Genomic DNA, 116,029 nt, shown 5'->3' with positions numbered 1-116,029 from the left:
ATGCATCACAAATGGCCTGCATGTTTATAGAGAAAAACCCCTTGTAGCTGAGATAGTCCAACCAGTGTAGTGATGGGGGCTTGACTCTAATGTGACAGCCATCAATGGCACCCACAGCTTTATTGAACACTGGATTTCTAGATAGCTGGCCAAATCCAAGTCCAATATTGTCCAGATCTGCAGGCGTTGGGAAAGAAATGGCTCGATGTAGGTTGTTCCAAATGTGTTGAGCAGTTTTGTGAATGAATGGGTGGACTGTTGATCGGGGTACGTGGAATACCCGTGACACTACACGATACGAGAGTCCATGAGCAAGCCAGTAAAGATATATGAGGACCTCCCGTTCATGGCCCCAGCCATGATCCTGCTCGCTTTTCAGCAGTCTCTGCAGGGCATGTATGGCACGTCTACATAGTCTAAAGTCCTCCATGAGCTCCAGCTCTACATTGAACCATAACTGCAGGATGGGCACATTGACATTGAGATGACAGTAGGTCATCATACGGCCACTCTGAAAACAAACAAAAATCAACATTATTGGACAAAAGTCACCAGTTTCAATATGCACAAACGCCTAGGCTAAACTTCACTATTTTGACCAATTAATTTCAGTCAGTGTGCATTGTGATGTCTCTAAAATACAAATGAAAAAGAAAGAAAGAAAAGCAAACACTCAACTACAGAGCCTGAGTAATGAGGTATCCTACGAAGCTTGATTAGTGGGTTAGCGAGGTATATTGCGCACAAAGCCAGGGTATGCTGTCATACGGAAGTATCACTTAACTTAATACAATGAGTTAAGCCTCAATATTAGATCGCCTAGATGTCTAACTTGCCTCGTAGGATACCCCACTGGCTAACGTTACTACTAAACAACAACAACACTTACTAGGCTAACTGTTTACACAAAAGTCATTCAAATTTAACTGTAACTGTTTCAACAGAAACGTTCGCAAAATTTGAATACACTGTAACGTTAGACTAACGTTACCGTCAACAAATCGCCATCATACCAGTTACATTCAAGGACAACATTACAGTTTTTAAATAAAATCTACATACCTGAAAGACATCCTCCATCGCTAGTAGGCGTCGAAGACGTCTTCTGTTCGTCACATTTCTTCTCTGTTGGTTGGTTAAACGGAGAAGGATTAGTAAAGCTAACATAACACCTGGAGCGGGCATTTTTCATGAATGAAATTTACTACCACTACTTTCGTTTGATGCGTGTGACATAGGTGAGCTCATTGGCTAATAATGACGCAATGACGCATCGAGTGCTGTCCCATTTCACAGGTAAAGATTTCAATCCCTTAACACTTCTCACTCCGTTGTGAAGTGGCACTCCCCAGTAAAGGGCACTTCAATGAAGTTGAAGGGTGAAGGGAAGACTATTGGGACAGGGCCTAAAAGATCCCGAAATGCACTCTGGATGATCAGGTGCCGTATGCACCAAGTTGCACGACTAAAGTCTCCACGTACCTGTACCTGAAGAAAGACAAAACATATACACAGCAGCCCAGGGCAAGACACAAATGTAAGTGCCATGGCAAAACCAAAAGCCAAAGCCAGTCACACTGCATACTAGGGCTGTGTGATGCAGCTTGAATCAACATTGCAGTTCTTGATACAAATATTATTTCTGATACTAATATAAACAATTCTATGCAATTCTATGTAACACACAAAATAATTAACTTAATGTTGATCTAATGCAATAAACTGATATTAGCAGTGCATTTTTCCATGCTGAATGTTTGACTGGTGACTTGTTCAACAAGGTACAAAACAAGATTTGTGTTGATGTTTGTAAATTAAGAAGACATTGGTAGGAATTTAGATTATGTGGCTCTCATGTTGTGTAGCAGGCAGACCATAGATTAGCAACCATAGATTCTGGTTTTGTGAGTGTAAAATAGCGCTTTCTGGGGTTTTTGCCATCCCATATACACTTTACTCTATTATTTCTTTAAATGACCACAAATAACCAGGCAACATTTATTTTTTTTCTTCTCTGTGTTAATTTGTCCATCCAGAACTTATTCAATACTGTTAAAAAACTCAGCATTTGTGTTTCATATTTTTCTGGTTCAATAAGGAACATGATTAAGTCATAGGCACATAATGATATTTTGCCTTAAGCGTTACTGACATTGACACTTCTTTTTGTCATTTCAAATATAAGAAGCCAATATTCCTTTGCTAATGTAGACAATAAAGGGGAGAGAAGGGCTGAAATATGGGCAGTCCTCTTTGATATAGTGCCTAACTTGGAGGTAGCAAAAAAATTAGGAAAAAAAGTGAATTTGGGAGACTGTCCATTAGGTAGGAGCCCTGGAGTTAGGTGTTTAAAAATTGGTAGAGAGATAGATCATTTTATTATCATTGTCACAAGTATAACTAAATTTAAAGTTCTCACCAGTCAGTGCATCATTCATAAAAAAGATAAAACTGAAATTTACTAAAAATATATAAAGTTACTAAAAGAAAAGATAATCAATAAATACTATACATAAAAACAGCCCAAGTATACCTACATAAACACACCTGTCCATAAAAATTATGAACAGGATCAGTGACAAAGGGCAGCCCTGGCGAAGTCCAACCATCACTGGAAACAAGTCCGACTTATTGCCGGCAATGCAGAACAAGCTCTGGCACTGGTCATACAGGGAACGGACGGCCCGTATCAGCGGGTGCGATACCCCATACTCCCGGAGAACCACCCACAGGACTCCTCGAGGGACACGGTCGAATGCCTTCTCCAAGTCCACAAAACACATGTGGACTGGTTGGGCAAACTCCCACCCACCCTCAAGGATCCTGTAGAGGATGTAGAGCTGGTCCACAGTTCCACAACCTGGACGAAAACCACACTGCTCCTCCTGAATCCGAGGTTCGACTATCTGACGGACCCTCCTCTCCAGCACCCCTGAATAGACCTTACCAGGGAGGCTGAGAAGTGTGATCCCCCTATAGTTGGAACACACCCTCCGGTCCCCCTTCTTAAAAAGAGGGACCACCACCCCAGTCTGCCAATCCAGAGGTACTGCCCCCGATGTCCACCCAATGCTGCAGAGTCGTGTCAACCATGACAGCCCCACAACATCCAGGGTCTTGAGGAACTCGGGGCGGATCTCATCCACCCCCGGGGCCCTGCCACCGAGGAACTTTTTGACCACCTTGGCGACCTCCGCCCCAGAGATAGGGGAGCCCACACCCGAGTCCCCAGGCCCTGCTTCCTTACCGGAAGGCGTGTCGGTGGGATTGAGGAGGTCTTCGAAGTATTCCTTCCACCGATCCACAACGTCCTGAGTTGAGGTCAGCAAGTCCGATGACACAACTACAAAATCAATCATCGAACTGCGGCCTAGGGTGTCCTGGTGCCAAGTGCACATATGGACACCCTTATGCTTGAACATGGTGTTCGTTATGGACAATCTGTGACAAGCACAGAAGTCCAATAACTGAACACCACTCGGGTTCAGATCGTGGGGGGGCCGTTCCCCCCAATCACAAACCTCCAGGTCTCACTGTCGCTGCCAACATGGGCGTTGAAGTCCCCCAGCAGAACGAGGGAATCCCCAGAGGGAGCACTTCCAGCACCCCCTCCAAGGAGTCCAAGAAGGGTGGATACTCTGAACTGCTGTTTCGACCATAGTATTGCCACCCCTGCCCGGCGCCTCTCACCAGTGGCAACTCCAGAGTGGAAGAGAGTCCAACCCCTCTCGAGAAAACTGGTTCCAGAGCCCTTGCTGTGCGTCGAGGTGAGGCCGACTATACCTCGCACTTCTCCACCTCGCGCACCAGCTCAGGCTCCTTTCCCACCAGAGAGGTGACGTTTTCTGTACCATTTTGCAATGTAAATCTCCTCTCTGCTCGGACTGCAACTGGGACTGCTGTACGAGGCTGCTGTGAACCTGACTTTCTGTGAGTGCTTTGGGACGGGGGCAGAGCTCACAGCAGCACCCGCTGCTTGTTGAGGACAGAGTGACACATGCTTTCATGTCAGAGTCTCCAAAACATCAGAAAACTCTCTAATAACACCAGAAAAACTCGCTAGATATGTCGATAGTCGCCTTTGAGAAAAAAAGTCGCTAAGAAGAGTTGGGGTAGAGCAGGGGGCTCAGTACACAGCCCTGGGGAGAGCCAGTACTGAGGCTCAGGGCTGTGGATGTATGATGGCCCACTCTGACCCTCTGTCTACGGCCTGAGAGGAAGCAATATATTCCTAAATGCAATGTGGAAGCCCCAGGTCCCCCAGTTTTACCACCAGCTTGTGTGGGAGAATGGTGTTGAACGCAGAATTGTAATCCACGAAGAGCATCCGCACATAGCTCCCCTGCTGCTCCAGATGTGACAGTGCAGCATGGAGTGCTGTGGCCACGGCATCCTCCGTGGATCGGTTCACTCTGTAGGCAAACTGGTGGGGTTGCTGTGATGGGACTCCAGACAAGTTTTTCAAAGCACTTCATCACTGGTGTGAGTGCTACTGGCCGATAGTCGTTGAGGCTGGAAATGTGGGTTTTTTTGGGCAGGGGAACTATGGTGGAGGACTTTAGGCAGGGTGGGGCAGTGGACTGTTCCAGAGACAGGTTGATCCTTGTGAAGACTCCACCCAGTTTGTCTGCACAGTCCTCAGCACATGTGAGACGCCATCAGGTCCTTCAGCCTTCCTCAGGTTGACGTGGGATGTGGTGATGCTGTCCCTGGTGGTGTCACCTCAAAGCAGGCAAAGAAGTCCAACTCCTCTGCCAAAGTGATGTCACCATAAGCAGCTCAAAGGTTGGCCCTGTAGTTGGTGAGGTGCTGGACTCCATGCCACAACTGCCTGCTGTCGTTACTGTCCAGGTGGTCCTCAATCCTCCTCCTGTAGTCTGCTTTGGCCTCATGGATGCCTCTCTTCAGGTTAGCTAGGGCTTTGTCTCCGGACTTGAAGGTGTTCCTCTCCTTCAACAGCTGCTGGACCTCCCGGGTCATCCAGGGCTTCTGGTAGGGGTAGTCGGTTATATCAAAGCAGTCCTGCCGCTGCTGGGTGGCACCCTCAGGCCAGGTGGCGGCAGTTTTTGTGAAGGTAGGAGACGTTTTCTTGAGACCGAAACCACTCTTTTTTCCTTGGTGAGCTTTAGATATCCTATGTGATTTGTAGTCCCATACAAAAAGGTAATACAATTGAATCAAGCTTCTTAAAAAAAAGATGTGTTTAAATATATGGGCAGTTTTGAAAAAGGTATATAAACTTGGGTAGGCTCACAATTTTAATTGCATTTAGCCATCTAATCACCTAATAAGACTCAATGTTTGTTTTGAATTTTTCTAATAATTCCATCAAACTAGATCTAAAGAGAAGGCAGTTTTTTCAAGACGTCTTCAGTAAGTTGATCCACTAAAGGTATAAATTAATATGTATTCTAATAGGATGGGAATAGAGACCACTGGGTCAGCTAGACAGAGGAGGAGTTTGTCATCAAACAAGGTAACACAGGTCTCAATATTACCCAACTTAATACCTTTAATGTGTGGATGCCTCCTAATGCTGATTGCCAGGGGTTCTAGCAGTATGTTGAACAGCATGGGGGACAATGATCCCCCTAGTGGACGCCACATTGCAGGGAGAATGGGCTGGATCTTTCCCTATTTTGAGAATGAAGGATTTGGATTAGAATATAGTATTTTGGCCCATTTTATGAAAGTGTCACCAAATCCAAATGTCCTAAGTGTCGCAATTAAATAGAATGCCTTGGTGGTGTCTGAAGGCAGTATGGCAGCCCTGTCCTCCTTGCGATAATCAGCATACATAATATCAAGGATTTTGTGAACATTACAGAAGGAGTGTAATTCTGGGATAAATCCGGTTTAGTTTCTATACTTCTTACTGCTGGGTCTATGAAACTCAACTCCCCACAATCCTTGGTTTTTCACACTCAGGTGTGAATTCCACCCTTAAACCCGCCCCCCAAACACATACACTATAGTCTACTCGTATGTTTTTTTTATTGAGGTTTGTGAATTGTGTTGTTTTAAGTTTGAGCTCACATTATTGGAGATCGCATGGCAGGCCTATTAATTACCCCCAAAGTAGACTATAACACAACTGTCATAATTTACTTCCAATAGGTAACTTCAAAAAATTGCTAAGGCTACTGTACAATAATATACAACCACACAAGACTCAGCAGTCAGTCAGATTTTACTTTCAAAAGAAATGTAAACAGGTTTCCATAATGCCACACATGGCTTAACATTGCGGTGATGTGATAATGTTACAACTCTGCATCCATAATAAACAATAAACAGCAACGAAATTACATCCAAAAACAAAACATGACTCAATAGTCATTATGACCTCCATTCAAGTCTGCAGTAGAGGATAATGAAGTAGCTGATCCACTTTCTGCCACTGTTTCTGAAAGGGACATTTGATTGAAAAGGTAAGATTTAGACTTAATGGACATTTGCTGTATTATGCACTGTATCATGCCCACCCACTCCCCCCCTCCCCCCCGGACCGCACCTCCTCCAGATTGGGATGCAAGCTCGCGCCAAACTTTTCATGAAACTTGGAAGGTTTAATTAAAACCATGGTATTTCATCATAATGTGCTTTAGCATTTGGGCTAAACTAACCTTTCCTTGAAAAAAAACTTTGTAAGCGTCTTGTTCCCTACTCTTTGCCTTCTGTCCCTCTCCCTTCTCTCCTTTATCTTCTGGCAACCAGATTTACTCTTTGCGAGAGACATGTTGCTGCGTAGCTCAGAGCCTAGAGTGCTGTGTAGGAATGTGTCGCTTAGCAACCCTTACCGTCTTACCTGGCGGAATGAACCATTTTGCATTTTTGCAAGGGAGGTGCAGATAGTCTCAGACAGTCTTAATTTGATTAAAGCAACCTTTTCAAAATAATTTTGTGACAAATCATGTAAAATTTGTTAAAAACCATCTTGTGTTGCAAAAGTGGATTACATTTATTCCACTTTTTAGTTCACATTTATTTACCTGTATGTAATCAGATTTTTATGGAAAAACACTGCTTACACCTGTTGGACACTGGGTTGTATCAATGGATGTAACCAGTATTTTTCATAAAAAATTTGGCACAATGTCTGACCATGTTCCTTCGACAGTCAAACAACATTGTTTGGGTTCTGTGAACTTAGTTTTTTCATTTTATTTCAGTTTAGAAAAATGAATATCTGACAACAACAAATTATTAGGATATTATATATTACATTCAGTCAACAAACTGAAATCAATGTTACAACTTAATATTCTGTGCTGCAAAAAACAATCATGGTAATTTCATTTTAAAATTTAACTTGTGTTGTATCATAGAGAATTTTGGATAACGTATCTTTAAAAGATGTGTGTGGGCAGAGAGAGAGAAAGAGGAACTGGTTCCAGTCCTTCATCATGAGTTCAGAGGTTCTGGTTCAGAGATGATGTCATCACATTATAAAGAGGTCCGGAGGTTGAGTAAACCTCTAATGAGTAGATCAAATCCACCTGAGTGTCATCTGAAAGCTTCAATGGAAGTGATACAACCACAAGCTTTATAAAAGGAGAACATTTGACTAAACCACATGGACACAAAAAAGCTGTGACATGTCATTGACTCATTTATTCTCACAATTTCATCCTTGTTATTAGCCACTGTGTCTTCAACATTTTGTTTTTATTTTATTTTCTTATTACATTATTAGGGTCATTTTAAATGAAAATTCTCTTTGCTGGTCACATCATACATACATTTCCATTCACCTCTATTGTACTGAGGTGGCAGCAAAAATATATAATATATTAAGGCTAACTAGGATAAATGATTGTTGATGATGAATGTTTATGACCTCATCATGGTCAGTTGAGACATTCCTCTCAGTGAACAACAGAAGAACTGAGCCTTCCTTCTCCACATCTGTTTCTAAACTGGATCTTGATCACCTTCAGAGTTGAGAATGATCAGATGACTGATGCAGTTGTCAGGTGACCAAAAGACAAAAGAGGAATCAGAGGGGGGTTAGGGTTGAGTAAACTAGCAAGTAGTACTGTACCAAAATCAATGGAATGGGATAATGTCAGCTCACTCAGGGTGCTTTATCTTCCTAATCATCAGCCGGCATATAGCATATATAAATTTCCACCATATTGGCCAGTTTACTCCATCATAACAGCATCTTATAAGGCACAATATCTCACATTCTTCACTGAAACATTCTTCACTGAAAGGGCACGTCACAGTGTTTCTTTCTCTTATATAGTGCAACCTATAGGACACCATTACAGGGACAAACGGTCCAAAAATAACTATGAATATAGTGAGTGGAGTTTGTGCTAGGATTTTCTGGTTTTGATCCTTAGCCAAGCAGGCTACATGGTATTTTAATCGTTGTGGGTTATTTATAGTACTTTGGCAATAAGGCCTTACAGACTTGTCTATTACTACTTTCAGTGAGAAGCAGCTTGTATAATCCAGACCAAGCGTGGGATGACTGAGTGTTCTCACAATGGAGGTAAATTGCTTTTACATTTTCACAAGATATAACAAAATAGAATTGTCCTTTCAGCTAACAAGTGGATGATTTGATTTAACACACACCTGAACATGCATATTATTATTCTTATTTGTCAAGGATGTCAGTGAGGAAGATACATTTTTTGAGTGCAGTGAAAAAGAAAAGGATACTCAACCAACACCACAGTCTTGTTGCAAAGGTGAGTGTAAGCAGGCTGATGCAAGTGGTAAATGTCAGCAGGCAACATATGCAGTGCAGCCTCAAAGTAATTTTATCATCAACATTATTACAACTGCTATTTACAGAGAGCTGGTACTCTTGCCTTTCATTACAGGTTTGGATGACAGGACAGGTCACAGCAGTTTTTTGAAGAAGTAGAGTTTTAAAGATTAATTAATTAATTAATTTCTGCAATTAGACAAAAAATCTTAGGACTATTATAAAATAACAAAGCAGGCTACCTAAAGCTTTTGAAAGAGTTTATCTCAGACTGACAGAAACTAAAAATATAAATGATACCCCTGGATTAGCTGTTGTAGCTAACATCACATGGATCTACTTCCAATTGGGCAACTAGTCAACACACCAGAATATCTCTTTAAAAAGTAAGATAGAAGACAAATTGGTGTGGATTAATGATCCACACCAATTTGTCGTCTTCATTTATCCACCAAAACATGTAAAAAGAACTGATAGCTGTGTTGACATTAATTAATACATTATAAATAAATTGTTTTAATTATTTCCCAGATTGTTACTGTAAATGATTACTTGGCTGATTAACATTATTTTGCAGTATCTCTTTACTGCACTCCTCCTTAGAGTCCCATAAAAAAGGTTAAAAAAACAACAAAAAACTGTAGTTCAAGTGTATGAAATACTTTCAATTTCTATATCAACTATTAATACAACAGATGCATGAGACTGTTCCAGAGTCTCCTGCAGCCTGATGTCAGGTATGTGTCAGTGGAGCTCAGTATGACAAATTTACCGATTTGTATCGAGCTTGAAAATCTTTTTTCCAATCATTATTTTAAGTTGATCATAACTGTATCCAGTCAGTGATGACTGAATGACCAATGGATTGTTTTGTATATATTTTTAAGATGAAACTAGTTTTATCATATAAAGTCATGATATATAATTGTGGTTTTGAAGAGCAGAGGAATGAAGAGAAAGAACTGACCTTGACAACAATGGACACAGATGGACAGTCTACAGGTACACTCTCACTCACACTACCTGCATTTATGGGTGTAGATTTGAATTTTAATTATTGAGAAGGGTAGTGATTAATCATGGAGGATATGTCCACGGATATTCTGGGGTTAAGGATCCTACAGATTCTCAACATAACTATCAAAAATACAAATAACATTACAATTGTTGTTTTTTTGAAGTATCTCTTCACTGCACTCCTCCTCATAGGTCAGAAAAGGTAAACAGCTGTAGTTCAGGTGGATGAAATGTTTTCCATTTTAATATCAAGTATAAATACAACAGATCCATGAGACTGTTCCAGAGTCTCCTGCAGCCTAATGTGAACATCAGTATAAAGGAACCATGTTTTTTTTTATTGAAGTATGCATTGAAATGTAACAGGAATATTTTTAGAAACTATACTTCGAAGTTGATCATAACTGTATAAAGTTAGTAATGAATTGAAATATATGCAATATTTTCAATTACTATTGGATTGCTTTATATGTATTATTAAGAAGAAACTGGTTTTGTCAGTCAAAAGAGATTATATTTAACACTTGGCAAAATGTGGTGAGACTAAAAGTCAGTGAACATCAGTAGCTATAATGGAACCAATTTATTATTTTCTGTGGCATTTTGTACTAAAATGTAAAAGGAATATTTTCTAAGAAAATGTAATTTTAAGTTCATTATAACTGTATACATTTAGTAACGAAATGAAATATATCCAGTATTGTGACTGATTAATACATTGCTCTGTATGTATTAATAAGATGAAACTGGTTCTGTCTAATAGAAGAGATTATATTTAATTGTGTCTGTAGGATTTGAAGAGCATGGGAATGAACAGAAAGGACTGACCTCGACTACAGTGGACACAGATGGACCAGAGTCTACAGGTACACTCACACTTACACTACCTACATTTATGGATGTAGATGTGGTTCTAACCACAGGTCATTTATGGAAGTTGGAGACAGGAAGGGGAGCTCATAGCCACAGTTCAACAATGAGATTTCTATGAGATCACCAGAAAACAAACTAATATGAACTCTATACCAAAATATTTAGTTTGGCCACAGCTCAAGTCCAACATTAGCTTCAATTTACAGTAGCAGGCTACCTCACTATGCTCGTTTTGTGGTCGGTGCCTTCACATGACTCAGTACACTTGTAGTGAACACAGCATCAGGACGGCTCAGAACATCCTCTGGTCAGAGTCACCTTTGACCCTCACAAGGTCCTTCTCTTGGACAAACAAAGATCCCTTATCATTCCATGGGACAGAATCAGTCCAATGGAATGATTTGATCTAATTGCAAAGAGGCAATTAAATAATAATTTACTTTGTAAGAATGAGCCGGTTTGTCCCCTCTTCCCATTCTTCCGGTCATAAGGTTTAACCCTAGGCATGAAAAATGACCTTTTTACACCCCAAACCCGGAGTGGGGGGGCAAACTCGGGTCTTCTGACTACCCACGTGTAGCCATTCTGTCCTTCTCATCAGATAAGGGTCACACAGACAACGGTCGTAAACGTTTCTACCTCACCTCTAGTGATATCTAAAAAATAAAATATAAAATATAAAAAGTCAAGTAGATAAATAAATCTATCTATGCAAATAGTTCACCTTTATCTTCTAAGGCTTTAAGATTTCCATCTCTGGACCCATTTCTACCTCTGCCTCATTACAATGGAGGTCAAAGGAAATTTCTTTCATGGTGCCAACATCAAAGACAATCATTTAATTTTAAAACTAATACACAGACAAAAGGTAAAAATAAAATGAATAGAAAAAAGACAGTGGCTAATAACAGGGGAGAAATTAGTGCATGGAGTATGCATAACTTTAACTACTTATCAGTGTATCTTATCAATGCAGTTAATATGTGTAACAAGACTGTTATTAATGCCAGCTGTTATGGATACATACAGTTGGGTGTCAAAAGTAATCTAGTAAAGTAAAAAAAAATCTAAGTTCTAAATGATCATTAATTGTTCAGTTAATGTTTACAAGTGATTTTTTTTCTCTTTTTTCCTAGTAATTTTTCACATTATCTCCAAACTTGGACTGGAGAGATTTTATCCCAACAAGCTCACTCTTCGCTCTCTTTTGGAAATCAACAAAAACAATATTTATGATGAAACTGTTGAATCACTGGAGAACATACCATGGTTCTTTCTCAGGAAACTCTTTCAAATCAATGCAGAAAGCAGAAACTTTACACAAGTATCAAACAATGAGGACGATGATGACGGCGATGATGATGATGAAAACAGTGATCAGTTTGACTTTGACCAGCTCACTGCAGGTGACGTTTCAGACAACAAGGTTAATCCTCTCGACCTCATAGTTGCACTCTTTCTTTGTGCTGACAGCTTCTTGCAACAGGAAATGGCCCTCAAGATGTCAATGTGCCAGTTTTCTGTCCCACTGCTGTTGCCTCATGGCAATAACAGTCAGTCTACTCTGATGCTGTGGGCTCTGAGAGACATCGTCAAAGAGTGGTGTCCACAGGATTTGTCTGAATCAAGAGGATTTGTTGAAGATAACATTGTTCAAGCAAATATACCATTCTTTACCTTTGTCAGGCTGAAAAACTGTAGTCTCTCCAAGTCACAGGTTTTAAATCATGTTCTCAGTCGTGGCCAACAGAATCACAACATCTTCATACACAGAGATATGGAAGGAGGAGCAGTCAAAAGAAGAATTGCCAATGGTTTGGTTGAGGTTTGCTGGTTCCTTCCCTGTGGCAGAGAATATCTTGACACATTTCCAGGACCAGTTGCCTTTGCCAATTTGAGAGGAGACATTTGTGAGTCACAGGCACAATTCAATTTCCTTTATCAAGTGTCAACTGCTACCTTTGTGTTTCTGGACAAAGTTGAAGAAAATGAGCACAAGATTCTGACTTCTCTTCAAGATGTGAAATCCAAACTCTTCTTGGTTTTTAATCGCAAGGGCAACTCTAGAGAGGACATGCTGTCTGTTAAGAAAACACTGAAAGAATTGAAGGTGCCAAAAAGCAGAGTGGAAATTAAAGACTCAAATGTAAATATTACAGAATTTTCCCAGAAGCTTTGTGCAGCCATCAAGACCTCACTGCCAGATGTTTTTTACATTTATTTTTTATACTTTTTATACTTATACTTTTTACAGTTTTATTCTTTAACATTTTAACTTTTTTCATGAAAATATTATTGTTTCTTTATATTTTTTCATTTTACTTTTTAATGAGTACAACTATAAACATAATGATGATGATGATGATGAAGTACAAAGACCATATGAAACAGATGTTTTCTAACATGTCATCACTATTCTTTAATATTTTTACAGTTTCATTTCTAATAGGAACATGCTAAACATTTGATCTTTTGATGTGTGTTTCATGAAAGTTAGTGAATAAGAAGTCTTTATGTTGTAACTGATCTTTCAGCTCATGTTTAAATATTGTCTAAACAAGTCAACTGTGGGAATAATGTGGCATCTTCTGGTCTGTTGATCATGTTCAACTTCTGACTTACATGTTTTCACACACAATGAATTAAACAAGATACAAAGAAGTTGAGCTTTGTCAGTGTTTCTTTTTTCTTCTTTTTACATTGACATAAAGTATAGGTATGTGCATAATGATAAGTGATAGTGATAATATACTGTACGTACAAAGATCATGTTGCAAGTATGATTTGTAATAAATAAATAATGCATAAAACCATGTAGAAATATAAAATACACCAAACTGTAACTACTGCCAATTTCTAATTTGACAAGTTCACAAATATTGAGTATAAAGTTTAATTCTACAAATGTATTACTTTAGTTTAGTGTTTTTAAAGCTGTGATCAAAGCCACTGCACTACTGACAACAATGGTGTCAGTCTTTAGCAGCTGTCAGTAGATGCTTTATTTCTATTGTGCATTGCATTATGGGACAACAGTGTCAACACCAGTTATCCATTATTAATCAACACTACAGACTCAGAACATGTTAAGATTTAAATTGTGTAAAATCATTTTAGAAAATATGTTTCACAGAGTGGTATACTGGTATTTGGAAGAATATTTCTCTAGTTTTTGTTTTGTCTCCACAGTTTTTGAGATATCTGAGTTTTCTGCCATCATCCAGATACAATGGAGATGCAATAAAAAGTAATGTTTAAAAGACTTAAACAGTTTCATGTCTTTCTAAAAACGATGTTCCCACTCACTTTGGACACATTCTCAACAATCCTGAGGCTTTCAACTAAACAAATTTGACCTTTTTTCTTTTTTACAATATTTTCACAGATTATTTACAGTATTAGTCAAACTTTCGGGAAAAACACACTTAGTTTATTAATGCTATGACCTCCACAAATTAAATCCCATTAATTTTCATTGAACTGGGCTAGCAGCAGAAATACTACAGAAACAAGTATAATTGAGATTATAAAAGAGGTTTTGGATAAACCAGTCTGTCAACAAACCCAGCCAGTGGACATCAGTAGATTCAATGCTAATTTGGCACTTAAGTATATTATTGAAATATGCAGATAAGATTAAAGGCTAAATCTGTTGTATGAATAAATAGTTCAGCACCACGTCACCATTCGAAGAGCACACAGTGAATGCAACCAAGACATAGTGATACAATGCTGAGCAGTTCAGCTTTCTACCACATGAGGGCACAAGTGTCAAATCTACAGTTCAGCTTTTCAAATGGTAAATTAAGAGGTCATATTCTGTATTTAAAGAGAGCACAGTCTTACATATTTTAATAACTCAGGTCAGATTGAACAAGATGAGAATGTATTTGAAAAATCTGAATGTTAAAGTATAAGTGTTTGTCCTGTGGAGCTGTCAGTCAATATAATAACTAATATTCAACAGTTTAACTGACTCCTGACTCTCTATCACTTATTGATTCATGTGTCAATTTAATTTTGGCACTCCCAGTCTCTCTCATTGTGCTTTTAGATGTAGGAAAATTCCTGTTTTATATTCTAACATGATTAAGACTCTCTCTGTTTGTCCAACATATTCTAACAACACATGTATTAAGACAGGCTAAGTATCCACTAAATAGCTACATAAATATCTCACATATAGGCCCGTTAAGGAGGATGACAAGTAAAACACAAATTCAATTTAGTGAAGATAGAAAGAATACATTTATTAAACACAAAAATAAATAAATAAATCAAGAGTTTTTGTTATCCAGATAGTATCATATTCAGTTTAAAACAATTTTATAGTCTTCCTTTATTTATTCCTCAGTTCCTAATTGGTTTTTTTCTTTGCAAGTATAGTTCAGTTCAGTAAAGTCAATAGCCTAAGTCTCCTTTTTTTTAGTTGACTATGTAGCTTCGGTTCAGTTAGGAGCTTCCTTATTGTCCTTTTATTTTGCTTGAACTTATCTGACATCCAAGTGAAGATCCAGAACATCCAAGTCCAGCAGCGTCCTGGCTCAGACTCTCCCACACGGACAGCAGGGGTCGCCGTTTTACCTCCAGCTCTCTGAAGATCCTCATTGTCCTCTACAAAATAAAACCAATACCTCAGTTAATGTCAAGTTATTTACTTCTATTATCATGCAGATTCATATCAAAATATTGAGGTTATTTCTACCCTTTTCTGAGCTTATGTCAGGTTTAAATGTTAAAAACAGAACATAATATGCCCATAAATAATAAAAAATAAAATAAAATGTATGAGGCAATAATGTCTGCCAGCAATAGTATCTCACATCTCATATTACTCACATCACACACATTTTTACAGTGTCTCTGTTTTAGTCACAAACACGTTTCTCTGATTGTTTTTTTTCCCCATCTACAATCATGAAGTGAGCATTAGCTAACATCAGTTTCTTAATCTATCACTGAAAAGAAAAACACACTCACCAGAGAATTTGTCATCAAAAACACATCTAATAGCGATCCTCCTTCATCCTCTGGCAAACAACAAGATCCTTAAAACAAGGTAGGTCTCTTCTGGACAACTTTAACATCGAAGTTCAACAAATATAACAAGTTTTCCCTTTTTCTCTTGCTCTTTTTATACACACCCACTCCTTCTCTCTCTCTGCTAGTTAATGAGGCTCTTACAGGTGTTTACCGCCACCCGATGGACGTTTAGTGAAACTGCAACAATAGCATTTACACTTAATTGGACTGAATATCTGTTAAATTTAAGTAAATGAGATTTATATATGAATCTGTACATACAAAATAAATGAAGATTTAACTTGAACTGTAAGTTTCATATGTCTAATGTAAACAACTATAAACAAATGGACTTAAACAATAGCTTAGAGTCTGTTAAATATATGGAAGTTACAATTATAACCTTGTATGTACTTTTCAACCCATCAAAACTAATCACACTTGGCTTAATTTAACAGGAAATGTAATTTGAAAAGTTTTCTACACACTGGGAAGAGGTTTACCATCAAACAATTCATAAATAAAATCAGTAATTATATGCTTACATGCCCCTGTGGACAAACAAAGCGACAAACATCAAATCTCAGAACAGTGGCACAGGTAACATAGAATATGTCACAGCCAAACACTATCATGAAGCCTGTCATGGCTCTCCAGACACTCTGCATTGAATTGGACTTGAACATATAACTTCTCCAGCCAGAGGAGGCAATCTACCAAAACTACTCTATCACAGACAGATTTACTGGATTTCTACACTCAACACAGTGACACCTGCTGGACTGTATGATGATTTCAGTTTGAAATGCTTCTTCAGAGCAACTAGAGAACATGTTACTTCAGATAGAACTGTTAAATTGTATGGTGTTTGCCATTTTATCTGTTATTAGTAGGTTATTATAAGCAAGGCAAGACAGCTTTATTTAAATAGCGCATGTCATATCCAAAGGCAAGTTAATGTGCTTTACATAAAACAAACATTTAACAGTAAGAATTGGAAACATAAATAAATAAAACCCAATAAACACATACAATAAAAAACATGGTAACATTAAAAAAATAAAATTAAAAACAAAATTAAAGACAACCATTCATCACATCTGTCAATCTGACTGATATGTTCTGGGTCCAGGCTGCATATCATGTTCTCCCCCAGGAAAAGTCAGGGCCCTATGGAGCTCAGTTAGCCTTCTCAATCCGTGATGACAGGTAACAGAAAAAATGGTTAAACTGGTGAGAAATAAAAAGGGTTCAATTAAATGTGCCAATTTATTGAGTATAGAATGTCAACCTTGAAACATACCAGTGTCTCTGTTATCTCCACAAAGTTAGCTCTACTCAATATTAGATCACAAGTCAACAAATCACTGTTAGTTAATGATGTCATTATGACCTATGATCTAGATATTTTTTATTTCTTAGTGAAACATAGCTGACTGAATGTATCTGTGGTACTATTCTCAATGAGGCAGCATCAACAAATTTCAGTTTTATGAACAAGTGTCGAACTGGTAAGAAAGGCGAGGGAGTTGCAGCCATCTTTAAATCTGTATTTCAGACATTGACATTGACTGTTGATGTTAAGGACTTGGCTCTTTCTGATCATTTCTTTTTCTTTGACTTACAGATCATTCCAAATGTTCAGTCAACCTCTGTGTCTGTTAGGAGAAGGTACATACATGAGAATACCAGTGCTAGGTTTATGGAGGCTATAGCTATGTCACCAACTGTGAGTGCAGAGTCAGCTGATGAACTCCTGGATAACTAACTGGTAAATCTCAAATGTCATGGATGCTGTTGCACCTATTAAAACCAAGAATCAAGAATCAAGAATCAAGAATCAAGAATCAAGAATCAAGAATAATTTACTGTCATTCTGCCCATGAGACATGAAAGGAACGAAATGCGGCACTCAGGTCTCGGTGTAATAATAAATAAGATACAATAAATACTAATTTAAATCACTGTATAAGATGACCTTGAGTAGACAGAAAACACCATGGAGGAACACTATGATGATAAAGGCCTTGAAAACAGAATGTAGGAAAGCAGAGCGTAAGTGGAGAAAAACTAAATTTCAAATTCACCATGACCTCTACAAACAAAGTCTTTGTAATTTTAATTATGAGTAATTCAAGGCTAGCGACACTTTTCTGAAATTATTAATAATAACATCAACAATACTCACATGGCTGATAAGCTTACAAATAGCTCCAGAGCTCCTTTCCAGAGAAAAATGCAATGAATTTGTTTTCTAGTGAAAATACAACCTTATAAAATTTAAATATTAAGATCATATTTGTATTTATCAAGAGTTTCAGAAACCCTTCTTTAAATTGTGCACATTTTAAGCACATGAAAATACTCTCCTTAACAATGATAATTTAGCTTTATTTTAGCTGATTTGTTTTGTCTGTTTATCTTAACTGGGATTGATTTGAACCAGTATCTTGTTGTGATTCCATCAATCTTGAATCCATCTGTCCAAATCTGAAATTCCCAAAGTCCACCTTAATTAATTCTGACGAATGTTCCTCATAACATTTCAGCTGTTTTTTGCAATAACCTAAGCGACCACTGAGTTTTTGCCTCCATCAGGAACACAACAGTACTTACATTGAAACCACGTGCCATTTGTAAGAAGAATCTTGAACATTTTCATGAACAGGTGCAGCTGATTCATGACGTGCAGACAGCCTGAATATTCTGTAATGATGGTTTTATGCCAATAATAAATACACATGCCTCCTGCAACAGAGGATAACTCTGGCAGATACTATTCTTGAGCTTATCTTTGGCTTGGACTAAGACAAAGACAATAGCTTGTACCACTGGCTGGCTTGTTTGTGGTCAACTAAGAAACAATTGTTCCTCTTTTATCAAGAAAGCTGAATCAGAATATTATTTGTATTTATTTCATAACTAAAAATTGAAATGGCCCTTTAAAATCACTTTATGAAGCAGTACCTCATGAAGCATTCTGTTGCTGTTAATGACAAAATGGAAATATTTAATTGTTTTAATGAGCATTTTATATGTCATGTGGTTTTCTGTTGGACTCCTACAGATGTTTCAGTGTTTACTGGACAGTCTTTAAATGTCCGGTTTTTCTCTGTGCAGCAAGTTCATTGAATAAACCCTGAATATACCTGATTATCTTTTCTTATTTTATTGATCTCTACTTTTTTTTAAACTGGCAGCTTTGTAGGAGAGTCTCTCAAATCTTTTTAAACTTAAAGTGGAAAATAAGGAAATTCCAAGAATATGGAAATCTGCCTTTGTTCTCTCTTTATTAAAGGAGGGCTATCCAACTATTTTAGATAATTATAATTATAGGCCAATATCTAATTCACCAGTACTGACTAAAAGTCTTGAAGCTCTTGTAAGTGATCAATTAAAGGAGTTGTATATGCCATTTTATCAATATATTAGTCAGGCTTTAGAAAAATGCCTGTAATTTGAGGCACAGTCATATTTATAACAGGTGAACACAGCTGCAAGTTAAGTTACTTGAGTAAACCTCTGATGAATAGATAAAATTTGTTGTTAGAGACCTAGAAATTGTGCAGAATATTTTAAATAAGCATAATACCACAGTGCTCATATATTTGTATTATATTAAGCAGTAATGTGACCAGTCTAAATGATAATTTATGGATTCTTACAATAGAACAGACAATCATTTAATGTAATAATGTAATTTAACCCCATGCTCTAATTTTGGGGGTTTTCTTTATAAGGTAAACTACATCTCTCTGTATTTAGGGTCCTCTGCTGCCACCGTGTGGAATCTAACAGTAACAGCAGGAAGGCTGATTTATCCCAGTTAATATCTGCTCTTCAAACTGTGATTCATTGTTTCACTTTGTATTCATACAACAGATAGTCTCTAATCCTCTTAAATTAACAGAGTAGTAACTCCATTTGTTAAAGGAACAATTCACCCAAAAACAAAATCATTCTCTGAGTAAACTATTGTGATGTAAAACACTTGCACAATGTTTGAGATGTCTGTCAACTCCCCAGTTTAATGTGATTTTATTTGTGGTTCTTACAACACTGAAAAAATACATTAAATGACATAAAATTAAATTAAACAGCATTGTGTTTTCCATAAAGTGTGACTGTTACTGTGAATAGTCAGTAGTGCAGTGGCTTTGATCACAGCTTTAAAAACATAAAACTAAAGTAATACATTTGTAGAATTAAACTTTATTCTTGTATATTTGTGAACCTATCACATTAGAAATTGGCAGTAGTAACAAATCATACTTAGCCATGTGATCTTTGTACATACATTATATTATCACTATCACTTATCATTCGACTTTGCGGATGACCTAGCCCTTCTATCGCATACGCACACACATCTGCAGGAAAAGACAGACAGATTACAACACTATGGTCAACAAGTTGGACTAACCATAAATATCAATAAAACTAAAATAATGGCTATCAACACCAATACACCAACACATATAAAAATTGAGGATCAGATCCTAGAAAATACTGACAACTTCACTTACCTGGGAAGTATCATCCACCATGATGGAGGAACAAACCAAGACATTAAAAACCGGATCAACAAAGCATGTACAGCCTTCATAAAACTTAAGCAAATATGGAAATCAAGCCAATACAAAACAAAAACAAAACTCAGAATATATCAAAGTTGTGTACTGTCAACGCTACTGTATGGTGCAGAATGCTGGAAGACCACAGAAAGCGACATACGCAAACTATCCACCTTCCACACATCATGCCTGCGAAAAATCCTGCATATATTCTGGCCCAACACCATCTCAAACAATAAACTTCTCAACATTACCAAACAAGACAACATGTACAATAAAATCACAAAGCGAAGATGGTCCTGGATTGGCCATGTCCTCAGGATGGACACCGACGCTATCCCAAGAGTCGCACTCCATTGGACCCCAGAAGGCAAAAGAAAGAAAGGGAGGCCTAAAACGACGTGGCGTAGGACCATAGAGAAGGAACTCCAACAGCACCACCAGAGCTGGGGAACCATTTCAAAGACAGCTAAAGACAGACAGAAGTGGAGGGACTTTGTTGCTGCCCTATGCGCCAACCGGCGCGATGGGGATAAGTAAGTAAGTAAGTAATCACTTATCATTATGCACATAACTATACTGTATGTCAACATGTAAAAAGAAGAAAAAAGAAACACTGACAAAGCTCAACTTCTTTGTATCTTGTTTAATTCATTGTGTCTGAAAACATGTAAGTCAGAAGTTCAACATGATCAACAGACCAGAAGATGCCACATTATTCCCACAGTTGGCTTGTTTAGACAATATTTAAACATGAGCTGAAAGATCAGTTACAACAACATAAAGACTTCTTATTCACTAACTTTCATCAAACACACATCAAAAGATCAAATGTTTAGCATGTTCCTATTAGAAATGAAACTGTAAAAATATTAAAGAATAGTGATGACATATTAGAAAACATCTGTTTCACATGGTCTTTGCACTTCATCATCATTATGTTTATAGTTGTACTCATTAAAACGTAAAATGAAAAAATATAAAGAAATGATAATATTCTGTCAAAAATAATGAAAAAAGTTAAAACATTAAAGAATAAAACTGTAAAAAGTAAAAATAAATGTAAATGTAAAAAATGTTATTACATAGCCTTTAAATTATATACTGTAGGCCTTCATCATCATCATCATCATCATTATCTTTAGATAATATAACAAAATCTTAGTACTAATACAGAATAAAAATGTAAAAAGTCAAAATGTAAATATAAAAATTTACGTCATTACAGAGCCTTTAAACTGTATACTGTAGGCCTTCATCATCTGATTAATAAAAGAAAAACCTTTATACTCATTAAACAATAAAATAAAATAAAACTAATACAGAAAAAAAAGTAAAGTTACAAAACAGCATCATATTATTAAAAAGAGTAAAATAAGTAAAATATGTGTTCTTATTAGAAATTAAACTAAAAATATTAAAGAATAGTGATGACATGTTAGAAAACATCTGTTTCACATGGTCTTTGCACTTCATCATCATCATCATCATGTATATAGTTGTACTCATTAAAAAGTAAAATGAAAAAATATAAAGAAATGATAATATTTTCAAAACACAAAACAGTTTTATCTCAAAAATAATGAAAAAAGTTAAAATGTTAAAGAATAAAACTGTATTCATTAAGAAGTAAAGTAAAATAAAACAGAAATACAGAAAAAATATTTTTTTAAAGTTACAAATCAGCATCACATCTTATTAAAAAGAGTAAAATAGACAAGACATGTTCTTATTAGAAATTAAACAAAAAATATAAAATAATAGACATGTTAGAAAACATCTGTTTCACATGGTCTTTGTACTTCATCATCATCATCATATTTGCCATGTGTCTTTGTGAACATCGTAAAATAAAAAATAAACTGTGAAAAATTTAAAAAACTTAAAATATTAAAGAATTAAACTGTAAAAAGTAAAAATAAATGTAAATATATAATAACAAAACTGTTTTCTGGTGTTTAACTTGACTTGTTCAACACATCATCATCTGTTAAAAATAATGAAAAAAGTTACACATTAAAACATGAAAGGATGTCTCAGTATTTGTTCATGAATCAAAAAGTAATTTATATCAACATGAACACATTTGAACTGATGACAATTAATTTACTCTGCAAGAAAACATGAATAACTTCTTCATTGTAGCATGTTATGATCTGTAAGAAATGTTAAAGAATAAAACTATAATGGAAATAATAATAAATGTAATGTAATAATATAAATGGAAAATGTGTTACAAAGAATCATCTCATTACATGGCCTGTGAACTACATACTGTAGACCTTCATCATCATCATCACATTTTTATTTAAAAGAATAAAATAAACAATTAAAAAATATGTTAAATATTTAAAAGTGTGAGTAATAGTTTCTGTTCTTTCTTCTTTGTTTCATGTTCAACTTCTAAACAGCAGAACCAAAAGTCAGTTGTATCAATATTTGTTATTCATTGACTGATAGTAACCATTAGAAAGTTAACTGTGAACAATGAATGAACCATGCTGACATCTTCATCACCATCATCATCATCATCATCATCATCATCATCTTCATCATCATCATCTTACACACTGGTTACTATTCACATAGCCATATATCAATATGAACAAAGAAAAAACTAAAACATTTGTGATCATAAAAACAAAAAATAATTGTCATCATCAGTATCATAATTGTACATATGAGTCATTATTCACTTGAGAATATATTCAAACTTTAAAAAATGAAACAAAACATGTATGATCACAAACCAAAAAGTAGATCTTGAAAAAAATGTGTAAAATAAATGACAAAATAATAAAAGTAAAAGAAATAGTATCGAAACGGTTTAACTGTCTAACATAACTATTTTTATATTTTCATCTTCTCAACGACTTGAATCCTTTCAAAATCGACCCACGTGGTTCAAAAACATTTGTACGTTTGTATGTGTAGGCATCTTTTAACCCCTTCAGTGCTTGTTGCTTTGTGATTCTCCTCCAGGCCCATGGAACATTAGCTGGTTTGGCCTCATATTCTTGAGCAAATCTGTCATTGTATCGTACCAGTACATACTTCCAGTAGTCAGATGCCTCTATACTGGGATCTGGAGGAATGAGCCAGTCTGGATAGTACGTGTAATACTTTTTGTAAGGATGAGGCTCCCATTTTGTTTCCATGGTTTTAAATTTACGTGTACCATTCACATCAGTTGTACACAGTGTTTCAATCAGCTTCTCAGTCTCTACATTCCTATATCTACCAAGACCTTTTGGTCGATGAACAGCTGCATGATGCTTATCGTGTCCTTTGCCTCCAGCCTCACAGGGAACTTTACAAAATGGACATTGCTTTCCACAACCAAACACTTGCTTGAAAAGCTCATCCTGTGGTTTGATTGGAAGTTTGTTCAGAGTCTCAGTGATGTCTTCAGACTTTGAGAATTCCTCCTGAAGCTGTTCTTTCAAGTCTTCTATTGATATTTTGAGGCTATTGATAAATGGATGACATGTGCTTCTGATTTGAAACAAGGCGGTTTTTTCATCCTCCTCTGAGATTGAGATGTCTTCAATCAAATATTTCCGCATGTTGCTGATGAGCTCTGTGATGCTTTCATTGTTGTCTGGCAGTTGAACACCATCTGGTCTTTTTGTGGCCTGCTCTAATGCTGCTGTGATTTTGTCAAGTATGACTTGAAAGTTATTGTTCTTCAGGTTGCACAAAGTTTTGTCCTTTGACATTTGTTTCTCAATTTGCTGAAGTATCCAATCCTTAACATATATTTCATACTTATTAATGTACTTGACAAAACTCTTGAAGTCATCCTTTTGCAGTAACTCTTCCTGAATGTTGTACTGGAAAGAGGAGCGGGAGCTGTACACTTCTGAATGAGAACCTTTAATTGTATCCACAATGTGTATTCCCAAAGATCTATTGATGAACTCTTCCACAGCAGGTTTGATGCAAGACTGGACAAAAGTATCTGCTTTGCGCTGACAATCATCTTTATCTTTGTACAAGTCAAGAAAATCTATCAGGTATTGAGACTTCTTTTTCTCCAGCTGAGTCCGAGGATCTTTATCTGACAAGAATTTTTGGTGCATTTTGAGGAATTCCCTTGAGGCAATGCCACAAATGTGAAGTTGCAGGTCAAACTCAAACTTTGCATTTGTTTTGTGATTCTTGTAGCTTTGATCGAGTGATTCATTAATTTTTTCAAGAAGATCTCTTGTAAAAGAGTCTTGGTAATCTGTGTTTGACTTTGCTTTATCAAGCACAAACCGTGTGCAAGACTCAATGACACTGTCAGCAAAGGCTTGCAATTCTGCACATATCAAACGTTTTAACTTCTCCACATAGGAGTCTATATGACTATGTTTGGTTTTAAATTTATCCTTCCCAATTTCCTTGAGATCTTTAATCTTTTGGAATTCCTCATTTACAGTCCAGTTTGAGAAATGTTTTCTCAACTGGTTGAGAATGCTTACTGCGATATCTTGTTCTTTCAGGCCAGACACATTTTTAGTTGCTTCAGTCCACATCTTTTCAAACTCGTCTGTCAGCTGTTCATCAGTCAGTGTGGAGCCTTTACAAGCACTCAGGAGCTTCATGACTTCTTCTTCAATCCTGCCTCTGTATTCGCTCTGAATGTCTTGAGCCTTTTTTGAGTTAATTTTTAGCTCAAGAACACAGTCCAATTTACTGTTTGCTGAATATTTGATTTCCTCAGCAAGATGACTGATGTTGTTGAAAAAGTCAGTTTTGTATTTTTCTATCAGATTGATGTGCTGGTCTTTCATCTTGTAGTAGTTTTTAAGTTTCTCTCTCATTTTTTTTTGTTCAGATGCTATTTTTTCAGAGAACTCTAATTTTTTTGAATCAACCAGTGTGCGCCAAGTTTGAAAATGAGATTCATTGTCAGAATTCAAGATTTCCAACTCTGCTTCTTGTTGCCAGGAGAGGATTTCTTTTCTGAGCTGCCATTCCCATTGACTGAACTCTTTACAAAGCTTGTCGTAGGCCTGAGCCACAAGAGTGTTTCTGAAACTAAATATGAAGTTCTCATATTTCACAGCTTTCCAGAGACTTTTCATCCATTCTAGAAACTCTGGGATCTGTGAGACTTCATTGCTTCTGTTTGTTTTCACCAAAAGGTTTCTCTTTAAATCTGCTACAGCTTTACTGTAACCTGTGTTCACTGGTGCCATCGGAGGGGTTCCATGCCAGAGTCCTGGGATGTTCCAGTTGTTTTTGTCCATGTCATAGTCCAGCACATCTGTAAATGCTTTAATGGAAGGCTTCTTTTCCATATCAGCAGCAATTTGTGTCATTTGATTGAGCTGATCCAGAAGATGCTTTCTGTCTGTTATTGTCTTTTCATGAGCTGAAACTCCAGAAACATTTTGATGCACAAAATGACAAATTGGCTTTCTCCCAATTTCCTTCATTCTTAAGAAGGCATGAACTGCAATTTGCAGAACATCTTTCATTTCAGTTGAGTTCTCCATTGCAATGTTAATAATGGTGACATCACTTAAACCAATCACAAAGGTTGCCATCTGGTTGTCATGCTCACAACTGTCTTCAAGTTGGGCCAAATGTGGAGACTTTAGACCCTCTGTGTCGATGAGAACTATAAAATCATAGTTCAACTCATGTTTCATATCTTCTCCAACTTTGAGGAAGAGCATATAAGCTCCTCTTGTGCATCTGCCGCTGCTGACAGGAAACTGCACACCAAACATGGTGTTGAGGAGTGTTGACTTCCCTGTACTTTGAACACCCAGCACAGTCAGTACTAACAGTCTGCTCTGTTCTCCAACCTTCTTGTGAAGCTCCATCAGCACATCTGTCACCCATCTCTCTGGGATATTGGAAGCATCTCCATCCAAGATCTCTAAAGGAAATCCATCCAACAGCATTTCAGCAGCCAAACCAGGGAGACGAGATATTTCATCAGCAGTGTTTCTTGAGCCATTAACTGAGAACTCATAGATGAGTCCCATCTCTCTCATGTAATGCTCTACTCCTAAAGAGCTTTCCATCAAATCTTTATCTAACTTTTCAATGAGTTTGATGTCTTTTTTCTCACACTGCTCTTTGAACTTGTTGCGCAGACCAGTCAGTTTGCTCTGTGAATGTGCATTAAGTTTGAGTTTCATCCACTTAAGAAAAAAATCTCTTTTCTCTTTGTCACTTGTGGATACGGTTTTAATGAAACTCTGCATTCCTTTAGACAGTTTTTGTTTTCGTTGCTCCTCACTCATTTTATTTTTTTCTTCCTGTAGCTGGCATTTATACTCTTCAAGGCCTGAGTCGCCAGTTTTCAATCTACATTCCTCCTTCTCTAACTGTGACAATCTTTTCCAGTTATCTCCCTGCAAAGGAAGATGTCGCTTTTTGTAGTCTGGTATACTCTGCCCCTCAATGTCGACCATGATCTCTTCAACTGTTTTCTTTTGTTCCTCACTTGTGGTTTCATCGACAGATAGACCAAGCTCAACAGCTTTTCCAACCATACTGACAATGTTCAGTGTGTGTGTTACATCTGGCAGTGAAGTCTTGATGGCTACACAAAGTTTCTCTGAAAACTCTGCAACATTTGTGATTGAGTTTTTAATTTCCACACTGCTCTTTGAAAGCTTTAATTCTTTAAGTATTTTCTTGACAGACATCATGTCCTCTGTAGAATTGTCCTTGAAATTAACAACCAAGAAGATTTTGGATTTCACATCTTGAAGAGAAGTCAGAATCTTGAGCTCATTTTCTTCAACTTTGTCCAGAAACACAAAGGTAGCAGTTGACACTTGAAAAAGCAATTTGAATTCTGCCAGTGACTCATAAATGTCTCCTCTCAGATTGGCAAAGGCAACTGGTCCTGGAAATATGTCAAGATTTTCTCTGCCACAGGGAAGGCACCAGCAAACCTCGACCAAACCATTGGCTATTTCTCTTTTAAGTCTTCCTCCTTTCATATCTCTGTGTATGAACATGTTGTGATTCTGTTGGCCACGACTGAGAACATGATTCAACACCTGTGACTTGGAGAGACTACAGTTTTTCAGCCTGACAAAGGTAAAGAATGGTATATTTGCTTGGACAATGCTATCTTCAACAAATCCTCTTGATTCAGACAAATCCTTTGGACGCCACTCTTTGACGATGTCTCTCAGAGCCCACAGCATCAGAGTAGACTGACTGTTATTGCCATGAGGCAACAGCAGTGGGACAGAAAACTGACACATTGACATCTTGAGGGTAATTTCCTGTTGCAAGAAGCTGTCAGCACAAAGAAAGAGTGCAACTATGAGGTCGAGAGGGTTAACCTTGTTGTCATCAGAGTCATCTGCAGTGAGCAGGTCAAAGTCAAACAGATCACTGTTCTCCTCATCATTGTTTGATACTTGTGTAAAGTTTCTGCATTCTGCGCTGATTTGAAAGAGTTTCCTGAGAAAGCACCATGGTATTTTCTCAAGTGATTCAACAGTTTCATCATAAATACTGTTTTTGTTGATTTCCAAAAGAGAGCGAAGAGTGAGCTTGTTGGGATAAAATTTCTCCAGTCCAAGTTTGGAGAGAAAGTTGAAAAGGGCTGGGGAAGAGAAAAAAATCAGTTTAAAAATGAATAACCTTATTTGACTTCATATGTTTGACTCTGTGGGCCTGGGTGTGTGGAAAACATGTGCAAACTTGACATCACTTGCGAAAAATATGCAAGCTGCGTCTTTCAAATGTGTAAGAGCGGTGTCCATTTAGTAGTTTTTCTTAATGAATATGTAATATGGGGCGATTGTTTTTTTTAGCATTATAGATCTTCGAGTATTCTGGTGGTGGTCATACTGTAGCACAATCAGTTCAAACAATTGACAAAGTAGGCTACTCTTTGGTAACCTAAATATTCTGCCTGAGCATTTGTTAATGCACCTTAGCGCAATTGTCTTTCATTGAACAGTGGGCTGTGTGTGTCCTATACAGCAGTAAAATACAGAGAGAGGTTGGATCTGCATATGGTTATAGGTCTGTAAAAGGCTCCACACTAAGAATGATAACTTTAACTATAAAGATAATGATGTGAGCGTCCACACTATAACGTCTTATGAACAGTGGTGTAAAGCATGCACTGCGCTCCAGCTGTGTCTGCAGCTAATGACAATAGACTATTGATGAGCCATTAATGCTGACTAGCTAATTGAGTGTTTTGCTCTCAACTTGCAGGCCTGGCCTGCTCGTGAGCTTAGATATAGAAATGTATTTATTCTTTTAATATTTAGTTTCTACAAATATTTTTTTTTAAATATTTGTTTTCGTGAAGAAAAAAACCCATGTCAAACGGGTGTCTGTCTCCCAGTCATGATTTTATAAATAGATACAGGTCTCAGTGTCCAACAGAGCAGAATTTTGGCTGATAAAATGGGAAAGAGAAATGATTTGATACGTAGAAACACAGAATAGTTACACCAGAAAGTACTGATATACTGTATATATATTACATGTTATATATTATATGTGTGTATATATATATACACACATATACACATATACACACACACACACACTGTATATATAAATATGTATATACACACACAAGTATATACAGTCAAGCCCGAAATTAATAATAATTTATAGATAATTTTGGACATGCCACTTTTTGTTCAAATGCAAATAAAAGCTGAGAAATATTTTTTCCCACAATGATGCCTCTTGTCTCTTGTCTTATCTTCTGGGAGATGTCTGTGTCATTTCCAGTCAAGAAAAAACTTGCTGGTTGAATAAATATACATGTATGTATATACATATACACAAAAGTGTTAGGCCACCACCATCAAACAAACATAAGTACAGGAACTATGTACACAAAATTTAACATTAATTATTAAATATTATTATTAATTAAGGCTCCATTCATGTGTAAGGGGAGGTCACACTAAATATCTCCACTTTAACCTATAGAAGCTGTTTTCTTTTCTGTTTTTTCCCTTCTGTGTTTTCAATACTGAATACACATTTCCTGTATTTTCTGGATGTATTCTAATTAAGAGACTGAGAAATAATTATATATGATCATTATAGCCTTGCTAAAACAACATATCTAATGGTGGCCATTTGAAACCCTCTCAACACACCCATTATACTTTATAACAGATTTCTAACACTTTTGGGCAAAACATCCTTCTAGTAGCCTCCTAGCCTCTCCTCCCATTGGCATACTTATTTAAGCTGTGTTAGTGATACAAGACATTGCTATATGCAAAAGTCTTAGGCCACCACCATCAAACAGCTATTGCTCAAGTGTAAGGGGAGGTCACACTAAATATTTGCTACTTTAGCCAACAGAAGCTGTTTTCTTTTCTATTTTTTCTGTGTTTTTAATGCTGCACACACATTTCCTGTATTTTCTGGTTGTATTCTAATTAAGAGACTGAGAATTAATTATATATGATCATTATAGCCTTGCTAAAACAACAAATCTAATGGCGGCCAAAGACTTTTGCACAGTACTGTATATATAAAAGCACCAATCTTGGGACCCATCAGCTACAGGTCAATGTTTCTGGACAGAAGACACTTGGACCAATGAGTTCTGCTCCTTTAACTCTCTACTAGGGCTGGGCGATATGGCTGAAATCTCTATCACGATATAAGTGTTTCATATTGGTCGATATCGATAATTATTGAAATATTGTATGACCTATTTAATCCTTACTCTAATTGTAGGCAATAAGCATTTAGGAAAAATGCATGTCAACACATATGTTCAATGTTAAAATCACAGTTGAAAACTGAACAATTATCAATAATAAAGTGGTTTTTATTAAGTGTTATAAAAACATGTGCATAGCAAACCTGTGCAAATGTAGCAAACATGTGTAAACATAGCAAAACCTGATATGAGAAGAACAATGATATTTTCTACTGCAAGTTTAGTGCAAAAATGTTAATAACAATAACATTTAAAAAAATATATGCAGTATTTTATAAACAAAATAAATTAAAGTAAAACTGAGGTAGACTTATACATCTGTAACATCTGAACTATTTATTTTAGCTCAAGGTTTTGTGCTAAGAACACCAGCTGGTTGACCTTCTCTGGTTTTAAAGCTGCCCTGGTGCATGTAACAATATTACCCCCAGCAAGTGAACCCTGCTTGAGGGAGGCAGTTTTCCAGGGAATCCCGGGAAATCGACGATTTTTTAAAAGGCAACACTAGCTGAGCCCTGGTCATTTCAAGCAACACTAAATGCAACATGGAGACATTATGCATATGGGTTCCCAATCCGACCATTTTTGTGTATTATTTTGTCATTATTAAGGCAAAAGAACTAAATTTATGTCCATCGATTTATAATGAATAGGCTATAGGCTTAATATTAGTTTGCAAGTGTGCTGCGTGGACTTCATTACATCTGCTGCACCGCTGCTACCACAATTATCAAATGCTAAGTTTATTGTCTGTGACTGTGTCTAATAAAAGTAATATTTTACAAATCTGCATTATATAAACTAACGAAATTCGTTAAAGTAAGTCATTTGGCGACTTCTAAGTCATTAAACTAAGTCTTACTTTTACTGGAGTAATTACCTCGTTCGCACCTGTCATTGTACATCTTGTATTGGAAAACTTTGAATTAAAACCTACTGAGCGAACTCTCCCGTTCTCTCCTGTGAACGAGTCGGACAACAACGTGTATCAAACATGAAGCAAAGTGAAAAAATAATAAAGTACGTAACAACAACACCCACGAACAAAAAAAAAAAAAACATGCATTAGCCGCACCGTAGTAAAAGCCGCAGTGTTCAAAGTGGCTATTAGCGTGTCACTGCTCATTCGTTGCTAGGCACCAGATGACAAGTGCCTTTGCTAATGCAACCAAGCTTGCTTTGCAACGATTTAAACCCATAACCAGAGAGAGCTCTGGCTAAATTTACGCAGGTTTCTTGAGAAAAAAAAAAGTTCTATCGAAACGTTCTATCGAACACATTTTCTATTGATATCGAGTACGTGTCTATCGAGATACATATCGTTATCGTTTTATCGCCCAGCCCTACTCTCTACATACACTATTTACAGTAAACCAAACACATAAATGGAAACCAGAACACTTTCAATATCAAAATCTTGTTCCTTGCCAACAGATTCTCCATTTATATGCAGATAATTATTTATAGAGATTAATAGTTTCCTTACCTGCCCTGTGAAGAAAAGCATGGCCAAATTCCTCAGCAATGATCTGGAATCAGTAGAGAATAAATTATTTGTGACTGAAGACAATTTCCTTTATGTAAATTCAGATTGTATCAAACTAACTGTGTTCTCCACCTTCGGTGTGAGGAACTTCTGTATCCTGCAGCAGAGAAAAGGTTCCTTCAGTATGCTGCTGACTGAGGGTCTCTCTTCAGGGTCACGTTTCAACAGCTGTGCCAAGAGGGAACACAGTTCTTGGGAGTAGTGATCAGACACAGGAGAGTACGAGCCACGAAGGATCTTCTGATATGGCTGCTCCCAAGGTTCAACCTCAAACTGAGAGGAAACACATTTAGTTATAACCACTGCAGTAAATAAGAGGAAAGAAAGGATGACCCATTCTTGTTTGTCAACCATTAGACACACAGAGAAGAGATCTAAATCATTATGTGAGAGAACATTGCAATACTGTTTATGATACATTAAATCTACATGAATTAGTGAACAGCTCACACACAGAATACTTACTGCAGGCTTAAGAGTGCACATTTCATTCAGGACACAGCCAAGGGCCCAAATATCACTGAAAGTCAGAGGAGAGAGCAGACAAACAGACAGGCTGGGATCAGTTCTCAGTATCTCAGTTTCATTACTGAGAAAAAAATAAATTGACATTGAGATTGAGAGGATTAAGTTTGTTAACAACGTTCCAATATATGACATAGTCGATACCCAATAATAAATCTCCACTGAGCCAACAAACCCAGACAGCCTTCACTACATGACTGCCTGTCTGTCCTCCATACTGTAAGTCATGAGATGAGTGAAAACTCTTTAAAACTGAATGAGGACAAAATTGAGATACGTTGATTTTATACTGAAATGCCATTTTTAGTAAAGTCAGGAGCTCATCAGACCAAATCTCAAGTGAAAAGATTAGATATTTCGTTTTAAACCCCATGTTAGTAAAGTGACCCAGGCAGCTTTCTTCCACCTGAGAAATGTTGCCAAAGTACGGCCATTTTTAACCCAACAGTATGTTAACTAAGAGATCACATCACTCTCATTTTAGCGGATTGCACTGACTTCCTGTTTCTTTTAGAATTGATTTTGAATTAAAAAAAAAAAAAAAATCCTATCAACCACAGAAAGTCCTGAGATCCTCCACAGCTGATCATTTTATCGTGTTCGAAGCTCCACAAAGGAAGAGGAGAAGCTGCTTTCATATTTGCACCAGAAGTGTGGAACACCCTGTAAACTATACAGGCAACCTCTGTGGACATATTTCAAAAAGAACTTTAAATATACACGGTCACCCATAAAGTTGAAATACAATAATTGTTTTTTACCTCTTTCCATGAAATGATTGTGAAAATGTGATTTATTCTTGATAGATAAAGTGTATATATTCTCAAAATTGTGTCTGACAACAAAATGATTCCAACTTTATGGGCGACCGTGTACCTTTACGGCAAAGCTTTGAACTAGTCTTAATTAGGTTTTTTTTAAATATAGTTTAGTCCCTCTATGCTTTTGAATATTACTTGTTGTACTTGTTTGTTCTTATTTTATCGATTCAAATATAAAGCACTTTGAGCTGCAAGTTATTGTTATTATTATATTTAAAAAACACAACATATCAGACTTTATGAGTTATTGAATGATAGAGTTCTGGACTCATGGCCATTGTTGTCCCTGACAAGATTACTTTAAATTAAATAAATTAGTATTAACTTTATTGTCCTGAAGGAACTTTGTCTTGGGCTAAAAGTGTTGAATACAGCTGCACATAAACAACATACATGACACAGTGACAGGACCAAACAGTGAACACAATAACATAAGTATTCAATGAGGCAGGTGAGTTTCATACTGCACATAGTTGAATATTGCATGTATTCTTAAATAAACATGGACATATTAAAGCACAAGGTAAAGAAAAAATATAATAAGCTACATAAAACCATCCATTCATCCATCTTCTTCCGCTTATCCGGGGTCGGGTCGCGGGGGCAGCAGCCTAAGCAGGGAAGCCCAGACTTCCCTCTCCCCAGCCACTTCGTCCAGCTCTTCCCGGGGGATCCCGAGGCGTTCCCAGGCCAGCCGAGAGACATAGTCTCTCCAGCGTGTCCTGGGTCTTCCTCGAGGTCTCCTACCGGTGGGACGTGCCCTGAACACCTCACCAGGGAGGCGTCCGGGAGGCATCCTGATTAGATGCCCGAACCACCTCATCTGGCTCCTCTCGATGCGGAGGAGCAGCGGGTCTACTCCGAGCTCCCTCCGGATAACTGAGCTTCTCACCCTATCTCTAAGGGAGAGCCCAGCCACCCTACGGAGGAAGCTCATTTTGGCCGCTTGTATCCGCGATCTTGTTCTTTCGGTCACTATCCAAAGCTCATGACCATAGGTGAGGGTAGGAACGAAGATCGACTGGTAAATCGAGAGCTTCGCCTTTCGGCTCAGCTCTCTCTTCACCGCGACGGATCCGTGCAGAGTCCGCATTACTGCAGACACCGCACCGATCCGCCTGTCGATCTCCCGCTCCATCCTTCCCTCACTCGTGAACAAGACCCCGAGGTACTTGAACTCCTCCACTTGAGGCAGAATCTCATCCCCGACCCGAAGAGTGCACTCCACCCTTTTCCAGTTGAGGACCATGGCCTCGGATTTGGAGGTGCTGATTCTCATCCCGGCCGCGTCACACTCGGCTGCGAACCAATCCAGTGAGAGTTGGAGGTCACAGTCTGATGAAGCCAACAGGACCACATCATCCACAGAAAACAGTGACCCAATCCTGAGGTCACCAAACCGGACCCCCTCCACATCCTGGCTGCGCCTAGAAATCCTGTCCATAAAAATTATGAACAGGATCGGTGACAAAGGGCAGCCCTGGCGGAGTCCAACCCTCACTGGAAACAAGTCCGACTTATTACCGGCAATGCTGACCAAGCTCTGACACCGGTCATACAGGGAAAGGACGGCCCTTATCAGGGGGTCCGATACCCCGTATTTCCGGAGAACCCCCCACAGGATTCCCCGAGGGACACAGTCGAATGCCTTCTCCAAGTCCACAAAACACATGTGGACTGGTTGGGCAAACTCCCATGCACCCTCAAGGATCCTGCAGAGGGTATAGAGCTGGTCCACTGTTCCACGGCCTGGACGAAAACCACACTGCTCCTCTTGAATCCGAGGTTCGACTATCCGACGGACCCTCCTCTCCAGCACCCCCAAATAGACCTTACCAGCGAGGATGAGGAAAGAATTGGAACACACCCTCCGGTCCCCCTTCTTAAAAAGATCGACCACCACCCCAGTCTGCCAATCCAGAGGCACTGCCCCCGATGTCCACGCGATGCTGCAGAGTCGTGTCAACCATGACAGCCCCACAACATCCAGGGCCTTGAGGAACTCGGGGCGGATCTCATCCACCCCCGGGGCTCTGCCACCAAGGAGCTTTTTAACCACCTCGGCGACCTCCACCCCAGAGATAGAAGAGCCCACACCCGAGTCCCCCGGCCCTGCTTCCTTACCGGAAGGCGTGTCAGTGGGATTGAGGAGGTCTTCGAAGTATTCCTTCCACCGATCCACAACGTCCCGAGTCGAGGTCAGCAGCGCACCGTCCCCACCGTACACAGTGTTTACGGCGCACTGCTTCCCCCTCCTGAGACGTCGAATGGTGGTCCAGAATCTCTTCGAAGCCGTCCGGAAGTCTTTTTCCATGGCCTCACCAAACTCCTCCCATGTCCGGGTGTTTGCCTCAGCGACCGCCCTAGCTGCGCTCCGCTTGGTCTGCCGGTACCTGTCTGCTGCCTCCGGAGTCCCACAGGCCAAAAAGGCCCTATAGGACTCCTTCTTCAGCTTGACGGCATCCCTCACCGCTGGTGTCCACCAGCGGGTTTGGGGATTGCCGGCCCGACAGGCACCGACCACCTTGCGGCCACAGCTCTGGTCAGCCGCCTTAACAATGGAGGCACGGAACATGGCCCACTCGGACTCAATGTCCCCCGCCTCCCCCGGTGGGAGTTGAAACTCTCTCTGACAGGAGACGCTGCCAGACGTTCCCAGCAGACCCTCACAATGTGTTTGGGTCTGCCAGGTCTGCCCGGCATCCTCCCCCACCATCAGAGCCAACTCACCACCAGGTGGTGATCAGTTGACAGCTCCGCCCCTCTCTTCACCCGAGTGTCCAAGACATGCGGCCGCAAGTCCGACGACACGACTACAAAGTCAATCATCGAACTGCGGCCTTGTTGTTGCTACATAAAACCATTCAAGTAAAACCTATTAAATAACCCTTTTAAAAAAATCCTAAAACATGAGCAATAATAAATAATAATAAATAATAAGTGATAAATACATAAAAGTGATTTCAAGCTAAAAGGGATATTTGCTTAACAAACAGGTGTGTTCAGTAAAGAGAAGATATATTTTAACATCTCCTAGAAGTCATCACCTAATCCTGAATGATTTACAGTCAGTTCAGTGAGGAGAGAACTTGTCCACCTGATTATTAGTAAACTTTAGTTTACACCATAAAGAGACAAAAACAATATAGAGCATCAAGTTATTACCTTTTGTTGTTGTATGGTTTCTTCTCACAGATCTCTGGTGAAAAGTAACATTTTGTTCCTATGCATGTTGTTGCCAGATCTCCAGTGCTAGAAATAAGATGTGAATAGAAATCCGACTGTATTATGATTTACTATTTCCATTTTAATATTGACTCTACAGAGATCTGCAGATCCACAATATTTTACAAACCTGTTCAGCACTCTTGCAATTCCAAAGTCCCCAAGCTGTATAGTCCCATCTTTAGTCAAAAATATGTTCTGCAGACATCATAAAAGAGAAAGAGAAATGTGATGTCATTATCATCAAGGTATAAAATACACATAAAAATGCATCATCACTGAGGCACGATCATGTGATGTATGAAGTAATACCTCTGGTTTGATGTCTCTGTGGAGGATTTTTCTATCATGGATGTGTTTTAGTGCCAGACAAATCTGCACAAACCAGTCCAGGATCTAAGAAAGACAGAGGAACGTGAAGACACATTTAAAGTATCAACTTGAACTATACACATCATTTGTAATTATAATGACCGAAAAAGCCAGGAAATAAGACACGGTCGCCCATAAAGTTGGAATATATAATACATAATAATATTTTTATTTTCTAATTATACACATCAGTAATCACCTTTGACCAGGTGCAATGTCAAACACAATTTTGAGAATATTTACACTTTATCTATCAAGAATAAATGACATTTTCACAATCATTTCATGGAAAGAAGTAAAAAATATTGTATTCCAACTTCATGGGCGACCGTATATAAGGACATGACAAGATTTTAAATACATTTTAAATACAGTGAAGTGAAATAGAAAGTGTTACATGATGAATTGTATCCACATGTTGAACAGTTTGATCCTAAAGATTAACAGGCAGATCCTAAACATGAATTATTAACTTCAATAGTTGAGAGCTAACTTGCTCTTCTGAGAAAAGTTCTCCTTCCTGAGAGTTGATCTTCTTGGAGAGGTCTCCACCTTCACAGTAGTCCATCACTATACACAGACAGTCGCCCTCTAAAAGATATTTTATACAGCATAAGGAACATACAGCCAAATATCTGTGTATCAGGATATCTTCGCAGTCGATGATCTCTGTGATTCTTCGACGTTACAGCTAAGATGTTGGATCATTCATACCTTCAAAAGACTCCTTATACTGGACAATGTTGGGATGACTCATCTTGGAAAGGACTTCAACTTCTTGTTGAGCTTTCTCTCTCTCTTCAGTCGACATCTGTCCAAGTGAGAACAGATCATGTGAAAGAGCAAAGTAGTAAAGGAGAGATCAAATGAACACTGTAATAGTGGAATGAAATAGTGGAACATTATGCATTTGGTGCTTACTTCAGATATTTCATCATGTATCTCCTTGATGACATATTGGTGTCCATCCTCTTTAGATTTGACGAGGTTGGCTGTTCCAAATCCACCTCTCCCAATTTTCTTCACCTGTTCATACTTGTCCATTTTAGTAGAATGACTGGCACTGCATGTTGGTTCTGCAGAGAGATGAAAGAGAATATTGTAAAGCTGGAGCCTATCGGAGTTTCATTTCAAGAACTACAGAGACTGTAAAAACTTAATTTAATACATTTTAGTGAACTTTAATCATTTGGACTGTGTGTCATCCTGTAACCTTTTTATACCTGGATTAGCATTACCAATGTCAAAAAGACAAAAGCTCACTTTTAACTGTTGTGTGTTGATAACCACAACATCCTGGGCTACACTGCCAACCTGCTCCAGACCAGGTTCAATTTGGAGAAACATGATCCAGCTTACTACATGTGAGCTGGATCATGTTTCTCCAAACTAACCCTAACCCACATCAGCAGTACAGCACAACAGTTTTTACAACACTTCTGTCCTACTGGGCAGTAAGCAAGAGATTCATCAGCAGCAGTGGGCAGTCTGGTCACTGGCTGCTTGCTGCAAGACTCTGTCTCTGATGCATACGGAGGACTCAGCTCCGCCCCCGCAGAGACAGAGCAGAGGACGAGAAATTAACGTTAACCTCTGTTATAGTTTGCTGTCATTTGTCAGTTGATACTTTTTTCCTCTGTTCTGTATAAAAGGTCCAGACACTAAACGGAGGACAGTTGTCCCATCAGTAAGCGGATACAGAGGTAGTCACAGAGTCGGTGTTTCAGCTTCATTGATTACCGTGTTAAATGGCGACTTTCACGTAGGTGTTCTCTTAAAAGCCTTTAGTAGTTTAATCCATTTTAAATACTCATCTGTGTTTACTATCTAAGTTATGCTAAAGTTCAATTGTGCCAGAAGAGTCATTCACCTCTCGTAACATATTTTGTAATGTGAGACAGTCACGACTTAACACGGTCACCAGGGTTAAACCGAAACATCGGATATACTGATGCTGTGGTCGAGTGAGCTAGAGAGTGAATGAAGAGAGGGAGCGCTGACAGTCAGAAAGCCGTGAATCAGATCAATAAAACCAGGGGCGATTCTAGGATCAGACCTTTAGGGGGGCTCAGCTCCTAATAAGAATGTGACATACAATGACCTGCAAGTGTTCAAACCTCCTCCTAAATGACTCATTTCACTAGATAATGTAAATTACAACAAGACATATTAATACATAGAGTGTTCCACTATAGTGTCCAATAATAATAATAATGGTTGAGAATAAGCAATCACAGATTTCTACAGAGAGCAGGGTTTCCCACCCCCAATTTCCCACCGCCAGGCTAAGCATCATTTATTTATTTATTCAAAATAGTTTTTTATACCCCAGTAAAAAAGTTGAAAGTCCAATGGCGACAACTTATTAACACGTGAAAACATGGCGGGTCTGAGGTCATTTGTCTTTTTATCACATAATACCCCACACCCCACAAACTACACGCAAACTAGGCTACTTGATTTTTCTTCCGAAGTTGGACTAACAAAGGTGGAGACGTTAAACCCGCTGGTTCACCTGAGCAGCCTTCTCCGTGCCGGATTTAATCAAAATCGGTCTGTGGACCCGAAATTCAACGGATGGCTGTGCGTGATCAAGTATGGTTTTATTTTGTTTGTTTTGTACTACGTGAAAATATTAACAATATTAAGTGCACTAATTTCACATTGGTTTAGTAGTAGAACACCGCTATTACATTCAGTGTTAGATAAGTTATGCTGTTACCTGTTTTAATAAAGTCAAAGAACAGGATAATACACTATGATTATTTTGTTTACACTTCTCCGCTAGCAGTTTATGTATGTATACATTTCCTAATGTCAGATATGTGATTATTTTTCAATAGACCAAGAAACGGGCTGCAAGGGAAAAGCCTTGCTGCCTGCCTTAGGATCAAAATAAATGGACCCCCATGGCTGAGATGGACCAGAAAGCCCTGGAAGTCTTCTTTTAAAGACCCAGAAGGATGACATGTAGTGATCCAACCTATGGATCCAACATACAATGTGCCACAAGAAGTAGGAGAGGCCAAATGATACATACCTCTTAATATCAGTGAGCCTCTATCCCCCTTGGCTTTAGAGTGGTCAGTCTCTCTTGGTTGATTTTTGAGGTTTTTTTTTTTCATTTATTGTTATTTATCTTACAATGTGACCAGCATTACAAGTCTTGCATTAAGATTCACGTGCCATCAGGATTTTACTTAAGTTATAGGTGCAAACATTTATTTATTTTGATTGTATTTTTTGTATTAAAACATTAGTGTTGAACAGTACTTCAAGAGTGGCGCTTTTGTGAGACTATAGTTGGTGCTTAATTATTGTCAATAAATGTCTTGTGATTACATTGATTATTAGTCCATTTTTAACATTGATTTAGTGCAAGTCAGTGTGGAATCACACCCTCTAAATTCTACAACGTCATGAATCTGTTACTTATAGGACACTGCTATCAGTCAGTTGCTGGCCTGTGTCAGGCCCCTGTCACAAAAAAAAAAACATGCTTCGCTGCCGGTGGGCCACCCTTCCAACCTACCACCAGGCTTAGAAAGTTTTCTGGGGGAAACACTGGAGAGGTTAGGGTTAGATAGTTAATGAACTCTGAGGGAAAGACAATAGTAATGACAGAACTATCCAAACTACATTAAACCTGTTAAAATAAAATTTGAATTTTAAGTACCACAATGTTGTTTTAAGCTACATCACACATAGCTCTAGTATGCAGTGTGATGGCCCTTTGATTTTGCCATGGCCCTTAGATTTGTGTTTTCCTCATGGTTGCTGTGTTTGGGTTTTGTCTCCCTTCAAGTGCCGGTAAGTGGAGATGAAAGTAGTGCAAGTGGGTGTGCCTGGCACCTGTTCTTCCAGAATGCATTGAGTATTGTTCACCCTCATTCCTTTCTGCCTCACCTTATCGCTGACTTCCCCCTTGCACCACACCTTCCTTTGCTTTTGTTGCTCCTCTCTTTGGCATATTACACATTCACACATTCACTTACCAACACCACTTATCTACTGTCTTTCTATTACATACATTTGATAAATACATCTGGTTCAGTTTCTAAAAAAATAAGATAATTGATTGATTTTTCATTACAATCGTATGTATTCCTCATCATTTATTAAAGCCTCAGAGCTGGTTAATAGCAGCAAATTGAATGTAATCTTCTTGTCTTTACACAGTTAACTAATGTCTCCTTCAGTTTCTCTATGCCACTACAATGCAGGAGAATTACATTTTGCATCACCAGATTCCCAGATGTCCTCAAAACTCACTTTCATGATACAGGCACTAAGCAAACTGTTAACTTTGAGAAAGAGAGAGAAATGAGAGCAGCAGCACACAAACAAAGAGACAAACCTACCCTTAAATGTGGTTAATGAATAGGAACGTACCTGTAGGATCTCGTCTATCTGGGTCCATTGTTGTCCTCTTTCCTCTTCATTCTCCTACACACCAAAACCTACAGACACAATATCATCCGTTTTGTTTGACAGTAGTAGTTTGTTTAGTAATACACATACTTAGCAATTCATTAATCAGTCAAAACTGTACATTTTCTATCATTAACTAGACACATGTATTTTCAACTTCAAATTATATTTAAAAAAAGTTGAAATGCCACATCAGAGTTCAATACAGAGGAGCCAAATGGTTCCAGCATACTGAGGTTACCTCACATCAGGCTTCAGGAGACTCTGAGACTGTCTGTGTCTGCTTTGATATTTATACTTGAAATAGAAATCGAAAGCATTTCATACACCTGAGCAACCAGTTTCTATTGTTCTTTCTTTCTTTTTAGCTTGTTTTCATAATGGGTAAATATTAGTCTAGGGTGTACTCAACTCTTCCATCTATATAGTTTTGATGATATAATTCTGAATTATTAGCACAACTATTTGCAGCCTCTTATTGATATAACATATTTTATTTGGCTATGAAGGTAAAATCCACTTGTCTAAAAGATAAGATTCAGATTAACAAAATATGGCAGAAATGTTTCTATAACACCATCATCTAAAAACAATAACTGTAATGAGCAATCTAAATTATGTTGAGAATCTGGAGGTTAGCTTATCAAACTATATACCTGTGGAAAATTTCATTAGGAGCCATGATTATGATCATTGTCAGATCATTGTTAGCTTATCAAAAATCACTAAACTATTTGTTCTTCTCTTTCTTGTAGTTCTCAATGTACTGACAGATTGATTGATTGACAAGGATTATTTTACATGTAGGAAAGCACCACCCATGCACAGGAATATGAAGACAGACAGACAACAGTGTTTTGGATGTTTAATGTGACATCAGGTTGTTCAGATGACAAGTTTGATCATGAATGACAAATCTTTGTACTTGCAGTATCTCCACATAAAATTCCATCAAGTGAAAGAACTACAATTAAAACATAATAACTGAAAGCTATATTTCAGCTGATATTCAAACTATGTCACTTACACAAATTATAACTAAATGGAGTTTAGACTAAAAATACGTTTTATTTGCATAACAGCTGACAGATTTATTACAGTTTACAGGTTGTTCTTGTTTTATGTTTTATACTCAACAGTTTAGTTTGTCATGTAAAAACTTGCCAGCTCTTCCAACCATGTAATTTTTCAGGATTCAAGCCTTGATGACATTTAGCAAATCAGTTTAAACATTACTTTTGTTTCATTTTATTTGAGTTGTTGTTTAAGTTCAGATGACAAGTTTGATCATGAATGACAAATCTTTATACTTGCTGTATCTCAACATAAAATTCCATCAAGTGAAAGAATTACAATTAAACATAATAACTGGCATACAGACTGATTAGATTTAAATTCTGTAAAATTAAGGCACAATTCTAGAAAATAGGATTCACAGAGTGGCATACAGGTATGTGGAGGGTTATTCTTACATGCTGGAATATCTCTCTATTTTTTGTTTCATCGTCACAGTTTTTGAGATATTTGTATTAAAACGTGACATCTAATAGACTTTATCAGTTTCATGTTGTTCTAAAAAACAGCCTTACTTACTCTGGAAAATCCACAGGACACATTCTCAACTGTTTTTTTTCACAGTATTTTCTGTGGATTATTCACCACACTTTCTTGAAAAACACTTTCTGTGACCTCCACAAATGAAATCCCATTCATCTTCACTGAATCGGGTTGGCACCAGAAGTATTACAGACACATTTAAAACACTAAGCAAATAAAATGAAAATGTTTTTGCATGGTCATCAGTAGATTCTCTGTAATTTGGTGCTTAAGTATATTATATTATTATCACTATTTTTACTGTATGTTGTGTTATATGGACCTGTGTCTGCAATAAAGTTTATTATTATTATTATTATTAATAATAATAAAACATATAGTAGATTAAAGGCTAAATCTGTTGTATGAATAAATAGTTCAGCACTACGTCACCATTTGAACAGCACACAGTGAATGCAACCAAGACATAGTGATACAATGCTGAGCAGTTCAGCTTTCTACCACATGAGGGCACAACTGTTAAATCTACAGTTCAGCTTTTCAAATGGGAAATTAAGAGGTCATATTCTGTATTTAAAGAGAGCACAGTCTTACATATATTAATAACTTAGGTCAGATCTAACAAGATGAGAATATGTTTTAAAAATCTGAATGTTAAAGTATGAGTATTTGTCCTGTGGAGCTGTCAATCCCTTATTATTAGACATCATAACTAATATTCAGCAGTTTAACGGACTCTTGACTCTCTATTACTTATTGACTCAGGAGTCAATTTAATTTTGACATTCCCAGTCTCTCTCATTGTGCTTTTAGATGAAAGAAAGTTCTTGTTTTATATTCTGACATGTTGTTTGAGACTCTCTCTGTTTATCCAATATTCTAACACTTGTATTGAAATAGGCTAAGTATCAACTAAATACCTACATAAATATCTCACATAAAGGTCTGTTAAGGAGGATGATGAGTAAAAGACAAATTCAATTTAGTGAAGATAAAGATCTGTGTTTGTGGTGGTGAGAGAAAGAGAAAGAAATTAGAGCAGCAGCACACAAACAAAGGGATGTACCTGTAGATTCTCGTCTATCTGGATCCACTGTTGTCCTCTTTTCTCTTCATTCCCCCGCACACCAAAACCTACAGACACAATATCATCTGTTTTGTTTGATAGTAGTAGGTCGTTTAGTAATACACATATTTAACAATCCATTAATCAGTCAAAACTGCACGTTTTTAACTAGACACATTTATTTTCAACTTCAAATTATATTTAAAAAAGTTATGCCACATCAAAGTTCAATACAGACAAGCCAAATAGTTCCACCTGAAATAGAAATGGAAAACATTTCACACACCTGAGCAACCCGTTTCTGTTATCAAACAATATCTCTGTGGAAAATTTCACTAGGAGCCATGATTCTCTTCTTCTCTTCCTTGTAGTTCTCAGTGTACTGACAGATTGATTGATAAGGATTATTTTACATGTAGGAAAGCACCACCCACACACTGGTATGTGAAGACAGACAACAGTGTTTTGGATGTTTGATGTGTCATCAGGTTGTTCTGATGACAAGTTTGATCATGAATGACAAATATTTGTACTTGCAGTATCTCCACATAAAGGTCCATCAAGTGAAAGAACTACAAGTAAAACATAATAACTGAAAGCTATATTTCAGCTGATATTCAAACTATGTCACTAAATGGAGTTTAGACTAAAAATATGTTTTATTTGCATAACAGCTGACAGATTTATTACAGTTTACAGGTTGTTCTTGTTTTATGTTTTATACTCAACAGTTTAGTTTGTCATGTAAAAACTTGCCAGCTCTTCCAACCACGAGGATTCAAGTCTTGATGACATTTAGCAAATCAGTTTAAACATTACTTTTGTTTCATTTTATTTGAGTTGATGTTTAAGTTCAGAAGTTTGATCATGAATGACAAATATTTGTACTTGCAGTCCATCAAGTGAAAGAATTACAATTAAAACATAATACCTGGCATACAGACTGATTAGATTTAAATTCTGTAAAATTAAGGCACAATGTTAGAAAATAGGATTCACACGAGAGTGGTATACAGGTATTTAGAGGGTTATTCTTACATGCTGGAATATCTCTCTATTTTTTGTTTCATCGTCACAGTTTTTGAGATATTTGTATTAAAACATTTAATAGACTTTATCAGTATTACAGACTGATTAGATTTAAATTCTGTAAAATTAAGGCACAATTCTAGAAAATAGGATTCACAGAGTGGCATACAGGTATGTGGAGGGTTATTCTTACATGCTGGAATATCTCTCTATTTTTTGTTTCATCGTCACAGTTTTTGAGATATTTGTATTAAAACGTGACATCTAATAGACTTTATCAGTTTCATGTCGTTCTAAAAAACATCCTTACTTACTCTGGAAAATCCACAGGACACATTCTCAACTGTTTTTTTTCACAGTATTTTCTGTGGATTATTCACCACACTTTCTTGAAAAACACTTTCTGTGACCTCCACAAATGAAATCCCATTAATCTTCACTGAATTGGGTTAGCACCAGAAGTATTGCAGACACATTTAAAACACTAAGCAAATAAAATGAAAATGTTTTTGCATGGACATCAGTAGATTCTCTCTCTCTACTTGAAATAGAAATCGAAAGCATTTCACACACCTGAACAACTGGTTTCTGTTGTTCTTTTTTTATGTCTGTAAGTATTGTGAATAAATATAACAGTGAAACATAAAACATGGAAAATACCCTCTTACTCATTTGGTTTATGGTTTGGAGGTGTGCTGGTGTAGAAAACCCCTTCAGATTCTCAACATGACATCTACTGAGTTGGAAAGTGTCTGATTCTAGTTACTATATTTTAATTGTAACTCTTTCACTTTATCTAATTTTATGTTAAGATACAGCAAGTACAAAGATTTGACATGCATGCAACATCAACTTAAATAAAATGAAACAAAAAAAGTAATGTATGAATTTATTTGCTAAATGTCATCAAGATAAAGTTTTGGCATGTCAAATGAAACTGTTGAGTATAAAATATAAAACCAGACCAACCTGCTTGTCACAACAAACGCCCAAAACACTGTTGTCTCTCTTTGCATTCCACAGTGTGTACGGGTAGTGCTTTCCTACATGTAAAGTCATTATTATCAATCAGCACATAATAGTGTGCATAAAGAAACATTGCTGCCATATTTTGTTCATCTGAATCTTGTCTGTTAGACAACCTGATTTTACCTTCATAACCAAATATAATCTGCATGTGTTGTCAATAAGAGGCTGGAAATAAATGTGCTAATATTTTAGAGTTCTATCATCAAAACTATATGGATGGGAGAGTTGAGCACACCCTAGACTAATATTCAATGATAACAAAAGCAAAGCTAACTGAAAAGAAAGAAAGGTCAACAGAAACAGGTTGTTCAGGTGTGAAATGCTTTCGATTTCAAGTATAAAACCCAAAGCAGACACAGACAGTCTCAGAGACTCTAAAAGCCTGATGTGAGGTAAGTTACAGTGAACCTCAGTATGCTGGAACTATTTGGCTCTTCTGTATTGAACTTTGATGTGGTAAAAAGTTTTTTACATATAATTTGAAGTTGTACATAAATGTGTCCAGTTAATGATATATGAATATATGAAATGTGCAGTTGTTACTGGCTAAGGGATTGTTAAGTATATTTTTGAACAAAACTGGTACTATCAAACAGATGATATTGTGTCTGTAGGTTTTGGTGTGCGGGAAATTGAAAAGAAACAAGGACTGAGAGAACAGCAATGGACCCAGATAGAAGGGAGTCTACAGGTACGCTCCCACTCATTACTTACATTTAAGGCTGTGAGTTTGTCCCTTTGTCTGTAGGCTGCTGCTCCAATGCTCTCTCCCTCACCACCACATATACACAGACCACAAAGTTAACAGTTTGCTTAGTGACTATTTCATCAGTGACAGAGTTTTGAGGAAACCATTTCTGGAGAATTGGTGATGAAACTGTGAGCACCATATACAAAATGTAATTATCCTGCATTGTATTGCCATGGAGGAAATGAAGGAGGTATTGTTTAACCCCTTAAAGACAAAAAGATTACATTCAGTTTGCTGTGACCTGGCTTGAAAGACAGTAGATCAGTGGTGTTGATGAGTTGATGTGTGAATGTGTAATACGCCAAAAAGAAATGCAACAAAAGCTAAGAAAAGGCGTGGTGCAAGGGGAAGGGTAGAGTCAGTGATAAGGAGACGCAGAAGAGAATGGGGATAAAAGATCCCGAAATACATTCTGGATGAACAGGTGCCGTGTGCACCAATTTGCACGACTAAAGTCTCCACGTACCTGTACCTGAAGAATGACAAAACATATACACAGCAGCCCAGGGCAAGACACAAATGTAAGTGCCATGGCAAAGCCAAAAGCCAAAGCCAGTCACACTGCATACTAGGGCTGTGTGATGCAGCTTGAATCAACATTGTAGTTCTTGATACAAATATTATTTCTGATACTAATATAAACAATTCTATGCAATTCTATGCAACACACAAAATAATTAACTTAATGTTGATCTAATGCAATAAACTGATATTAGCAGTGCATTTTTCCATGCTGAATATTTGACTGGTGACTTGTTCAACAAGGTACAAAACAAGATTTGTGTTGATGTTTGTAAATTAAGAAGACATTAGTAGGAATTTAGATTATGTGGCTCTTATGTTGTGTAGCAGGCAGATCATAGATTAGCAACCATAGATTCTGGTTTTGTGAGTGTAAAATAGCGCTTTCTGGGGTTTTTGCCATCCCATATACACTTTACTCTATTATTTCTTTAAATGACCACAAATAACCAGGCAACATTTATTTTTTTTCTTCTCTGTGTTAATTTGTCCATCCAGAACTTATTCAATACTGTTAAAAAACTCAGCATTTGTGTTTCATATTTTTCTGGTTCAATAAGGAACATGATTAAGTCATAGGCACATAATGATATTTTGCCTTAAGCGTTACTGACATTGACACTTGTTTTTGTCATTTCAAATATAAGAAGCCAATATTCCTTTGCTAATGTAGACAATAAAGGGGAGAGAAGGGCTGAAATATGGGCAATCCTCTTTGATATAGTGCCTAACTTGGAGGTAGCAAAAATATGAGAAAAAAAGTGAATTTGGGAGACTGTCCATTAGGTAGGAGCCCTGGAGTTAGGTGTTTAAAAATTGGTAAAGAGATAGATCATTTTATTATCATTGTCACAAGTATAACTAAATTTAAAGTTCTCACCAGTCAGTGCATCATTCACAAAAAAGATAAAAATGAAATTTAGTAAAAATATATAATAGTTACTAAAAAGAAAAGATAATCAATAAATACTATACATAAAAACAGCCCAAGTATACCTACATAAACACACCTGTCCATAAAAATTATGAACAGGATCAGTGACAAAGGGCAGCCCTGGCGGAGTCCAACCATCACTGGAAACAAGTCCGATGTATCGCCGGCGATGCAGAACAAGCTCTGGCATCGGTCATACAGGGAATGGACGGCCCATATCAGGGGGTGCGATACCCCATACTCCCGGAGAACCCCCCACAGGACTCCCCGAGGGACACGGTCGAATGCCTTCTCCAAGTCCACAAAACACATGTGGACTGGTTGGGCAAACTTCCATGCACCCTCAAGGATCCTGCAGAGGGTGTAGAACTGGTCCACAGTTCCACAACCTGGACGAAAACCACACTGCTCCTCCTGAATCCGAGATTTGACTATCCCACGGACCCTCCTCTCCAGCACCCCCGAATAAACCTTACCAGGGAGGCTGAGAAGTGTGATCCCCCCTATAGTTGGAACACACCCTCCGGTCCCCCTTCTTAAAAAGAGGGACCACCACCCCAGTCTGCCAATCCAGAGGTACTGCCCCCGATGTCCACGCGATGCTGCAGAGTTGTGTCAACCATGACAGCCCCACAACATCCAGGGCCTTGAGGAACTCGGGGCGGATCTCATCCACCCCCGGGGCCCTGCCACCGAGGAACTTTTTGACCACCTTGGTGACCTCCGCCCCAGAGATAGGGGAGCCCACACCCGAGTCCCCAGGCCCTGCTTCCTTACCGGAAGGTGGGATTGAGGAGGTCTTCGAAGTATTCCTTCCACCGATCCACAACGTCCTGAGTCGAGGTCAGCAAGTCCGATGACACAACTACAAAATCAATCATCGAACTGCAGCCTAGGTGCCAAGTGCACATATGGACACCCTTATGCTTGAACATGGTGTTTGTTATGGACAATCTGTGACAAGCACAGAAGTCTAATAACCAAACATCACTCGGGTTCAGATCGGGGGGGCCGTTCCTCCCAATCACAAACCTCCAGGTCTCATTGTCGCTGCCAACATGGGCGTTGAAGTCCCCTAGCAGAACGAGGGAATCCCCAGAGGGAGTACTTTCCAGCACCCCCTCCAAGGAGTCCAAGAAGGAAAGAAGTCCAACTCCTCTGCCAAAGTGATGTCACCATAAGCAGCTCCAAGGTTGGCCCTGTAGTTGGTGAGGTGCTGGACTCCATGCCACAACTGCCTGCTGTCGTGACTGTCCAGGTGGTCCTCAATCCTCCTCCTGTAGTCTGCTTTGGCCTCACGGATGCCTCTCTTCAGGTTAGCTAGGACTTTGTCTACGGACTTGAAGGTGTTCCTCTCCTTCAACAGCTGCTGGACGTCCCGGGTCATCCAGGGCTTCTGGTAGGGGTAGTCGGTTATATCAAAGCAGTCCTGCCGCTGCTAGGTGGCACCCTCAGGCAAGGTGGCGGCAGTTTTTGTGATGGTAGGAGACTTTTCTTGAGACCGAGACCACTCTTTTTTCCTTGGTGAGCTTTCGATATCCTATGTGATTTGTAGTCCCATACAAAAGGTAATACAATTGAATCAAGCTTCTTAAAAAAAAGATGTGTTTAAATATATGGGCAGTTTTGAAAAGGTATATAAACTTGGGTAGGGTAAGTTGATCCACTAAAGGTATAAATTAATATGTATTCTTTTTTTTTCCCACCACCACCCCCCTTCTTCGGAGGACAACTTTATTTTTAATGAAGCAATACATTTTACAAATGCAAATACAATTTGTCCTACCGCAACCATTCATGTGACCCTGGAGTCATAGCACCACGTGAAGTGATACATTAAACACATGAAACGCAACTAGGTAACAGATGGACAAGTGAGACGGAGAGACAGACAGATAGATAGACAGACAGACAAAGACAGACAGACAGTGGGACAGGACGATGACAAAACTGACAGGACAGAATTAATATGTATTCTAATAGGATGGGAATAGAGACCACTGGGTCAGCTAGACAGAGGAGGAGTTTGTCCACATACAAGGTAACACAGGTCTCAATATTACCCAACTTAATACCTTTAATGTGTGGATGCCTCCTAATGCTGATTGCCAGGGGTCAATGATCCCCCTTGTGGACGCCACATTGCAGGGAGAATGGGCTGGATCTTTCCCTATTTTGAGAATGAAGGATTTGGATTAGAATATAGTATTTTGGCCCTATTTATTAAAGTGTCACCAAATCCAAATGTCCTAAGTGTCGCAATTAAATAGAATGCCTTGGTGGTGTCTGAAGGCAGTATGGCAGCCCTGTCCTCCTTGCGATAATCAGCATACATAATATCAAGGATTCTGTGAACATTACAGAAGGAGTGTAATTCTGGGATAAATCCGGTTTAGTTTCTATACTTCTTAATGCTGGGTCTATGAAACTCAACTCCCCACAATCCTTGGTTTCTGGTTCTCAGGTGTGAATTCCACCCTTAAACCCGCCCCCCAAACACATACACTATAGTCTACTTGTATGTTTTTTTTATTGAGGTTTGTGAATTGTTTTGTTTTAAGTTTGAGCTCACATTACTGGAGATCGCATGGCAGGCCTATTAATTACCCCCAAAGTAGACTATAACACAACTGTCATAATTTACTTCCCATAGGTAACTTCAAAAAATTGCTAAGGCTACTGTACAATAATATACAACCACACAAGACTCAGCAGTCAGTCAGATTTTACTTTCAAAAGAAATGTAAACAGGTTTCCATAATGTCACACATGGCTTAACATTGCTGTGATGTGATACTCTGCATCCATAATAAACAATAAACAACAACAAAATTCTACATCCAAAAACAAAACATGACTCAATAGTCATTATGACCTCCATTCAAGTCTACAGTAGAGGATAATGGAGTATCTGATCCACTTTCTGCCACTGTTTCTGAAAGGGACACTTGAGTGAAAAGGTAAGATGTGGTTGTGGTGAGCTTGGATGTGTAAATTGGGTTGTCTCCATTCAAAGTAGTGTATTAAAACTAGACCTCCCGCCACACCTGACTCATGCCAAACTTTTCATGAAACTTGGGAGGTTTGATTAAAACCATGGTATTTCATCATAATGTGCTTTAGCATTTGGGCTAAACTAACCTTTCCTTGAAAAAAAACTTTGTAAGCATCTGGTTGCCTACTCTTTGACTTCTGTCCCTCTCCCTTCTCTCCTTTATCTTCTGGCAACCAGATTTACTCTTTGCGAGAGACATGTTGCTGTGTAGCTCAGAGCCTAGAGCACTGTGTAGGAATGTGTCACTTAGCAACCCTTACCGTCTTACCTGGCGGAATGAACCATTTTGCATTTTTGCAAGGGAGGTACAGGTAGTCTAACTGGGGATTTCCACTGGGTCCGTCAGCGGCGCGGAACGGCTGTGCTACGGTTTAGCTCCGTCCTCTGCCCGGCGTCAACTCACACCGGGAGCGTTACAGCAGCGTACCGGAGCATGCTTTGGTAGAGAAAGCTGCCTTTTAAAATGAAGTTGCACTGTTAATACAGTAATTATGGCAGCCCAATCAAATCCGAACGAGTGCCTTTAGTCTACAGTAATTACTGTAGTAGCTAGTCTACCGTAATTACTGTAGTAGCAGCACAACTAAATGGCCCGGTTTTGTTAACTTGCTCAATTTTGGTTGATTTGGTAATTTTCTTTGATTTTTGTGCTTATTTCATGTGTCAGTAGCTACGTAGCTAGATGGAGTCTTTATCTGACTGTTTTATTCATGTCTGTTGCTGAAATACGATCGGGAGGCTGCGCGGGTTGTTTTATTTTGAAAAACTGAAGTTTTATTATGCCGATTCAGTGTCTGACTTCCTGTCTGGTGCAATCTGCTCTGTTGAGCTTGTCGCGAGTTGGAAACGGCTCCGTCAAAAATAGAAATGCTACCTATCGATAGCGCTGCGGCGCGGGAGCCGCTGCTGAGACGTTGCTGACATGCTGCTGAAACGTTCCCGGTGGAGACACTCTCATTAATTATAGTGTTACCTATCAGCTCCGGTGACCGTGGCGTAGCTGTAACGCGCCGCTGCCGGACCCAGTGGAAATTGGGCTTCAGACAGTCTAAATTTGATTAAAGCAACCTTATTATTGAACTTTCACAGCAAATTTTATTTGATTTTAATATTTATGACGTTGTTTCTTATAACTGACTTCTTTAAATAAATGCAAAAAAACTTTACTAAAAATTTTACAAAAGCCTAGCCCCCCTCCCCCCACTTCGACACCCGTGGGTGTAACCACAAAAAAATGATAAATATGAAATATTTTATCCACCTACAGTGTATTTAAGTGTACTTATTTAAAAAATGACATCATTTTAAAACATCAAATGAAAAGAGAAAAAGGCAGTGTTTCTTCAATTAGATTTTAATGTGTTTTGTCAATATGGAGCAGGACATAATCAACATTTTTGGCAAAATAATTTTGTGACAAATTATGAAAAAATTTGTTAAAAACCATCTTGTTGTGTTGCAAAAAGTGGATTACATTCATTCCACTTTTTAGTTCACAATTATTTACCTGTATATAATCAGACATTATGAAAAACACTGCTTACACCTGTTGGACACTGGGTTGCATCAATGGATATAACCAGTATTTTTCATAAAAAAATCTGGCACAATGTCTGACCATGTTCCTTCTACAGTCAAACGACATTGTTTGGGCTCAGTGAACTTAGTTTTTTCATGTTATTTCAGTTTAGAAAAATGAATATCTGACAACAACAAATTATTAAGATATTATATATTAAATTCAGCCAACAAACTGAAATCAATTTTACAACTTAATATTCTGTGCTGCAAAAAACAATCATGGTAATTTCATTTTAAAATTTAACTCATGTGTTGTATCATAGAGAAAAGAAAAAAAACACCTGATAACAACAACTCAAGTCAAGTCATAACTTGTCTGAATACAGTTGATAAAAAAATAATCTGACAATAAGAATTTTGGATAACACATCTTTAAAAGATGTGTGGGGCAGAGAGAGAGAGAGAGAGAGAGAGGAACTCGTTCCAGTTCTCCATCATGAGTTCAGAGATTCTGGTTCAGAGATGACGTTATTATATTATAAAGAGTTCAGGTGGTTGGAAAATGGAAATTGTATTATTATTATTTTTTTTTTACTTTTTTTAAACTGTCCACCTGAGTGCCATCTGAATGCTTCAATGGAAGTGATACAACCATAAGCTTTATAAAAGCAGAACATTTGACTAAACCACATGGACACAAAAAAGCTGTGACATGTCATTGACCCATTTATTCTCACAATTTCATCCTTGGTATTAGCCACTGTGTCCTCAATATTTTGTTTTTATTTTATTCATACATTTTGTGTGTATTAGTGTCATCTTAAATGAAAATTGTCTTTGCTGTTCACATCATACATAAATGCCCATTCACCTCTATTGTACTGAGGTGGCAGCAGACATATATATTATATAATAATATATTAAGGCTGACTAGGATAAATGTGTTGATGATGAATGTTCATGACCTCATCATGGTCAGTTGAGACATTCCTCTCAGTGAACAACAGAAGAATTGAGTCTTCCTTCTCCATATCTGTTTATAAACTGGATCTTGATCACCTTCAGAGTTGAGAATGATCAGATGACTGATGCAGTTGTCACTAGCAGGTTAGACCTCACTGACCAAAAGACAAAAGAGGGATCAGAGGGGGGCATGGTTGAGTAAACTAGCAAGTAGTAGTGTACCAAAATCTGTTGAATGGGATAATGTCAGCTTAGGGTGCTTTATTTTCCTAATCATCAGCTGACATACAGCATATATTAATTTCCACTATAATGGCCAGTTTACTCCATCATAACAGCATCTTATAAAGGCACAATGTCTCACATTCTTCACTGAAACTGAAAGGGCACTTCACAGTGTTTCTTTCTCTTATATAGTGCAGCCTATAGGACACCATTACAGGGACAAACGGTCCAAAAATAACTATGAATACAGTGGTTCTGGGTGGGGTTTGTGCTAAGATTTTCTGGTTTTGATCCTTAGCCCAGCATGCTACATGGTATTTTAATCGTTGGGGGATATTTATAGTACTTTGGAAATAAGGCCTTACAGACTTGTCGGTTACTACTTTCAGTGAGAAGCAGCTTGTATAATCCAGACCAAGCACGGGATGACTGAGTGTACCCACAATGGAGGTAAATTGCTTTTACATTTTCACAAGATATATTAAAATTCTCCTTTCAGCTAACAAGTGGATGATTTGATTTAACACACCTGAACATGCATATTATTCTTATTTGTCAAGGATGTCAGTGAGGAAGACACATTTTTTGAGTGCAGTGAAAAAGAAAAGGATACTCAACCAACACCACAGTCTTGTTGCAAAGGTGAGTGTAAGCAGGCTGATACAAGTGATAAATGTCAGCAGGCAACATATGCAGTGCAGCCTCAAAATAATTTTATCATCAACATTATTACAACTGCTATTTACAGAGAGCTGGTACTCTTGCCTTTCATTACAGGTTTGAATGACAGGACAGGTCACAGCAGTTTTTTTGAAGTAGAGTTTTAAATTTGTTATGATTAATTTCTGCAATTAGACAAAAAATCTTACAATGACTATTATAAAATAACAAAGCAGGCTACCTAAAGCTTTTGAAAGAGTTTATCTCAGACTGACAGAAACTAAAGATATAAATGATGCCTGTGAAGGACTGTGTGAACGATGAGGTAGATGGCTGGATCAGGATAGGAGTTTGTCTATCTCCCGTAGGGTGTCGATAAGGACACGGTAGGCACGTATACGTTTATATGACTTTATTCAGGTTCAAGGTAGATACAAAGTATGTACACTGTATGGTTATAGAGACAGATATTCTATAGAAATAGAATAACATAATGGAATATCAGTACCTTGTAACCATAACTAATACATAACCTGTTGTAAGCTATAGTGAAAGAAATTAAATAAACCACTATTTAAGTTGAACTACTCTAAATACCATAGAAATATGACAGGAATACTACAGCAATATTACAGGCATATTACTGAAATATTACATAAATAACAGAACTATAGGGCACTTAGCAGCATGCAGGCATGTGTATGCAACACACAGCCAACCCATCACCAAAGGCTAATGGACATCTTTGATGGTAATCTAACTTAGCTCGTAATGCTAAGCTAACATGCTAATGAAATATGAAATATACAAATTATCCCTCAAAGGACAAAGAAATTCAATTTACATTCTTCATGAATGCATACAGGCTGTTACTCTGTGGATTGGAGAATCAAATTGACTCCTATGGGGAACATGTGAGCTTAGGCCCCTCTATAGGTGACCGAACTATGCCTGAGTAAAATGGAACAAAAAACAATAAAAAGATAGTACCACTGGCGGCCTCCAGAGGGCACTGAAGGATACTTATAGTGACCTACTCACACTTTCGTACAATGCCCCTGGATTAGCTGTTGTGGCTAACATCACCAGAATCTACTTCCAATTGGGCAACTAGTCAACACACTTTAATAAGTGAGATAGAAGACAAATTGGTGTGGATTAATGGTCCACACCAATTTGTTTTCTTCATTTATCCATCAAAACGTGTAAAGAACTGAGAGCAGGGTTGACATTAATTAATAAATTAGAAATTATAAATACATGTTTTTATTATTTCCCAGATTGTTACTGTAAATGATTACTTGGCTGATTAACATTGTTTTGCAGTATCTCTTTACTGCACTCCTCCTTAGAGCCCCATAAAAAGGGTGGGAAAAAAAACTAAAAAAAAAAAACTGTAGTTCAAGTGTATGAAATACTTAATACTGAACTATTAATACAACAGATGCATGAGACTGTTCCAGAGTCTCCTGCAGCCTGATGTCAGGTAAGTGTCAGTGGAGCTCAGTATGACAAATTTACCGGTTTGTATCGAGCTTGAAAATCTTTTTTTCTAATCATTATTTTAAGTTGATCATAACTGTATCCAGTCAATGATGACATAATGACCAATGGATTGTTTTGTAACCCTAACCCTAACCCTAACCCTATTTTTAAGATGCAACTGGTTTTATCATATTAAGTGATGATATATAATTGTGGTTTTAAAGAGCAGAGGAATGAAGAGAAAGAACTGACCTTGACAACAATGGACACAGATGGACAGTCTACAGGTACACTCTCACTCACACTACCTGCATTTATGGGTTTAGATTTGAATTTTAATTATTGAGAAGGGTAGTGATTAATCATGGAGGATATGTCCACGGATATTCTGGGGTTAAGGATCCTACAGATTCTCAACATAACTATCAAAAATACAAATAACATTACAATTATTGTTTTTTGAAGTATCTCTTCACTGCACTCCTCCTCATAGGTCAAAAAAGGTAAACTGTAAGCTGTAGTTCAGGTGGATGCAATGTTTTCCATTTTAATATCAAGTATAAATACAACAGATCCATGAGACTGTTCCAGAGTCTCCTGCAGCCTGATGTGAACATCGGTATAAAGGAACCATGTTTTTTTTAATGAAGTATGCATTGAAATGTAACAGGAATATTTTTAGAAAACATATTTCGAAGATGATCATGATTTTATAAAGTTATTAATGAATTGAAATATGCAGTATTTTCAATTACTATTGGATTGCTTTGTATGTATTATTAAGAAGAAACTGGTTCTGTCAGTCAAAAGAGATTATATTTAACACTTGGCAAAATGTGGTGAGACTAAAAGTCAGTGAACATCAGTATAATGGAACCAATTTATTATTTTCTGTTGAATTTTGTACTAAAATGTAAAAGGAATATTTTCAAGAAAATGTAATTTGAAGTTCATTATAACTGTATACATTTAGTAATGAAATTAAATATATCCAGTATTGTGACTGATTAATACATTGCTTTGTATGTATTAATAAGATGAAACTGGTTCTGTCAAATAAAAGAGATTGTATTTAATTATGTCTCTAGGATTTGAACAGCAGGGGAATGAAGAGAAAGGACTAACCTCGACTACAATGGACACAGATGGGCCAGAGTCTACAGGTACACTCACCCTTACACTACCTACATTTATGGATATAGATGTGGTTCTAACCACAGGTCATTTATGGAAGTTGGAGCTTGGTCATCTTGAGACAAGACAGAGTTTGCAAAAGTTGATATCCTACCATGCTGTTATCCGGCAAGTAAAAGAACATGCAGTAATTAATTTAAATATATGCAGTATTTTCAATGACTAATTGATTGCATGGTATGTATTAAGATGTATTAATGTGATGATGTATCAAGATGTATGTTAGGTGACTCAGTACACTGTTGAGTAGGGTTGTACTCAAATCACATTACAGTTAATTCAAGTGCACCTGCAGCTCTCCTAGTCACCTCTACATAGCAAATGTTTTGATTTACCTGTAAGTCTCAAATTTTACAGCCTTTTGATCATCTTCTGTGATGTAAACACCTATCACACATTCACATATCTGTTTTTCCATTACATTCAAGTTTGTAGTAATCTTCAGACAAGACAGAGTTTGTTAAACTTAATATCCTACCATGCTGTTATCCTGCAAGTAAAAAGAAAGGAAAAGGAAGAACAGTGACATTTGACTAAATGTGATTTCTTAAGAACAATCATTTTACATTAAATTGGGACAGGCCAATGTAATTGATTTACTGTACAAATTAAAATAAAACCTATGTAGCAACATTGAACAAATCCCAGTTGCATAACATAACAAATGACACCAATGATTCAGAAAACAAGACATTTTTCCAAATCCACAACTTTTGGCCTAATCTGTATCAAATCAAGTGTTTCATAAATGCCAATACGACACTGAAAACACATTAAAAATCATTTTCTACCTCACCTCTAGTTATATCTAAAAAATAAAATATAAAACATAAAAAATCAAGTAGATAAATAAATATATCCATGCAAATAGTTCACCTTTATCTTCTAAGGCTTTAAGATTTCCATTCCAATTGAGAGTATGTATAACTTTAACTACTTTTCAATTTATCTTATCAATGCAGTGAATAAGTGTAACAAGACTGTTATTAATGCCAGATGTTATGGATACATACAGTTGGTTAAAAAAAATCTAGGTTCTAGAGGATCATTCATTTTTCAGTTAATTTTTACAAGTGATGTTTTTTTCTCTTTTTCCTAGTCATTTTTCTCATTATCTCCAAACTTGGACTGGAGAAATTTTATCCCAACAAGCTCACTCTTTGCTCTCTTTTGGAAATCAGCAAAAGCACTATTTATGATGAAACTGTTGAATCATTGGAGAAAATACCATGGGGCTTTCTCAGGAAACTCTTTCAAATAAATTCAGCATGCAGAAACTTTACACAAGTATCAAACAATGATGATGATGATGATAAAAACAGTAATCAGTTTGACTGTGACCAGCCCACTGCAGATGACTCTGATGACAACAAGGTTAACCCTCTTGACCTCATAGTTGCACTCTTTCTTTGTGCTGACAGCTTCTTGCAACAGGAAATGGCCCTCAAGATGTCAATGTGTCAGTTTCCTGTCCCACTGCTGTTACCTCATGGCAATAACAGTCAGTCTACTCTGATGCTGTGGGCTCTGAGAGACATCGTCAAAGAGTGGTGTCCACAGGATTTATCTGAATCAAGAGGATTTGTTGAAAACAGCATTGTCCAAGCAAATATACCATTCTTTACCTTTGTCAGGCTGAAAAACTGTAATCTCTCCAAGTCACAGGTTTTGAATCATGTTCTCAGTCGTGGCCAACAGAATCACAACATCTTCATACACAGAGATATGGAAGGAGGAACGATCACAAAAAAAATAGCAAATGGTTTGGTGGAGGTTAGCTGGTATCTTCCCTGTGGCAAAGAAAATATCGACATATTTCCAGGACCAGTTGCCTTTGCCAATTTGAGAGGAGACATTTGTGAGTCACTGGCACAATTCAATTTCCTTTTTCAAGAGTCAACTGCTACCTTTGTGGTCCTGGACAAAGTTGAAGAAAATGAGCTCAAGATTCTGACTTCTCTTCAAGATGTGAAATCCAAACTTTTCTTGGTTTTTAATCGCAAGGAGGACAGCTCTAGGGAGGACATGATGTCTGTTAAGACAACAATGGAAGAATTAGAGGTACCAAACAGCAGTGTGAAGACCAAATACCCAAAGGTAAATGTAGCAGAGTTTTCAAAGAAACTTTGTGGTGCAATCAAGACCTCACTGCCACATGTATCAGCCACATTCAACATTGTCAATATGGTTGAAAAAGCTGCTGAGCTTGGTCTATCTGTGGATGAAACCACAAGTGATGAACAAAATAAAGCAGCTGAGGAGATCATGGTTGACATTAAGGGGCAGAGTATACCCGACTACAAGAAACAACAACTTCCTTTGCAGGGAGAAAACTGGAAAAGATTATCACAGTTACAGAAGGATGAGTGTAGATTGAAATCTGGTTACTCTGGCTTTGAACAGCATAAATGCCAGCTACAGCAAGAAAAAGATGAAATTAGGAAGGAGCAAAGCAAACAAAAACTGTCTAAAGGAATGTAGAGTTTTATTAAAACTGTATCCACAAGTGACAAAGAGAAAAGAGATTTTTTTCTTAAGTGGATGAAACTCAAACTTGATACACATTCACGGAGCAAACTGTCTGAGCTGCGCAACAAGTTCAAAGAACAATGTAAGAAAAAAGACATCAAAGACATCAAACTCATTGCACAGTTAGATAAAGATTTGCTGGAAAGCTCTTTAGGAGTAGAGCATTACATGAGAGAGATGGGACTCATCTATGAGTTCTCAATTGATGGCTCAAGAAACACTGCTGATGAAATATCTCATCTCCCTGGTTTGGCTGCTGAAATGCTGTTGGATGGATATCCTTTAGAGCTCTTGGATGGAGATGCCTCCAACATCCCAGAGAGATGGGTGACAGATGTGCTGATGGAGCTTCACAAGAAGGTTGGAGAACAGAGCAGACTGTTAGTATTGACTGTGCTGGGTGTTCAAGGTACAGGGAAGTCAACACTCCTCAACACCATGTTTGGTGTGCAGTTTCCTGTCAGCAGCGGCAGATGCACAAGAGGAGCTTATATGCTCTTCCTCAAAGTTGGAGAGGATATGAAACATGAGCTGAACTATGATTGTATAGTTCTCATTGACACAGAGGGTCTAAAGTCTCCTGATCTGGCAGAACTAGAGGAAAGTTATGTGCATGACAATCAGCTGGCAACTTTTGTGATTGGTTTAAGTGATGTCACCATTATCAGCATCGCAATGGAAAACTCAACAGAAATTAAAGACATCCTGCAAATTGCAGTTCATGCCTTCCTGAGAATGAAGGTAATAGGGAAAAGGCCAATTTGTCATTTTGTGCATCAAAATGTTTCTGGAGTTTCAGCTCATGCAAAGAACATAACAGACAGAAAGCATCTCTTGGACCAGCTCAATCAAATTACACAAATTGCTGCTGAAATGGAAAAGAAGCCTTCTATTAAAGCATTCACAGATGTGCTGGACTATGACATTGACAAAAACAACTGGAACATCCCAGGACTCTGGCATGGAACTCCTCCGATGGCACCAGTGAACACAGGTTACAGTGAAGCTGTAGCAGAGTTAAAGAAAAATCTTTTGGAGACAGTGAAAACAAAACAAAGCAATGAAGTCTCAAAGATCCCAGAGTTTCTAGAATGGATGAGAAGTCTCTGGAAAGCTGTGAAATATGAGAACTTCATCTTTAGTTTCAGAAACACTCTTGTGGCACAGGCCTACGACAACCTTTGCAAAGAGTTCAGTCGATGGGAATGGGTGTTCAGAAAGGAAATCCTCTCCTGGCAAAAAAAAGCAGAGTTGGAAATCTTAAATTTTGACTTTGAATCCAATATTCAAGATTGGAGCACATTGGTTGAACCAAAAAAAACAGAGGCATCAGAGAAAATAGCATCTGAAGAAACAAAAATGAAGGAGAAACAAACTACTACAAAGGGAAAGACCAGAATGTCAATCTGATAGAAAAATTCAAAACTGACTTTCTCAAAAACATCAGTAGTCTTGCTGATGAAATCAAACATTCAGCAAACAATAGATTGGATTATGTTCTTGAAATAAAGAAAAGTTCAAAAAAGGTTCAAGACATTCAAAGGAAATACAGAGGCAGGATTGAAGACGAGGTCATGAAGCTCCTGAGTGACTGTAAAGACAAAGACAAACTGCCTGATGAACAGCTGTTACAGAGGTTTGAAAAGATGTGGATTGAAGCCACTAAAGATGTGCCTGGCCTGGAAAAGAGAGATATTGCCGCAAGCATTCTAAACCAGTTGAGAAAAAATTTCTCCAACCAAAATGTTAATGAAGAATTTCAAAACATTAAAGACCTAAAGGAGATGGGAATGGATCCATTTAAAACCAGACATGGTCATATGGACTCTTTGTTCAAGAAAGTTAAATCTTGGCTTTGGGGACTAGGAGATCTGCAAAACTTTGCTGACAGTGTCATTGAGTCTTGCACGCAGTTTGTGCTTGATAAAGCACAGACAAACACAGATTACCATGACTCTTTTACAATGGATCTTCTTGAAAAAATAGATGAATCCCTTAAACAAAGCTACAAGCATCACAAAACAAATGCAAAGTTTGAGATTGACCTGAAACTTCACATTTGTGGCATTGCCTCAAGGGAATTCCTCAAAATGCATAACAAATTCTTGTCAGATAAAGATCCTAAAATTCTTCTGGAAAACAAGAAATCTCAGTACTTGACAGATTTTCTTGATTTATACAAACAGAGGGATCATTGTCAACGTAAAGCAAATGATTTTGTCCAGTTTTGTATCAAACCTGCTGTGGAAGAGTTCATCAATAGATCTTTGGGAATAGACATTGTGGATGAAATTTTGACAGGTTCTCATTCAGCTGAGTACAGCTCCCGCTCCTTTTTCCAGTACAACATTCAGAAAGAGTTGCTGAAAAAGAATGACTTTAACGGGTTTGCCATATACATTGATATGTATGAAATATATGTTAAGGATTGGATATTTCAGCAAATTCAGAAAGAAATGTCAAAGGACAAAACTTTGTGCAAACTGAAGAAGAAGAACCTTCAAGTCATAGTTGATAAAATCACAGCAGCATTAGAGCAGGCCACAAAAGGACCAGATGGTGTTCAACTGCCAGACAACAATGAAAGTATCACAGAGCTCATCAGCAACATACGGAAATATTTGATTAAAGACATCTCAATCTCAGAGGAGGATGAAAAAACCACCCTGTTTCAAATCCAAAGCACATGTCATCCATTTATCAACAGCCTCAAAATGTCAATAAAAAAGTTGAGAGAACAGCTTCAGGAGGAATTCTCAAAGTCTGAAGACATCACTGAGACTCTGATCAAACTTCCAATCAAACCACAGGATGAGCTTTTCAAGCGAGTGTTTGGTTGTGGACAGCAATGTCCATTTTGTAAAGTTCCCTGTGAGGCTGGAGGAAAAGAGCACGATAAGCATCATGCAGCTGTGCATCGACCACAAGGTCTTGGTAGAGTCAGGTATAAAGGCACAAAGAAGCTGGTGGAAACACTGTGTACAACTGATATTCACAGTGAAAGTATATTCGGTAACACAGACACTAAAGGAAAGTTGCATTCTTACAAAGAGTATCACACTTACTATCCAGACTGGAACATTCCTCCAGACCCCAGCACTGAGGCATCTGACTACTGGAAGTATGTACTGGTACGATACAATGACAAATTTGCTCAACAATACAACGCTGAGCCAGCTGATGTTCCAGAGGCCTGGAGGAGAATCACAAAGGAACAAGCACTGAAGGGGTTAAGAGATGCCTTCAACATAAAGTGAACAATTAAAAAATGTCTTCAAACAAAAGGACATAGTGACTTAACAATTCAGAGTGTTCAGCAGATCATAATGGACAAATTAAATTAGTTCAATTCAACATTGATTGATACCGTTAAAAAATGGCTGAACCATTATCGTTACCTTACATTTTGTTTTTCATATTTTATTTGTAATGTATGTTGTTTTTCTATGTAACTGACTTTGTGGTTCAAACTAAAATGCAGAGTTTACATTAGCCAGTATGTGTAATTGGCTGGCAGATTAAAATATCAACTGCCAAAATGTCTGGTAGGAAATATACCAAATAAATACATGTATAAAGTCATATTAATTATTAATATATCATATTAATATTATTAACAACATATTAAATACTAATATCATTTAATGTGATATAGTCTATCAGATATGTTGCCAAGACAACAACAAACAAACTTGTGCAAAAGTTTCTTTTTCATTGAGTGTCTTATCATGTCACTGAGTGAGGCAATTCTAAATCGCGCCGCAAATCAATGTGAATTAAATGTGAAATTCGGACCGGACATACATCTAATGTAGAATAATGTCTGTATTTAATACCACTGGACCACTGCTCTCTCTCTGACTTTCTATCTCTCGTCTTTTTAAAAGTAGGGGAGAACGAGGTTGGTTGTCACATTCATCAGATCTCTTTCCCTAGAGGGCATTATTAAAAAGTGTAAGTACTAAAAGTTTCAGAATTTGGGTGAGATGCTATTTCAGAGATCATTTCTGGAGTAAACCTTTTGACAATGAGGTCAGAGGACATTTTAGTGATTTAGTGAAAATATAAATATCCAACTCTTCAGTGTTTCTCCTCTAGGCTTTAAAGTAGCTGTGTGTAACAAATATATTCCAAGTAATCATAAAATGGCCCTAAATGTCACCAGACATTAAGGAATCATGTTCATTTCAAACACTGATATCACTGACAGTAGTAGTCCAGCCAGAATATTCACATTTGAAAAGCTCAGTTGCAGCCCTCAAGTAATGTTTGTGTTGTCATTCTGTGTTTTGGCCTGATGCTCCACCCACCACCTAGCTACCAATCACCAAGTCAGTAGCGTTTCAGCATCCAGGTTGCCAGTTGCCACTGAGCTGCAGCTAGGAACACTGCAGATAATGTCTGATGTTACAAAACCAAAAAAGCCTTGTTATGACTCAAATATGTCGTGACAATTTGAGAAACAAAAGTTGGGATGTCTGACTGTCGGTCGCGTCCTCACACCACATTGTGTATGGATCACGTCCAACAAATGGCAACCCGCGTGAACGTCAACTCTGGCAGGAGGGGGTGAGGAGTAACAGCTCTCTCCAGTGTTTTGAATGTGGGCCACAGTACCATTTCTAAACACTTGGTGTCAGAGTTACATACTTCAACTTTAACATGATGAGTTGATAATAAAACAATCATTAGTATTAAAAAGTATGAAGAGAGAGCGATAGGTTGGTAGGTTTTTTCTTAGCTACGCCAAAACATGTAGTTGTTACCTTTGCTGGTAGAAAAAAACCCAGTTGAGGATGCTTGTCATGTTCTCTTTGGGGTTGGTTGTAACATGTTGGTATACATACATATATGGTGTGATACATCTAGTCCTTTCTTTTAAAATAGCAGTATAACCAGGACCTTTGTCAGGAAAACAAACAAAGGTCAGACTCCACCAGCTCAGGACAGTCACAGAGATGAAACTGCACAATATTTTATATAAAAGGACAAAAAATGCACTTATAGAAATTATTTTTCCTGTTTATTTTCTGTTGGTGCAGTAGATGTGTACATTATTGTATTTCAATGAAACTAAAAAATTTAAATATTGTTTTAAGATTGTCTGCATTTTTTTTCTCCATTAAAATAACACAGGGACAACCATTCTCATTGTGGGGTTGGTTGTCATAAGTGCACAAGACATATTTGACGGTCCACATCTTTTGAACAGAATCAGCTGAAGGAGAAGAAGACCACTCTATTCCTACCTGACACTTCAGGCCTTCATTACTAATTAAAAGGAAATCTATTCGGTATACAGTTTATGTGGAATTCAAAGGAAAGTAAAAAGTGTGACTACCAACCCCATTCTCCCAGTTTAGTCAGGAAGCCAACAGCAAAGCCTACTTTACGTTTAACTTTATCAAACAAATATAAATGTCCTCATCTCATCCAAGTCCTTATCCTCCCTCTCAGCAGCTGGTTGTACAGACGTAGCGCTGGCCTTTCTGATCACTGGCTGCCAGCCACAGAGCACACATAACTTGATTGATAAAATAAAAATCTCCGGACACACTGACGGGACTTCATTAACAACAGCAAGGCTATTCATTTTATTTTATCATTGTAGCCTATACTATAAAAGTTAGTTTAGAGTTCATTCTTTTAATAACTTTTTAATAAAATACATTTGTTGCATCAAAGCTAAATCAATTGAGGTCACCGTAGTCATGCAGGTAATCCGTGTGTTTGAGTTTTTTTGTCTTTTTTTTAAACCATGTGATCCTACTGGGCTCTGTACTGTATTAAAAATATGTATGTATATGTATGTATGGCCCGAATTCTGAAATATTACTGGTCATATTGGCTGTCAAAAAAATGTAAACTCTGGCCATAATTAACAATATTTGGTTGTTTTTTATTTTATTTTTCTTTGTTCATATTAATATATGGCTGTGTGAATAGTAACCAGTGTGTAAAATGATGATGATGATGATGAAGATGTCAGCATGGTTCATTCATTGTTCACAGTTAATTTTCTAATGGTTACTATCAGTCAATGAATAACAAATATTGATACAACTGACTTTTGGTTCTGTTGTTTAGAAGTTGAACATGAAACAAAGAAGAAAGCACAGAAACTATTACTCACACTTTTAAATATTTACCATGTTTTTTATTGTTTATTGTATAATGAGATGCTGTTTTACTACTTTTTACATTTATATATTACATTACATTTATTATTATTTCCATTATAGTTTTATTCTTTAACATTTCTTACAGATCATAACATGCTACAATGAAGAAGTTATTCATGTTTTCTTGCAGAGTAAATTAATTGTCATCAGTTCAAATGTGTTCATGTTGATATAAATTACTTTTTGATTCATCAACAAATACTGAGACATCCTTTCATGTTTTAATGTGTAACTTTTTTCACTATTTTTGACAGATGATGATGTGTTGAACAAGTCAAGTTAAACACCAGAAAACTATTTTGTTATTATATATTTACATATATTTACTTCTTCATTGTAGCATGTTATGATCTGTAAGAAATGTTAAAGAATAAAACTATAATGTAAATAATAATAAATGTAATGTAATAATATAAATGTAAAATCTAGTAAAATAGCATCTCAATACACAATAAACAATAGAAAATATGTTAAATATTTAAAAGTGTGAGTAATAGTTTCTGTGCTTTCTTCTTTGTTTCATGTTCAACTTCTAAACAGCAGAACCAAAAGTCAGTTGTATCAATATTTGTTATTCATTGACTGATAGTAACCATTAGAAAGTTAACTGTGAACCATGAATGAACCATGCTGACATCTTCATCATCATCATCATCATCATCATCATCATCATCATCATCATCATCATCTTACACACTGGTTACTATTCACGAAAAAAAAACACTTGTAATCATAAAACAACAGAAAAACCGTAAATACGGTAAATCTTGGCCCTTTTCATGTGGTCTTGACTGTCGTCATCAACATCATAATTAGAAAATAAAGACAAAAACATGAGAAAACATTATTTAATTGTTTCTGTGATCTTTGTTCTTTATAATTTTCTTCATCATTATCATGCAGACCAGAGACAAAACATCTGTAAAAAGTAAAATTGCCAAATAACAAAAGTAAAAGGAATAGTGCAGAAAAGGTTTAACAGTATAACTTAATTATTTCCAGCTTTACAACTTCTCAGCAACTTGTTCAACTCATTTGTCATTTGTCACGTTCATCAGACCAAAGTTCAGAGGTCACAGTATTCACTGTTAGCAGCTGGTTTAGTCTGAATTTGAGTTTGAACTACAAACTCAAAAGATACTTTTAAAAAGTTTCCAGAAATGTTTCATCATGCTGAATAGTATGCTGAAACTGATCACTTGCTGTTCTCTGGGTCAATATAATAGTTCAGCCAAATAAGATGATGCATAGTGTTGGTTTATTTTAAAGACATTTGTATGTTGTTCACTTTATGTTGTAGGCATCTTTTAACCCCTTCAGTGCTTGTTCCTTAGTGATTCTCCTCCAGGCATCTGGAACATCAGCTGGTTTGGCCTTGTATTCTTGAGCAAATCTGTCATTGTATCGTACCAGTACATACTTCCAGTAGTCAGATGCCTCTATACTGGGATCTGGAGGAATGTGCCAGTCTGGATAGTACTTGGTGTAGTCTTTGTAAGGATGAAACTCCCATTTAGTATCTGAGTTTCGAAATTTACGTTCACCATGTACATCAGTCGTACACAGTGTTTCCACCAGCTTCTCAGTGTATACATTCCTGTATCTACCAAGACCTTGTGGTCGATGCACAGTTGCATGATGCTTATCGTGTCCTTTTCCTCCAGCCTCACAGGGAACTTTACAAAATGGACATTGCTTTCCACAACCAAAGACTCGCTTGAAAAGCTCATCCTGTGGTTTGATTGGAAGTTTGTTCAGAGTCTCAGTGATGTTTTCAGACTTTGAGAATTCTTCCTGAAGCTGTTCTTTCAAGTCTTCTATTGACATTTTGAGGCTGTTGATAAATGGATGACATGTGCTTTTGATTTGAAACAAGGTGGTTTTTTCATCCTCCTCTGAAATTGAGATGTCTTTAATCAAATACTTCCGCATGTTGCTGATGAGCTCTGTGATGCGTTCACTGTTGTCTGGCAGTTGAACACCACCTGGTCCTTTTGAGGCCTGCTCTAATGCTGCTGTGATTTTATCAACTATGACTTGAAGGTTCTTGTTCCTCAGTTTGCACAAAGTTTTGCCCTCTGACATTTTTTTCTGGATGTGCTGAAATATCCAATCCTTAACATATATTTCATAGTTACAAATGTACTTGACAAAACTCTTGAAGTCATCCCTTTGCAGCAACTCTTCCTGAATGTTGTACTGGAAAAAGGAGCGAGAGCTGTACTCTGCTGAATGAGAACCTGTCAAAATATCATCCACAATGTCTATTCCCAAAGATCTATTGATGTAGTCTTCCACAGCAGGTTTGATGCAACACTTGACAAAAGCATCTGCTTTGCGTTGACAATCATCTCTCTGTTTGTACAAATCAAGAAAATCTGACAAATACTGACTCTTGTATTTCTCCAGCTGAGTCCGAGGATCTTTACCCGACAAGTATTTTTGGTGCATTCTGAAGAATTCCCTTGAGGCAATGCCACAAATGTGAAGTTTCAGGTCAATCTCAAACTTTGCATTAGTTTTCTGACGCTTTTGTTGAAAGTATTCATCTATTTTTTCAAGGAGATCTCTTGTAAAAGAGTCATGGTAATCTGAGTTTGACTTTGCTTTATCGAACACGAATCGTGTGCAAGACTCAATGACACTGTCAGCAAACTCCTGCAGATCTCTTTCTGCATCTTTTTTCATGATAGAATTTATGATGCCTTTTATCATTCCTTGTTTTATATGTTTACTTTTGACCTTGAGTGGTTCCTTCCCAATTTCATGTAGGTCTCCAGTGTTCTGTAATTCCTCATTGACATTACGATTGACAAAGTTTTTTCTCAACTGCTTGAGGATGCTTACAGATATATTTTGTTCTTCCAGGCCAGACACATTTTTAGTGGCTTCAGTCCACATCTTTTCAAACACATTTTCTAGTTGTTCTTCTGGCAATGTTTGGTTTTTGCACTCGGTCAAGAGTTTCATAACTTGTTCTTCAATCACTCCTCTGTACTTTCTCTGAATGTCTTGAACCTTTTTTGAACTTTTTTTCAGCTCAAGTGCACAATCCAGTTTATTGTTCACTGAATGTGTGATTTCATTTGCAAGACTACTGATACTGTTGGAAAAGTCAGCTTTGTATTTCTCAATGAGATTTATATGTCCATCTTTCCTTTTGTAATACTTGTATAGTTTCTCCTTCATTTTAGTTTGTTGCTGTTTTATTTTGTCGGTCACCTCACGTTTTTTTGACTCAACCAATCTGTTCCAAGTCTCCATGTTAGATTCATTGTCAGCATTGGTGATTTCCAACTCTGCTTGTTTTTGCCAGGAGAGGATTTCTTTTCTGAACTCCCATTCCCATTGACTGAACTCTTTGCAAAGGTTGTCATAGGCCTGAGCCACAAGAGTGTTTCTGAAACTAAAGATGAAGTTCTCATATTTCACAGATTTCCAGAGACTTCTAATCCAAACTAGAAACTCTGGGATCTTTGGGACTCCATTGCTTCTGTTTGTTTTCACCAAAAGGTTTCTCTTTAAATCTGCTACAGCTTCACTATAACCTGTGTTCACTGGTGCCATCGGAGGGGTTCCATGCCAGAGTCCTGGGATGTTCCAGTTGTTTTTGTCCATGTCATAGTCCAGCACATCTGTGAATGCTTTAATAGAAGGCTTCTTTTCCATTTCAGCAGCAATTTGTGTCATTTGATTGAGCTGGTCCAAAAGATGCTTTCTTTCTGTTATTGTCTTTGCATGAGCTGAAACTCCAGAAACATTTTGATGCACAAAATGACAAATTGGCTTTTTACCAATTTCCTTCATTCTCAGGAAGGCGTGAACTGCAATTTGCAGGACATCTTTCATTTCTGTTGAGTTCTCCATTGCAATGTTAATAATGGTGACATCACTTAAACCAATCACAAAAGTTGCCAGCTGATTGTCATGCACATAACTTTCTTCTAGTTCTGCTAGATCGGGAGACTTTAGACCCTCTGTGTCAATGAGAACTATAAAATCATAGTTCAGCTCACGTTTCATATCCTTTCCAACTTTGAGGAAGAGCATATAAGCTCCTCTTGTGCATCTGCCGCTGCTGACAGGAAACTGCACACCAAACATGGTGTTGAGGAGTGTTGACTTCCCTGTACTTTGAACACCCAGCACAGTCAGTACTAATAGTTTGCTCTGTTCTCCAACCTTCTTGTGAAGCTCCATCAGCACATCTGTCACCCATCTTTCTGGGATGTTGGAAGCGTCTCCATCCAAGAGCTCTAAAGGAAATCCATCCAACAGCATTTCAGCAGCCAAACCAGGGAGACGAGTTATTTCATCAACAATGTTTCTTGAGCCTTTAACTGAGAACTCATAGATGAGTCCCATCTCTCTCATGTAATGCTCTACTCCTAATGAGCTTTCCAGCAAATCTTTATCTAACTTTGCAATGAGTTTGATGTCTTTTTTCTCACATTGCTCTTTGAACTTGTTGCGCAGATCAGACAGTTTGTTCCGTGAATGTGTATCAAGCTTAAGTTTCATCCACTTAAGAAAAAAGTCTCGTTTCTCTTTGTCACTTGTGGATAAGGATTCAATGAAACTTGTCATAGCTTTGGACAGTTTGTATTTGTTTTGCTCCTTCCTGATTTGTAGTTTTTCTTCCTGTAGCTGTGATTTATATTCTTCCAGTCCTAGTTCGCCAGATTTCTTCAATCTACATTCCTCCATCTGTAACTGTGATAGTCTTTTCCAGTTATCTCCCTGCAATGGAAGTTGTTGTTTCTTGTAGTCTGGTATCAACCTCACACCGATTCCTTTCAGTATCTCCTCAGCTGCTTTGTTTTGTTTATCACTTGTGCTTTCATCCACAAATAGACCAAGCTCAGCAGCTTTTCCAACCATATTGACAATGTTCAGTGTGGCTTTTACATCTGGCAGTGAGGTCTTGATGGCTGCACAAAGTTTCTTTGAAAACTCTGCAATATTTACACTTGGGTCTTTGGTTTTCACACTGCTTTTTGGCACCTTCAATTCTTTCAGTGTTTTCTTCACAGACATCATGTCCTCTCCAGAGCTGTGCTCCTTGCGATTAACAACCAAGCAGAGTTTGGATTTCACATCTTGAAGAGAAGTCAGAATCTTGTGCTCATTTTCTTCAACTTTGTCCAGGAACACAAAGGTAGCAGTTGACACTTGAAAAAGAAAATTGAATTGTGCCAGTGACTCACAAATGTCTCCTCTCAAATTGGCAAAGGCAACTGGTTCTGGAAATATGTCAAGATTTTCTTTGCCACAGGGAAGGTACCAGCAAACCTCTACCAAACCATTGGCAATTATTCTTTGAAGTCTTCCTCCTTCCATATCTCTGTGTATGAAGATGTTGTGATTCTGTTGGCCACGACTGAGAACATGATTCAACACCTGTGACTTGGAGAGACTACAGTTTTTCAGCCTGACAAAGGTAAAGAATGGTATATTTGCTTGGACAATGTTGTTTTCAACAAATCCTTTTGATTCAGACAAATCCTGTGGACACCACTCTTTGACGATGTCTCTCAGAGCCCACAGCATCAGAGTAGACTGACTGTTATTGACATGAGGCAACAGCAGTGGGACAGAAAACTGACACACTGACATCTTGAGGGCCATTTCCTGTTGCAAGAAGCTGTCAGCACAAAGAAAGAGTGCAACTATGAGGTCGAGAGGGTTAACCTTGTTGTCATCACAGTCATCTGCAATGAGCTGGTCAAAGTCAAACTGATCACTGTTTTCCTCCCCATCTTCATCATCGTTTGATAATTGTGTACAGTTTCTGCATTCTGCACTGATTTGAAAGAGTTTCCTGAGAAAGCACCATGGTATTTTCTCCAGTGATTGAACAGTTTCATCATAAATACTGTTTTTGTTGATTTCCAAAAGAGAGCGAAGAGTGAGCTTGTTGGGATAAAATTCCTCCAGTCCAAGTTTGGAGAGAAAGTAGAAAAGGGCTGGGAAAGAGAAAAAATATAACTTTAAAAATGAATAACCTTATCTGACTTCATATGTTTGACTCTGTGGGCCTGGGTGTGTGAAAAAACGTGTGCAAACTTGACATCACCTGCAAAAAAAATACAAGCTGATCTACTAATGCGGTGCACTGAGGCTTGTGTCTTTCAAATGTGTAAGCGCGCGCTGTCCATTTAGTAGTTTGCCTTAATGAATATGTAATATGGGGCGTTTTACAAGGATTGTGTTTTTTTAGCATTATAGATCTTCGGGTATTCTGGTGGTGGTCATACTGTAGCACAATCAGTTCAAACAATTGACAAAGTACTCTTTGGTAACCTAAATACTCTGCCTGAGCATTTGTTAATGCACCTTAGCGCAATTGTCTTTCATTGAACAGTGGGCTGTGTGTGTCCTATACAGCAGTAAAATACAGAGAGGTTGGATCTGCATATGGTTATAGGTCTGTAAAAGGCTCCACACTAAGAATGATAACTATAACTATAAAGATAATGATGGGAGCGTCCACACTTGAATGACTTGAATTGATGAACTATAACGTCCTATGAACAGTGGTGTAAAGCATGCACTGCAATTGTCAATATGTTTGATAAACTTTCTGCTGTTCATCATTCACCACACCTACAGTAACTGACATTTATCGTTTACAGCAAGCAATTTGTGTTACTTCTGCCCAAAATGTCAATCAAAAACCACGCCCACTGACTAGCTGATCAAGTTTTTTGCTCTCAACTTGCAGGCCTGGCCTGTTCGTGAGCTTAGATATAGAAATGTATTTATTCCTTTAATATTCATGTTGTACAAATATTTTTTTTAAATATTTGTTTTCATTAAGAAAAAAATCCATGTCAAACGGTTGTCTATCTCCCAGTCATGATTTTATAAATAGATACAGATCTCAGTGTCTAACAGAGCAGAACTTTGGCTGATAAAATGGGAAAAAGAAATGATTTGATACGTAGAAACACAGAATAGTTACACCAAAAAGTATCGTGAAAAGACATTAGAAAAATAAGTGATCTTTACTTTCTATTTCTTCATCACAGAATACAGCTATTTTGTTTCAAGTTGAACATTTGTCTAAGGAGTTCTTCTGAACAATATACATAGTTAAAAACTGATATATGTATATATATATATATATATATATATATATATATTACATGTTATATATTATATCTGTGTGTATATACCGTAAATTCCGGACTATAAGCCGCTACTTTTTTCCCACACTTTGAACACTGCGGCTTGTACTACTGTGCGGCTAATGCATGTTTTTTTTTTCGTGACGGCCAAAACATTTTGCCTTGTAACAGTAGACCAATAAAATTGATGAGTAGTTCACAGAGGTCCAATGAAATTGTGTGATAAATCAAGCGCGCTTTATTATTGTAAATCAGTCATTTGTACTGACTCTCATCAACATGGAAAATACTCGAAGAATAGCATATGATGTGGCTGTTACGCACTTTATTACTTTTTCACTTGGCTTTATGTCTGATACACGTTGTTGTCCGACTCGTTCATAGGAGAGAACGGGAGAGTTCGCTTAGTTTAATGACTTAGAAGTCGCTAAATGACTTACTTTAACGAATTTCGTTAGTTTATATAATGCAGATTTGTAAAATATTACTTTTATGAGGGTCACAGTTACAGACAATAAACTTACCATTTGATAATAGTGGTAGCAGCGGTGCAGCAGATGTAATGAAGTCCACGCAGCACGCTGGATGTAAACTAATATTAAGCCTATAGCCTATTCATTATAATGTCCATGGACATAAATTGAGTTCTTTTGCCTTAATAATGATAAAATAATACACAAAAAATGGTCGGATTGGGAACCCATATGCATAATGTCTCCTCACTGCATTTAGTGTTGCTTGAAATGACCAGGGCTCAGCTAGTGTTGCCTTTTAAAAAATCGTCGATTTCCCGGGATTCCCTTGCCTCCCTCAAGCAGGGTACACTTGCACTCACAGCACACAAGGCAAATAATCCGGACTTTAGGGGGCAAACGTGCTTGGGCACGGTACGATTGGGGGGTTGCGTGATGGCTGTCAGGCATCGCCAATCGGACCAACCCTAGCTAATATCTCATATTACAACGTGGGACACCTGCGGCTTAAAATCCGATGCGGCTTGTACAAGTACAAAATTGATTTTCTTTCTTAAATTAGAGCATGCAGCTTTTAATCAGGTGCGCTCTGTAGTCCGGAATTTACGGTATATACATATACACGCACACACACACACATACTGTGTATATAAATATGTATATACACACACAAGTATATACAGTCAAGCCCGAAATTAATAATAATTAATAAATAATTTTGGACATGCCACTTTTTGTTCAAATGCAAATAAAAGCTGAGAAGTATTTTTTCCCACAATGATGCCTCTTGTACATCGTCTTATTATCTTCTGGGAGATGTCTGTGTCATTTCCAGTCAAGAAAAATCTTGCTGGTTGAATAAAAGTAACTTTAAGTCAAAATTTGCCAGGGGTATGAATACTTTTTGGATACATATTATGAATAATAATAATCATATATACACATATATATACAAAAGTGTTAGGCCACCACCATCAAACAAACATAAGTACAGGAACTTTGTACACAAAATTTAACATTAATGATTAAATATTATTATTAATTAAGGCTCCATTCAAGTGTAAGGGGAGGTCACACTAAGTAGCTGCACTTTAACTTATAGAAGCTATTTTCTTTTTTCTTTTTCTTTTCTATTTTTTTCCCTTCTGTGTTTTTAATACTACATACAGATTTCCTGAAATTTCTGATTGTACTGTAATTAAGAGACTGAGAAATAATTATATATGATCATTCTAACTTTGCTAAAACAACAAATCTAATGATGGCCTAAGACTTTTGCACAGTATTGTGTTTATAAAAGCTTGACTCTGCCAACCTTGGGACCCATCAGCTACAGGCCGATGTTTCTGGGCTTCTGGTGTAGTCAGCAGCTACACTGGATACTCAGGCCAAGACATGCTCTTCAGTACATCTGTCATTGTTTACAGTTCAGTTTGCTACTAGCTAAAGCAAATGGTAAGGACAAGTTACACTGGCCGAATGTAGCTAATCTAGGTCCAGATGACACTTGGTCCAATGAGTTCTGCTACTTTAACTCCCTACATACACTATTTACAGTAAACCAAACACATAAATGGAAACCAGAACGCTTTCAATATCAAAATCTTGTCCCTTGCCAACAGATTCTCCATTTATATGCAGATAATTATTTATAGAGATGAATAGTTTCCTTACCTGCCCTGTGAAGAAAATCATGGCCAAATTCATCAGCAATGATCTGGAATGAGCAGAGAATAAATTATTTGTGACTGAAGACAATTTATTTCATGTAAATTCAGACTGTATCAAACCAACTGTGTTCTCCACCTTCGGTGTGAGGAACTTCTGTATCCTGCGGCAGAGGAAAGGTTCCTCCAGTATGCTGCTGACTGAGGGTCTCTCTGTTGGGTCACAATTCAACAGCTGATTCAAGAGGGAACGCAGTTCTTGTGAGTAGTGATCAGACAAAGGAGGGTATGAGCCACGAAGGATCTTCTGATATGGCTGCTCCCAAGGTTCAACCTCAAACTGAGAGGAAACATATTTAGTTATAACCACTGCAGTCAATAGGGGGTAAGAAAGGAATGACCCATTCTTGTTTGTCAACCATTAGACACACAGAGAAGAGATCTAAATCATTATGTGAGAGAGCATTGAAATACTGTTTATGATACATTCAATCTACATGAATTACTAAACATCTCAGACAAAGAATACTTACTACAGGCTTAAGAGTGCACATTTCATTCAGGACACAGCCAAGGGCCCAAATATCACTGAAAGTCAGAGGAGAGAGCAGACAAACAGACAGGCTGGGATCAGTTCTCAGTATCTCAGTTTCATTACTGAGAAAAATATAAATTAGATATTGAGATTGAGAGGTTTAAGTTATGTATAGAAGGTGTTATATAAATAAAGTTATTATTATCATTACATTTTATTACATTTTTAACACAACATATCAGACTTTATGAGTTATTGAATGATAGAGTCCTGGATTTATGGCCATTGTTGTCCCTGACATGTTTGCTTAATTTACATGCATACTTTAAATTAAATAAGTCAAGTTAAGATTAACTTTATTTTTCCTGAAGGCTAAAAGTGCTGAATACAGCTGCACATAAACAACATAAACAACATACATGACAGACACAGTGACTTGAGGTGGTACAGGAGTTTAAATTATGATAGACTCACAGCTATGCTTCAAATAACAAGTAAAACAAACTGTGAATAGAATAAAATTTAATCTCTCTAATTTCAAATACATTAGAAATAACCTGTCGACTCAGCCAAACTGTACCTTAGTGCAATGATTGTGCCACATATTACCTACTGTATAACAACCTGGGCACTGGCATGTAAGTCCACGCAAAAGTCTGTTGAAATTGCATACAAACAAGTTCTGAAAATTCTAGATAAAAAAGCCCAACACATACCATCATTGTGCCATCTTGAAAAAATATAAACTCCTGAGTTGGGAAAACATAATAAAATGTGCAGATTTTATCCTAATCTATAAAATCCTCAACGGACTAGCTCCACCTCCGTTAAAGGAATTTATAAAGAAAAATACAAATAGGTCAACCAGAGCAGGATCCAGAGGTGACTGTCTGGTCCCATTTAGGAAAACTGTTATCATCATCAGTGTTATCATACCAAGCGTCGTATACATGCAACATAATACCGAGTGATATACGAGCAGTGTTGGGCACGTTACTTTTAAAAAGTAATTAGTTATAGTTACAGTTACTTCTCCCAAAAAGTAACTAAGTTAGTAACTGAATTACTCCATTATAAAAGTAACTAGTTACCAGGGAAAGTAACTATTGTGTTACTTTAAAAAATAATAATAATTAAAAAAAAAAAAAAAGTATAAATATGTCTGTGTTTTTGGCCACAAGTTTTGTAGTGGCGTGTGCCGTTGAGAGATGCTTCATTAGGTTAGAGTTGCTTGTAACGGACGTGGACAAATACTTGGCTCTGATAGATAATGTACATTTCACATGTATGCTCCTGCCTTTTACCTCAAGGAGATAAAAGTAGTGTCTGTACTTCCAGTTTAAAAACGCAACCTTTTCCTCCGAACTCGCCATTGCTGCAGCTTCTGCTAGTTTGTGTGTGTGAGGCTGCTGTGTGCATGTTTCGTTTGTGTGTAAACACTGCCTCTGATTGCCTTACCATGAAATCTTACTCTGCCTTAACCTATCATCATCACGGTTGTCTTGCCCCTCCCTTCTCCCGTTCCCCTTTCCAAAAAAAACAAACCAAAAAAATACATCTTTGCAGCTTTTGTGGCTGAGAGCAAAGTTGGATGAGAACAGGTTCACTGAAGAGTATTGTGCTTTACAAACGGAATGAGGAATAACAACGTTGCATCTGAGGGGTATTGCACAAAAGTAGAATAAAGAAATCCAGGATAACTGAGCAAGCGCAGCTTGATCTAGTCTGACCGGCGCATCTTGGCTTATTCGGTTGCACGTTTGCTGAGCCAGGATGAAAAGGTGCGGCTATGTCAAGCCAGGTGTAGATAGTTGGGATAAGTGCGTGTTCATGGCATTCTCAAATAGACCCATGGCATCGATCACAGAATGACAGATTGGAAAATGGAAAAGTGTTGCGCGTCATTCTTCACGGCCGCTGAACAACAGCTCCTGATGGAGTTTCATGATGAGGTTAAAGAAATTAGAAGAAAAAAAGGCAACACAAGCATTGTAATCAAGGAAAGGGAGAAAGCCTGGCAGACAATCGCGGACCGGCTCAATGCGTAAATAGTGCAATTAATGTACAATTAATTAAGCATAGCTCAGTGGGTAGAGCACCTGACCCGTGTGTTGAGGCTACAGTCCTCGCTGCAGCCGACCCCGGTTCGAATCCTGCACCAAGCGGTCCTATCCTGCATGTCATTCCCCCCTCTCTGTCTCCGGTTTTCCTGTCTCTCTCCACTTACCTGTATATCAAAGGCAAAAAGCCCAAAAATATACTTAAAAAAAAAAGTACAATTAATACAACAGTGCTCCACTAGAACTGTCAAAATTACAATTAAAGGACTAAAGTTACTGTCCAAGCCCACTAATCAACAGTTGTACACTTTGATTTAAATGTGGCAAGTAAAAGTGCATGCTACTCAGGAAATATAATTAAGTGCAAACAATTATTATAATTAGGTGTAGGGCAGGGGGAAGGCATATCTGCAGCTGCAGGATGCACTTCTGCAGATGAGGAGACAGTGTTGCTGGACTCCAGGCTTGAGGTATCATGTCAATTTTGTGGAAATGTCTTGCTCATTTAGCCCATAATGGATATGAAGTCAGTGATTTGGTGCTAATAGAAAATAACGTGTAACAGGACCCAGATGCTGCTCAGCCTCAGAAGCAGCCAAGTAACATTGTGAGTATCGGCTAGTAAATAGTACAAAGTAAATCTACTGTACATTATACACAATAATGATACCACATGAATGACTATAAAATGACTGTTGCAATTAAACAGTCAACAGACTTTAATGAAACGACAATATAGTCTATCTGTAATATTTTAATGCAGGATAATTAAAATGATGCAACATATTTAGAAAGACAATGGAAATGCTGTAAAACCCATTAATTTGTCACACGATTGACAGAACTGCCAGATGAATCCCTGAGAATAATCTTAGCCTGGTTGTTAGCCTGGTCTGGAGCAGGCTAGCTGCAGAGAATAAATCACCATAGTAACTGGGCCGGGTTAAATTTAACCTGCTTTCATGCAACCGACTTGAGGCTAAATTCAGCCAGGATAACTAACATATCCCGGCTTAATCCCTTATCCTGGTTTCGTGCAATACCGCTCAGGTGTGAGTAGACTGACGCGAATGTAAATGTTGACGTTTTCACCCTTTCGAGGGAGTGAAGGGGGAGAGAGGGGAGGGGAGAGAATATGTAAAGTTCATGTGAAGTTTTCGTTATTGTTCAGGTTATGTGCTTTGCTGAGAGGGTTCAGGGGGCATTTCTTTTGGTCCCAGACGTTCTTGTGGGGCTTAATTTCAACAGAGAGGTTTTGGATGTCACAGACTACATTGCAGATGATACAGAGAATAATAAATGAGTGATAAGAGTAAGGCACGCGGGGACGGCACAATACGTTTTCTCAGCTGGAATGTACGCGGATTGAATAATCCGGTTAAAAGACATAAGGTTTTTACCCACGCCAAGGGTCTACAAGCTGATATCCTTTTTCTTCAAGAGACCCATGTTAAACATATGGCAAGAGCGCTTATAAAACCAGTGTGGGCAGCCCAAGTATATCAATCAAATTTTACTACAAAGACAAGGGGAGTGGCCATTATCATTAGGAAACATGTTCCATTTATTCATAAACAAACTATATCGGACACAAATGGTAGATACATAATTGTTATGGGGGAAATAAATTTGGTTGAAGTCACTCTGATTAATTTGTATGGCCCGAATTATGACAACCCTTTGTTTTTTAAAAAGGCAATAGACAGTATTCCTGACCCTACTTTGTCTAAAGTAATTATAGGAGGGGACTATAATTGTGTCTTGAATCCATCAAAAGATGCACATCCAAATCGCACTGTTAAAACTAAATCAGCAGCGATGTTAAATACTTATCTAAAGAATCTTAATCTGGTTGATGCGTGGAGAAACTTACATCCTCTTGATAAAGAATACTCCTTCTACTCAGCAGTGCACAAATCATACTCCAGAATCAAAAACGTTTGTTATTGACTCCAGTTTATTGCAGTTAGTAAAGGCTGTTGAGTATCATAACAGACTGATATCTGATCATTCTCCCTTATCATTGGATCTCAACTTAAGAATAGACAAAGGCTCATATAGTTGGCGATTTGATAATTCATTACTGAATGATAATTCATTCCTTACGTATATTAAAGAAAAAATTTCGTTGTTTTTTACAGATAACGACATTGGCAATGTGACAAATTCAGTCTTATGGGAATCATTTAAAGCGGTCATCAGAGGGGATATCATATCCTTTCAGATAAGGGAAAAAAAAGAAGAAAATAGAAGATTAACTGAAATTGAACATCTAATTACTGAGCTGGAGACAAACCATAAGTCAAAATTAGACCCAGTAATGCTGAAGAAAATTATTCTGCTTAAAAGTGAATATAATTCTATTCTTTCTAAAAAGACAATCAAAGTACTTAATCAGGTTAAGCAAAAATATTTTGAACTTTCAGACAAACCCCACAAACTACTTGCTCGGCAACTTAGACAATTGCAGGTGACACGAGCTATACATAGAATCCGATCTAAAGATGGCACTATTTTAACTGAAGCCAAAGCATTAAATAATTGTTTCGTTGAATTTTACAACAAAGTTTATAAATCGAAAAGGAGAGTTAGATGCGGCTGCTTTAGATACATTTCTAATAAACGCTGATCTTCCTAAATTGAGTGAGGAGGCTAGGAATTTATTAGAAGGTGATATCAAATCGGAAGAGATAAATGAGGTGATTGCTCAGTTGCCTAATAATAAATGTGCAGGACCAGATGGTTTTAGGGCTGAATTCTATAAGGCATTCCGTGCGACACTCAGTCCCATATTACTTCGTAAGATGAATCATTCCATGCTCCAAGCAGAACTCCCACCAACATTATACCAGGCAAATATAGCTTTAATACCAAAGCCAGGGAGGGATAAGCTGGAGGTCGTTTCCTTTCGCCCAGTGTCCCTTATTCCCATTGAGATTAAAATATTGAGCAAGGTTTTGGCTAACAGACTTAAAAAACACATATGTTCTATCATACACAATGATCAAATTTATCGATTTATGCCAAACAGACATACAATCCAACTTAAGACGACTTTTCAATATCATATACAACAAACAGGACACAGAGGCATGTCTGCTCTCGCTCGATACACAAAGAGCATTTGACCAAATTGAGTGGCCATATATGTTTTCAACCCTTAAGGAATTTGGATTTGGAGATAATTTTTTGAAATGGGTAAAAATTGTAAATGCAAAACCGGAGGCCTCAGTAATTACTAATCAAACTGTATCAGAGCCTTTTAGGTTATATCGTGGGACAAGGCAGGGACGTCCCCTGTCCCCGTACTTGTTTGCAATAGCTATGGAACCGCTTGCCAACAGCATTCGGCAAAGTACTGATATAGCTCCTATCATGATAGAGGGCCGACAACAACACATTTCGCTATATGCGGACGATGTAATTTTGTTTGTAGCCGATCCAGAGACCTCAGTATTAGACCTTCTGGAAACCTTTGGGGCTTTCTCCGGGTTCACAATAAATTGGAATAAGAGTGAACTGATGCCTCTTACTGCAAAAATAGATCAACATTTCTTAGATTCAGTCCAATTTAAAATAACTTATAACCACATGAAGTACCTGGGAATCATAATTACGAGGAAACCTGAGGATCTGTTGCAAGCAAATTGGCATAAGAAGATAGCTGAACTCAAGGCGAATGTTGCATTTTGGAAAACACTGCCCCTGTCCATGGTAGGGAAAATCAACGCCATCAAGATGGTAACACTTCCACGTTTCCTTTATTTATTTCAATCAATTCCGTCTTTTATACCATTGAAATTTTTTGTGAAATTAGACTCAATAATCATCCCTTTTCTGTGGAATTATAAATCAGTAAAAATAACCAAGAAACATCTAACAAAGCCAAAATTAGAGGGGGGTTTTGGTCTTCCCAATTTTAGAAGATAGTATTGGGCTGCCCATCTCCGTAATATAGCCTGGTGGAGAGAAACACGGTCAGAAAAGAATGTTGAAACCCCAGAATGGATCTGTATTGAACAGGCCTCCTGTAAAGGGACATCCCTGTGTGCATTGATCAATAGTCCACCAAAATTGAAAGGGCTCTGTATAGTGGAAATATTGTTATTCTTAATACCTTAAAGATATGGAAACAGATTAGGTCATATCTCAAGGTACCTGATACTTATTTGAACAGTCCAATATGTAATAATCACACATTCATACCGGGTATACAAGATGGAGTTTTTACTCAATGGAAACAGAAGGGTCTAGTGACCATGCAGGATTTGTATGTTGACAGTAGTTTTGGATCATTCACTCAAATTAAACATAAGTACAACCTTCCACCCAGTGACTTCTTTAGATATTTACAGGTCAGGGATTTTGCTAGGAGACATCTCCCTAACTTTGAAAGGATCAATAGCCATTCAGTTGTTAAAAGCATAAACAAACACAACCCAATAGACCGGGGGGCAATCTCCTACTATTACACTATTCTGTCAAGTGAGGACAATACAAATACAGACAAATTCAAAGAAGAATGGGAAAGGGAGACGTCTATCCCGATATCTGGGGAAACCTGGGAGGAATGTCTTAGAAATGTTAGTAGATGTTCCATAAATGTCAGGCATATGTTAATCCAATTCAAGGCCATGCATAGACTACATTATATAAAATCAAAATTACATAAGATGTATCCAGTTGAATCTCCTATATGTGGTAAATGTAAGAAATATGAAGGTACATTACTTCACTCTTTGTGGTCATGTCCAAAAATTCAGCCATTCTGGGAGAAAATATATGACTCTGTGTCCGGAGCGTATGACATCTCTCTGAAGCCAGATCCATTAATAAGTGTTTTGGGGGCCACGCTTAATGAGGATGATAAATTTCAATCACAAGCAGTTTTATTTATTATGGTATTGGCAAAAAAGGCTATTCTTAAGATGTGGAAAGAGGAGTTTGCGCCCTCTTTTGAGATGTGGCTTAGAGAACTGAGCAGTGTATTACATCTGGAAGAGCTCAGATATCATTTAAACATGAAGCCTGAGTTATTTGTGAAAATTTGGAACCCGATTAAAACTTTCATGACTAGCAGGGCTTCCTAATCTTATAACCTATCAGGTGTTTCTGTTTTCCTAATGTAGACTTGCCTTGCTCATGTTAACATCCTTCTATTTTTGCCTGAGTCCCATGTGCATAAGTGCCTTTTCTTCGTAAGCATCACCAACATGTTATGTCTGACATCCAAAGACCAAAAAGCTTTTTTTCCTTTTTTTTGTTGTTGTTGTTGTTCTGTTTTGTTGTTTTTGGTTTAACTTATAAGTTAGAAGTAATTGTATTGTATAGCAGAGGGTTACAAGAAGTCCTCTTTTTGCCTGTAGCTACCCTTTTCCTTGATAATCCACTTATACTTAGACAGTTAGACGATGACTGTACTAGGATGGGGAGGGGGGGCATTCTGTTTGAATTAAGCCAACATCTGAGTATTGTCAGTTAACTATGAGTATGGTTGGTGAAATAACATTATTCGAACCACAAATCACAGGGCTGACTGTATGAATGTTTACCCTGCTGTGAATGTATGTATAAATGTTTGTTTACTTTCTGTGAAAAAAACAATAAACACATGTTCAAAAAAAAAAGAAAAAAGAATAGGTTCACTGAGTAGATTAGCTTCAGTTTGTAACGTGCCTCATTTAATTAAGTAACGGTAACGGCGTTGTAACAATGGAAGTAGTAATTACGGTAGTTACATTACCCGTTACTGAAAAAAGTAACGCCGTTATTAACAGCGTTATTCCCATCACTGCATACGAGATATACCAACCCTTACCTCATTCACTAAACACATGGTTCCTAGATAATCAATACTGTACTCCTAATCTTAAAAATCCTCTGAATGTGCTGTAGGTACTTGTTTGCTGTATATGTGGGTTTATTTGTTGGGGTGTAATTTGGGGATGTGACCTTGTGAATGCTGTGCAATAGTGCGTACACAAGTACATCTGTGTACATTCACCAAGTGCAATAATATCTGCACACTAATCTGAGTGTAAGAACTGTGTGCAATAGGACATTGTGCAATAGACATTAGCACTTTTAAACTTTTGTGCAATAGAGCCATGTGCAATAACACCAGTAGTTTTTGATACAGCAGCACTTTAGCACTTTATGATCCCCAAAATTCTGGTTCTGTCAAGAATAACACGGTTTTCTGCTCATTGTTTATCAGTCTGATTACATATTATTATTATTTATTTTATTTTAATTTTATTATTTATTTTTCTTTTCTCTTCTTTCTTTTAAAGAATGTTATTTTACATGTCATTGTTTTTATCATCAACCTTCCCCCAGGGACTAAAGGCGTATTTACATGTTAATGTTTTTGATTAATATGCATTGTCCCTGTCTTCCAAAATAAATAAATCTACAAATCTATAAATCTACAGGACCAAAACATGCAAACAGTGAACACAAAAACATAAGTATTCAGTTGCATACTTCACATAGTTGAATATTGCACGTATTCTTAAATAAACATGGACATATTAAGGCACAAGGTAAAGAAAAAAAGAATTGCAATACAGATACAATAAATAAGCATTTCTCTTCTCCTGAGCTTATGATTGAGCTCTTTTAAAGCACTTTATATATCTTATATTTAATGCTCTATTCTAGTATTTTATTTCTCTCTTTCTATTTTTCTGTACTTTGTTTTTATTATGGGGGGGGGGGGGGGGGTAATTGTATGTTTTAATGTTTCTCAAATTACATGTTTTTCTGTTTTATGTAAAGCACATTGAGTTGCCATTGTGTATGAAATGCGCTATATAAATAAAGCTGCCTTGCCTTGCCTTACATAAAACCATTCATGTAACCCAATAATAAATTACAATAAATAGTAGGTGATAAATACATAAAAGTGATCTCAAGCTAAAAGGTTTGTCATGTCTGTAGCTGCTTGTTTAGGAGTGTTACGGATGTGGGGACGCATGACTTTAAAATAATTACATAGTTTAAGAGGAAATAAATACTACAGTAACTTCCTGCGGTAGATAAACGGGTTTGCTCAGTAAAGAGGAGATATATTTTAACATCTCCCAGAAGTCATTACCTAATCCTGAATGACTTACAGTCAGTTCAGTGGGGAGAGAACTTGTCCACCTAAATTTTCATTTACACCACAAATGAGACAAAAACAATATAGAGCGTCAAGTTATTACCTTTTGCTGTTATATGGTGTCTTCGCACAGATCTCTGGTGACAGATAAAGTGGTGTTCCTATGCATGTTGTTGCTAGTTCTCCAGTGCTGGAAATGAGAAGAGAACAGAAATCAGACTGTATTATGATTTACTATTTCCATTTTAATATTGGCTCTACAGAGACCTACAGATCCATTCAGATATTTTACAAACCTGTTCAGCACTCTTGCAACTCCAAAATCCCCAAGCTGTACAGTCCCATCTTTAGTCAAAAATACGTTCTGTGTAGAAATCATAAAAGAGATGTGATGTCTTTATCATCAAGGTATAAAATACAAATAAAATGCATCACTGAGGCAAGATCATGTGATCTATGAAGTAATACCTCTGGTTTGATGTCCCTGTGGAGGATTTTTCTATCATGGATGTGTTTTAGTGCCAGACAAATCTGCACAAACCAGTCCAGGATCTAAAGAAGGTAGAGGAACAAGAAAGCAACAAGGAAAAGTATCAAGTTGAACTATATATATATAATGTGTTATTCTAATGACCAAAAAAGCCAGGAAATAATATAAAACATTAAAAAAAACTCTAAATACATTTTAAAGACAAAGTGGAATATTATGTTTTTTGATGAATTGTATCCACATGTGTAGCAGCCAGTAACATAATAACCACCAATAATGAAATAAATGTGCCTGTTTTTTTAATGTAATAAGCCAATAATATAATAAAATTCCTGAACCAATAACATAATAACTTTTTGCCAATAACATAATAAGTTATTACGTTATTGGGCTGGTAAAAATATTATCCTTTTCAAATTTAATAACTGGAGCCCATAACGTAATAACATACTAATATCACTTTATTTAAGTTTTATTCATATAAAGTTTCACACTTCCACAGCATTTAGTCTTACATTATTATTATTATGTCTCGGGTTAAATAGATTTTTATTACATTATTGTATATTACATTAAAAAATGGGCAAATTTATCACCTTATTAGCTGTTACAACATGATGTACAGTTTCACCCTAAAGATTAACAGTTATATCTTAAACATTCATCATTGTCTTGAAGAGTTAGTATCTTACTTGCTCTTCTGGGAAATGTTTTCCTCTCTGAGATTTGATCTTCTCGGATAGGTCTCCACCTTCACAGTAGTCCATCGCAATACACAGACAGCTCCTCTCTAAAAGACATTATACAGTGGAAGAATGCATTCATACACATTTGTGTATCAGGATATCTTTGCAGTAGATGATCTCTGTGATTCTTTGAGGTTACAGCTAAGATGTTGGATCATTCATACCTTCAAAAGATTCCTTATACTGGACAATGTTGGGATGACTCATCTTGGAAAGGACTTCAACTTCGTGTTGAGCTTTCTCTGTCTCTTCAGTTGACATCTGTCCAAGTGAGAACAGATCATGTGAAAGAGCAAAGTAGTAAAGGAGAGATCAAATGAACACTAAAATAGTGGAACATTATGCATACGGTGCTTACTTCAGATATGTCAATCTCTTTGATGACATATTGGTGTCCATCCTCTTTGGATTTCACAAGGATTACTGTTCCAAATCCACCTTTTCCAATTTTCTTCACCTGTTCATACTTGTCCATGTTAGTAGAATGACTGTCACTGCATGTTGGACTCGGACCTGTCAATAATTCAGTCATTCCTGTTATTATCTTAAACAACACAATACCAAACAACCTCATGGCATGAATTTTAACAATATGCACACATAAACACCATCTGTTAACCCAACAGTAACCTTGAATATGCATAACATAAGATCTCTTTTAAACAAAACTTTTCTTCTTAACAATCTGATTTTAGATAATAATATTGACTGTATGTTCTTAACTGAAACATGGCTTAAAACGGATGGAATGGAATGAAAGGCAAGAGTACCAGTTCTCTGGAAATAGTAATAATAATGTTGGTGATAAAATTACTTTGAGGCTGCACTGCATATCTTACCTGCTGACATTTACCACTTGCATCAGCCTGCTTACACTCACCTTTGCAACAAGACTGTGGTGTTGGTTGAGTATCCTTTTCTCCTTCACTGCACTCAAAAAATATATCTTCCTCACTGACATCCTTGACAAATAAGAATAATAATATGCATGTTCAGGTGTGTTAAATCAAATCATCCACTTTTTAGCTGAAAGGACTATTTCAATATATCTTGTGAAAATGTAAAAGCAATTTACCTCCATTGTGGGTACACTCAAGTAAGCCCACGCTTGGTCTGGATTATACAAGCTGCTTCTCACTACAAGTAATAGACAAGTCTGTAAGGCCTTATTGCCAAAGTACAAGTATCCCAGTATAAATATTCCACAACCATTAAAATACCATGCAGCCTGCTTGGCTAAGGATCAAAACCAGAAAATCTTAGCACAAACCCCACCCAGAACCACTGTATTGATAGTTATTTTTGGACCGTTTGTCCCTGTAATGGTGTCCTATAGTTTGCCCTGTATAAGAGAAAAACACTGTGAAGTGCCCCTCCCTGAGCTACTACCTTATCGTGATGGAGGGGGTTGCGTGTCCCAATGACCCCAGGAGCTTAGTGGTCGGGGACTTTTATGCCCCTGGTAGGGTCTCCCATAGCAAGCAGATCCGGGAGGAGGGGCCAGACACAGGGTAGCTCAAAAAGACCCATTATGATGAGTTCTATAAATGGTTTTCCGTGACCCTCGTCTGGATGCGGGTCACCGGGCCCCCCCCCCCCGGAGCCAGGCCTGGGTGTGGGGCTCGGTGGCGAGCGCCTGGTGGCCGGGCCTTCTCCCATGGGGCCCAGCCAGGCACATCCCAAAAAGGGGACATGGGACCCCCCCTCCCACAGACATACCGCCAGTGGGGAGGGTCAAAGGGGTCGGGTGCGTAGAGGGTGAGGGTTGAGATGTTCCGGCTAGATATAGTCGGCCTCACCTCGACGCACAGCAAGGGCTCTGGAACCATTCTTCTTGAGAGGGGTTGGACTCTCTTCCACTCTGGAGTTGCCACTGGTGAGAGGCGCCTGGCAGGAGTGGCAATACTTATTGCCCCCCGGCTTGGTGGCTGTATGTTGGAGTTTACCCCGGTAGACGAGAGGGTAGCCTCCCTCCATCTTTGGGTGGGGTGACGGATCCTGACTGTTGTCTGTGCCTATGGTCCAAACAGCAGTTCAGAGTATCCACCCTTCTTGGACTCCTTGGAGGGGGTGCTGGAAAGCACTCCCTCTGGGGATTCCCTCGTTCTGCTGGGGGACTTCAATGCCCACGTTGGCAGCGACAGTGAGACCTGGAGGGGTGTGATTGGGAGGAACGGCCCCCCCGATCTGAACCAGACGGGTGTTCGGTTATTGGACTTCTGTGCTCGTCACAGGTTGTCCATAACGAACACCATGTTCAAGCATAAGGGTGTCCATATGTGCACTTGGCACCAGGACACCCTAGGCCACAGTTTGATGATTGACTTTGTAGTCGTGTCGTCAGACTTGCAGCCGCATGTCTTGGACACTTGGGTGAAGAGAGGGACGGAGCTGTCAACTGATCACCACCTGGTGGTGAGTTGGCTACGATGGTGTGGGAGGATGCCGGTCAGACCTGGCAGACCCAATCGAATTATGAGGGTCTGCTGGGAACATCTGGCAGAGTCTCCTGTCAGAGAGAGTTTCAACTCCCATTTCCGGGAGAGCTTCGACCATGTCCCGGGGGAGGCAGGGAACATTGAGTCCGAGTAGGCCATGTTAAGGTGGTGCTCAGTGCCTGTCGTGGTGGCAATCCCCAAAACCTGCTGGTGGACACCGGCGGTGAGGGATGCCATCAAGCTGAAGAAGGAGTCCTATAGGACCTTATTGAGGCAGCAGGCAGGTACCGGCAGGCCAAGCAGAGTGCAGCTGCGGCGGTCACTGAGGCAAGGCAAGGCAAGGCAGTTTCATTTATATAGCGCATTTCATACACAATGTGCTTTACATAAAACAGAAAAACATGTAATTTGAGAAACATTAAAACATACAATTAACCCCCCATCCCCACCCCCCACACTAATAATAAAAACAAAGTACAGAAAAATAGAAAGACAGAAATAAAATGCTAGAATAGGGTATATTTGCTTTAAAATCATTAAAAGGACATATAGTGCAAATGAAAGATTAAAATGTAAAGTGCTTTAAAAGAGCTCAATGATAAGTGTTTTTAACCTGGATTTAAAAATGTTCACAGTCAGTAGATCTCAGAGCTCTACTGGGTTTATATTCTACTAACATGTCATTCATGTACCATTCAGTGATTTGTAGACCAGTAGCAGAACTTTAAAATCTATTCTATAGCTGACTGGGAGTCAGTGTAAAGACTTAAGAACTGACTGGGAGCCAGTGTAAAGACTTAAGAACTGACTGGGAGCCAGTGTAAAGACTTTAGAACTGACTGGGAGCCAGTGTAAAGACTTTAGAGCTGGAGTAATGTGCTCTGATCTCTTTGTTCTGGTTAAAACTCGAGCTGCAGCGTTCTGAATGAGCTGCAGCTGTTTAATGCTTTTTTGTGGGAGTCCAGTCAGAAGACCGTTACAGTAGTCGAGTCTACTTGAGATGAACGCATGAATCAACTTCTCCTGGTCTGTTTGAGACATAAAACCCTTCACTCTGGATATGTTCTTAAGCTGATAGAAGGCTGTTTTGGTGATTGATTTGATAGGACTGCTGAAGGTCAGATCTGAGTCTATCAGCACGCCAAGGTTTCGGACTTGGTCCCTAGTTTTTAGAGAGAGTGACTCGAGATGTTTACTAACAGCAATCCTCTTCTCTTTATTGCCAAAAACAATGACCTCAGTTTTGTCCTGATTTAATTGAAAGAAATTTTGGTTCATCCAATTAGTTACTTGCTCTAAACAGTGACACAATGACTGTATTGGACTGTAGTCATCTGAGGACAGTGCTAGGTATATCTGCGTGTCATCTGCATAACTGTGACCCAAGGGCAGCATATATAGACTGAACAGAAGGGGTCCAAGAACTGACCCCTGAGGAACTCCACATGGGAGTCAATAACCCGGACATGGGAGGAGTTCGGTGAGGCCAGTCGATCTTCGTTCCTACCCTCACCTATGGTCATGAGCTTTGGGTAGTGACCCAAAGAACAAGATCGCGGGTACAAGCGGCCAAAATGAGCTTCCTCTGTAGAGTGGCAGGGCTTTCCCTTAGAGATGGGGTGAGGAGCTTGGTTATCCGGAGGGAGCTCGGAGTAGACTCGCCTCTCCTCCGTATCGAGAGGAGTCAGATGAGGTGGCTCGGGCATCTAGTCAGGATGCTTCCTGGACTTTTCCTTTGATTTCAATTATCTTCCTTCTCACTTCTCATTAAACTGCTGAAAACAGTTGATTCTCAAAATGTTAATAGTTTGTACGAAATGAATATTTAAAACATTACACATTCACTGCATTTTCTTATAGAGGTGTTTAAAAAATAAATGTTCAAAAAGAAATGATTTGTTAATATAGTTTTTTATTTCTTATATTCTGAATCACCCTATAAAATATTCATCTTAATTGAAGATGTAGGATTGTTATTGTTTTTTTTCTTCCAAAAGCGCATTGTTGCTCTCTGTTGAAGGGGGGCCACTGTGTTCCCTTCACATTGTTTTGCCCCTGCCCCTCAGACAGCTTGATTCACCACTGATTTCTATACATGCTAATCCTGTGCAATATCACAGGGGGCTGGAGCCTGTCTACTGCAGCAAAATGAAGGAAATAGGATACGCCCTGCATCTTGAACAGAAGGCAGGTTACATCTATACACACTAACATCCACATTCACACTCACATTAACACCAACAGACTGTAGTAAATTCACTTGCATGTTAGACCATCGGAGAAAACAAATGGTTTTACATCGTCATCCAACTCATAGCAATCATTTATCCTAGTCAGCCTTTAAATATTAAGGATTGTAGGTCCTTTCAATCATATTTATACAAGTACAGATTTGTTTTGTGCAGACTTTGTTGTTAAAAAAAAGCTTCATTAAATTATCCTCTCAACCTATAAAAATAGCATTGCATTTTATCTGTATCACTGAAATGTTTCTGCTGATTCCCATGATTACTTAAATTGTTCTAATGCCAACAAATATGACAATTTTCTTCTAATATGTGATCTGTCTTTCTCTGCTGGACTTGTCCAAAACTCCACAGTACAGAACATACATTTACCAGACCAAATCAACACACAAATAATTGAAATCACAGCATTAATGATAATAATGTCTTCTTTAGTAACTCTGAGAAAATCACTTGGTAAATCATAAATAATTGGTGACCCCACCCAGGTCTGTTGACGTAGACACTGATACTGTGTGATTAGAAGCAGCTGAACAAATCAGCTTCTAATCGTCTGAAAAATAATTGTTTGATCATCATCAACAAAGTAAAATAATCAGTTAAACAGTCAACAGTTAAAGGTAAAACATCTCCTCTGTGCTGAGGCTGTCACAGTGGAAGTCCTGACTCATTGTTATAATTAATAATCTTTGTACAAGTATTCCTTATTCAATTGTTTGTCTCCCATCAGGCACATAACAGAGAAATCACTGATAAAAGTATAACTCACCTTACATTCATCAGTCTGGGAGTTGGTTTCAACCATGCAGCTCTCAGCTGGTAAGGTGTGTATTCGTCCTGGCTGTGGATAAAATGCTGCACTTCCCTGCATATGCCAAGGGGGTCCTGCATTTATACTGTTGGTGAAGCCACTTTAATTTTCAGTTTGCACGTAATGGTCATCTGGTTTCCTGGTAATCAACGTTCCCATTTCCAGTAAATCACATGATTAAACTTAAGCCCTACTTAGTATACAGAATTATATTCAGGAAAACTATGTAGAGATAATAAGAGTCACACAATGCTGATTTAATGTATAACGGTAAAAATGAATTCAGAGTAAAAATTTTCCACATTGACTTTTCAGTTATAATGGAAACCACATGATATTGTCTGAAATCCTGTGTCTGAAATCCCAACACAGTGTTGGGAAGATTACTTTGGAAATGTAGTTGGTTACAATTACAAGTTATCCTGTTGAAAATGTAATAGAAGTGTAACTATTTCAATTAATTTCTCAAAGTAATGTAACTAATTAACGGGGGTGGGGGGTGTTACACTTGGTGTCGGTCTGGGGGAGGGGTGCGATCGGTGTCGGTATAAGGACACTTTGCTCTCACGCATGCTGCATTTATACTCATTTATAGTCAAATACACACACGCAGACACTCTCTAGTGTGCACTCTGCTCACTCACTCCAGATTCCAGGAGATTGTGTCGCGGGCGTCAGGAAGTTGCTATCCCTGATAACAGCTTCCTGATGCTGCTATCAGGGATAGCAGATGGGATGTCTGTGTTTGTATTTCCAACACAGGAATGCATGGGCGTAGGTTTGCATAGGGACGGTAGGGACATGACCCTACCAACTTTTCAGGAGGCCCAAATTGTCCCTACAACTTTTAAGCAACCTTATTTGCATTATGTTTGGAGTGCAGTTATATAGGTCATTTAAATTGTCTTCCCATATTTTGCAAGGATAGACTTGACCCGACCATTATTGAGTGAATTATTTGCATTATGTTCAGAGTCACATTTACCCCTTTTTCACCAGCGTGAACGTGCCAGTCCAATTTTCTTTTTCAAGTCTATGTTTCAAACTCACGTTTGATTGGCTCATTTGGCTGATGACCAAACAAAGGCCCGCCCACCCCCACACGCAGACACGCGCTGTACAGATAAATGCAGTCCGACAGACATGCCGCCTCCTCCTCCTCCCCCTCCGAAGAGGAGGGATATTCGGAGTTACTTTTCCCCTGCAGCAGCAACTGTAAGTAACGTCACATTAGCAAAAGGACGTCACTAATGTGTCACTAATTTTACTAGTGAAAGTCCGACGTGCATCAGAGTGGAGCATAATGTTAAACTGTGTAAACTGTAGTGAACGCAAGCAAGAAGCTGCTCAAAGAAACATGTCCTGTCTGTGTTTCACAGGAAAGCATCAGACAATCCAAACACATGCTGCTGCTGTTTTTCTTCTTATAAAAAGGTCTCGAGCATGTTCACACTTTTCAAACTAAATACCTTTTTTGTGTATTTATTTATTAAAAAGTATTTATTTATTTTCTAAATTATCTATTTAAAAATATTTTTATTTGCAGCCCATGCAGTCATTTTTGTTGTGTTGTAATATAATGGCGTCCTTATACCGACACTTATCGCACCCCTCCCCCAGACCAACACCAAGTGTAACCCCCCCCCCCCAGGTTTTTTGCAAATTAGCGCCCTAACATTGTAGTACAATGCAAAGATTGTTTGCCAGCAGTGAAGGTAAACAGTAACACTATCAGGTCTTAAAATGTGAAAATGGTTAACAGTCGAGAGCATTCATTCAAAATTAAGAAAAGTAATAAAAGTAATAAAAATGTAATTAGTTACATTACTTTGAGAAAGTAATTGAAATAGTTACACTTCTATTACATTTTCAACAGGATAACTTGTAATTGTAACCAACTACATTTCCAAAGTAATCTTCCCAACACTGAGCCTACCTATTCATTAGATTCACATTCACAAGAAATGTAGCCCCGACCCCGTCCAATCAGTTTGGTCTTTTTAATGTCCCGTCCCCAGCAAAAAATGTACATGCAGGATATGCTGTTATATTGTCCCTACCAATGTTGAGACCAAACTTACGCCCTTGCATGAATGTATTATTCTGCACCTCTGACATGTTGTTGAGTCTGACTGAATGGCACATGACCAGAGACAGCCAATCACAAGCGTCAGGATCCAACTTGTGGCTTTGGAAGGAGGAGGTTGATATGAAAAAGCTATGTGATAAATCTGAGCTTTTGCAGCGATTTTTCAAATGTAACTAAAATTGTAATCATGGAAATTTCCAAAAGCAACTGTAATTTAATTACGCATTTTCTCCCAGTAATGTAACGGATTACAATTATGTACATTTTGTAATTAAATTACGTAACGTTCTTACATGTAATTCGTTACTCCCCAACACTGTGTACACAAACACACATTTTAATAAAGTAATAGGAAGTAAGCAACATAAAGTAGAGTGCAACTGTCAGGCAAGGCAAGTTTATTAGTATTTGTAACACATTTCAGCAACAAGGCAATTCAAAGCACTTTACATAAACCATAAAGCGAATGTAGACAAATTCAAAGCAACAGCAATTTTAAAAAATGGAAATAGATGTATGCAATACATTTAAAAGAGTTAAATAAAGATACATTGAAATAGAATAAGGTCACTCCAAATAAAACTTAAGTGTCAGGTCCAACAAATGTATTACTTTAGTTTTATGTTTTTAAAGCTCACAATATGTTTAGATAAATAAACAATGTTAGAAAATATGATTCACAGAGTGGTATACAGGTATTTGGAGGGTTATTCTCGCAGTTTTTGTATTAAAAAGTGACATTTAAAAGACTTTAACAGTTTCATGTCATTCTAAAAAAACATCTTTACTTACTCTGGACAATCCACAGGACACATTCTCAACAGTTTCTTTTCACAGTATTTTCTGTGGATTATTCACAGTAACAGTCACACTTTCTTGAAAAACACTTTCTGTGACCTCCATAAATGAAATCCCATTCATCTACACTGAATCGTGTTAGCACCAGAAGTATTACAGACACATTTAAAACACTAAGCAAATAAAATGAAAACTTGTCAGCATGGACATCAGTAGATTCTCTGTAAATTTGGCACAGAAGTATATTATTAAAATATACAGAAGATTAAAGTCTGAATCTGTTGTATGAATAAATACTTCAGCTCACGTCACCATTCGAACAGCACAGTGAATGCAAGAAAGACATAGTGATACAATGCTGAGCAGTTCAGCTTTCTACCACATGAGGGCACAAGTGTCAAATCTACAGTACAGCTTTTCAAATGGGAAATTAAGAGGTCATATTCTGTATTTAAAGAGAGCACAGTCTTACATATATTAATAACTGAGGTCAGATCGAACAAGATGAGAATATATTTTAAAAGTATAAGTGTTTGTCCTGTGGAGCTGTCAGTCAATTTAATAACTAATATTCAGCAGTTTAACTGACTCCTGACTCTCTGTTAGTCTCTATTACTTATTGACTCATTTGACAATTTAATTTTGGCACTCCCAGTCTCTTTCATTGTGCTTTTATAAGTAGGGAAATTCCTGTTTTATATTCTAACATGTTGATTGAGACTCTCTCTGTTTGCCCAACATATTCTAACAACACATGTATTAAGACAGGCTAAGTATCAACTAAATAGCTACATAAATATCTCACATATAGGCCCGTTAAGGAGAATGATAAGTAAGACACAAATTCAATTTATTGAAGATAGAAAGAATACATTTATTAAACACAAAAATAAATAAATAAATCAAGAGTTTACAGTTTTGTATGTTAACTTAAATTTGACCAACTGAAATAAAGCCTTTTTTCAAAGCTTTTCAAATATTAAACCAAAATAAATAGATACATTAAATTAAATTGTGCACCTTTCAGTTCTTTTTGTTATCCAGATAGTATCACATTCAATTTCAAACATTTTTAAAGCCCTTCTTTATTTATTCCTCAGTTGCTAATTGTTTTTTTTCTTTGCAAGTATAGTTCAGTTCAGTTCAGTAAAGTCAATAGCCTCAGTCTCCTTTTTTCAGTCGACTATGTAGCTTCAGTTCAGTTAGGAGCTTCCTTATTGTCCTTTTATTTTGCTTGAACTTATCTGACATCCAAGTGAAGATCCAGAGCATCCAAGTCCAGCAGCGTCCTGGCTCAGACTCTCCCACATGGACAGCAGGGGTCGCTGTTTTACCTCCAGCTCTCTGAAGATCCTCATTATCCTCTACAAAATAAAAACAATACCTCAGCTAATGTCAAGTTATTCACTTATTTTATGATGCAGATGCAGCTTCATATCAATATCTTATGGTTATTTCTACCGTTTTCTGAGCTTATTTCTGGTTTAAATGTTAAAAACAGAACATAACATGCCCATAAATAATAAAAACATAAATGTATGAGGCAATAATGTCTGCTAGCAATAGTATCTCACATCTCATATTACTCATATCACACACATTTTTACAGTGTCTCTGTTTTAGTCACAAACACGTTTCTCTGATTGTTTTTTCCACCTACAATCATGAAGTGAGATTTAGCTAACATCAGTTTCTTAATCTATCACTGAAAAGAAAAACACACTCACCGGAGAATTTGTCATTAAAAACACATCTAATAGCGATCCTCCTTCATCCTCTGGCAAACATCAATATCCTTAAATCAAGGTAGATCTCTTCTGGACAACTTTAACATCGAAGTTTAACAAATATAATAAGTTTTAAATTTCGTTATGTACACACTTCTCTCTCTCTGCTAGTTAATGAGGCTCTTACAGGTGTTTACCGCCACCCGCTGGACGTTTAGCGAAACTGCAACAATAACATTAACACTCAACTGGACTGAATATCTGTTAAATTTAAGTAAATGAGAGTTATATATAACATGTTTTCCACATACAATCATGAAGTGAGCATTAGCTAACATCAGTTTCTTAATCTATCACTGAAAAGAAAAACACACTCACCGGAGGATTTGTCATCAAAAACACATCTAACGAAGTTTAACAAATATAACAAGTTTTAACTTTTTCTCATGCTCGTTATTTACACACTATCTCCTTCTCTCTCTCTGCTAGTTAATGAGAACAGACTCTTACAGGTGTTTACCGCCACCCGCTGGACGTTTAGTGAAACTGCAACAATAACATTAACACTCAATTGGACTGAATATCTGTTAAATTTAAGTAAATGAGAGTTATATATGAATCTGTACATACAAAATAAATTAAGATTTAACTTGAGCTGTAATTTTCTTATGTCTAATGTAAACAACTATAAACAAATGGACTTAAACAATAGCTTAGACTCTGTTAAATTTATGGAAGTTACAATATTATAACCTTGTATGTACTTTTCAAACCATCAAAACTAATCACACTTGGCTTAATTTAACAGGAAATGTCATTTGAAAATGTAGTCATTGTAACAGCAGCACTAATGTCAAGTTTTCCACACACTGGGAAGACGTTTACCATCAAACAATTCATAAATAACATCAGTATGCTTGCATGCCCCTGTGGACAAACAAAGCAACAAACATAAAATCTCAGAACAGTGGCACAGGTAACATAGAATATGTCACAGCCAAACACTATCATGAAGCCTGTCATGGCTCTCCAGTCACTCTGCTTTTTATTGGACTTGAAAATGTAACTCCTCCAGCCAGAGGAGGCAATCTACCAAAACTACTATATCAGAGACAGATTTACTGGATTTCAACACTCAACACAGTGACACCTGCTGGACTGTATGATGACTTTAGTTTGAAATCCTTCCTCAGAGCAACTAGAGAACATGTTACTTCAGATAGAACTGTTAAATTGTATGGTGTTAGTCATTTTATCTGTTATTAGTAGGATATTATAGGCAAGGCAAGACAGCTTTATTTATATAGTGCATGTCATACCCAATGGCAACTCAATGTGCTTTACATAAAACAAACATTTAACTTTAATTTTAATTTGTCATAACTTCTTATGGTTTTTAAAAATATTTCTGAATATTTCCAGGTTTTACATGAAAATATCAATATTTTGGATCCCTTTATGTAATTGTTTGCTGTCTCTTTTTCTAATGATGAACATACTGAAAAAATATAAACTGGTTATAATACATAACATAGTAGACAATAAATTAATCTCATCATTAGCATTGTAGATTATGTTGTGGCATGTTCCTATTAGAAATGAAACTGTAAAAATATTAAAGAATAGTGATGACATGTTAGAAAACATCTGTTTCACATGACCTTTGAACTTCATCATCATCATCATGTATATAGTTGTAATTATTAAAAAGTAAAATCAAAAAATATAAAGAAATTATAATATTTTCAAAAATAATGAAAAAAGTTAAAATGTTAAAGAATAAAACTGTATAAAGTAAAAATAAATGTAAATGTAAAAAATGTCATTACATAGCCTTTAAATTATATAATGTAGGCCTTCATCTTCATCATCATCATCATCATCATTATCTTTAGATAATATAACAAAATCTTAGTACTAATACAGAATAAAAATGTAAAAAGTCAAAATGTAAATGTAAAAACTTTCATTACAGAGCCTTTAAACTTCATCATCTGATTAATAAAACAAAAACCTTTGTATTCATTAAACAATAAAATAAAATAAAACTAATACAGAAAAAATATTTTTAAAAGTTACAAATCAGCATCACATCTAATTTAAAGGAGTAAAATAAACCAGACTAAAAATATTAAAGAATAGTGATGACATGTTAGAAAACATCTGTTTCACATGGTCTTTGTACTTCATCATCATCATCATCATTATGTATATAGTTGTAATTATTAAAAAGTAAAATGAAAAAATACAAAGAAACGATAATATTTTCAAAATACAACAAAACAGTTTTCTGTCAAAAATAATGAAAAAAGTTAAAATGTTAAAGAATAAAACTATAAAAAGTAAAAATACATGTAAATGTAAAAAATGTTTTTACATAACCTTTAAATTGTATACTGTAGGCCTTCATCATCATCATCATCATCATCATCATTATCTTTAGCACATCATTATGCACTTAGTTGGGTTGTCCAGGCTGTAGCTCTGGCCTATGATAGTGCTGGGGTCCCTCCACCTAGGGGGGTGGTGGCCCACTCCACCAGAGGGATGGCTACCTCTTGGGCGCTCTTCAAGGGGGCTCCCTTGGAGGAGATTTGTGCAGCGGCTGGTTGGGCCTCTTCTGGGACCTTTGCAAGGTTCTACAGGCTAAATGTTGCTTCATCCATGGCCTCTGCTGTTCTGCAAGCAGGCCTGTGAGATTTGTGGTCCCTGCCATGCTGGACCATGGCTTCAGGGTTGATATTCACCCGGTGGTTGTGTTCATTTATTAAGGATGTTCTGTTATGGGGACCTTTTTCCTTTTCAATGGAAAGTGTTTTCGTTCACAGCAGGTGGCCTTCGTCGGCCTTTGGCTATTGTGCCACGAACCTGGTACCACAAACCTGGAGATTAATTATTCTCATTAAAATGTGTTCTGATCCGTGAACTGGTTGTCCTGAGTGTTTTTGCCTCACTACACCTCCTGCCTGACCTTATTTGCTATACTGTTGACCCATACGGTGGCGTGTTGACCAGATATGAAATAGAACGGATGGTTACAGATGTAACCGTGGTTCTATGAATGAAGGTCAACACGCCAGCTTGCTCTGTCATTCAGAAGGCTAGTTCGGCCTCAGTCGAGAAAAAGAGAGTGAGCAGGTGATCGCACAGCTGTATTAATAGGCTCTGATTGCGCCCGCTGGGTGGAGGTGTTAATTTGCTACATTGTCTCCTGAAACAGCTCACCCTCGGAGAGAGTGACCCATACGGTGGCGTGTTGACCTTCATTCATAGAACCACAGTTACTTCTGTAACCATCCGTTTTATTTTCTCTTTTGTGAACGGAGTTTGGTTCCTCCAGTGTTTTGTTTTCCTAGTTGTGGCTTTTTCGTTTACCTCCTAGTGGAGTGATTTTCTGTTGTCTTAGTCCTTAGTTTTTTTAGGCCTTTTTCCCTCCTTGTTTAGGAATGGTTTTGTTTATTAGAATATTTTCTCCCTGTTTATTTTTTCTCCCTAGATTCCTAGTCTTGATAGAATTAAGTTTTCTAGCCTGTTATTTTGACACTCTGTCAGAGAGGTTGGAATCAATAAAAGTCTGCCTTAACAGTCCTACCTCTGCATCTGAGTCCTCATTCAAGTCCAGGTCTGACATTAGTAGATCACCTAAAAACGAGACGTGCAATCCATTACACTGTGCACGCAATTTAGTACCCTTTATTTGGGATCTTAGTAAATCAGGCCCTAAATGTATTGCCACTAGTTTTGAGCATAGCATGTTATATGCAAAATGAAAATCAAATCTCTCTATGCATCTTATATCAAGTTTAGAGCATTATAGCCACATAGATGTTGAATTATTTTTTATCTCATTTTAAAGTGAATTTGTTATTATATTAGACAAATTTGAGAAACAATTACTGGTGAAATTCTGCATTTTGCATTAAAGTTTCGCAATAAAGGAGTCTGCTTGTTACACATTAACACCTATTTACAGCACACAGTTGTTGGTCAGAGGTTGGTTTTCAGAACTAGGTTGTTTATTGCTGTCTGAGTCTTAAAAGATAATTATTGTAGTCCAAAGTACTAACATAAAAGTTGTGGATTTACAGTATCTCCAAAAAGCAGGTCTATAAAATGGTACCATAAACTGTGTAAGAAAGTGCTGGGTTTGCTTGAGTATGACTTCAATAAACCATCCAATTGTTCTGTACAGAACATGCTATGTTGTCAAAAGGGCATACTGTTTGTGTGATGTTGTTTCAGGTTTTATCTTACTGTGTTACGTACTAATACAGAAGAAATTGACGGGAAAGGCAACCTGTCGAAAAGAGGTCTAAACATTTTAATATTTGGCCAGGGTGGAATGAATTTGTGTCTCCATCTAGAGACCAAATAAGCATTTAAAAACTGAGTTTTATCAGGTAAAGCCAGACATTGTCCAGAGTGTGAATACAAGAAACACACATGTGCTAGATTTAAATATGCTGTACGTTTTATTAAAAGGAATGAGCAAGGCATGAGGGCAAACTCCAAAAGTTACAGTAGAATAATGTCTATGAATTCTGGAGGGAAGTTAAGGTCATCAATAACAGTAAGACACCCTTGCCATCCATTCTTGATGGGTTTACTGGGTCTGAAAATATTTCTGAACTATGGAGGAAACATTATAGGGACATTTTTATTAAGGAACTGGCAGTGAACGAAGCATGTGGCCTTGATCAAATAACAGCAGAATATCTGAAATATGCTAGTCATAAGATCTCAGTGTTACTTTCTATGTGTTTTTCTGGATTGTTGATGCATGGCATACTACCTGATTCTATGTTTTCTGTTTTATTAGTGCCTGTTATTAAAGGCAAGACTGCTAAAATATCTAGCATAGAAAATTACCAGTCTTGCTGGCTAGCATACTTTATAAAGTATTAGAACAAATTCTATTGGACAGGTTTCAAAAATACATGATAACCACTGACAATCAATTTGGTTTTAAAAATAAACAGGGCACAAACATGTGTATATATGCACAAGAGCACAAGTTCCCTCCATATCTGATCAGGATCTTATATTTTTGATATACACATCAAACCATGCAAGTTAGATGCGGTAAGAGTATATCTCTGCCCTTTTTGGTGACCAATGGGGCGCGACAATGTGGAATTTTGTCACCCATCTTATTCAATATGTACATGGATGATCTTTCTAAAAAGCTAAAAGAGTGCAGGACTGGCTGCATAGTGGGGAGTAAGCTTATTAATCGTCTGGTGTATGCTGATGACTTAGTTGTCATATCTCCTTATAGTGTTGGATTACAGCAACTGCTCAGAATCTGCTCAAGATAGATAGATAGATAGTAACTTTATTGATCCCCTGGGGAAGTTCCCCTCAGGAAATTTAAGAATGCAAATGATGGTATGCAGTATCGCATCAAATCCAATACTAAAAAGAGTGATGTCATGATTGCTAAAACCAAGGAAGATCAGAAGCAAAACGTTCCTTCTTTTCTTTTGGCAGTTCAAGTGTTAATTGTCGTGAGCAGAGTAAAATATAATAAAAACATAATCAGAGATGATCTATGTGATGATGATGATGATGATGATGTGCAGCATCAATGTTACAAGATGTATGCACAAGCAAATATGCTGGAACGCAAGTTTTACATGTGTACTGATGATGTAAAGACAGCTCTTTTTGAAGCATATTGTTCTCCACTCTATACAGCCCATCTTTGGTTCCATCACAGCAAAGCAAAAATGAAGAAACTTCAGGTTGCATACAATGATGTATTTAGAATTCTAGTGCTGGTCACATGTTTATTTTTAACAATGTCCCAATGTACCTTTTATGCTGTGTTAAGGAAGTTAATGTACAGATTCATGGTTCAGTGAAATGAATTAAACAATGAAGTCATAATGGCGTTAGCTCAGTCTCCACACAATGACACAAAATAGTCCTCTTGTTTTTAGACGCATTGGAACGCATGTCTGTATCTGTTTTAACGCGGTATATACTGTCTTGTCCTTGTATTGTCTTGTTTTATAATAAGCTTTAGATGATAAGGATATAAAAGTTGAAAGTTGCTGTTGGTTTATGGATCACTAAAAATAATCTTTAACCTTGTATATTGCTGCATCAGTGACATCAATAAACAGAAACAGTTTGAACTGCCAGTAAGAACGTACGAATATTGAAGTAGTTTGTAATGAAGGAGGTAAAGTCTAAAAATTATGTAAAACATTTCCTTTAACTGTCAAGCTAAACAGTGAATGAATTACAATATGGTCGTACTGTTTTTTCTCTGGTCTCATGAGTTGGCATGTGCTGACAATTGTAGTTCCCCCTTTGGGCATCAATAAAGTACATTTATCAAACAATGAAGTGGATATCTGAAAACATTTACAGTCTTTTTAGCATCAAATTCCCTCTGTGTTTTCCTCTTGAACTGTGGTAGACGTGTAGTAACAAAAAGTGGGACTTTGGTACAAAAAAAAAGTCGTGGAAAGATATCTACTTGATTTGACTCATTTGGACGACTGAAGCTTCATATCAGCTTCAGATCAACTTTTAAATACATGTTTACACAGAAGGAGGACTGTGGATTTAGTCCTCCATCCTTTACATTGTAAGTAAATTATGAAGTTCAATATTTATATATTTAATAACATGCAGTCATGGTCGAAGTGGTAAATACCAGTGATTCTTCAGCATGCCAGTTATGGCCTTTAACTTCATCACATGGACAACTGTTAAGGTTTGAATTATCCTGACTATATATAATGTAAACTATGATTATATGGTAGCCATTATGCATACATTTTTCAAAAATTAGTAAAATGTTAAACATATGACTATTCTACAACCCCATTTCCAATGAAGTTGGGACGTTGTTTAAAACATAAATAAAAACAGAATACAATGATTTGCAAATCCTTTTCAACCTATATTCAATTGAATACATTACAAAGACAAGATATTTAATGTTCAAACTGATAAACTGTGTTGTGTTTTTTTCAAATATTCACTCATTTTGAATTTGATGCCTGCAACATGTTCCAAAAAAGCTGGGACAGGGGCAACAAAAGACTGGGAAAGTTGAGAAATGCTCAAAAAACACCTGTTTGGAACATTCCACAGGTGAACAGGTTAATTGGAAACAGGTGAGTGTCATGATTGGGTATAAAAGGAACATCCCCGAAAGACTCAGTCATTCACAAGCAAGGTTGGGGCGAGGTTCACCACTTTGTGAACAACTGCGTGAGCAAATAGCCCAACACTTTAAGAACAACGTTTCTCAACGTGCAATTGCAAGGAATTTAGGGATTTCATCACCTACGGTCCATAATATCATCAAAAGATTCAGAGAATCTGGAGAAATCTCTGCACGTAAGCGGCAAGGCCGAAAACCAACACTGAATGCCCGTGACCTTCGATCCCTCAGGCGGCACTGCATTAAAAACCGACATCAATGTGTAAAAGGATATTACCACATGGGCTCAGGAACACTTCAGAAAACCATTGTCAGTTAACACAGTTCATCGCTACATCTACAAGTGCAAGTTAAAACTCTACCATGCAAAGCGAAAGCCATATATCAACAACACCCAGAAACACTGCCGGCTTCTCTGGGCCCGAGCTCACCTGAGATGGACTGATGCAAAGTGGAAAAGTGTGCTGTGGTCTGACGAGTCCAGATTTCAAATAGTTTTTGGAAATTATGGACGTCGTGTCCTCCGGGCCAAAGAGGAAAAGGACCATCCGGATTGTTATCAGCGCAAAGTTCAAAAGCCAGCATCTGTGATGGTATGGGGGTGTGTTAGTGCCAATGGCATGGGTATCTTGCACATCTGTGAAGGCGCCATTAATGCTGAACGGTACATACAGGTTTTGGAGCAACATATGCTGCCATCCAAGCAACATCTTTTTCAGGGACGTCCCTGCTTATTTCAGCAAGACAATGCCAAGCCACATTCTGCACGTGTTACAACAGCGTGGCTTCGTAGTAAAAGAGTGTGGGTACTAGACTGGCCTGCCTGCAGTCCAGACCTGTCTACTATTGAAAATGTGTGGCGCATTATGAAGCGCAAAATAAGGCAACAGAGACCCCGGACTGTTGAGCAACTGAAGTTGTACATCAAGCAAGAATGGGAAAGAATTCCACCTACAAAGCTTCAACAATTAGTGTCCTCAGTTCCCAAACGCTTATTGAGTGTTGTTAAAAGGAAAGGTGATGTAACATGCCCCTGTCCCAGCTTTTTTGGAACGTGTTGCAGGTATCAAATTCAAAATGAGTGAATATTTGCAAAAAAACAATAAAGTTTATCAGTTTGAACATTAAATATCTTGTCTTTATACAGTAGTGTATTCAATTGTATATAGGCTGAAAAGGATTTGCAAATCATTGTATTCTGTTTTTATTTATTTTTTACACAACGTCCCAACTTCATTGGAATTGGGGTTGAGAGTAGAGTCTTAATTTCAAGTCTTCTGATTGTTGTTGTATATAAATATTGAACTTCATAATGTACTTACAATGGAAGTGATGGAGGACTAAATCCACAGTCCTCCTTCTGTGTAAACATGTATTTAAACATTGATCTGAAGCTAATATGAAGCTTCAGCGTCCAAATGAGTCAAATCTTCATCTTCTATGTTTCAACGTTACAGTGTTTTTACTAGCAAAGTCTTTTTGTTACTATACTTCCACCACAGCTCAACAGGGAAACACTGAGAGGGAATTTGATGCTAAAAAGACAGTAGCAAGAAAAAAGAAGAAGAAAAAATGTGTCAGATATCCACTAGATTAAAATATAAATATACTTTATTAATCCCCAAAGGGGAAACTACAATAGTCAGCACATGCCAACACATGACAAGAGACAAAACAAAATATAAAGATATGATTTGACTAACTCACACTGCTGAAGCCTCTTTCAGTGTTCATATAGGTTACTGACTGTTTTAAGACACACAGGTGAAGTGAACTGTTGAGTCAGATGGTAATATGAGTGAGATTATTAAAATATAACAGCTTTAAGTTTAATATTTAAGTACATCTAATTAAGTTATTTCCCTCGTTGCTAATTGTTAGTTAACACACATGATATAAGTCATACATGATCCAAATTTATAAACTATACAATACCTATGGCTAATTATTCTATAGATTAAACTTTTTCTTGTTGTTCACACTTAAGCAGGTTTATTGGAGTGATGAATTATAGAGACTCATGTCAGGGCTCTAAAACTGATTATACAACAGTTTCAATTGAAATGAAAATGAAATTAACACAGGTTGTATAGTTTTGAATTTAAAGTCAGAGCTCAAATACATTTTTCACATGTGGCCCTAATCCTCTTCCATAAATGAAACACCATATTGTAATTCATTCACTGTTTAGGTTGACAGTTAAAGGAAATATGTTTACATTATTTTCCCTCTTTAGACTTTACCTCCTTCATTCCAAACGACTTCAATAATCTGATAACAAAAACAACATTTTTCAAAGCAGCAAAGACCTGAGGAAGTTGATGGTGACTCTTGCAGTTTAAAAACACATTTGCTTGAAACTGATGTGGAGGAAAATGATAAGTTTTGGCCAGGAGAACAAGAAGCGATAGACCTGTTCATTGACCTTTCACCATTCAAATATACCAGAGCTGACTGGAAAACATGGCACGCCCACCATGCCATAACTCCTTTACACTAGCAAAGCCCTGGAATAAGCGGCGAATCAAACAGGTCATCATCTATCAAGAGGTGTGGCATCATCACATCATAAAAGCAGGCGAGTTCTTTACAGCTATCAGACCTAAAGCAGAAATTCAAGTGAACAGAGACGCTTTAGCCTTCTGTATCCTGATGTCCGGTAAGTCATAAACAAAATTATTTTGCTCTTTTGCAAAAAGGTTCTGCTGTTGTCGATGGCTTAATTAAAGACATAACATCTCTAGATATAACATGACCTGGATGACAGAGAATTGTCACAGACTTGTTGAGTTTTCAGAAAAATAATGGAATAGTTAGCTATTGTTGTATAAATCCTATAACAGAGTAATTAAAAATGCAGATTCTGTAGATTTATATCACTGATTCATTTCAATGAATTTACAGGTACACATTTTATGAAGAAGAATGGAGAATTACGCTTAGTGAAATTGGACACAAGATTAAAGCAAAAAATCTCACCATCTTATTTATCATAGAAACCCTTTTACGGTCGCTTCCTAGGATTTAAGGTAAAACAAGGTGGAAACAGCTGAGAAAACGGAAAATTGTTCCTCTGCTGAACAACGTTATATTTCACCCATTGCTGCTCTTTTTTAATTTAAATGGAATATTTTACAGGCAATAATAGGACATACTGAGGTCTGAATAACCACCGTGGGGGTCGCAGGGATAAATGTTCAGAAATCATTTGTGTTTTATTTTAGCACCTTATAGGCTTGAGAAATAGTTAACATTATAAAAACTCCATCAGACCATTGCGGTGACACGGAGAGGATTTTCATTTGTAAGCAATAATCAAATCTTCTTGGTTTTTTAAACTAGTAGGTTTTATTGTACTGACAGTAACAAAACGAGCGTAGTTCTCACCTCCAGTTTTCACCTGGTTCACTGTCTCTGTGTGAGCAGCACACACTGAGGACTCAGCTCCACCAGAGGTGATCCATACAGCTCTTTTATACAGAGATCATCATCACAGCCATAATAAAAAGATGTTGCTTTCTTACACTGAACCAACCAAAACCAGGCAGGATTCATCAGGCTCAAATTGTGAAAGAGTGGTTCAGGGAGCACGAGACATCATTTTAACACATGGATTGTCTACATCTTTGGGATGTGCTGGAGAAAGCTTTGCGCAGTGGTTTGACTCCCATCATCAATACAAGATCTTGGTGAAAATTAATGCAACACTGGACGGAAATAAATCTTAAGACATTGCAGAAGCTTATCGAAACAATGCCACAGTGAATGTGTGCTGTAATCAAAGCTAAAAGCAGTCCAATGAAAAATTAGAGTGTGACACCTATTTTTTTCCGGTGGAGACTTTTTTTTGGCCAGGCAGTGTATATCATTTGATATATTGATCACTTTAATGTAATCATTAAAAGTACAGGAAGGGATAACCTTTAATGTTGAAATAACAAAACAGTAAATCAAAAATTTACACTAAACTAGAGAGTTTCAAACTGTGAGGCCTCGGTTAAAAATCAACATGGAATGAGAGGAGTGAGACAGAGACACTGCATGAGGTGAAAGGGACAGCAGCATGCTGGTGTTTTAAAACATCTTAGTTATTATAGTTTGGCCTACTTATTATTAACACAGTGATCAGTTGCAGCAGCAGCACTGTCTGCAACCCACTGCTCATGGAGGCAATTAAGTACCTGAAATAGCAAAATGGAGAAATTGAAAACTATAGGGCATATTTAAAAACATCAGATGTATGATGAACACTATCTGATGAACTGGGTTTCCTTGCATGAGCAAACAAGAGTAAGCTACAGAGTGAATCAAAGAGAGGGATGAACAATTAAGTCAGTGAAAAAGAAAAAATCCCAGAGACTTCGGTCACGTCAGAGCGTTTCAGCTGCTTGACTGTCACCAGGCTGCGCTCACTGATCCCTGAGCATGCTAACATGCTAACCAACAAGAATCAGTAGGCTGGAGTTGCTTTACTTAGTTAGCAGCAGGGATGGATTAGCCATTGGGAGTACCGGGATTTTTCCCGGTGGGCCGATCAATAATGGGCCGATGGCTGCCCGTTTTTTTATTTTTTATTTGTTCATTTAGTTTTTGCCATGGTAACCCTCCCGGCCCAGGGGCAGATACATGCACCGGCCCACAGAGCTCCGCTGCAGCATGCAGACACAGCAGAGGCCCATTGGCTTGTCTGTCTAAAGAATACCTGGCTAAATGGCCCTATGATAGGCTACAGAGACCCAGGAGTCCCACCCACGCATGTTCTTGCAAATCTGCAAGTTTACAACTCACATGTTGCAATGTGATGTGGTTTGAGCATATTGCTATTTTCACATTTTGTGATCATTTCTACCTATAATGACTTCCCCCAAATCAGGTCACCAGAGTTAAAGTGTTTTAAGTGTACTGTAGCCTTTAGGTGAGTCACTCTTGTTGTTTTATGAGGCTCTAGTTAAATAAGCATAATTGTGAAGTAACACTGTCTCTCACGCTCCCTCTTTCTCTCTCGGCTGGGTGCATTTTGGAGTCCTTTAATGTTATATTTTGGCAAAAACTGTCAGTCCGGTGTAATATTCTGTTTTTTGATTAAGTTCTTATTAGATTTGATTTTTTTGGAAGTGTTTTTAAAAGAGGCTCAATTGTGTTTAAGAGCGCTGTATTGAATGATATGTGAAGAGGTTTGGCTCGGAGCTTCGGGCTCAGCTGCTTTTACAAACGTCCCACATTTTTAAGATAAAAAATAATGATTAATCGATAATTGATCGTTAATTTTCCTGATGATCGATTAAGAAAATGTATTCAAATGCTCATCCCTACTTCAGACCCTCAAAAAATGGATGAAACTGAAAACACAATAGCCCTTGCTACTTTGGACTGTCTTTAGACTTTGAATAAACAAACAACAATTCCGACTGCAAGCTTTTGCTGTGTAATTGTAACAATAAGCATTCAATGTTAATTATGTAACTCAGAGCTTGTTATTATTTGTAACTTTACTGTAGTTAAATTCAGTGTATTTGTCTGTAATCAGCTGTCTGTCTCTCTGCAGAACCAGCATGGTGACAATATTTCCACCAACATGGACAAATACAAGCAGGTGAAGAAAATTGGGGAAGGTGGATTTGGAACAGCTGTCCTTGTCTTATCCAAAGAGGATGGACAACAATATGTCATCAAGAAGATTGACACATCTAGAGTAAGCACCAAATGCATAATATTACACTATTTCAGTGTTCATTTGAGCTCTTCTTTACTACCTTGCTGTTTCACATTATATGTCTCACTTTCAGTTATCAATTGAAGAGAGGCAGAAAGCTCAACAAGAAGTTGAAGTCCTTTCCAAGATGAGTCATCCCAACATTGTCAAGTATAAGGAATCTTTTAAAGGTAGAAATGATCCAACATCTTAGCTGTAACCTCAAAGAATCACAGAGATCATCGACTGCAAAGATATCCTGATGCACACGTTTGCATGCATGTTACTTATACTTTATTAAAATAATCTTTCAGAAAGAAAATGTCTGTATATTGTGATGGACTACTGTGGGGGTGGAGACCTCTACAAGAAGATAAAATCTCAGAAAGAAAAACGTTTCTCAGAAGAGCAAGTAAGCTATTAACTCTTCAAGATAATGGTGAATGTTTAAGATATTACTGTTAATCTTTAGGATGAAACTGTTCAACATGTGGATACAATTCATCATGTAACTTTTTTATTTCACTTTGCATGTATTTATACTATATACTTATACCATTTATACTGTAATTATATGTATATATAATTACAAATAATGTGTATAGTTCTAGTTGATACTTTAAGTGTGTCTTTACGTTCCTCTGCCTTTCTTAGATCCTGGACTGGTTTGTGCAGATTTGTCTGGCACTAAAACACATCCATGATAGCAACATCCTCCACAGGGACATCAAACCACAGGTATTACTTCATGTACTACATGATCTTGCATCAGTGATGCTGCATTTTGTATTTTATGACCTAATTACAGTATTTTCATGTCTGCAGAACATATTTTTGACAAAAGATGGGACTGCACAGCTTGGGGACTTTGGAGTTGCAAGGGTGCTGAACAGGTATGTAAAATGAAATCTGAATGGATCTGTAGATCTCTATAAAGCCAAGATTAAAATGGAAATAGTAAATCATGATGCAGTCTGCTTTCTATTCTCATTTTATTTCCAGCACTGAAGAACTGGCAACAACATGCGCAGGAACACCACTTTACCTATCACCAGAGATCTGGAAAAGTGAACCATATGACAACAAAAGGTATTAACCAGATACCCTTGAACACACTGTGCTTATCTCATTTATGGGCTAAATTAACATTTAATAATAATCTAGTACCTTGGTTCTCAAACTGGGGTCCCCGGACCCTTGGACAGGGCTGCTGCAGACAGTCCTAACATTTGTATGAGGGGTTAACATGATTAAAACAGTCTTGAATGACATTTAAGGCATATTCTTGAGATGATATTGATCAGGTTTCCATACTTTCAGCAAATAAAACACTGCTGAGTTTACCTGTTACTCCATGACCCAACATTTTAAAGAGAACCAATGCTTTAATTAAAAGATAAACAAAGCACTACAATGTCAGTGTGGTGCACAGCTGCATACACGGTAGGGTTGTGTGTAACCCAGGTTACTAGGCTCTTATTAAAAGTCCAGTATATCAGTTTATTAAATAAATAAATTCATATTTTCATGTGACAAATAAATAACAAGGTTAAATAAATTAAACCTAAAATCATCTTACATGGAATAAATAACTTTCATGATTAAAAATATTAAATGTGTCAATAAATAGGAAAAAAAACAGTAGTAATAATATACACAAATTATTATATCTGTTAAAAAGGGTGTTTTATTTCATTTTAAAATGTGGTGAATGTGCCTTTATCAAAATGTACAAGATTCAGGTGACGTGCGGAGTTCACATGATGCAAAGTAACAAATCAGATGCTATCGAGGTCAGGGGTCTTCTTCCGCTCTCTCTCTCTCCCGGGCTTGGACGAAGCGGCTGCATGCTAATCTTTTCACTGCAGATAAAACTAGTTTTTGGTGTAAGAGAGCAAGATATTGGAAGGTGGAAGCTGTTTTAACTCGACACAGAGCAAGAAAACTTTCTTCCTGTGGGTTAAATCGAGGACCGTGTATTCAGAGGATACGAGAAAACCTGAGAGTTGGACTGTTGACGAGCCGTGTGGTCTTCGTTTAATCTGAAGAGTGTGTGTGTGTAAATACTGCTTGAGTTTCTTGCCGGGTCTTTTCTTTCCATGGTTGAAGACATGAAGATTTCTTCTGCTGGGCTTCTCCCTTTTCAGTAAGGTAGAGGGGGTTCAGTAGTTGTGGCGAGCCACCCAAAACAAAGGACTGTGATCTTTATGAGAAATTTTGGATTTATTGTGTGAACTACTGTACTGATTTCATGTGTTAATTGACACTGTTTTTTTATTTAAATGTTATTTTATTTTTTCGAACTTTTACCAATACAACATAATACACTTAAAACTTACCTGTGGTCAATAGAGTCATTTTCTCTGTCACTCATTTAAATTACAAATATCCCTTTCTCTTGTAGCGAGTTTAGACTTCTGAATTCCTGGTCCATAAAGTGTTAGTGTATTAAAGAAACATATCTGTATCATCCAGTTATTACTAGCAACAGTCAAAGCTGAGGTGGGTTACATGTGCATCTCTGGTCTCTGTAGCCGATACGATACATATCTCGATACACTATCAATGATCCGATGCATTAAAGATACATAAGCAGCAACTACCGATGCGATACGATACAATTCATCCCCAAATCATGACGCAGTGCAATTCAACACGATTTGATCCAACACAATATTCGATGAGATTTGATGCGATATGACGATGCAAAGGAATAATGCTATGCAATTCAATGAGTTGGATTAATTATTAATCAAAAAATAAAAAATGATGACCTTTCACAAACGGGTCTTATTTCTCAGACCTGTACAAGTGTTTTCTGTCTTTTTCAAATTGACAGTAAACTTTTATAACACCTGCCTTACAATGAAGGGTGCTCAAGAAGATTAACAACAATGAGGTATAGTGCAACATGAAAACTATTGCCTGGCAGCAGATGTCCTTTTTCAGCAGCAGGTATACTACACAAAATGCAGTTTCTATATTATGAACAATAAAAACCACAAACGGGTCTTTTATAACTGCTTACAAATGCTTAACATGCTGCTGTAAACAGACCCCAGTCTCACTGTTATTATTACTGACCAGTGTCTGTTATTGTCTTTGAACGAGTGGAACTGTTAGCCAGAGGATCATGAAAAAGTTTCAAGACTTTGCTCACCACTCTTGGAGTTATTCACCCGAAATTGTTGGTGTTTTTATTGAAAATCGGTCTCAGAACCACTTCTGCTTCTGGAGGTAAGATACTCTGCTGCCACTTAGTGATTTTATCAACAAGAAAAGCATTTGAACATCTTTGGTTAAACAATCTGTACTGATCTGTGAATGAATGTGAGTGATTCTTACAGAGTCTGTTATCCACAGCTGTTTATACTGTATGGAAAGTTTCTCCTTCAGTTCATTAAGTCCCGGCAGCATCAGACAGCAGCAGGACTGATGACACATTGGGTTAGCTGCTCAAACTCATATTTTATTCTTGAAATGCATTTCTGGGCAAATGCTCAGTTTTAATAGAAATCCACTCTAGGCAAGGCAAGGCATTTTTATTTATATAGCGCATTTCATACACAATGGCAATTCAATGTGCTTTACATAAAACAGAAAAACATGTAATTTGAGAAACTTAAAACATACAATTAACCCCCACCCCACCCCCCCATAATAAAAACAAAGTACAGAAAAATTGAAAGACATGAATAAAATGATTGCAGCATAAAATAATAAATTAGCTTTAAAATCATTAAAAGGACATAGAGTGCAAATGAAAGTGTGCAAATGAAAGATTAAAATGTAAAGTGCTTTAAAAGAGCTCAATCATAAGCACAGGAGAAGAGAAATGTTTTTAACCTGGATTTAAAAGTGTTCACTGTTGGGGCTGATTTCAGTTCTGCTGGTAGTTTGTTCCAGTTGTGTGCAGCATAACAGCTAAAAGCTGCTTCACCATGTTTAGTTTGAACTCTGGGTTCAACTATCTGACCTGAGTCAGTAGATCTCAGAGCTCTGGGCTCAACTATCTGACCTGAGTCAGTAGATCTCAGAGCTCTACTGGGTTTATATTCTACTAACATGTCATTCATGTATTCTGGACCTAAACCATTCAGTGATTTGTAGACCAGTAGCAGAACTTTAAAATCTATTCTATAGCTGACTGGGAACCAGTGTAAAGACTTTAGAACTGGAGTAATGTGCTCTGATCTCTTTGTTCTGGTTAAAACTCGAGCTGCAGCGTTCTGAATGAGCTGCAGCTGTTTAATGCTTTATTGTGGGAGTCCAGTCAGAAGACCGTTACAGTAGTCGAGTCTACTTGAGATGAAAGCATGAACCAACTTCTCCTGGTCTGTTTGAGACATAAAACCCTTCACTCTGGATATGTTCTTAAGCTGATAGAAGGCTGTTTTGGTGATTGATTTGATGTGACTGCTGAAAGTCAGATCTGAGTCTATCAGCACGCCAAGGTTTCGGACTTGGTCCGTAGTTTTTAGAGAGAGTGACTCCAGATGTTTACTGACAGCAATCCTCTTCTCTTTATTGCCAAAAACAATGACCTCAGTTTTGTCCTGATTTAATTGAAGGAAATTTTGGTTCATCCAATTAGTTACTTGCTCTAAACAGTGACAATGACTGTATTGGACTGTAGTCATCTGGGGACAGTGCCAGGTATATCTGTGTGTCATCTGCATAACTGTGATAGTCACTCTAGTGTCAAGCGCACCTGACTTTTAAAGGGAATGGGAAATGACACTCTGATTGGTTTACCACGTTACACCCAAAACACATGATGAATTAAGAGACTTAAGTAAACCCATTTGAACTATGCACCTAGTGCATCAACCATTTTTCCACTGTTAAATTGGCAAAAGTGGATTTGAACGTGTTATAGTTCTTCATGACCGGATGACTCGACATACATAACGGATATCCATAGGCTTGTCTTTAACTCCGAGAGTGTTACTTTATTACACACATTTGTAACCTGCATTACACGCACTCCACTAGACCGGGAACTAGCCATAAAACATTGTATTACTCCGCCTATACGTTACTAACATCATCATGACAGTATAAGTGCGCGGCACTACAGTATATACTACAGCATGTGGCATAAATTCACTTGTGCCATACCACTTCAGACCATGCACTATTGCAATCGTTAAAATAGGGCCCCAAAACTTTATTGTTCAATAACAAATAAAGCATAATGTATGTAAAATATATTGGGAGTGTTTTCAATTAACCTAAAATTCTAAATCTTAATGTTCAGTTTGTATACTTTTTGCAATTAAGTCGTTTTTTCTCCAGCTTTAAGTGACTGAAATGATTGAATAAATACAAAGCTACCCTCAGAACTGATCCAAACCTGTCTGTTTGTCTCCTTTCTCCTCTGACTTTCCCTCTTTCTGCAGTGACATTTGGGCTCTAGGCTGTGTCCTGTATGAAATGTGCACTCTGCAGCATGCAGTAAGTATACTGTTTGTGAGCTGTTTTCTAATTCATGTACATTTAATGTATCTTACACAGCATTGCAATGCTCTCTCTCTCACATATTTAAATCTCTTCTCTGTATGTCTAATGGTTGTCAAACTAGAAAGGGTCATCTTTCCTCATTTTTTCCTGGTGGTTATAACTGTGTACTAAATGTATTATCTTGCAGTTTGTGGCTGGCGGTTTGGAGAACGTACATCGGAAGATCCTCAGTGGCTCATACCCTCCCATATCTTCTCACTACTCCCAAGAACTGCGTTCTCTCTTGGCACAGCTGTTGAAATGTGACCCAACAGAGAGACCCTCAGTCAGTAGCATACTGGAGGAACCTTTCCTTTCCTTTAGGATAAAGAGGTTCCTCACAACACAGGTGGAAAGCACTGTTAGTTGTCTTTGATACAGTCTGAACTAACATAAAGCAGACTGCATTCAATTACAAAACACTTGTTCTCTTCTCATTCCAGAACATTGCTCAGGAATTTGACCATGACTTTCTTCATAAGCAGCCTGAAGAACGTGTGGTGCAGGGGTCACCAGGTAAGCAAACTATTTATCTCTATAAACAGATATGTGTATATGAATACACAATTTATGCAAAGAACAAGGTTCTGGTTTCTATTTATGTTTCTAGTTTACTGTGAATAGTACATGTGGGGAGTGAAAGACAACAAAAAAAAGCAACGGTATGATTGATACTTTACGGGCCCGTGTGTGTGTGTGTGTGTGTGTGTGTGTGTGTGTGTGTGTGTGTGTGTGTGTGAGCCTGTCCAGGCAGGTGACAAGCCCTCCCCGCAAGTTAATGTCAAATCACTGTTGTGCCTCCACCCACTCACCCTCTCTCACACTCTAACTAGAGCCGGGTTCAAAGTGCAGCTCACACACAGAAGCGGAAAAAAGAAAACAAAGAGGCATGGCCAGCACTAGCGGAGGAGTTCAGATAGAAAAGTTTGAAGAAGCAACGACTTCCTTTAAATCTCCGGTGTGGGTTAATTTTGGTTTCGCCGTTGAATACTTGCGTGAGTCTCCTGCATATTGATATGAGCTACAATCTCCTGGAATCTGGATCGAGCAAGCAAGAGTGTGCGCTAGTGAGTGACTGTACGTGTGTGTGTTTGTGTGACTATCAATGCAGCACGTATGAGAGCACAACGTCCTTATAGCCCCCCGCTGGAAATTAATTTTTTATACATATTTTATACTATTGTATAGTGTATACAAGTAGTAAATAAGAGGCAGTTTACCATTTGAAAGTGTTGTGTTTGGTAGCTGTTAACTTGAAAGGAAAGTGTTCAGTACACCAGTGATACTGTAATTGTTTACTGTGAAATGCAGTTTTTGCTGACAAGCAAAATAAAGAGATAATTTTGGCAGAAAAAAAAGTTATTCTTTACGCACAAAACACATACCGAAACCGTGGCCCAAAAACCAAGGTACGGAGCGTAGGTATCCATGTGGTTATCATTATCTGCTTAATTTGCACTTTTTAAAGCACAAGCATCACCTGACGCCGGAATTCATGGCTATGATAAATTCTCTCTGCTGCACGCAGAGCCATTTCCGGGTCACATAAATCCGACCAATTATTATTATTATTAAAATGAAATTCAGTCCTGTGGCCGGTTTTTCCATTTCGTATTTTTTATTTGAGCCTAAAACTAAAATATGAAAAACCAGACATTTTTTCTTTTTTTGTGTTAGATTTAAAAACAAAAAACAAAATAATTTGTCACTTTTTCCTTTTTTGATTTCCAATCGAAAATAGAAAGAACGAATGATACACAGATGATGCACAGACCCTAGGGTATAATTATTATTCAACTTTTTTAAATGGCAAGTTTATGATTGT

General features: G+C 37.6%; 4 protein-coding genes and 1 pseudogene across 4 annotated transcripts in view; 3 read left to right on the top strand and 2 right to left on the bottom strand.

Annotated features, from left to right (window-relative positions):
• Positions 1 to 23,069: 23,069 nt before the first annotated feature.
• Positions 23,070 to 37,423, bottom strand: LOC128368167 (interferon-induced very large GTPase 1-like). The gene is made up of 10 exons (XM_053328970.1): positions 37,301 to 37,423; positions 37,094 to 37,190; positions 36,873 to 36,970; positions 36,320 to 36,403; positions 36,138 to 36,205; positions 35,948 to 36,034; positions 31,902 to 31,956; positions 31,509 to 31,709; positions 31,377 to 31,419; positions 23,070 to 27,781 (listed from the first exon to the last, which is right to left on the bottom strand). The coding sequence occupies exons 1-10, from the start codon at positions 37,421 to 37,423 to the stop codon at positions 23,070 to 23,072; spliced, it is 5,568 nt and encodes a 1,855-aa protein (XP_053184945.1).
• An 18,446-nt stretch (positions 37,424 to 55,869) lies between these two features.
• On the top strand, positions 55,870 to 62,587 carry LOC128368079 (up-regulator of cell proliferation-like; annotated as a pseudogene).
• Positions 62,588 to 66,796: 4,209 nt separating this feature from the next.
• LOC128367986 (interferon-induced very large GTPase 1-like) lies at positions 66,797 to 86,193 on the bottom strand. Its single transcript, XM_053328736.1, has 10 exons — positions 86,077 to 86,193; positions 85,883 to 85,979; positions 85,665 to 85,762; positions 84,951 to 85,034; positions 84,779 to 84,846; positions 84,586 to 84,672; positions 75,316 to 75,370; positions 74,922 to 75,122; positions 74,790 to 74,832; positions 66,797 to 71,478 (listed from the first exon to the last, which is right to left on the bottom strand). Exons 1-10 carry the CDS (start codon positions 86,191 to 86,193, stop codon positions 66,797 to 66,799), a joined length of 5,532 nt encoding a protein of 1,843 aa, XP_053184711.1.
• Positions 86,194 to 108,585: 22,392 nt separating this feature from the next.
• Positions 108,586 to 114,828, top strand: LOC128367896 (serine/threonine-protein kinase Nek1-like). Its single transcript, XM_053328617.1, has 10 exons — positions 108,586 to 108,702; positions 108,797 to 108,893; positions 109,017 to 109,114; positions 109,357 to 109,440; positions 109,528 to 109,595; positions 109,705 to 109,791; positions 114,105 to 114,159; positions 114,353 to 114,565; positions 114,648 to 114,720; positions 114,815 to 114,828. Exons 1-10 carry the CDS (start codon positions 108,586 to 108,588, stop codon positions 114,826 to 114,828), a joined length of 906 nt encoding a protein of 301 aa, XP_053184592.1.
• A 265-nt stretch (positions 114,829 to 115,093) lies between these two features.
• LOC128367809 (up-regulator of cell proliferation-like) overlaps positions 115,094 to 116,029 on the top strand; it is a 6,733-nt gene continuing 5,797 nt past the window's right edge. Inside the window, exon 1 of the mRNA XM_053328498.1 lies at positions 115,094 to 115,199. Coding sequence (XP_053184473.1) covers positions 115,094 to 115,199 — 106 coding nt within the window. The remainder of the gene's footprint in view (positions 115,200 to 116,029) is intronic.

Source organism: Scomber japonicus, chromosome 1 (genome assembly GCF_027409825.1).
Source record: "Scomber japonicus isolate fScoJap1 chromosome 1, fScoJap1.pri, whole genome shotgun sequence".
Taxonomy (NCBI): domain Eukaryota; kingdom Metazoa; phylum Chordata; class Actinopteri; order Scombriformes; family Scombridae; genus Scomber; species Scomber japonicus.
This window is presented reverse-complemented; position numbering and strand designations above follow the sequence as displayed.

Coding starts and splice junctions, on each gene's coding strand:
- LOC128368167 (XM_053328970.1), bottom strand. CDS start 37,423: ATGGACAAGTATGAACAGGTGAAGAAAATTGGGAGAGGTGGATTTGGA. Junction 37,191..37,300: donor TACATGATGAAATATCTGAA/GTAAGCACCAAA, acceptor TCACTTGGACAG/ATGTCGACTGAAGAGAGAGA. Junction 36,035..36,137: donor ATTGCAAGAGTGCTGAACAG/GTTTGTAAAATA, acceptor TCTTATTTCTAG/CACTGGAGATCTGGCAACAA.
- LOC128367986 (XM_053328736.1), bottom strand. CDS start 86,193: ATGGACAAGTATGAACAGGTGAAGAAAATTGGAAAAGGTGGATTTGGA. Junction 85,035..85,664: donor AACATTTCCCAGAAGAGCAA/GTAAGATACTAA, acceptor TACCTTCTTTAG/ATCCTGGACTGGTTTGTGCA. Junction 84,847..84,950: donor ACAGGGACATCAAACCAGAG/GTATTACTTCAT, acceptor ATTTCTACACAG/AACGTATTTTTGACTAAAGA.
- LOC128367896 (XM_053328617.1), top strand. CDS start 108,586: ATGGACAAATACAAGCAGGTGAAGAAAATTGGGGAAGGTGGATTTGGA. Junction 109,441..109,527: donor ACAGGGACATCAAACCACAG/GTATTACTTCAT, acceptor TCATGTCTGCAG/AACATATTTTTGACAAAAGA. Junction 109,792..114,104: donor GAACCATATGACAACAAAAG/GTATTAACCAGA, acceptor CTCTTTCTGCAG/TGACATTTGGGCTCTAGGCT.